General features: G+C 44.2%; 1 protein-coding gene and 1 non-coding gene across 2 annotated transcripts; one reads left to right on the top strand and one right to left on the bottom strand.

The window, feature by feature from the left end:
• The first annotated feature begins 8310 nt into the window (after positions 1-8310).
• Positions 8311-8416, top strand: LOC132585537 (U6 spliceosomal RNA). The gene has a single exon (XR_009556322.1). It is a non-coding gene; the product is annotated as a U6 spliceosomal RNA (small nuclear RNA).
• Positions 8417-38384: 29968 nt separating this feature from the next.
• LYPD6 (LY6/PLAUR domain containing 6) lies at positions 38385-127720 on the bottom strand. The gene is made up of 5 exons (XM_060257096.1): positions 127630-127720; positions 58631-58820; positions 50327-50425; positions 41478-41605; positions 38385-39139 (listed from the first exon to the last, which is right to left on the bottom strand). The coding sequence occupies exons 2-5, from the start codon at positions 58746-58748 to the stop codon at positions 38969-38971; spliced, it is 516 nt and encodes a 171-aa protein (XP_060113079.1). The 5' UTR covers positions 58749-58820; positions 127630-127720; the 3' UTR covers positions 38385-38968.
• Between the last annotated feature and the right edge of the window lie 16459 nt (positions 127721-144179).

The following is a 144179-nucleotide window of genomic DNA, read 5'->3' as shown; positions in this document are numbered from 1 at the left end:
CCCTGACCAGGCCACAGTTCTGGTTGCCCTTGCTGCTTATTATTATACTTAATAAAGTGGCCCTTAGTTATACCAATGCCTTGTGTCTGACTCTTCATTCTGACTTGGGGGGCAAATATGTAGTTCTGTATAAGAGCCAGAATGTTTTGTTGTTGTCCTCTAGAGCAGGAAGAACGTGATACACAAGTAAGGAGTAACTTGGGGTGTTGGCTTTTTTGTTTTTTCTTGTATTATTCAACCCTTTAATTAATAGTTTACTCATAGTGAACTCCTCTTCCGATACTAAGGTGGTTTTCCCCTGTCAGGCATAGCCTGTGGTGTCAACAAGATATAGGAGTGTCAAAATGAATCCTTCGCATTCACTAAGAAACAAAATTCCTAGGATTTGCTGGCCAGTAACATTATTTTAAACAGGGTTTTCTGGAAGTTAATTTTTATAGGACCAGAATTATTGGTATTTGTGTTTATTTAAAAAAATTGGACACGGTTTGTAAAAGAACACTGTCTAAACAGTGTAAAAAAGAAAGATAAATCATGGGACTGTTAGAAAAGGAATTTAGAAAGGAGGGCAAAAGAGACTCCCTAGAGAACACCAACTTCTGCAAGGAAATATGGCTCTGTCTTGTGTCCTCAGCATATGAAGTACAAGAAAAATGTAAGTATCTCTGGGCAAGAAAGGAGGGCAAAAGAGACTCCCTAGAGAACACCAACTTCTGCAAGGAAATATGGCTCCATCTTGTGTCCTCAGCATATGAAGTACAAGAAAAATGTAAGTATCTCTGGGCAAGAGAGTAGTATGCAAAGGTATATTGGTAGATGGGTGAGAAGGAGGTAGGGAAAGGGGGAAGGACATGGGAGTTGCCAAGAGGAGGGAAAGAAGGGGACACAGTGCAAAGTGAGGTGTCCCCTCATAAGTTCTTGCAGGTTCCTATCCCTGCTATGCAGCCTACCGTACAAGTTCCTTATTATGCAATCCTTGGCAGCCAGCACCCCACAGCTGAGCCATAGTATTCCAGGCACAGGCTGTAAGGGTGGGGGAGAGAAAGTTGAAAGGGTGCAGATGAAGGCAGGTTGGATGTTGGATGGGAAGGAGAGAAGTAAGAAGAAAAAGGGGACAGCTTATGGAGGCTTTCAGGAAATGGAAAGAATAATAATAGGAAAAACAGATACCCCTGCCAGGGTCGGATTAACAATTAGGCCAAGTAGGCACTGGCCTATGGTCCCCCATGCCTTTATGGGCCCTGGGCAGCTTTCCCCCCTGGTTTCCCCCCTGCTTGCAGCCCTCCCAGCCTGCACGCGCAGCCAGCAACTGAGCCTCTCTTTGCCCAACCTGCCTGGTGCAGCTGATGCTGGTGTCATCGCCAAGTTTGCCTCTCTGCCCCTCCCCCGCAGCTCTGTCAAAGGGGCTTTTGAGAAGGTGCCTGCAGGCTGCAGCGGGGACCATGGGTGTTGGAGCAGGTGCTTCGACTCTGAGGTAATTTGCGAGGGAGCCCCCAAGATTTTGACTGCCTAGGGGTTTCATCCGGCCCCGATCCCTGCAAGTCCTTCAGGGTCCCCTGCTTGTATGACACTGTTTCTAATTCACATGATCAGTGGTCGTTTGGTAGAAAAATAGGTAGCGGAGCTCATTAGCATACTTCATTAGATTTTGGCTGCCACCCACCAGCCAAAAACAACCTGATGCAAGAAAGGAGAGCCCCGGGTAAGCAAGGCCTGCTTGGACAGGCAAGAGATCCAGCCAGCCCAAGCAGACCTCACTCTTCTGGGGCTCTCCTGGACTGCCCCCCCCCCGCCAGTCAAATGGCCAACAAGCCACTTGCCACCCAGAATCACATAAGAAGTGGAGAAAGGGTGGTGCGGGCTTCTCCAGGGGTTAATGAGGGCTGCTGGGGATGTGGCAACGTCTCTGGTCCAGGGATTGTTATGCAGCTGCATAGGGGTAAAAAAGGCTTGAGCCCCCCCCCCCCCTGGATTTTCCTGGCAGGGGCTGAGCCCCCTCAGGACAACCAACACAGGACTCAGGGGCTTCCGATTTAAATTTTCAAGGAGGAGAGATCATTATCTTCAAAGACATGGATGGGGTGGTAGAGTCTATGTGTGATTTTCCCTCCGGGCCACAAAGAAGTTAGTGGTGTTAATGACTTTACAACCTCAGCTTCTTAAAATGCTAATTGAGCTGAAACAGAATAAAACTTTGTTTGTCTTAAAGGTGTTACTGGACTCAAACTTTGTTCAACTAGTTAATGATTGGAGAAGAAATTGTGGGGAGGAACAACACTATTGCTATGTTGCATACATATTGCTATAGTATTTGGGGTTTCTTTTGGCAGATAGATATTTTGTGTCTTCTTCAAGCCTGTGATTGTTTGCATGCATTTAAGTGGATGCTGAACCAGATCCTTTTGAAAATTAATGGCCCCACCAAGCCTTTTTTTTTTCTTCTCAAAATGTCTATACTCTTAAAGACTTGGTCAAGTAGGTGTGTATTGACAATTGTTCACCATCTAGGCATAGGGTTGCCAATCCCCAGTTGGGAGCAGGGGATCCCCCAGTTTGGAGCCCCCCCCCCTGCTTCAGGATCATCAGAAAACAGCGGGGGGGAGGGAAATGTCTGCTGGACACTCCATTATTCCCTATGGAGATCGATTCCCATAGGGTATAATGGTGAATTGATCTGTGGGTATCTGGAGCTCTGGAGGGGCTCGTTTTTGAGGCAGAGGCACCAAATTTTCAGCATAGCATCCAGTGCATCTCTTCAAAACACCATCCAAGTTTCAAACACATTGGACCAGGGGATATAATTCTATGAGCACATGATATGTATATTTGCAGATCTTAAAGTGACTATTCTAAAAGTGAATTTCAAAAACAAGACACAGCAAGAGACTTTTGAGTTACCCCTATAACCACTGGCCAACTCCCACCTTTTCCTGGGTTTGGCCCGCTCCATGGGCATTGTTGGAGGGGTGCTCCCTAAATTTATTGGGACGGAGCTTCTCCATAAATTAGTAGGTAGTGATAATGGAGGCCCCTCCCTGTGATGTCACTGGCTCCTCTCTATGATGTCACTGGATCAAATGCCCCCCCCACCGGGAAATTGAAAAGTCTACGTCCCTGTGCAGCTACACCTACTATTCCATGGACAAGGTAGGTGAGGAAGAAGAGACGGAACCCTCACATACTGTGCTCCTGTGAGCTCCTGCTGAATCTGAAGCCTGCGCATGGTTGTTAAGGATAGCATGAAATGTATGAGCAAGTCTTTGTCTTATTCAGAAAGCCATTGTTGTGTGATTGTTCAGAGTATCAGACTAGGATCTGGGAGACCCAGGTTCAACTCAGCATTTCTTGCTGGATGACCTTGGGCCAGTAACGCATACTCAGCCTAACCTACCTCACAGGGTTCAAATATAAAAATGTACAACATAAGCCACTTTGGGTCCCCATCGGGTACAAAGAAAGAAAGGTGGGGTATAAACAGAGTAAATCAATTCTAAAAACCACTTGGGAAAACTCACAATTATTCAGGTCCTATGAATATTTATGTCCCACTTTCTAAGTGTTACATAAAATCCTCACGGTTTATAGTGTCTTGGGGAAGTTACAGCAGTCCTGTTAGCTGCTTAGCTGATGGAAAGTCCGGCAAGACAACAAGGCAGGGTGTGCTTCATCCGATATAATCTCGTTCTTGCATTAACTATAAATGAGAGCTGAATTAACTACAATTGGTGCTAAACACAATAGTTTCCACATACATTTTTCTCTTTCTTGAGCTGGTCGCTCTCCAAGTGTTTTGCCATTTCACCAGACCTGGGTGAGTGCTCCTCTGTTCAAATCACAGGATTACAAACTACAAGCAACACCTTGAAAGATTGTCAGTGGGAGGGGGTGCTCAAAATTGCTTCAAATTGTTTTGCATAAGCACATTCTTATACTCTCAGATGTCCCATCTATCATCCGCCCAACCCACACAGAAGGAAAAAAAAAACCAAGTTAAGGAAAGATTCTTTCCATGATAATCTTGAGGCTCCTGGAGCGGAGTGAGAAATGCTGCATGGTTTGTATAGTGTTGTTGATTTGTCTTACTCACAACACTGAGCAGGTTTGTATCAACTGAGTGCTCTAAAGAAGGTTGCCAGGGAATTGGGCGAGGAGGGGCTTAGCAGGAGAAAGAGGAAGGCCCGGGTCATGTCACCATCATTGCGCAATAAGTGATGTCATCAGGCTGTGACATTGCTGTGACACTCTGGTATTTGGATAAAACATTCTGGTAAAAACAGCTTGTACCATAGAGTTCTTGCCCAAACATCAAAACGTCACCTGGACATCACTTGCATGATGATGTAACTTCCTGTGGTCTGGGCTTCCCTCTATCTCCTGGTAAGCTGATCAGTGGCTGGTAGGGTTGCCAAGTCCAATTCCAGAAATATCTGGGGACTTTGGAGGTGGAGCCAGGAGACATTGGGGGCAGAGCCAGGAGCAAGGGTGTGACAAGCTACATTGAAATCCAAGGGTGTTCTGGCCATCACATTGAAAGGGACAGCACACCTTTTTAGATGCCTTCCTTCCATAGGAAATAATGAAGGATAGGGGCACCTTCTTTGGGGGCTCATAGAATTGGACTCCCTGGTCCAATCGTTTTGAAACTTGGGGGGTATTTTGAGAAGAGGCACTAGATGCTATACTGAACATTTGGTGCCTCTACCTCAAAACACAGCTCCCCTAGAGCCCCTGATATCCGCGGATCAATTCCCCATTATTCCCTAAAACTGCTGGAGATCTAGAGCTGTGGGGGGGGGGGGGCCTTCCCCCGCCTGCTAGCTGGCTGGGGGCGGGGGGAAACTAGTAAAACCAGGTGATCCCCTGCTGGGACCTGGGGATTGGGAAGCCAAGCGGCTGGGGAACAGGGCCTGACTACAGGGGACCCCTGCCTCCACCAGAGGTCTGTGTAAATAAAAAAAAACCCTAAGAGACACCATAAGTTTTAAATAACAAAACGTTGTAATGGTGGTGATGTCCTGACAGAGCTTGCACACAGAACTTCAGCTAGTCAAGAACTTCACACAGAATGACTTTGATGGTTTGGAAAGCTGAGCTGAAATTAACATGCAATCCAACCGAGACAAAAAGAATGGGTACCTGGAGAATACATAGCTCGGCAGCCATACTTGTAAAAGCGTGGGGGTGAGCAGTGTGATGCGGTTGCAGAGTCTAATGCAATTTTAGAACACATTAATAAAAGCACTTTAGGATGCATTAATAAAAGAACTAAAACGTAATGTTTTCAAGTCTAGGTAAAAGAAAAAAGGACATGTATTTCCTTGCCCTTGTCCTTTCGTTTTACCTAGACTTGCAACAACGCCCATTGGCAGGCAACTTTTATTACCTTTTATGACTATCCAGACCAAACGGCCCTCTAATTTGTCACACTGTTTTGCCATGTGATCCCAGCTTCGAAGCAGTTTGCACTCTTAACCCACCTCGTAACATTATATTTCAGCCCACTGTACCTTATCCCCTCGTCTGAAGAACTGTGCTTTTATGTTCCGAATAATGTTCTGAATAAAACTTAGTTGGTTCTTAAAGGTGCTGCTTGACTCCTGCTTTGTTCTACTGCTTCAGACCAACATGGCTGCTCTCTTGGATTTATCTGATGGAGCCTGTCGCCGGTGGTTTTTTGATGCACCATTTCTGACAGTTTTTTCAAGAGGGATTCCGGAAGTCTATGACATCTTTAGCTTAGGGTTATTTTCTTTCTTATTGAGCTGAGCCAGCGTGCATCTTTGGTTGTTTGACCTACATTGAGTAATAGCCGTTCAGATCAGGAGCTCGCTGTGAAGAGAGGGAAGGCGATGAATCCACCCTTTCTGTTTCTTCCATTAGCATAGCTCTGCAGCCCTACAATTCTTGGAATAAACTTTCTGAGGATGGAAAAGGTTGCTGGTCTGAGGAGAATGCAGGTAAGTTCCTTTGATCTTTGCATCCATGACTCCCTGGCTCCAACTCGGAGCCTAGTGAATCCTGGGCATCCTAGCATCAAACAGAATGCTGGTGTGATCCAGGAGGTCTAAGTGCCCTGAAGAAAGTTAATTCTCATATTTTTGCATTCCTTCTTTTGAAGTGTTCCTGGGTTTCACGACTGCAAAATTCTTCTACCTGCGTTATGCTAAAGAAAAATAAATGCCATCATTTAGTGAAGCATAGCATGTTCCAACCCTGCTACTGTGTATCATGGTGCAGATGTACAAAGTTGTCAAGTATGTGTCTGTACATATTTTTTTTTGTCAGGAATCTGGCTCCTGTATCTGAATATTTAAACACCCATACGTCATACTTAGTGAGCATCTTTTCTTTTTCTTGTCATGCAAATGTCATCACCAAGTACTAACTTGGTCCGGTTTGGCTTTATTCTTTCGTGCTGTCAGGACTGCACACGGCGGTGGTATGACTGGAGGCTGCATTAAAGCAGAACAGGCAAAACAGATGGTTTCGCTGTTAAACACACCCAAGGAGGTCTGCAGCCAAATGGGAAGAAAGTGTTCATTGACTTCAATAAGCCCCAAGGGCAAGATTTCTACAAATCAGGAATTGAGAGTTGTTTATCTTGAATGCATTCCTTTGGTGCACATATGATACGGATTTTGCATGCTGTTTTCGACTGAATAAATATGCCGTGAATACATTTAAATAAGGACAACCCTATAACTACAACAGGAAGCCAGAATTTGAGATGAAGACCTTGAGAATTTATAAACTATTGTTGAAATGGTCCACGGAAGATGAAGTAGTCAAATCTCAAATGATAAAATGGGCGATAAATATAAATAAGGAAATACAAATGGAGTCAAGGAAGAACTCTATGAAGATATCAACATGTTATACCATTAAAGAAAACTGTTTCAAAGTGTTATAGAGGTGGTATATGACACCTAAGAAATTGGCAAAAATGAATAATCAGGTGTCGGAGAGATGTTGGAAATGTAAAAAACATGAAGGATCTTTCTACCATATGTGGTGGACTTGTGAAAAGGCAAAACAATTTTGGCAAATGATTCAGCAAGAGATTTCAAAAATTTTGAGTTATAATATTAAGAAGACACCAGAATTTTTTTTTTGTTGGGATTACAAATGGAAAAATTTCCGAAACAAGACAGAACGATAATTTGGTACATGCTTTCAGCTGCAAGGACACTATATATGTAGATGTGGAAGCAGGATAAAGTACCAGAAAAATGGGACTGGACTTTAAAAGTTATGCATTGGAGTGAAATGGACAAGCTTACAAGAATCTTAAAAGAAAATGATCTAGAGAAGTTTAAAAATGAATGGGAAAAATTTCAAATATATGTTGAAAAACAATGGAAGGTTAAAGGATACTTGGCGATTTTTGATGATAGTTGAACTTTGGAGGAAGTATACACGGACTATAGTCAAAAAGCAGGAATATGGGAATATACTTTCTTTTTAATTTTCTTTTGATAAGGACTAAAGGATTATAATGAAGATGGATTATAATTATAACATATGGTTTTTTCTTTCCTTTTTATCTTCTAGTAAGATTTTTTAATGAAGATTCTTTATTTGATAAAATTACCTTTTAGTCTTAGTAATTTACTTAAGTACACCGTTGGAGGTCATGAAAAGGGGAGGGGGAGGAGAAAAATGTAATGTTTTTGTATGAACTTTTAATAATAGATGATGAGTATTATTGCAATATATTACAGTATAATAAAATTGTTTTAAGCAAAGAGACAGGATATATGTGTGTGTGATAACATCAAAATACCATTCAGGTTAAAATCAGTTTCACCAAAAAACCAACTAAAATGAGATAATATTCAGGAGATTAGTAGAGCATCACGGTGAGATATGACATCATTTCCAGCTATGTGACTGGAAACGATGCTATGGTGTTGCACAATGCCTAGCCCTGCCCCTCCAACTTCCTAGTAGTACAACAGATTAGTGGATAGATCCAGCTGCAATTTACACAGACAATTTACATTGACTAAGTGGGTTCCCATCAACAAAACAGGAGTTGCACACCTCCTACCCTTTCCCAATGCACCTCAAATTACCCCTCATAATGTCACATGTGAGGAACGGCACCCCAAGAACAGCTGAGGTGAACTGCTGGGGAAGGGGGAAATCTGCCTCTTTTCCAGTGACATCACAGGGTTCTCAGCCAGCAGCTGACACCCAGCAGGAGACTGGGAGGCCAGGCACTGGGGGATGCCATCACATTGATGGGATGATATTTCTGGGCCAAATCCGGAAGTGATGTCATGCTGCTCCAGGATTCAGCAGAAACTCGTGCTCGCTTCGGCAGCACATATACTAAAATTGGAACGATACAGAGAAGATTAGCAGGATTCAGCAGAAACTCTACGGTTTTATGATAGAGTTTCTGTCAAATCTTAAAAGCAGTGTGACATCGCCCAGCTCTGGCCCAGAGACATTATTGCCACAACGGTATTTTTTCTTCATTTCCCCCCTCCTCCACTAACCTACCAAGCAGAAAGGGTCAGGGGATTGCCTGCATAAGGCAACACTAAATAGCAGAAATCTACCATGGGCTTCTATGTGGGAGTCAAGAAACCAGACGAGACGACCGTGGGGAAAGCCGACCTCCTGAGGCAGGAGCGCTGCTTTATTTAAACTCCAGGCGTTGGCTCAGGTAATGATTGATAACCTTTGACCACAGTGCAGCGCAAGTGCAAAGTACATACACACGAGGCAGTTCCTGATAGGGCAACGTGGGGTGCAGGCTGCACAGGCTTCCACGTGGTGTGCCAGCGTGGCATCTGGTACATTTCCTACACCCTACATCTCCCCCTTTTTGTTTTTAAGCTGATAATAAGCATAATACAGTGCACGCCGTTGCCATGTTTCCTTAGAGCGCGTATACATTTGCAGCAAATTAGGAAGGCACTGAATACAACAACCGGTAATAATTAAAAAAACAACAATAACAATTATAGCACAAATCAATTGTCGGAGCCAAGTAAGGTTTGGAAGGAAAGAGGTGAGCCATGCAAACGGGTCCCAGTCTGGGTGGAGCGCGTTATTTGCAATCAAGGTGTGCAGATGCTCCAGTTCTTTCTCTATTGTTCGGTTGAGATCTAGAAAGCGCACCTCACAGGCCGCGGGCCCGACGATTTTACAAAAGCCTCCTTGGCGAGCCAGTAAATAGTCCAGAGCGAGTCGATGCTGTAGCTGGACCTGGTGTAGACTAAAGATTTCGCTCTGTGAATCGCGTATGACAGCGGTTGTTGCATTGATGGATTGCTCGAGACGACAGGTGAGTCCAATGATGGAGGCTCGATTTTCTTGAGCAATTATGTTAGAATAGCTTCCTAGGGTTAGAACACCCGTGAGACCTGAAATGACTGCTCGCCCCACTCCCCATTTCTCGGGACCCCTGCTCAATTGGGGGTCCACAAACACTGTATCCGAGCAACCTGGTCCCAACGGGCTCCGTCGTTGCCGTTGGCGCGGGGGTGCAGGTGAGGAACGCAACACTGTGACAGGCAAAGTAAGAAATCCAACGGAAGCACACTCATAATCCCCTGGATGAAAACTGGTGGCAACCCCCCCACCCCAGAAAAACCACAAATTAGGGTCCTTAATTATCCAACCACTACAAATGGAACCGGGGGTAAATGTGGAAACATTAGGAACAGAAATATCAGCTCCGGTGTCCAGAAGGCCCTCAAAGGGTTTTCCGTTGACTAAATAGGTTCGTAAAGGCTTGGAAGCAAGGCTCTCTTGGTTCACCAGAGCGATCTGAAAAACAGAAGAAGAAGAGAACCCACCCTCGCGCCCCCTTATGGGAAGCGCGTGAACAACAGGAGTCCCGGGCGGAAGTGAAAAAGGGAGTTGGCTCCATGCTTGCACTAGGAGCGGCACCCCCGGGGGAGGGGCTTCCTCACAAGAAGGAATGATGAACACTCCCTGTTCCCCCATCTCATGCAGGGGTAGGAGCAAGGCTGCCGCTGCAGGGAAGTCTGGGGGCAAAGAGACAGCCAAGGTGGTTACTTCCCCTGGTAAAGGTTGGGCGGCAGCAGACACCGTCTCCAGGGTCCAAAGTAAAGGGTCTCCCTTTGGGCTCGGGCAAGGAGACTGCCCGCTTATGAGTTTTTTTGCTCTGAGGCGCTAGGGGGGGCAGAGCGGCACTGATTTGCCCAATGATAGCCCTTTCCGCACCTCGGACATTTTTTCGATGGCCTATTGTCCGAGGAGCCCCCTTGGGGGGTCCGGGCGCGGCATTGAGCCCGGAAGTGGCCTGGTTTCCCACATTTAAAACAGTTCCCCACGGGCCGTTTGCCCCTGTCCCCATTTCCCCGGATTGCCGCAGCCAGGAGCGCCATCTCATGCTGCTTGGAGCCCACCTCAGCACAGGCTGTTAACATGTCGGCTAAGGTGTAGCCAGGGCGACTAATAACAGAGCTCAAGACCTTTTTGCAGTCAGTGTTGGCATTCTCATAGCCTAACTTCACCAGCAACTCGCTTTGCGCCTCGATGTTATCCAGCTGCCGCTGGATGGCCTCTTGGAGGCGATCGATGAAGGCGCCATAAGGCTCCCCGTGTCCCTGCCGGATGGCGCTAAAGGACTTCTGTGCCTTCTCTGTAACTGGGACCCGGCGGAAGGAGCGGAGGATGCAAGCTTTAACGCCTGCCAGATGAGCGTCAGTGAGCTGGGCTTGAGCAACCAGGTCAGCAAACTGTCCTGCCCCATAAAGCTGGTCGGCGGTAATTTGAGCAGTACCCGCAGCAATGGCGGCGGCCCGATATTCGCTGTCCCACACGACATATTGGGAGGGGGACAGAATCATACGAGCAAGAGCCTTCCAATCATAGGGCAACATAGAATAACCTTGTGCGATACCTTCTAAGGTCCCCTGCACAAAGGTAGACTTCAAGCCATAATCTTTAATAGATTTGTTCAATTCTCTCAGGACGGAATAGGGCAACCCTGTCCAAGTTACTTGAACCTGGTTAGGGTGCCGCGGATCCGGGGTCCATGTTATAGGGAACAACCCCGGAGATTCCCCACCCCACTCCTCTGACGTCCAGTTCCCCTGCCTCTCGGGCTCGAGCCAAGGAGCGTTCTAAAGGACTGAGAAGGATGGCGGGAGAGGACTGGGGCGCCGGGAGGGCTGAGCCCAGCGGCTCACTGGGAGACACAACCGTCTGGGGAGCTCCCGCGGGAGCTGAGGCCGCTGGCCAAGAGGCCAGGGCCGGGTAGAGATAAGGGGGGGGGTTCACCCGACGTCTCAGGGGGCTTACAGAGGATGTTATCAGTCGGAGTGAACTGGCAAATGGCATGATGAATCCGCTGCCAGGTTATGAGCAGAGACATAGGAGCGCGGGGTTCCTGCCGCAACTCTGCTCCGATTTTCCCCCAGTCACTGGGCTTCATGGAACCACGTTGTGGATACCATGGACACTGGCAGTCTATCTCCCGCAGGAGCTCAAGGATCTCTTTCCCTGACGGGCATCTGTCTGGCTGCTGCGACTGACATAATTTCCTTAGTTCATCTGCATGCACAACTTGTTCCTTAGACGTTTCCCCCATACTCACCTGAAAGGAGGTGCACCGTGGAAGACCGAAGGGTCGGGTGAGCAGAGGCCGGGAGCTGATCACGTCGGGGTCACCAGCTGTGGGAGTCAAGAAACCAGACGAGACGACCGTGGGGAAAGCCGACCTCCTGAGGCAGGAGCGCTGCTTTATTTAAACTCCAGGCGTTGGCTCAGGTAATGATTGATAACCTTTGGCCACAGTGCAGCGCAAGTGCAAAGTACATACACACGAGGCAGTTCCTGATAGGGCAACGTGGGGTGCAGGCTGCACAGGCTTCCACATGGTGTGCCAGCGTGGCGTCTGGTACATTTCCTACACCCTACACTTCTAACCACTTGGTCTCTATTACCCTAACCTATTTATAGGATTGTGATGAAAAACTTCTCCCTTCCTGAGACCCTGGAGAATTGCTGCTTGTTGGTGTAGGCTAATGACCCCCCTCCCCAATGGTGATCTACAATTCTCACAGGTCATTCAGAACTTGCAGGGGGGGAATAGACATTTGTTTGTTTATTATTATCACATTTCTCTCCCACCCTCCCCAAACAGAAGAAAAAGAAGAAGATACTGGATTTCTATCCCGCCCTCCACTCCAAAGAGTCTCAGAGCGGCTCACAATCTCCTTTCCCTTCCTCCCCCACAACAGACACCCTGTGAGGTGGGTGGGGCTGGAGAGGGCTCTCCCAGCAGCTGCCCTTTCAAGGACAACCTCTGCCAGAGCTATGGCTGACCCAAGGCCATGCCAGCAGGTGCAAGTGGAGGAGTGGGGAATCGAACCCGGTTCTCCCAGATAAGAGTCCGCACATTTAACCACTACACCAAACTGGCTCTCAAACAGGCTCAGGGTAGGTCACATCAAAGATAAAACAGTTACATATATTTTAAAACACTAGCCAAACATAGAAACAAACAGATCGATTTACTAATTAAAAATTCAGATGGTGATCACTTCGAAAATCTGGTCCCTGGCTGAGCAGATAAATAGACAATAATAGTCATAATCAGTCGCTACTTCAGATTGTGCCAGCATACAGCAGGGAGGCCAAACATATGAACATGTGAAGCTGCCTTATACTGAATCAGACCCTCGGTCCATCAAAGTCAGTATTGGCTACTCAGACTGGCAGCGGCTCTCCAGGGTCTCAAGCTGAGGATTTTCACACCTATTTGCCTGGACCCTTTTTTAGTGGAGATTGAACCTGGGACCCTCTGCTTACCAAGCAGATGCTCTACCGCTGAGCCGCCGTCCCTCCTCCATATTGATGCACAAGATTTTAGCCTGCCCTTCTTCCTTTTTGCAAGAGCTTCTGATGGAAAACAAAGGATACTGTTTCTCCTGCACAGAAGATAAACTCTGAGGTGCTAGATTTCCCTCCCCCCTCCCCCCACCACCACCACCTCCACGACCTTAAAACCAGCCACAGAGCAAATAGGCATCAGAGCTAAAATTAAGGTATTGGTCAGTGACCTTCAGTTGCAAAGGTCTCATTGAACATATGCTTGAGATCTATGACTCATAGGCATATCTCATAAATTTAAAAAAGCTGTCTTCTCTAGAGTGATGTTTTTAGGAGCTGATTTTTAAATGGCTTATTTGTTACAAGCCACTTCTGTACCTCCCAGGGCCCCCTCTCTGGTTGAGCCCCCACCTTTGAATTCTCCATTTGACCTCAGCACAGCCCTGTTCTTTTTCATATGGGGCTCCAGGATCATGGAATGTCCCCTCCAAGAAGAGTCTTAGGCTGTTGACTACCCATTATCAAAAAAAAGTTAGACTGTTCTTATGCAGTGGGTACGTATGGTACAGTTAAATGCATGAGGGAGTTGTACAATAGTGCTTTGTTAATATTTTTAAAAAGAATTCCCTGCTTTTAAAATTTTATCTCTTACCTCTGTCAGTGGTTCATGTGCAGAGTGCAAAACAGAGAACTGCCACCAGGTCGACGCGAGGAAAGAATGTGAGCCTCACGCCAGCACCTAGTATAAAGCAGTGTATTTACAACTATATACAAACAACTTGGTGCGGTGAATAACATATACTATACTGAGTGACAAAGTGCTACGCCAGGAACTCGTTCTCACAAGAGAGAGATATTGTCTGGCACTGTAGTCCATATATACATTGGTCAGCCAATCACGGCAGTCCACACAAATGCTGACTCCAGCAGGTGCTTTCCCCAGATACAGTCCAGCTTCAACCGGCCTTCTTCCAAGGTTGCTCTGACCTGAGCTGTCAGAAGCTGTCACTGTAGATCCACCTGCTGCTCCATGCTGCATCCATGCTGTGGACGGAGGACTCATACACTAACAACCTCATGGGTCAAGTTTCTCTCCTATAAGCTGCCTTGAGCCACTGTGGGAAAGACGCAGGGTTTCCAGACTCAAGAAATATCTGGGGACTTTGAGGGTGGATCCAGGAGACTTTGGGGGTGGAGCCTGGAGCAAGGTTGTGACAAGGATAATTGAACTCCAAAGGGAGTTCTGGCAATCCCATTTAGGGGAACTGCATGCCTTTTAAATGCCTTCCCTCCACTTGGAAATAATGAAGGATAGGGGCACCTTCTTTGGGGGCTCATAGAATCAGACCCCCCCAGCCCAATCTTTTTGAAGCTTGGAAAGTATTTTGAGGAGAGGCACCAGAAGCTATGCTGAAAAGTTGCTCTACCTCAAAAAAAACCACCCCGCCCCTGAGTCCCAGATATCCACGGATCAATTCTCCATTATACCCTATGGGAATTGGTCTCCATGAGATATAATGGAGTGCCCAGCAGACATTGCCCTCCCGCACCACTTTCTGATAACCCTGAAGCATGGGGAGGGCTTCCAGACCGGGGGATCCCCTGCCCCTAACTGTGGACTGGCAACCCTAGAAAGACATCATAAAATATTCTAATAAGTATATAAACTCCTAAATGAAGAGGGGGGCATTTGATAACAATGTTTATTTTGTGGGAGCAATGGTGGAATAACCATTGGAATGGACAATACTGAGAAAATGCAATAATCACATTTCTCTTACAATACCTTTACAATTTCAGGGTGGAGCTTTACAAAGGAATAAGCATCGCTGCTAAATTTGAGACAAATCCTTTTTCACCAGGGCATGTTTTATGTATAGCTTGATTAAAACAAGCAATAAAATATACCCCCCCACACACCCTTCTATTGTATGTGTGCACACACATACCTTTCTGATGCTCCAATCAATTATATGCTTCCTTACTTGTGCTAACTGCCAGTTTGGGAAACCAGTGGATTAAGCCCCTATTATTTCCAGGGTATGCGTTTTGGTTCCCTGGAGATCTTCCCTTGGAGCCCTTTAAACCAGGCCATGCTCCATTTCTTTTCCACTGAGCTGCTTGGCATTGTGCCTGAGATAACAAGGAACTGCCCTGGCCAAGTCAGTTTTGTTTTCCCTTCACTGTACTTGCGGAGTTTCTGTCAGCCTGCCCTTTATTGGAGGAGGCCTGCTTGGACATGGTATGAGATTTCCTCCGCTAATGCCGTATCTGTCCCAAAGCAGAGTCAACATGTCATAAATGGGCTTAAATGTATTTCAAGTGATCTCATTATGGAACGGAATGAATGGGGGGGTATTCACTCAGCAAACAAGCTTCAGCTGAATTTAAATAAGTTGTTTGATTAGTCTTTAGTTATAGGATCTTGAAATAAATTAGAATTCTTCGAAAAGATTAGTACTGAAATTGGGTTTCGTGAGTTTAGAGCAATGTAGCTAAAGCAAGACCTTCCATATATGTATTTTTCCCATCTTGTTTGGAGCCTTCCTGAAACTGATTATATAGGCTGGTCTATGGGGGCAAAGGTTTTTTGTTTTACAGTTCGGCATAGCCAAGGCTTCTTACGTGACTCTTGTTGAAGTATGAGCTACACCTGTGGTGGGATGAGATTAAGACTGAAAGAAACAGATGTATACCTGGGTGACTTTTCCAGCCTCGCCGTAACATTCTTATTGCGCTTGCCATTTTGTAGCAAACAAAACCACAATTATAACAGACAGGATCCTGGTGGAAATTCAAGACCCTGATATAAAAACTAGAAAGGCAGGGAAGAAGGCTGAATGAAAAGCTCACACCGAGGCACTGCCCAGAAACGGCAAGGGAAAGAATAACGAGCTCTGTGTTCAGCTGATATAGTCATTTTGAGATTAGCCCAGCTTGGCTATTTAATCAGATTGCTTCCAAAGTTATTAGGCTCTTTTTACACTAGTTGCATATGATCCAATGCAGTGCCTAGAAGATAAAATTAACTAACTCTCCAATGTGGTAATTGCACATAGAGGTTTCAGATTTTGTCAAGAGTTCATAAACTTTCATGCTGCCACTCCTGTTTTCCTGTGAAAGATCTCAAACATGCTGTCATCCCCCACATCTTTGAATTGAGCGTGAAATTATTAATAAATTAATTTCATCCCATTCACAGCATGCACTGTCTTATACCCTTGTCTTTCCCCCTATTGGTCATCAACTATCCCCATTTCCTGTTAAGAAGACTGCGGATTTATAGCCCACCCTTCTCTCTGAATCAGAGGCTCAGAGCGGTTTACAATCTCCTATATCTTCTCCCCCCACAACAGACACCCTGTGAGGTGTGTGGGGCTGAGAGGGCTCTCACAGCAGCTGCCCTTTCAAGGACAACTCCTGCGATAGCTAAGGCCATTCCAGCAGCTGTAAGTGGAGGAGTGGGGAGTCAAACCTGGTTCTCCCAGATAAGAATCCGCACATTTAACCACTACATTTAACCTGGTTCTCCCAGATAAGAGTCCGCACATTTAACCACTACATTTAACCTGGTTCTCCCAGATAAGAGTCCGCACATTTAACCACTACAATTGCCCATACGAACCCCAGAGAGCACTGAGGTCAGCAGGGAAGAACCAGCTGACTATCCCTGGACCAAAGGAGGCCAAACTCCAAAACACCCGTACACGGGCCTTCTTCATCGCAGCTCCACAATTATGGAACCAGCTCCCGGAAGAAGTGCGAGCCCTGCGGTGCCTTGACCAGTTCCGCAGGGCCTGCAAGATCACCCTTTTCAGGATGGCCTTTGCTGGCTGAGAGACCGCTGTTGGGTGACTTTCGCTATTATCATTTATAAATGGAATTAGCACCTGGAAACTTTTATAATACTCGATTAATTGGAATGTTTTAAAGCTAATGTGATTTTAAACTCTGTATAATTTTTATGAAATGTTGTTAGCCGCCCTGAGCCCGCCTCGGCGGGGAGGGCGGGATATAAATTAAAAAAATTTATTATTATTATTATTATTATTAATGCATTCAGTACAGCTTTGCAAGTGATGGTCCTGGAAGTTGTGTGCTGTGTTTTTTCCTGCAGGACTCTGAAAATGTCTGGACCACTGGAAGGATGTACTCTGAATGTGAAGGGGACAGGGATTCACCTTTTCCCAGAACTTCATACTTTAGGTCATTTCTATTTACACCAAATCATGTAAATCATGTGGTATTTGTTTTAGATAATTTAGCAGGAGTAATTTATAGTTGCTGGACACTACAAAAGGTTCAATTCAGGAATGGTATGCAGAGATAATTATATTTGGAGTTGGTATCACATGACAGGGACCAGAGAACATGCAGGTTTTCTTCTCAGTTTTTCTACAGGTGCTCAGCCTTAGCTTTCCTCCATCATGTTTTCTAGGCTGATATAGAAATACAATCCTTTATCGCCCCCCTGTAAGAAATGGCCAATTCCTTTGAGTTCTAGGAAGATTTAAAATTCTACCTGTGGAGGGGTTCGTGCATACAAAGGCTCCTAGCAATGTGAATACTTAGAGAGATGCTAACAGGATTAAAAGAGTGAAATTTCAGGTGCCTTGTACAAAAGGTAATCTCTACACTGCAGAAGTCCGTGAACCCCCCAAAAAACAAAACCTCTATTACTTCACTGTGTGCTTTGGGTTGATTGTTTAATTCAGTTTTACAATGTTGGAAGGAAAGGCACCGAAAACGGCAAGACAGGAAACCGTCTGTGTTTCACAGAACAGACAAAATATTGCAGCAAGTGTATTACATTCAATGTGCCATCGTATCTGCAAAGTATAACACATTCATTATGACCTCATCCTACAATCTGTTGCAGCAGAAAATAATATCTGGTCATCATTGCGATGACTTCTGTGAGAGTGCCAAACCGCAACATTACAGGCCAATCCCACAGAATCACTCCTGCTGCTCAAGAATCCCTGCAGCTATTCTACTCAGCTCCTCAGGAAACAGTGATCATGGCCTTCTACAGATAGGTCAGAACATCCACAGCCCATTTCCAGGTATTCTATATAATTGCCTCCTTACTTCAGAATAGCCTTTTTAAACCTGCCAGGGGGGCAGCTTTGCAGGTGAGGCTCAGAACCCTAAGACAAAAACAAGCCCTCCCTGTAACCTTTGACCTACTTTTGCTCACTAAAAATAAACCACCCAGGAGGCTTCATTCTGTTATCGAACGCTATTTAAATAGGTGTCGTTAAAAGCTAGCCATTAGTAGAGGCATCAGTCTGATTTAAACTGTCCTTCAGTAGAAGAGGACCTCCCCTGACTTGGATAGCCTGATCTCATCAGATCTCAGAAGCTAAGCAAGGTTGGTCCTGGTTAGTAGTTGGGTGGGAGACCACCAAGGAATGCCAGAGTCACCGTGCGTAGGCAAAGAACTGCAAACTACTTACGTTTGCCTCTTGACTTCAACCCCCCCTATGTGGTTGCCATAAATCAGCTGCAACTCGAGAGGGAAGAAAAAAGAAGAGGGCCAGGTACTTCAGCTGAGAATATCCATGGCTCAGTCAGTGTCTTCACAATTGTGGAGGGAGGGGGGAACCCGACACTACATTTTTTAAGTATGACTCTGCTTCATCCTACACAATTGTTCTCTCTAATGGATGGAATTTGTTTAGTTTCCTCTTAGCATCCCAAAGCAAGGGAAGTCTTCTGAAGTGGATGAATTGCTCTTATCAGATATGTCTCATTGATTTACATATTAGGCTGGAACATTTGACCCAAAACCAGTCAACAAAGGAAATGAAAAGATTTCTCATGAAATTTGACAGTTTTGATATATGGACCTCTACTGTCATTTCAGGGTGGCTTCTACCTTAACAAAGAGGAAGGAATGAAGGCTTTGCAGAGTACTGTGCCTCCGCAATCTCTGCTGAAGCAAGTGGGAATTGAGTGGTAGCAGAATTTTGTGATGTGGTATTTTTTAGAACTCTAATTTCTGTCCCAAAGCTTATGAATAGGCTCAGAAAGACATAATGCTGTGAGTTCTCTGAACAGAATTCCAGCATTTCTCCCCCACCCCCCCACCCCGCAAAGGATGGTTCCAGGTGAAGACTACTTTGGGGGCAACCTATGCCCACTACTCCCCCCCCCCCCGCCGCAGCTGCCTGTGTGCCTATCCTCTGCCCACTCTCAAGCTCTCACACAATCTGCAGTCACAGCGGCCTACACTGCTTCCATACCCTTTCCCTGAGGGTGTTGCGGCCATCAGGAACGCTGATGCTTTGTGGACTGCCAACATGCCCTTCTCCAGCAGCACTAGACACCCCATGCAGTTGGGAGCACAGATGACAAAGCATTCACAACTTAGCAAGCAGACAGTGGAAAGGTATGAGTAGAGAGTAGGGAATCATCAGTAGTGGGCCCTGCCAGAAGCCACAGGTGCTGGTAGCTGCTCACCTCAGGATATGCTGACACCAGCCTTGGGTAAGTGGGAGATCAGTTTGGATCCGGACCATGGTGCGGTTAAGTGAGGATGGATTGTACATGATCTGAAAGCTGCCACGATTTGGAGAGAATACAGCAAAGAGCACCACACACACAAAAAAAAACAGATCGATCTAAGACATCCAGTAAAAGTTTCCAGTTTTGACACCACCAACAGAAATATTTATGAACATTTATAGACTTTGACACAAGCACTTTAACTGGTATACGTAAACTCTTGGAGGATCGGCTACATCAAGGGTGTGTGGCCTACTATGCAAAGGAGTTCCTGCTACAAAAAAAGCCCTGGAGTAAACAAACAGCCCTGGAGTGAAACAATTTGTACTAGGCATAATTGTATAAAAAGTAAGGACATACTTTGAGAGGATTAACTGGCTTCCTTAATTACAGGTGGCAGGAAATAATTTAGAGAAAAATAACGTTAAGTTATTACCAGCTAAATTAATTCTAGACAAAATACTAGCATCTTATGTATTCAGACTGCAGAAGATAAGAGCCCTCATCCAACCAAGTCATGCTTAGATCCCATTAAAATAACTGGGATTTCAAGAAAGTTGGTTGTGGCTGTCTTGTCCCTCCTTCAGTTCCTATTAATAGGATATAAGCATTTCCCCCTCTCCCTTTAACCTTCCCAGCCTATATTACTGATTTGTTAAATTTTGGGTATAGAAAGGTCTTTGCTAAGGAACGTCTTGGATACTTTACAGTTGGCAACATTAAGAAGTCGTAATGAGACCCCATATAAAGAGCAAGTCTGCTCCTGTGACCATAGGTCCATTGGGAGCTGGGTCTTGTGATTCTAAGGTGCCCCAAGGTTCATGGTAGGTTGTGAAAGACATCTTGGGAATGTTTTATTATGATGCTCAGGGAGGTCAGACCAAGACAAATCGGTGATACTACTTTTGCAAATAGAGCTAAATGGATAATATTACAACTGGCAAAAGTTTGCGGCCCTGGTTATAAAGGTACAGCCCAAACAGTTGGATGCATGTTTAGCAGTTGACTTGTTCACAAGCTTTACACTGGATCCTTCTTTATTGTTATAAGTAGGGGTCGCTTGGTAGAAAAATAGGTGGTGGAGCTCATCCAGGGAATGTTATGCAGCTGCACCTACTGTTCAATGGACAAGGTGGGGAGGAGGAGGGGGAACCCTCAGAAAGTTTCAGGAGTTGTGCTCCTGTGAGCTCCTGCTGAATCCGAGGCCTGATTATAAGAGCAGTAAGTTATTGTTAATTAGGGTTGCCAAGTCCAATTAGAGAAAAATCTGGGGACTTTGGGGGCGGAGCCAGGAGACTTTGGGGGTGGAGCTGGGAGACATTTGGGGTGGAGCCAAGAACAAGGATGTGACAAGCATAATTGAACTCCAAGGGAGTTCTGGCCATCACATTTAAAGGGACAGCACACCTTTTAAAATGCCTTTCTTCCATAGGAAATAATGAAGGATAGGGGCACCATCTTTTGGGGCTCATAGAACTGGACCCTCTGGTCCAATTGTTTTGAAACTTGGGGGGTATTTTGGGGAGAGGCACTAGATGCTATACTAAAAATTTGGTGCCTCTATCTCAAAAAATAGACCCCCCCCCAGAGCCCCCAATACCCACGGATGAATTCCCTATTATTCCCTATGGGAATCGTTCTCCATAGGGAATAATAGAGTGCCCAGTAGACATTTCTCTCCCCCCTCCACGCTTTCTAAAGGGGGGAGGGCCTCCAAACCAGGGAATCCCCTGCCCCCTCCCTCTCTCACACACACAAATACTTACCAGATCTTCTTCCGGAGAACTCTTGCTGTGAAAACGAAAGCAAAAGAAAGGGAGGGGCCGTTCTCCCAAGCCCTTCCTGCTTCCTGCCCAGCCTTAAAGGGGCATACATTTTACAAACGGCTCAGGAGCTCTATAATAACATGAAGCCTACAGGTATGTTCTCTCCCCCTCCCCCCCCCACCCCCCGCTTCCCAATTTTTGAAGAGCGGGAGATGAGGCTGCAAACCCAGGGGTCTCCCGCCAGAGCGGGAGGTTTGGGAAGCCTATTGTTAATTCTGCTTCTTTTAGCTATCAAGGTTATGTTTTAAATCAGGGGTGTCAAACTCATTTGTTATGAGAGTTGGATCTGACATAAATGAGACCCTGATGGGCTGGGCCATGTTTGTTATCAAATGTAATGCCAGGTAGCGGAGATAACAGAGGCTTTGGTCTGTAGCCCCTGCATGATAGAGCAAGCCTGGCAAAGCAAGCTGTGATGCAGAAGGACGCAAGAAAGAGAGAAGGAAGCAGATGACAGTGAGTTGCTCGTGGGCCTGATAGGAGCCCTCCAGGGGTCTGATTCAGCCCTCTGGTCACGTATTTGACACCCCTGTTAAATGCTTATCATGTATTTTAATCTTCCAATGGATATTTATATATTTTACTTGACATAGCGATTGCCTTGTTTGTTTCTTTTGTTTTTTGGGGGGATACTATTTTTTTGAGCTTACACAAAAAGTGAAATGAGGAAGAGGAGGATGTCAGCCTTTAGTTTGGAATTGTGAACAGTAGCCCTCGCCTAAGAGTCATGCATGCATCAACAAGCGAGGTGTGTGTTGCTGCGGTCAGACCATCTCCATCAGTGTTGACAGGAGGGTGATTTGTTGCCCAAGGCATCATCATACTCAATAAGTCCAAACTGCATGGAACAGAGCCAGCAAAGCTAAGATTAGATGTTCCAGAGTAACAAAACATGCTCATTATTACAAATGAGATCTGTCTCTCTCCCAAGGCAGCACAGCTGATTCTCACTGATGGTCCTTCTCTCTCCCGCTGCGGACTCCCTATCATGGTTTCGTAGCCCAACTAATTCTCTTTTGCTCATATGGTGTTTCTCAAAGATTCGGCATGTGAAATATGTAATGCATTTTTCTGAACTGAAACTGAAGCCACATCGTTGACTTCTAAAGGTTTACTTTCAAACAGTAACATACATGGCAGTGCTAAGAATTACAAACATTTAGTTGTTTAATTTTTAAAAGTGTGAATGGAAATATTTCCACATATTCAAAAGACAGTCCCAAACACTGAGGTGAAAGCTAGAATCCACAAGGTCCCCTGCAAAGTAAAGATGCCTCCCCAAAATATAGTATACAATTTACAGAAGTTTGAACTAGTGATTTACACAGACACAGCCTGATCAGCTACCTTCAATGTAATATTCATATACAAACTCACCAAACTCCAACCAATAGAAAATAGAGAAATTCAACTAAATCTAACCTTTAAAGTCATAATTCACATATCTGATGTTGTTGGATGATTGCTTTGTAGCTTGGTTATATCTGGAATGATTGTATTGATGGCACAAATTTCATTTAGTTTCAATTGTATGTTTGCATATGGATATATTAAAGATTACTGAAAAGACCGTAGCTCGGTATATTGCTAAATCAACACAGAAGCAAGGCCAACGCAAGCCACTCAAACCACATATTCCATAATATACCGCACCCAACGCAGAAACACACACACCTTAACCACAAAGATTAGTATTTTAGTAATTTATGTTGTACTAAGAAGTTTACAGTTGAAATACAGAAGTTTTACATAAATGAACTGAAAACTCCTAAGCAGGCTCTTTCCCTAGCTAAAACCTGCTAGGCTAGTGTCTTGTTTTCACAGGCTTTTACTGCAGCTACTGCTTAAAATCAAATTAACACTGAAAGAATTCAGAGCACCACCTGCTAATAATAACTGGTCCATTGCAACAGAAACATGTTTCAATTCCCCACTGCTGGACTGGAGTAACTTTATATTATTATCTCTGGTACCCCTTTTTACCTCTTCAGAAACTATCAAAAGAAAAGTTCCGTTCACACTCACCCCCCCCCCCCCAATTTTCAGCGTAATATCCCCTTAAGTTCATTTTCTAGGTTTTTTGCTTCCTTCTACTAAATATATACAATATCATCTACACAGAATTGCCCAGGGCAGTACCAAGACATGCTGAAGCAAAGGTTTCCAGCTGCTTTTGTGCACTTATCTTGTCGAGGAGTTTCTGGCACTTGGAGGCTAAACATTTGCAGTATTTGGGATAACCATAACATTGCCTAGAAACTGCTGTTAAAGGGGAAACTGGAGAGGGGGGAAAGTTGAGTGCCCGTAAGTGCCCTTGAAATAGGTGGACTGTATAGAGGTTTAATTGATTTCATTGAGGTTTGGGACCAGTGAATTCTTCGCAGCCAACAAAACCGAGGTTGCCACTGAAGGCACACAATCAGCTTTAAATGCTTTGCGTCCGAAGTATCAGGTGGACTTTCCCCATCCATCTGAATCTGCCAAGGATTTCAGATCCATCACTGGTGCCCTGTTATGATAATATGGTAGAGTTGCAGGTCTGTGTTTGAAAATACCTGGAGACATTGGGGGTGGATCCAGGAGAGGGTGGGGTTTGGGGAGGGGGGGGGGAGGAGTCTCAGCATGGTACAATGCCATAGAGTTAGGGTTGCCAATCCCCAGGTGGGGGCAGGGGATCCCCCGGTTTGGAGGCCCTCCCCCCACTTCAGGGTCATCAGAAAGCAGGGGGAGGGGAGGGAAATGCCTGCTGGGAACTCTGAAGTTCCATATGGAGACTTGTTCCCATAGAAAATAATGGGGAATTGATCCATGGGTATCTGGGGCTCTAGGAGGGCTGTTCTTTGGGGTAGAGGCACAAAATTTTCAGTATAACATCCTCCCAAAGAACCCCCCAAGTTTCAAAAAGATTGGACCAAAGGGTCCAATTCTGTGAGCCCCAAAAGAAGGTGCCCTTATCCTTCATAATTTCCTATGGAAGGAAGGCATTGAAAAGGTATGTGATCCCTTTAAATGTGATGGCCAGAACTCCCTTTGGAGTTCAATTATGCTTGTCGCACCCTTGCTCCTGGCTCCGCCCCCAAAGTCTGCCAACCCTAGCTGGAGGATACTCACAAGAGGGGATTTCCAGCTGTTATCTCCAGACTGTGAACCTGTCTTCTTCTCTTCTGCCCTTTATGCCTAAATTCAAAAACTCGTTTGTTCTGGAGGATCTTGAAACCAACTGATATTCTGTTTTAGCTAAGGCTTTTCTAATTTGCAATGGTGCTGTTTTCAGATGAGTGCTATGCCACTTTCATTATTTCAGACCATTATTATTGCCATTGTTGCGATTGTGCTTTTGCTTGGTTTTACACAGTGTGTGTGTGGAGGGGGGGGGGGTTTAGAAAAAGCCCAGCAGCTCATTTGCATCTTAGGCCAAACCATCTGGTCTGGGAGCACGTGGCTGCTGCCGCTTGGTGGGTCGGGCCAGCCGGAACCCTGGCCAGCTCAAGCGGAGCTCCGCCCCCGTGAGCTCCGGCAGAAAAAAAAGCCCTGGTTTTACACACTGCAACAGGTTTTGGTTTTTTTATTTTTATTTTTATTGCTCTTGTATTGCTCTTTTTATTGCTCTTGTTTTGCATTTGTTATTTCTTGTTATAAGCTTGAGGGCTCTGAGATACCTTGCAAGGAAGGCGACATAGCTCGCAAATAGGGCCAGATTGACAATTAGGCAAAGTAGGCGCTGGGCTATGGACCCCCATGCCTTTAGCGGCTCCGGGTCAGCTTTCCCGCCTGGTTTTCCCCCTCCTTGCAGCCCTCCCAGTCTGCATGTGCAGCCAGCATCTAAGCTGCTCTTTGCCCAACTTACCTGCTGCTGGCGTTATTGCCAAGTTTGCCTCTCTCTGCCTCCCCACCACCACCCACAGCTTGGTCAAAGGGGGTTTGAGAAGGTGCCTGCAGGCTGTAGTGAGGGCCATGGGTGGGTGCTCCAACTCTAAAATAATTTGCAAGCCCCCCCCCCCCCAAGATTTTGACTGCCTAGGGGTCTCCGCAGGGTTTAATCCAGCACTGCTTGCAAAAAACCTAACATACGTAAATGTAGCTGAGAAAGCTTTTCTCTGAAGATCCCGGAAAAGTTTCACCTGCTTTCTTCATTCTGCACAGGAGACCACCCAGAAAAAAAAAGAAAGAAACGGGAGACCTAAGCATGAAACAGGTGAAACTGAAAGAGGAGAAAGTCTGTCAAAAGACAAGCAAAGCCTTGGACAGGGTAATACTTCTCGTTTCACCATTTTCATCAACCTAGAAATAACGTAACGTGTGCTCATTTTATGTATCGCTGACATTGCAGAAATGCAAGGAACTTCAAAAGCAAAGCACACCCCTAGGTGTATAATTAGGGCAGGCATTCAAGAAACAAAAAAAGGCTGGAGTGATTGTTGCCCTTAGTGTCCACTGGCACAACAGCCTCTGCTCGGCGTTTCTACAAAAGCACCTGCCTGACGCTTCTGAGGAAATTTGGAAACACCAAAGGTAGGCATGCTCGATTGAGGTAGACTTGCACTTGCAGTGCAAAGAACCACAAGCGCCACCACCTTCTTCCTAGAATGCCTTACCATTAAAAAAAACTACAGCTTAAGAACATAAGAGAAGCCATGTTAGATCAGGCCAATGGCCCATCCAGTACAACATTCTGTATCACATAAGAGAAGCCATGTTGGATCAGGCCAATGGTCCCTCCAGTCCAACACTCTGTGTCACATAAGAACATAAGAGAAGCCATGTTAGATCAGGCCAATGGCCCATCCAGTACAACATTCTGTGTCACACAGTGGCCAAATATACACACACACACACACACACTGTGGCTAATAGCCACTGATGGACCTCTGCTCCATATTTTTATCTAACCCCCTCTTGAAGGTGGCCATGCTTGTGGCCGCCGCCACCTCCTGTGGCAGTGAATTCCACATGTTAATCACCCTTTGGGTGAAGAAGTACTTCCTTTTATCCGTTTTAACCTGTCTGCTCAGCAATTTCATCGAATGCCCACGAGTTCTTGTATTGTGAGAAAGGGAGAAAAGTACAGTATTTTTTGCACCATAAGACTCACTTTCCCCCCCCAAAAAAAGTGGAGGGAAAAGTGTGTGCGTCTTAAGGAGCGAATACTGCAAAAAATTCACACAAATGCCTCTAAATTCACACAAACGGCTCTAAAAACTAGGTGCGTCTTATGTTCAGGTGCGTCTTATGGAGCGAAAAATACGGTACTTCTTTCTCTGCTTTCTCCATCCCATGCATTATCTTGTAAATCTCTATCATGTCACCCCGCAGTCAAAGTTTCACCCCGCAGTCGACGTTTCTCCAAGCTAAAGAGCCTAAGCTTGAGTGGGTGTGGGAGGTTAGGGGAATAAGAAATCACAGCCAACAGCAATCCTTCTCCTCAAATGTATGAAAGAAACTTTGTGTCCTTACAAGGGGGTGAGCAAAGCTGAAGCCAACCTTGGAGCATTCTGGGTAGGGAAAAGCGATGAAGAAGCCTGCTTCCTTGCCTAGCACAGTCCATCTGGTCTGAGGGCCTGCACCTGGCTTGGGAATTCCAGCAGTCTCACATAAAAGCGGGTCTGCTGCTGTTGCTGCTGGACCAGAAAAGTCTTGGGGACTGGAGGGGAAGAGGACTGCTCCCTGACATTTCAAAAATTCCTGCTGTTGCACTCAAGATTCTCAGCGACTGCAACTGCTGCCCCCCCTTCCACTGAGACAGTGGCTCAGTGGTAGAGCATCTGCTTGGGAAGCAGAAGGTCCCAGGTTCAATCCCTGGCATCTCCAAAAAAGGGTCCAGGCAAATTGGTGTGAAAAACCTCAGCTTGAGACCCTGGAGAGCCATGAATGGGGCTGTGGCTCAGTGGCAGAGCATCTGCTTGGGAAGCAGAAGGTCCCAGGTTCAATCCCCGGCATCTCCAACTAAAAAGGGTCTAGGCAAGTAGGCGTGAATAACCTCAGCTTGAGACCCTGGAGAGCCATGAATGGGGCTGTGGCTCAGTGGCAGAGCATCTGCTTGGGAAGCAGAAGGTCCCAGGTTCAATCCCCGGCATCTCCAACTAAAAAGGGTCCAGGCAAGCAGGCGTGAATAACCTCAGCTGGAGACCCTGGAGAGCCATGAATAGGGCTGTGGCTCAGTGGTAGAGCATCTGCTTGGGAAGCAGAAGGTCCCAGGTTCAATCTCCAAAAAAGGGTCCAGGCAAATAGGTGTGAAAAACCTCAGCTTGAGACCCTGGAGAGCCGCTGCCAGTCTGAGTAGATAATACTGACTTTGATGGACCGAGGGTCTGATTCAGTATAAGGCAGCTTCATATGTCCATATGTCCATTTCCAGCTTTCCTCCCAGCACAGTCCATTAGGGCTGGCTGCCTGGACCTGGCCTGTAACTCCAGCAGTTCTGCCTCAGCCTTAGGACAAAAGCAGGCTGGCTATTACCACTGGACTGAAAAAGACTGGCCGGAGCTTGGGGACTGGAGAGGAAGAGGCCAGTCCAGTGACATTCTCATCTTAACCTACCTCACAGGATTGTTGTTGTGTGGAAATGGAGAAGACAATAGCGTAAGCTAATTTGGGTCCCTACTAGGGAGAAAAGTGGCATAATTGTCTTGTGGAAGTTGTCCTGTGGTGTCCAGAGAGCACATTCCCATATTAGACAAGCTCTATGTAAGTCATTTAGACAAAATAATTTGTAGCTTTGGAAATGGGTGCTGATGAGATCTAGCTCTAGCCCTCTCTATGCAAATCTGGCAATGCAGTTGAGGTCTTGAGTCGTTGCCTAACTGCTGCAGTTGGTGAAAGTGAAGAAACTGAAATTGAACTCGAGACAAGACAGAATTAATGGTGACTGGGAAACGAGATGCCTTGAACATTCGGCTTTCCACTTTTGATGGGGTTCATCAAAGAGCAGACTACTGTAATGCGCTCTATATTGCTCCGCCTCAAAATCGACTCAGAGAGACTCAATTTGTGCAGAATGCCTCAGTTTGGTTATTATTGAGAGCTCGGCGGTTTTATATTACACTCATTCGACAGTCACTCTACTGGTTGCCGAGCACTTACCAAGTTGGAATCATAGTATCGGCTATCCTGTACAAAGCCCTTCCTAGCCTTGGACCCTCATAGCCACAAGACTGCCTCTCCATCCTTGTCCCACCATGACAACTTTGCCCATACACATGCCTTTTCCTATGCGCCTGGCATTTTGCAACATAATAATAATGAAACGCTTGGGACTCTAGCTTGGAGAAACGTCGACTGCAGGGTGACATGATAGAGGTTTACAAGATAATGCATGGTATGTAGAAAGCAGAGAAAGAAGTACTTTTCTCCCTTTTTCACAACACAAGAACTCGTGGGCATTCGATGAAATTGCTGAGCAGACAGGTTAAAACGGATAAAAGGAAGTACTTCTTCACCCAAAGAGTGATTAACATGTGGAATTCACTGCCACAGGAGGTGGTGGCGGCCACAAGCATAGCCACCTTCAAGAGTGGTTTAGATAAAAATATGGAGCACATGTCCATCAGTGGCTATTAGCCACAGTGTGTGTGTATATATAATTTTTTTTTGCCACTGTGTGACACAGAGTGTTGGACTGGATGGGCCATTGGCCTGATCTAACATGGCTTCTCTTATGTTCTTAATAATAATAATAATGTTTTTATTTATACCCCGCCCTCCCCGCCGAAGCAGGCTCAGGGCGGCTTACAAGGCATGATATAAAATATCATGGTATAGCAATAAAACATGTGAAACAGAACTGTTTGAGGGCATCTTTATAAAGGAAATGGGGTTATATAATAATAGATTGGTCCAGGAAAATGCATTGTTTCTGTTTACATGCTATCATATGCTTTAGCGTTTAACGCATCACATTAAATACTTAACACTTGGACGACAGCTTTGTTTCAAACTTCTGCTGCACGAGTCCTATTCATTGTCTATTAGATGTCTCACCCTGTTGATTGCATTGATTTACATGGTGTCATCTACCTTGAGTCTCAGTGAGAAACACAAACTCTAAATAATGTAAATGAAAGAGATGAAGAGGTAAGCAAGTACAGTGGTGCCCAAGGAATAAAAGTGATCAATTTCACCGTGGCTTGCTTTCTGGCATCTGAAGTTTTCCTCATGCTATGCACTCAGTTTGTAATCAAGGGAAGGTTTCTTGGGCACTGAATATTCTAAGCTGCTTGAGGTGGAGCTCTGCTTTATCTATCGGCAATGTTTGGAAACCATCCAAACCTACCAGTAGTGTCTTGCAACATCTCACAGATGATCTCACAAGAAACTGTCAGTACATTCTGGATGACTTCCAAAAACAAGCTCCCCTGCAAGCAGAGACTCAGATTCCCCTCCCCTTTCTTTGGACAGCCCCTTTCATATCAAAGAAGGAGGTTTCAGCCCAGCCCCAAAATGTCTTTTGATCCAAATGAAAAGTCATAATCACAAACACTGCAGATACTGCAAAAACAGCAGATTTGTTTTATACTTCCTAGTTTGCACTCAGTAAATCAGTAGACGTTTTTTGGGCTAGATGGATTTTTAAAAAACTATCAACAGTTACTACCAAAAAATTGCTGATCACTCCATCGTAAGCAACTTCAGTATTTTTTACTGACAGAAAAGGGATATAGCTGCATATATTTAAAACATTCAAACAGGAGAGAACTAGAATTGAAAGAAGCTTCGTTGAATCTTCCTGTGTGCGATCTTTCATTTTGTTCTTTCAAAGTAGAAAGTACACATTTAACTAAGCAAGCTTCCTTATTTATCCAGAGGTGTAAGAACTGACTGTAAATATTACAGTGTTATATTTACAGTGAATTATCAGTTCAATGGAGCAACAGAATGCTATGAGGCCTTCAGAGTTACTGGCATAGGCTGTGTGCTTGTTGTTTTCAGTTTCCAAGGCCATAGTTCCATCTAAGCTGTGCTTTGGACAGCCAGCTCAGACATTTCTGCTTCTGCCCACAAGGAAACATTGGAAACAATGGAGGATGGGGGAACCTCTTTCTGGGACCCATAGAACTGGACCCCAGTCCAATCTTTTTGAAACTTGGGGACATTTTTGAGGAGCTATACTATACATTTTTGAGGAGCCAGCAGCTATACTACAGATTTGGTGCCTGTATCTCAAAAAAACAGCCCCTCTGAGCCCAATACCCCCAGATTGATTCTCCATTATAGCCTATGGGGCTCATTGACTATAATGGTCTCCATAGGCTACAGTGGAGCTGGCGGGGGATTTGCACACCCCTATTGTGCTTTTCAGTATGATTTGTAAGCTGCCTTGAGTCACAGGAAAAAGTATTATAATATTTGAATAAATAAGTAGTTTGGGCAGGTCAATAACATTTAAGCAACTTCCTGCTTGTTAGGTGAAGCAGAGTTCTGACAATATTTGCTCCTCCTTTGTTATACTTAACCTGCCATGCTGGTTGTCACATTTCACTTTTTAAAAACACACAAAGTAGACTGCAAGAGTGCCCCCCCCCCCAAGTGCTAATATGTTTCCAAAGGCTCAGCTCAGGGCTACAGTCCAAGGCCAGGTCTACCAAAAGAGTGGAAAGGGGTTGGTAGACCTGTTCTCCAGAGGCCAGGTCTGCGAATATAGTGGAAAGGGATGGGTCACCTTGTTCTCTGGAGGGCAGGTCTACCAATATAGTGGAAAGGAATGGTAGACCTCCAGAGGACAGGTCTACCAATGTTGTGGACTAGGGCTGGTAGACCTGTTCTCTGGGGAACTGGTCTACTAATATAGTGAAAAGGGGTGAGTGACTTGATTCTGTTTTCTCTTACAATGTTTCAATTATTCTTAAAATATAGTTTAAATAGAACTTAAAAGAATTCATTCTGAGATTTTTACAAGGCTATGGCAGTAATCTAAAAAACTAACTTATATGAAAGTCAAATGTAGACTTGCTCACAACTTTAATGCTACTAGCTTTCTTCGCTCACAAGGTAGAGTTTCTGCTCACAACAGAGGGAACATCTCATGGCAATGGAGGTGCAGGTGGCTGCCTACTTTTGAAAAATTGCAGAGAGAGAGAGAGAGAGAGAGAGCAAGAGAGAGCGTGTTCTCTCCAATCCTGAGATCTTCCTGTGCATTTAAGTAATATTTTACCCCCATTTAAATTAATCCATCACTTCTGAGAACAAAGAACACTGAGTATTGCTTACCAAAACATCCCTTTGAGCAGGAGCATTTTCAGTCTCAGAAATTATTTATCCATCACTTGCAACATGAGAAGCCAGTAAAGTTAAGCTGGTGCAAAAAAATTCAAGATGCAATCCCCCAGGACATTTTTCTCACCATTGAGATGGACAACAGCAAAACACCAGCATTGTTCAATAAGGCATGTACAGAGATATTCCACCGGATGAGAAATACTAAGAAGGTTCCACATTTTATCTTTTATCATCTTGATGCCAACCTCAAAATTCAGCTTAAAATGTAAAGTTGTTTATTCTTGCTTTAAAAGGTATTTGGGGGACCCGGGAACACCTGATTGGACAATAAAAATCCCCAGTTTTAACAAGGCTGCTTAAGAAGGGGGGGAAATACAGGGAAGGAATAAGCTTGGGAATGCATTACTCCTTGGCTTAGAGCCACTAAGCGCTAAAGTTGCAGCCTTGTGCACTGTGTTCCATTAGAACCTTACATGGCAGAAGCTGAGGAGGAGCAAACAGGAAGGCACGTTCTTAGCTAGATGACTAAGAGCCCAACGACAAGTGATATTTTTAATGAGAGCTCTGCAGCTCGCAAACTGGGCGAATTATTTGCTCCTGGGGCCATGTTGGCACAGGAAACACGGTGCAATGGCGGAGGTTAAGAGCCACGACTTCCCCTGAGTGACCCCCTGAACCAAACTGGGTTCCTGTGGTTGCTTAAGCTGTTACCCACAACTGCTGCGTGACTGCATGGAAAGCAAGTTAAGACTGGAGAACCTGGACCCAGCTTGTTAAAAAAAACCCAACCATAACGTGAAGTTTACTCCTAATGGTGCATTTCTAAACAGCTGCAGCCTTCCAAATCCACTGAAGTAAATCGGCTTAAAGGGGAGTAACTCCGCTTAGAATGGCATTGTAAGAAGTTTAATCAAACCAAAAGATTATAAAAGAAACTGCTTTGCTGGATAGCTGCAGTGTATTGTATTGTTTAGTTTAGTTTAGTTTAGTTGTAATTTGTATCCCGCCCTTCCCACCAGGTGGCTCAGGGCGGCTTACAGCATATAAAATCTAACATAAGAATATAAAAATTTAAACATTTCACACAGTTTACATAGTTAAAACATTAAAAACATACAGCAATCTTATAAAAACTACACTCAGTTTCAAGTTTCAAGTGCCGGTTAGTTGTAAGCCAGCCGGAAGAGGACTGTCTTACAGGCCCTGCGGAATTGAGCAAGATCCCGCAGGGCCCTTACCTCTTCCGGCAGCTGGTTCCACCAGGAAGGGGCCATTACGGAGAAGGCCCTATCCCTGTAGATTTCAAACGGGCTTCCTTTGGCCCGGGGACAACAAGGAGATTTTGAGTTCCCGTTGTGGGTGGAATGGTAACAGATTTTCAGGTTCAATCCCCAACACCTCCAGTTAAAAGGATCAGTCAGGAGATGTGAAAGACCTTTGCGTGAGATCCCGGAGACTTATCAGAATAGATAATTTTGATAGACTAAGGGTTTGATTCAGCAGCTCTCTAGACACAATTTCTCCACACACAGTGACTTAATGCACACAGAGAAGCAGTGGGCGCAAGCATGCTAGCCCCGCCATCCACTTCCACACAATCTTATCTGCAACAAGCAACCGTGTGGAGGAAGCTGCCTCCCCAGCATTGCCGATCACGAGGACTGAATACACATGCAGCCAGTTCCTCCACATGTGGCCACAAACCGCCTATCACACAGGGGTGGGGCCAGTGCATATGTGCTCACTGCCCTGCCTCCTTATTCAGTCGTTGTGTAGAGGATGAGTATGGCCCTTTTCACACTTACCAGTGGAAACCGGAAGGGAGTCGGTATTGTGCCGCTTGCAGTAATCCGAGACAGGGATGGGAGTTTTCAGACACATGTTTTTTTTTCCGGTAGGGTTCCGTGATTGAAGCGAGCCATTTCACACTGTTCCACTCTTATCTCGCTTCCACCAGCGCCAGCCGTTTTTGCCTGCCGGCTTGCGATCTCCAGCTTATTATTTTTTTTTTGGAACGTTGGGCTAAAATCGCTATAGCGCTATAGCGACATATCACAACAGCAACACCATAGAGATGGCTAGGCTCTATTGAGATAAGTTACCAGGTTTCAGCGGTGGTGATATCTGGCATCTTAATGGAGCCCAGGCATCCCTATGGTGATGCTGTTGTGATACGTCGCTATAGCACTATAGCGATCTTAGCCGGACGTTCAAAAAAAAAAGCCGAAGATCGCGCGCGCCGGCGGGCGAAAAAGGGCGCGAAAACTGCTCCCGGGTTAGATACTGGACATTTCACACAACACCCCATAGCGATTTCAACCCGGAAGGAGGGGTTGAAAAGTGGAAGAAGCTGCTCTTTGTTTGTAACGACTCAGGCACGCCTCACTACTGGGACAGCCGCGGGAGTGTGTGAAAAGGTGAGAGTATTCCGGTAGCAGCCAGTTACTGAATCGGGTCTGTCTGAAATGCCAGCAGAAACCCGTTACTGTTCACTGACCAGCTTCCATACCGGAATACATAGACTGTGTGAAAAAGCCCTATAAGATACCTTTGTGTTTGACAGTGATGAAGCCTTGTTACAGCAATGATGACCATTAATCTACCTAGCTTCCTATAATTTCTTCTCACAGCAACCTATCAAGGTCTCAAGCAGAAAAAAGTACTTTCCCCATTACCTATAACGTGAGTTGCCAGAGACAGAACCAAGGGCATTCTATATGCAATCCAGATTCTCTACCACTGATCCACAGCCCCTGCTCAAGTGCTGGGCAAGAAGAAAGTCTAAGGATGCAGATGGTATCAGTCCAATGGATGGTGCCCACGAAAAGGGTAGAGGGCCAACAAGTGGCACAGGAAGCAAGAAGTGGAGGAAAGGTAAACAGTGGGTAAGAGACAGGTGGAAAGGACATAGAGAAGAGAAACTGAAGCAGAAGAGAATGGGATGAAAAATGGCAAAGCTCATAGCCCAGAGAACTGAAGGGAAGAAAAGAGAGATCTGAAGTGACATGGAAACGAAGAAAAGGGAAGTGACAATAAATACAAGCTTGCAAAAGAAAGACCCTTAAAAATGGAGGAGACAGCCAGATGAAATTAAAATGGTTAAGGTGGGGAAGAGAAGGAAACTAGAAGGGAGAGTGAGCAGAAAATTAATCTCTCAGAATACTGATTCCTGCACAAATGCGTCACAGACCCTGCGGCTCACAGTTGCACTTTGCCCTGTTTCCCGGAGCCATTGTTTGCCCCATCCCCAGTCAATTGGATAAGAAGAAGTATTTAAGCATATCCTGTTTAAAACATCATTTATTTATACAATATACAAAATGTACAACATTAACAATTGAAAGCACTATTTACACAAGAATACACTGACAAGATACAAAGCATTAGAAGAATAACAAGACAGAAAATTTCATAAATTTGGTTTTGGATAACCCTTTATTGCATATCCATTTAAGGAATGAAATGGGGAGCAAAATCATTGTTCACAGCCTTTAAAAAAAAAAAAAAACAAACCCTGAAAGGACAAAATGATGCTCAAAACACTGTCATGCTTTGAGGGCAAAATTTTAACTTAAGGCTTACGAAACCTGTTACAGTTCAACTCTTACAAAACATTACATCACTTCCTTGGCTGATAAGTTGTACTCATGGCCACAAGAAAATCGATTCAAGCTCTCTTGCTCGTAAAGAAGCACATTAAATGGAGTTGGCATATGAGGGAGTTCAGGGATGTTAGATATAACCAGATCATGCAAACGACAACAAACCCAGCAGTGTTACAGAGAATTCACAACGCAACATGCACCTCCTTGTAAAGAACAGACACATTTTCTTAGGGCTGGTCTACACATTAACAATCATTGCATGGGGATCGGCATCCCCACGAGGACTTTCATGACACCACTGTAACGTTACTACAGATAATCACATTTCACCCTATTCTCAGGACAGCACCAGTTGACCAACAATTGATGACAGTGAAATATGAACTTCAGTACCCATCACAGTCATTGTGTTGAGATGCTAGGTTGGTGATTTTTGCCCATTTCCCCTCCTCCTGCCGCAGACATTCCCTTTCTCCCCCACATTGTTCCTGGAGAGCAGAATTTCAGAGGGCTCGGTAGGATGCAGCAGGAGAGGGGGGGAAGGGAAATCCTATTCCACAAGATTCATTCTGTTGGCAGTACTTTGACTCCAACCCATTGTTGTTAGCCATTTGCATGTGGAAAATGAAGTGGGTTGATGGTTAAGTTGCCAGATAACATGCCCCCTTTCTCCCAGTCTCCCAGGAGGAGGAGGAGGAAAGGAAGGGTTCTAGACAAGATACTAATTTATCCTGTGTATTGGACATACAGCATTAAACTGTGAAAACTGAACCCAAGATTCTTTATTTTTGCATGGTTGTTTCCTCACACCAAGTCCCCCGCCTCCAAAAAAAGAAGCATATGCATTGTTTGACATCACCGGGTCGCAACTATGCATCTAAATCATATTCAAGACAAACAAATCTACAAAACCAACCCTGAAAAGCAGAGAACTGGAATCTCAACCAAAACAGAAGCGCTAAATATTTGCTCACCCACAGAAGGAACGACACAAGCTGTTACTTCCAGCATTTTAGTTAGTGGGACTGCCCATGGTGCCACGTGCAGGGGTCGGATTGGTTTTAAAGTTTCAGGCTACCATCGTGTGCAGCCAGAGGACGCAAGATTCGTTTGCGGCAGAGAATTGGCATTAGCAACTGCGTCTTCGTTATTAGAATACTTTTCATTACATAGGTTCCTGTCTTCCTTTCTCTCTGACTCACACACATACATGAATCTGTGTTGTAACTTGAGAAAGCGCCAAGTTCCTCACTGACTGATGGCAGCCCAGAACACTGATACAAATCATTATGATGTTGGCCAAAAACAGCTCATAAAATCACTACGAAGTACGATTACATGCCTGCACATCATATAAAGTTCCACCAAGCTTTTTATGCCGCAGTCAGCCAATGACACATATCTGAGTTACCTTAACCTTACCAATGGATTTATTTTATTTTGTACCACTGTTAAAAAAAAAAAAAAACACTGAATGTCATTTATCACAAAATAAATTTTACATGGCACAGGACTAAAGCAACTATAGGTGACGCTAACATTATTAAGAAAGGGACATTTTACAATCCATTATCCATCTTATCATACAAAAATAAATATTGTGATCTACAAGTAAAATAGGCCATATTGTGTGACAAAGTATCAAAGAAGCAGTAAAAGAAAATTTATAATTCTGGCATCTCCTAACTGAGAACAAGAAGTTTGTTTTCTGTCATGTTAATTGGTTAAAAACAAATTGCATTTGTTTCAGAGTAGTCCTAGTGAAAATCACAGTAGCCAAATACTCTAACTGAGAATGCTCTGCAAGGCCAGTGAGGATGAGCATACAGACCAACTCTAAACATTAAATTATTGGGGAAACTTCAGCCCTACAGAAATGGGGCTGAAACAGGTAGAGGACAATCTTTAAATAGGGATGTAAAGGCCCACAAAAAGGAGGGAGGGGTTGGAGCATACGCTTACCCTGCTAACTATTGTTTCCATTGTTCCAAGAGAAAAATTAGAAATCTGGGGGCACACTGTTAAAAAAAAAAAAGGCTCTTAGGAAAAAAATTCAATTTGGAAGAACTGAAATATTTTAAACAATGTTTTTTTTTTTCACTTGAAATGAGCAGTTGAAAAGTTTTCATCTGCAGTAGCAGATCGTGCCATTTTTCAAGGATGGATGTTTATTGTTTAAATGCAATAAAATTTGGCCGTGTGCTTGTAACAAACAGTTCGGTGCTTCCCATCTTATAAATTTAACTCTATGTCCAAATATATGTTTGCAGCCCTGCAACTGCTCCCAAACAGCAATGATTTCCCATGCTCCTTCAGTTCCTGCTGCAACAACACACAACAGCAACATACTGTTCACACCATGGTTATCCTTTAGTTTTTCTTGCACCAGCACCCCACAGCAATCATTTCCCTACCACCACAACTCCTGGGGGCTATAAGGAGAAGGAGATTGGATTTATACCCTGCCCTTCACTTAGAATGGCTTGCAATCTCCTTTCCCTTCCCCTCTTCACAACAGACACTCTGCGAGGTAGGTGGGGCGGGGAGAGCTCTCTCAAGAACTGCTTTGAGAGGACAGCTGTGAGAGAACTGTGGTTGACCCCAGGTCACTCAGCAGGTGCATGAGAAGACGTGGGGAATCAAACCCAGTTCTCCCAGAGTAGACTCCGCACTCCTAACCACTACACTGAATAGGGTCTCCAAACCAGTAATTGTCACATCACCATAGTTTAAAATTGGTAACTTGTCATAATTCTATAGCTTCATGCAACTGTGATAAGTCAATTTTTTAAAAGTCTGGAAATCTGAGGTGCAGGGAGGTTTGAAATAGCAGCCACAAGGGTCTGGTAAAAAGAAGATGTCACCGATATGGGTGAGACCTACAAAAATGCACACTTTCTCATCCACATAGTGTGCAAAGGCGATCTTTGCAAAAAGACTGCACCCAAGCTGGGTTGAAGAAAAGATCACAGCAAAGCAGGCAAAAACACAGGAAGCAGATAAGATTAGACACAAAAGCAGAGCAAAACCGCCATATGGAAGCATTTATATCCAAATGATATCCCTTTCATTTACTATAAAATGTTTCCTATCATCACCTTTGTTTTTCATTTTAAAATTCATGTGATTAGGGAGAAGAGGGTACAACACTTTGCTGTTCTGTCTCAATTAATTACTGGATATATTTGCAATTTGGCTTGTAAAAAAACTAAAGCGTTTATATATTAAACTCCATAAATATGCCAAATAGTAAGATTTTAAATGTAAACTAAGTTATAAATGACACATTTTATCTCATTAAAGTAGTTAAATAAATTTGATCAGGAAGTACTGCCTATTTTTCCATTTCTCCTGCCCTTCCCTAAAAAAAAAAACAGTAATTTTTTTCACATGGCTCTCAATTTCCTTTCCTTTTCTTTTCTTTTCTTACATTTTTAATCCTAAGCATGTTTTCTCAGACGGAATGTCCATTCAACCCAACAGGACTAAGCATGAATAGAACATCAGCCTTGGCTGACTAATGGGTCAGATTCATCTCTTAATCCATTAAAAATTACGTAAAAGCACCTCTAGCAAACAGGAATTTCTTGGAAAATTATATTTAGTAAAAATGCTTATAAAAACTACGAACGATGGACTCCATCTAGCAGAGATATTATTCCTTTTCTCATACAGAAATGGAACTATATCAAAATACCTCCTTTGGGCAGAATATCAGAAGGACCAGATCATGTGATCTCTCTCTGATATTCATATATGTTTGAGGACCAAAACAAGTTTTGCCTTCAAAGAACTGACAGACAACAAACTTCCCCCCACTTTCAAAATGCACAAATCAGAAAGTATGGCTTTTGAACCATTCAAGGCTAAAACCAAGTACAGAAGTAAATTTAGAAATGCAAGTTAAAAAAGTAAGATTTGAAACATATATTAAATTAAGGTCAAATATTTATGCATAAATATTTTCATCCTTGATGCATAACCAGCAACTTAATCCTAGGACACCAGTGCAGCAAAGATGAACAGGAGAAATGACATCACCACCGATGCATTTTCCCAATGTCTTTGGGTGTGGTTTATGGGGGTTGTTGTGGCAAATATTGCATCAGTTGCATTTCTGGGCAATGGCAAGTTGCAGATGTTTCCTTCGCAGCAAGAAGTGCAGATCTGAAAGAAAACAAGACATCTTTGGAGAAGTGCTCTTAAGTTTGAAGACCCCTTCAGCAAACAATAAGAACATTGTATAAGCTAGTTTTCCAGAAAGAGGTAACTCAGGCCAGAAAAGCTGCATGGCATGGGAAGGGTGTTTAAACCTTTACCTACTTGACTTTGTTACACTCTGAATTTTTTCCCTGGGCAGTTGTTTCCTCTTTGGGATCTAAAAGCACCTTTGAAGCAATTTGGAGATGTCATGAGTATGGAAAAGGTAAACTGCCCAGGCTCCACTGTCCCTTTGATTTAAATTGCCCCTCCCAAGGAGTCTTTTCATTAAAGAGAAAGAGAGAGATCACCACTGACCTGCCTGTATTTGCATACACATAATTCCTAAATGCAATCTATACTATGGTTAGCTATGGTTCTTTGCGATAAATCGAAGGCTAAAGGGTTAACTTCCATATTTAACTTTCTCAGCACGAGAGTTACAAATATATTATGAATACATAAAAAAACATACTTATAATTATTGTTCATAGTGCTCTCTGCTTGGCTTTTTCCATCAAACAGCTTTTTCAAGTTCTCCCTCAAAGCAACAAGCAGATACCATAAAAAGGTCTGACCACATTGATAGCTATACAAGATGAAAGACAAACCATCAGGGAGGTTCCCCCTCGTACTTGTTTCCCATCGTATCTTTATGTTCCTAACCTAATTATTACAGCAATTGCTGAAGTTTTTATATAGGGAAGGGGCAATTAGGAGAAATTCACTACTGAAGTTAAAAGCACAAATGTCAGCTTCAGGCTTCCCATTTAAAATATAATAATAATTAGGAGTCCATGACCCATTTAAGACAAGGGCAAAGCCACAGACCAGCTACTGTTTCCTGGACATTCCCAGCTCTTATTACAAGAGCCGAGGACTCACCTCATCAGAGCAAAGTCTCTCTCTTTCTGTGGTATAGCCCGTGCAGTGCCTTTACTGCTTCCACAAGCCTATTCACATGGGATGCCTTCAGGCAGGTGGAAACAATTCTGTACTCTCTTTTGCTCCACCTTCCACTGCCTCCCCTTTCATTTTATCCTCTGTGGAGCATTGATTACTTGGAGTCACTTTTTCCTTCACATGATGTTCTTTGTCTTACATTCCCCCTTTCATTTAATGCTAAATATTCTGAGTATTAAGAAGCCACAAAAACAAATCCTTGTGACTCACTGGCAGCATCATAACTCTGTGCTATCACTGAAGTGTGCGTTGTGAGAGAACGGGCTATCATATTAAGCAGCCTGCACAGTGACAAATACACAGCATTGCAAGCCATGGCTGGTTGGGTGGTTGCAACAGAGCCGGCTGAAACTGAATCCATCGTAGACGGAGGTGCTGCATCTAGATTATAGGGGGCTGGGATCAGGCTCCCATCCTTTGATGGGACTCCATTGATGCCCACATCCAGGGTGAGGAACTTGGGGGTATTTCTGGATGCCTCTCTAACTATGGAGGCCCAGGTTACCACCACTGCCAGATTGGCCTTTTTCCATCTGAGGCGGGTCAGGCAGTTGGTCCCGTATCTCGACCCCCACAACCTAGCCACAGTAACCCATGCAATGGTCACTTCCAGGCTAGACTATTGTAACTCTATCAACGTGGGGCTGCCCTTGACCCTCCTCCGGAAACTCCAGCTGGTGCAGAACGCTGCTGCACGGATGTTGACTTCATCACCTATATGGGCACGGATCCATCCTGTGCTGCGTGAACTGCACTGGCTACCCATTGAGTACCGGATCCGGTTCAAGGTGTTGGTACTAACCTTTAAAGCCCTATAAGGCCAGGGGCCAGCATACCTTCGGGACTGCCTCTCCCTGTATGAGCCCCGTAGGTCCTTACGGTCAGCAAACCAACAACTTCTGGTAATACCTGGCCCTAGAGATGTTCATCTGGCCTCCACACGGGTCAGGGCCTTTTCGGCCCTGGCCCCTGCCTGGTGGAATGAGCTCCCCCTGGAGATCCGGGCCCTGTGGGATCTGCTTCAATTCCGCAGGGCCTGTAAAACAGAGCTCTTTCGCCAGGCTTTCAGCTGAGGCGGTGGGCGTCACTTGTTACTGGCCTCCCCCCCCCTCACTCCATCCCAGCGCTACAAGATTTGCTGGACTTGGACAATAGGTCACATCTGTGAAGCAGAATCTGTCATCTTAATCTTTGTAATCTTAGATTTTATATTTTAAATTGGTTTTTTACTGTTTTTACTATGGACTGTTTTTATGATGTAACCCACCCTGAGCCTATTCTACAGGAAGGGCGGGCTAAAATTGAATAAAATAAATTTGGATGAAATAGTTTGGATCCTCACCTTCAGTCCATCTGGGAAAACTAGGCATCCGGTAGACAGACAGTGCTCCAGACGCGCACAGCGCTTTGTAACAGATATGCTTTTCCCACCGGCTTCCAGCATGTGTTCTGTATAACAGTATCGTGTGTCTAAAGAGAAAGAAAATCCAGTTTGTGAGGACTAATATCCAGTTGTACTTCATCTGATGGAGACAGCCTAAAATCAGGGATCGGCATCTCATTGTGACCATCTGGAAACTTTCCGTTGTTTGTGTACTACAACTGCAGTATGCATACCAGAAGACCTCCTCTTTCTAAAAGCTATCTGTCATCAACATGCTTTATAGCAGCAGACCAAGTAAGCTACATATTTTGGAAAGGAGAAGAAGAGTTGGTTTTTATATACTGTTTTTCTCTACCTTAAGGAGTCTTAAAGCAGGTTACACTCACTTTCCCTTCCTCTCTCCACAACAGTCATGATTGGGGAAAGTAGGGGGGGGTGCATAAAAGGTGCTCCATCCCCAGCATGATGGCATCATTCTGCGTGACATCATCATGTTGAGGACAGCCTCACTCCCCCTCTGAATGCCCCCCAAATCCCCCCACTAGGGAGCACTTGAGACCTGACAACCCTAGATGGATTAGGTCAGGGAGGCCAAATGGCAACTCAGGAGCCACATGTGGCTCTTTCACACATATTGTGTGGCTCTTAAAGCCCCCACCAGCCTGCTGGCTGGCTTCGAGAAGGCATTTCTCTCTTTAAATCACTTCTCCAACCCAAGCCAGCCAGCAGCTTGGAGAATGCATTTAAAGTTAAAGTTAATTTCTTTTCACCTCCCCTCCCTCCTCTTCCTTCCTTCCTTCCTTCCTTCCTTCCTTCCTTCCTTCCTTCCTTCCTTCCTTCCTTCCTTCCTTCCTTCCTTCCTTCCTTCCATCCATCTCTCAAACATCTGACATTTATTCTTTGCGGCTCTTACATTAAGCAAGTTCGGCCGCCCCTGAACTAGATTTTCTAGCCTCCAAATTCCATATTTCATAAATACATAGTGATCATGCTGTGGCCAAATATGCGGCATCGTGCCTTTCATGGTAGATAAAGCAAAAGCAGCTTTAATATAAGCCTAACGATGGCAAATGTGCCTGAGCTCTATCATCAAAAGCAGATAGCTGGAAATTGTACTAATGAATCAAGGGGAGTAATGGAAACAGGAGTTCAAGATGTAGGCCATTTTGCAGTTAATTAGTCACACTCCTTTTTTTTAACACTTAAAATTTTATATTTTAAAACTTCATCATAAACATGAACAGTAAAAAGAAAGTGTGTGTGTGTATATATATACATACACAGAGCAAAAGAAAAGATATATAGTAACTACATAACTAAATAATACCATTTAAAAGAAAATTATAATACTCAGCCAAACAAGAGAAGTCATTGCATAAGATTCCACTTTCCCATACGCATATCAATACAAAACAAAGTTCAAGTATTTCTTTGGCATTTTACATTTCTTTGATGTTTCTTTAATCAATTCCAAAAAGTTATACCATTTTTCAATTAATTTTTTTCTCCTGCTCTAGGATTGTCACTGAGTAGGAGTTGAGAGGCTATTCTGTCCTGAATTACAATGTCCCACACCTTTTGGAACCAGAGCATTATGGATGCGATTTTTACAACTTTCCAGAGTTTTGCTAGCAGGATTTTCCCCACCAAAATCAATAAGGAAATAAGTTCGGCTTTTAGAGGAGAAAAATTATTAAATGGCCAAAAATTAAGAATAGATTCAGGAGTACGAGGAATGGTTTCATTTGTTATGGCTTCAATTTTGTCTATTACTTCATTCCAGAATGCTTGAACTTTTTGACAAGTCCACCAACAATGTAAGAAGGAATCTGTGTCGCCACAGCCTTTCCAGCAGAGAGGACTGGAATTCAGCTTTGCACGGCTTAAAGTAAGTGGAGTTAAATACCATCTGGACAATATTTTGTACTGGTGCAATTTAAAGCTAGTAGATTTTGACTCACGTAGTAGTGAGGTCCAAAGTTTAGACCATTGCTCTTCTGTGATCTGAATGGCACAGTCCTTGTGCCAGGAGTTCTGTTGAGTTGTAAAGTATGACCAATTTTTCTGGTTTAATAAGAAATATAGTTTGGAAACTGCCCCTCTCAAGTTTGTGCTTTCTTTCTGCATGAGTTTTTCAAACGCGTTAAACTGATTTGTTGTTAGTGTCACTGGAATCACTTTTATTTAAGACATTATGCAGTTGATAGTATTCATACCAAGGCACATTTATTTTAAATTTAGATTCCAGCTGATCATGAGAGCACAAACGGCCGTTTATAGTGACATCAGTAAGCCTGAGAATCTTTTGTTGCCTCCGAATTTTAAAATTTGAAGGTGCATGCCCTGAAGGAAACCAGGGTTGTCCTAGAAAAGCCATTACTGGCGTTGAGGGTTAAACAACAGAAGCCCTATATTTATCCCAAAACTCCAATGTAAAGCGTAAATAAAGATTACTCAGTTGGACCTTCTTTCTGTCTGATTTAGTAATCCACAGAAACTCGTTTAGAGAAGTGGGGAGGATACTTGATGACTCAATTTGAAGCCAGGGTATATGGCATTCCTTTCTGGCATATAACAAGATATTACGGAGTTGAGCCGCCACATAGTACTTGTCTAAGATTGGTACACCCAACCCACCCTGCACTGTTGGTTTAGAGAGTAGATGAAAGGAGATCTTTGGCTTTTTATTCTGCCACAAAAAAGAGATTATGTGCTTTTGCCAAGCCTTCATTTCTTTATCCGGAATTGGAATAGGGAGGTTTTGGAACAAAAAGAGAAACTTAGGTAAAACAAACATCTTTAAAAAATCAATTTTTTCCAAAAGACAGAGATTAAGTTTAGACCAGTTAGATAAATTGGTTCAAGTTGTCATAAAAAGTTGCTTATAGTTTGACTCAAAGAGTTTTGTCAACGTTATGGGAATGTGACCATCCAAATGAACACCCAAATGACACCATGTTTTAGGGACCCACTTAAAGGAAAACACACTTGCAATTTGTTGGTAGACATCTGGAGGAACAGATATTGGAAAAATTTCCGACTTAGACATGTTTATTGTGAACCCTGAGTATTTGCTAAAGGTATTTATTGCTTTCATTAGTTTAGTAAGAGAATGTAGGGGATTGCTTAAAGAAAAAAACGTGTCATCTGCAAAAAGACATATCTTATGAGAAACTCCATTTATCGTTATTCCTTCTATCTCAGGATCTGAGCGCACCACATGAGCAAGGGGTTCTAACGATAGGGCAAATAAAATTGGCGAAAGGGGGCATCCCTGACGAGTACCCCTGGACAAATATTTCTCTTCTGATTTAAACAGTTAATATTTATTTGTGTTTTTGGGGCCTTATAGATGGCTGCTATTGAATTTAAAAAATGCGGACCAAAACCCATGTGCTGTAAAATAGCTTTAAGGTAATTTATTTCTAACATATCAAACGCTTTCTCAGCGTCTAGAGAAAGAATTAAAGATGGTACATGTGATGTTTTGCCATGATGAATCAAATTGAGGGTTCTCCTAATATTATCCTTTATTGTACGGCCAGGTATGAAACCTGCCTGGTCGGTATGAACATAAGTACTAACAATTCTATTTAATCTAGGGGCCAAAAACTGCTGAGAAAATTTTAAAATCACGATTGAGGATAGAAATACAATTTGGGATTTTGTTTGTCTTTACCTTCTTTGTATATTAGAGTCCTTCCAGGTTTCTGGAAGAACACCTTCTTTCATTGCCAAATTACAAGTTTTCGTGAGAGGATGTAATAAACTGGCTTTGAATTTTTTATAGAATTCAACGGGGAATCCATCTTTCCCCATTGCTTTATTATTTTTGATTGAGGACAACGCCTCCGAGACTTCAGATTCAGAGAAAGGTCTATCCATGAATTCAATATCATCTTTGGATAGTTTCCGATCAAAGTTAGCATTTTTTAAATATTCAATAAAGTTTAGATCATCCCCCAATGATGTTTTATATAAAGAAGAGTAATACTCATGGAAAACTTTGGTTATATCCTTTGATGAAGTATATATGGTTCCTTGGGATGAGCGAATGGAGTGAATCAATTAATTAGCACATTTTTGCTGGAGTCTAAATTTAAGTAGCCGGAGAGAATTTGTGGTTCTTGTTACAGACTTTTGCTTCAGATATAGACATTTTTTTTATATATCTGAGGTTTCAATAAGCTCTTGTTTATTTCTTTCCATCATCAGTTTTCTCAGTGTTCCCCCCCCCCCATATTTCATATGTCTTTGTTCCAGTTCTGCTATAGTCACACTCCTTTTAATGTCCAGATCTGTGGCCTCTTTGAAGTGGGGAATCATTTGCACAAGTCAGTACTAATGTTCACCTGGATATGTTGTACAGAACTCTTGCTTTTAGCAAGCCTGAAATCTACCACTAATTATTATTTCTCAGCTGAGTAGAACTAATCTATATTATTATTCCTAGGCAAAGGCCCATGAAAGATGAGCATTGGCCCGTGGTGGGGAAAGAGAGAAAGGGTCTCCAGCACTGCTCTCTACCTCTCTCCAGCTTATATCTAATTCTACCGTTATTTCTTTTGCCCACCCCCACATTTTAACATCTGCTTTCTTTATCATTGCCAATCACCTCTTTGCTCTGCCCCACAGGGAGGTGTTAAAAGATTAGAACATCCAAACTAATTTCTGTTTGACTGTCCCTTCACCTGGCAGGGCACGTGGTCGCCCCCTGGTGCTTTCCCCCAAAACTGGAAGAAAGCAAGACAGGCTACCTTGATGCTAGGCTGGCTCCCTATTGTTCCCTTCCTCCAAATTGGTTCCCCATATTCAGAAGAGAAATTCTGGGAATGTTTACATTATGTGTGATCAAAGCTGTCTCAGAGATTGTCGCTGGTTTGTGCTATTTGGAAGATTGGAGCGCGTGTTCACAGTGAAATAATTTCAGGACCTCAATTTCCACTACAACTGTATCAGAATTCATACAACTATACTGAGGTTTGTAACTGCCCACTCTCTTAATGTAAATTTTATGTTGATCCACAGTATAGTGTGTGTTGATCTATAGCTGTCAAAGTTCAGAGCTGAAAATAGATTCTGAGGCAGAGCATGTTACAGATTGCCAAGAAACCATCTAGACTCTGCCACAGGTTCTCCCCAATATTAATTCCATAAAGACAGCAATGTTAGTTTGCTGTATTAAAGTTAAAATTACTTCCAGCATAAGCGTTCATGAATCAGAGGTCACTTCAGACACATTGATTCATGACAGCAGGCTGTCCCAGTGTTACAGAGGCAGTTTCTCTCACCAGCATCCTCTGCTCTTGCTAAACTTCTGTATAGGTTGCATCCTACATGGTGTGAATGAAGCCTCTTTGCCATGTCATGGCCACAGGACACTAAGGAGAAACTATGCAAGCTGTAATCCACACAATAGTTTTGGATGTTCCTGAACTGTTAATGATAAAATGTGTTTATGGAAACAGCATGCTACATCCCCAGGACTGAGTGCACTCTGTGCAAGCTCTACAGCACACAAATCTCAGTATAAAATCCCAACTGCCAAGCCCGCTCAATTCTCTGCACAAGCCACATGAGTGTAGATGAGTGTAGATCGTGTAGCTCACTCCAGCACTCACATCATGAGAGCTAAACAGTTTTGGCAAATGATTCAACAAGAAATTTCTAGAATCTTGGGATAGGAATTTAAGAGAACCCCAGAAACTTTCCTATTGGGATTACAAATGGAGAAATTTCCAAAAGAAGATAGAACTGTAATTTGGTACTTGCTTTCAGCTGCTAGGGCATTATATGCGCCGTTATGGAAGCAAGATAAAATACCAGAAAAAGGGGACTGGATTGTAAAAGTTATGTCATGGAGTGAAATGGATAAACTTACAAGAATCTTGAAAGACTATGATTTAGAGGGATTTAAAATGGATTGGGACAAATTCAGAAGATGTATAGAAAAGGAATGGAAAGTAAAAGGACATTGGGTGATTTTTGAGAATACCACTTAGGTTTTTAGAAGAAGAAAGATGATAAACTATAATAACTGGTTGGGACTTTATAAAGTATAAGAAATGGGTGTTCTTTTTATTTCTTTGTAAAATGATATATATATATATATTCTTTTTTCTTATTATTAAGAATTTTTTTAAAGTTAAAGATACCTTTTATTAGAATTTTAGGCAATTGGCACCAGCGGAAGTCAAGATTTGGGGGGAGGGGAGAAGGGGAAAGTGTAATGTATGGGGAAGGCAGTAAGTGTTTATGAATATTTTATTAGTATTGGATATAATTACCATATATTACCAAATAAAATTGTTTAACATAAAAATAAGTAACATCATGAGGGAGAGGCGCAGCCTGGAGTGAGCTACACGATGCTAGGGCAAGCTAAGCTGGCTATGCCATCCATCCCTCTAACTAGAGAGTACCAATCTGTCCAATTTGGAGGACTCTCTAAGGCTTATCCTCTAATCATCCTGATACAAGCCCACCCACCAGATCTCTTGGTTTTAAAGCAGACCCCCCCCCTTTTTTTTTTGCACTACATAAATATTTATAACTAGCTGAAGTTCATGGCATCACACAAAAAGTTATCCATCTAATCATCTAATCCTAAATCTAGACCACTGTTGTAGTTGGTGGTGGGGGGGGACTGACAAAGCTGGTACAAACCTGGATCAGACTCCAGTTTGGCACAAAAATTCTAAAGAAAGTAATAGAATTTTAAACCTTGAAAACTGCTTACTTACTTGGGAGGGAACTCAGATGTCACCATGTTATGTCACAAGATCTCAACCTCCCTTTTCAGGGTTGGTTAGCAGCCCTATAAGCAATCAAAACCAGCCAGAGCTGCTGCACAGTGCAGGTGATCAGAAGGGTAAGGAAAGTTGCTGCCAGGCGGGAGGCATGTGGGAGGGCAAGCAAGTGGGGCATGTGCATGTTGCAGTGACCCAAGAAGCAAGAGGGAGAGCAGAAGACATTGGGGAGAGTGAGCAAGAGCGCCACCACCAGGTAAGCCCAGGAGAAGGCAGAGGAGACGTAAAGGAAAAACAAGAGAAAAAGGAGTGAGACAAAAAAGAGGGAAAGGACTGGCAGAGGAGGGCAGGAGGAATAAGAGCAAAGAAGAGTCTCAGAGGTCCCCACTTACACATCTCTAATTTGAAGCTTCGAAAGTCATATCACAACACTTCTGCCACAGTTATTACGTAGCTATGTAAGTTATCAAACAGGCATGAAATACATTCTTTTAAACTAATTTGCTAATTTTTCTCCTCTCTGAACTTTCTTCCCAAAAGCTCCAATGTTAAATGCAAATTAGAGTTATTTACTACTGGCTACTTTCTTCTCCAGCACAGTTTGGTTGCCACAGACTGCAATGGAAACCTCTAGGTACAGGAAATGGAGGAAAGGAGGAGTTTGGGTCAGGCCTGTAGACAGGATTTTGAAGGTTGGAGGCATGCAAATGGGCTGGGGGGCATTGAATGGCTCCCCACCCCACTGCCACCACTGTGGTGACTTAAGGCCAAACCTTTCCTCTCCCGGCACTTAGCAGCTCCCCTTCCCCAGCTGCCACTGCAATGACTAAGGGCGCCAGGCTGGACCGGACCTTCCCTCCCCCCCTTACTGCCATCATGATTTCAATTGTACTGGAGGGGCACCCAGGAGTAGCTGCTGCTTCTCCTACGCCATTTAAAGGGCCCAATGATTAGCTGATTGGGGATGTGAGGGCAATCTTGGTGCGACATCTGTCACCCCATTGATCGCCAGGGTTGATTCGGCTGATCTGGCTGGCTAGGCGGGTGTCCCCTACCTCCCTCACCGCTCCATGTGCGTCCCTCCCGAAGCTGCGCGCTCGGTGGAAGAGGACGACCATCCCAGATAGGAGTGTACCGTTCTTCAGTCAAGGGTATACGATAGCTGCGCTCCCCTGCTAGAACCTCCAAACAAGCTCAAGGATTAGCTGATTGGCGGGCCATTAAATCATGCAAGAAGCCAGTGGCTGCTCTTGGGTGCCCCTCCCACACACTTTAAATCATGTGAGAGGGAGGGGACAGCCCTCACCTTCTCAGCTTTCACCCTGCAGTCCCTCAGGAGACAGCAATGAGGCTGTTTACATTGGCCAGGAGGGGTGGCAGGAGCAGCCGCCAGCCTCCCGTGCAAATTAAATTGTGTGGGAGGGGCAGTGCCTTCTCCTGCACACTCCTCTCATGCAAGTTTCACTCCTGCGGTCCCTCAAGCAGCTGTGGGTGTAGCAGGGGAGGGAGGGAAGGTTGGGGCCACTGAGCAAGGGCACCCCAGCAGGAAGTGGGGGCATGACCTCCACAGCCCGCCCCCCCCCCAATGACTACAAGCTTGGGTATGCAAAGGGATTTCTTCAGTCTTCTGCACATACTCCCTGATTGACATAGCACCAAAAATCAACATTTTAAAAATTCCCTTTCTTCGATTATTTTGGTAAACTGTTAAAAATTGCATCTTTATTGTTAGGTGGATGGAACTGAAAAAAGAGGAAAGGGCAAATGGGGGAAAAGAGGACTGGAGGTTTTTTTTCCCCATGGAGAGATTGTGAGAAATTTCCAAGCTAAGCTCTGGATAAGTCTTGACACAAATTACTATCTTGTATGGGTTGATAAAACACTTAGCTGGCGTTGTGGCCTGCACATCACCAATTAGGCCTTATCCCACAGAGGACTACTTGGGGCAGGGAGTGGTAAAGGCACAGTTCTCAAGAGGAATTTCTGGAGTGGGGTTCTGTCAGCCCTAGAGTGGAACACACATCATGAAAAAGACTTAGCAACAAGCAGTTCATTTACCTTTGGGGCAATAGATATCTGGAGCCCACTGGTTGCATTCATAGTTGTCTATGGCTTTTTCACAAGTGAAACATTTGAATCCACCAGGGTACGGAGTGGCTGGGGATAAAAAGACATAAAACCAAAGTGAAATTAATTAGCTTATCATCTCATTTTGGGCCATTTATTTTACTAATGATCAAAATATGCTTGTAGATATAAGCTTTGCCTTGGAAAGGCCTTGTCTACCGTGATAGCCCTCTGTCAGCCTAGATAGCCGTCTGCATTAATTTCACCGCAGTTTAAGCACAATTCTAGTTTCAATTTATCTAACAGCAAGTGCACTAAAATCTTTGTTAGCTGTCATTCATGGAAAATTGTGGCTGCCAATTAACCAGCTATGTCAGTTAGCAAAGCTTTTACTCTGCACCTATACAAGATGTCCAGCCAGCATGCTGGTCAACCAAGCTGTCTGGTTAACTAAGTTTTTACTACAAATAACATTAAAATGACAATGCAACGTTTCATATTTTTAGCAGGAAACAGAGATCTGAAGACTGTAATGTATTAAAGAAATTCTCACTGACATCTGAACTACAGTATGTCACAGAAGTGAGTACACCCCCTCACATTTTGTAAATATTTAAGTATATCTTTTCAGGTGACAACACTGAAGAAATGACACTTGGCTACAATGTAAAGTAGCGAGTCTACAGCTTGTATAACAGTCCAAATGTACTGTCCCCTCAAAATTACGCAACACACAGCCATTAATGTCTAAACTGCTGGCAACAAAAGTGAGTACATCCCTAAGTGATAATGTCCAAATGGGTCCCAAGTAGCCGTTTTCCCTCCTTGGTGTCATGTGACTCGTTAGTGGTACAAGGTATCAGGTGTGAAGGGGGAGCAGGTTATCACTCTCACTCCCTCATACTGGTCACTGGAAGCTCCACATAGCACCTCATGGCAATGAACTCCCTGAGGATCTGAAAAAAATGAATTGTTGCTCTACATAAAGATGGCCTAGGCTATAAGAAGATTGCCAAGACCCTGAAAATGAGCTGCAGCACGATGGCCAAGACCATACAGCGGTTTAACAGAACAGATCCACTCAGAACAGGCCTCGCCATGGTCAACCAAAGAAGTTGAGTGCCCATTCTCAGCGTCATATCCAGAGGCTGGCTTTGGGAAATAGACGTATGAGTACTGCCAGCATTTCTACAGAGGTTGAAGGGCTGGGGGGTCAGCCTGTCAGTGCTCAGACCATACACCGCACGCTGCATCAAATTGGTCTGCAGGGCTGTTGTCCCAGAAGGAAGCCTCTTCTAAAGATGATGCACAAGAAAGCCTGAAAACGGTTTGCTGCAGACAAGCAGACTAAGGACATGGATTTCTGGAATCATGTCCTGTGGTCCGATGAGACCAAAATAAACTTATTTGGTTCAGATGGTGTCAAGCGTGTGTGGTGGCAACCAGGTGAGGAGTACAAAGACAAGTGTGTCTTGCCTACAGTCAAGCATGGTGGTGGGGATGTTATGGTCTGGGGCTGCATGAGTGCTACTGGCACTGGGGAGCTACAGTTCATTGAGGGAACCATGAATGCCAACATGTACACTGACATACTGAAGCAGAGCATGATCCCCTCCCTTTGGAGACTGGGCCGCAGGGCAGTATTCCAACATGATAACGACCCCAAACACACCTCCAAAATGACCACTGCTTTGCTAAAGAAGCTGAAGGAAAAGGTGATGGGACTGGCCAAACATGTCTCCAGACCTAAACCCTACTGAGCATCTGTGGGGCATCCTGAAATGGAAGGTGAAGGTGCGCAAAGTCTCTAACATCCACCAGCTACGTGATGTCGTCATGGAGGAGTGGAAGAGGATTCCAGTGGCAACCTGTGAAGCTCTGGTGAACTCTATGCCTAAAAGGATTAAGGGAGTGCTGGAAAATAATGGTGGCCATACAAAATATTGACACTTTGGGCCCCATTTGGACATTATCACTTAGGGGTGTATTCACCTTTGTTGCCAGCAGTTTAGACATTAAAGGCTGTGTGTTGCGTAATTTTGAGGGGACAGCACATTTACACTGTTATACAAGCTGTAGACTCACTACTGTACATTGTAGTCAAGTGTCATTTCTTCAGTGTTGTCACATGAAAAGATATACTTAAATATTTACAAAATGTGAGGGGGTGTACTCACTTCTGTGACATACTGTATGTTTTGCAAATCAGCATCTTAGTCAATGTCATCCTTAATATTAATATCTGCTTTCTAGGAACACTGCAGATTATGTAGCAACTAGCCAGCATACACCTTTATATATATAAAAAGAGGCCCTTAAAGCATAACTGTGGCTACCAATATTTCCTAGAAGCTGTCACAAGAGTGCTTAGTGTTGGGAAAGATGAAAAGCTGTTATAGTGATTGTACATTGACTAGCAGTCTCCATCCACTTCTTATATCATACAAAACTCTCTCCCTCTTTCCACCCCTTGGTACATTCTTACACTGCCTTGGTACAATCTTACAGTTGCTACATTCTTACAGTTCAGATAGACGCTATGAAATTGAGAACTGCGTCTTCCAAAAGTAAAATGCAATGATGCCTTTTTGTCTTCTGTCAAGGGTGGGGGGGGGAGATAATCCCTGATGTCTAGATTCTGAATTACTTATAAATGTGAGTGCTAAAAATATGACACTAATACCAAGTTGTTTGGAGCCCACTTGTTCCAACCCTCCTCTTTTGTAATGTATCTCTATAAAATCAAGTTCTCTCAATCACCCTTGTATTGGTCCTTAGAATCCACCACCAGTAATCAATTGTCTAAGGCCATTTTCCCACAGAGCTTACCACGGAGCGACATCCCTCTTCACCGCGCAGCGTCTGCGTGGATTTCCCACCAACTGCTCCACATAACCAGGAAGAGCCGCGGCTTTTGTGTTGCTAACGTAAACTGGTTTTTAGCGGTTTACATCTGCGACGCAAAAAATCCGGCACTTCCTGGTTCTGCGGAGCAGTTGGTGGGAAATCCGCGCAGACGCTGTGCGGTGAAGAGGGACGTCGCTCTGCAGTAAGCTCTGTGGGAAAACGGCCTAAGGTAAGGGGATGTACAGCAACCCCACATACAAAGGTAGACAATAACCAGGACTAAACACTTCAAGAAAACCCAGGTGCGGTGGCTAAACCAAAGGGTAGGACAGTACAAAGGGTACTGAAAAACTCACTCCTCACATGAAAAACATATAGAAATTCGCAATGTCGAGGGTGGACCGAAATGTGAAAATAGGCATCCTTCAAATCAATAATGATGAATCAACAATTAAATTTCAATTTGTAAAACTGAAGGAATGGACTCCATACAGAATTTAGAAACATGAATAAAAACATTCAAATTTCTGAGATCTAAAATGGGTCTAACTCCCCCATCTTGCTTATCTACTAGAAACATACGGAAGAAGAAACCCTCAAATAGCACCAGGATGTTAATTTTATTAATTTTAGAATTTTAATTAAACTGTTATATTAGCTATTGCTTTTAAATATTATTGTATAACTACTGTATTTGATTTAATGTTGTTAGCCGCCCTGAGCCTGCTTCGGCTTGATTGACTGATCAAATGCCTGGGAGTCCACAACCTCCCCAATGGTACCCTTATCAATTAAGATGGCCCAAGTCTGGGCAAGATCCAAAGCTGCCTGGTTAGATCCTCTTAAAGGTAATGGGTAATAAATAAATGGGTAAAAGCAATGGGTAATAAATTCTAATCTGCTATCAAATATAACTATGGACAAAACCCACTCATAGGAGGTAACAGCCACACAGGCAGAACAAAACTGAACTAGGCTGTCCCTGAACTTGACATGAGTTGGCAACAATGCTAGTCAAAATGATGATTTTCAGCATGAGGTCACCTCTCTGGAAGAGGGTGGTTGTTGGTTCGACCTAGGTCAGCTGAAACCCTGTTGTTAGGTACGTGGTTTAGAGGTAAGATACTAAGACCCTGAGGAGCCAGATAAATGGTCGTTTCTCTGATATGGGTGCCAGGACAGTTTCACAAAAGGCCTCTGCTTAAATTGGGATGTGGATGACTGTAACACTCCCAGGGTCTTAGCTGTCTGTTTTTCTTTATCCAGGAAAGCATCTTGTCTGTCTTGGTGGCAGAGGAGAAAGTGGAACCTTTGAAAAATAAGTCCTCAACTTTAATAAGCCTTATCTCCATAGGTACCACCAGTGATCTTAACCACACATAGCGTCTGAACACAAGGGAGCTTGCCATGGTCCATGCAGCTGAATCCACTGAATGCTGTCCCAGATTAATCTGCTGCTTCAACAGTTTAATGGCCCCGGTATGCAGAACTTTAGCAAGGGGATACCTATCCTCAGACAGGCGTTCCAGGAATGGAAGAATCCTCTCCCATAAGAAGAGCTGATAACCAGACATAATAGAGATTTTGATACTTAATGCTACTGAAGAATATAAGTTCTGACCTAGGACATCCAGCTTTCTTCCCTTTCTATCTGTGGGAGCAGAGCGGTAGGCCTGTCACCACGGAATTTGGTGGAGGATGACTCATCAGGTAATTAAATGGCTCTTTTCTGATCTTATAAAAAACATTCTATTCTTCTCAAAGTAGGTTAGGGCTTTTGACACAGTTCCTGTGTGAGGTCCTCATGGCCCTCCCAACACCGGGAATGCAATAATCCCAGGAGACTCTGAGAATAGGTGACTCAGTATTTTTCTCTTTTGGTTCGTGCTCCAAGGTAATGACTTCTATCTCGAGAGACTGAGCCATACGAATCATTTGTTCTCCAAACATTTGGAGATCCTCTGCGGGATATGCTGGAGACGGCTCACCAACCCTCTCTTCTGGGCTTGGATCCAATGTTGATGTTTCCATCAGATTCAATTGCTGCTGCTCACTGCAGATAGAGGAGAATACAGCCGGCGCACAACAGTCACTGAAGGTGAGTACAATGACACCTGATGAGAGTAATGATACAAACTTGCCTTGTTGTGTGCCTTATGCAGCCCTATGCCTAGAATCGGGGCAGGTTCCACTTGAAACTAGGGCATGGCTTTTAACTGTCAAATACTGGTTGCGAATACACTATAACTCTGACCCTTCTAGTCTTATTACTCAAATGTTATCAGAATCTAGATACTCTAGTTGGCTAGACTCTATCGAGAAAAAGATTCGCACTGTTGGTTTGTCCATAGAGTCATTATCTATGCTCTCACAAACAGAGGCATTGCGCATGATTAAAGCCAGAATCCTGGATATTGAATTTCAAAATCTCCTCAGTGCCGCTAATAAAACTTGCTCTCCTGTGAGTCTAGGGCTTTCGTTCAATGTCGGCCATATGGCTTCTTATCTCTATTCTTTGCAAAGTCCTCAACAGCGTAGGGCCTTTTCACTGGCAAGATTTGATGTTATGCCATCAGCAGTTCTATATGGTAGATTTCATAATATACCCTTCTCGGCTAGATTATGCCCGTGTAAGTCCGGATCTATTGAAACCATTTCACATATTCTTTTGTACTGCCCTTTTTATGTAAGTATTCGCTGCCGATTTTTGGATCATATTCTTCTAAATAAGATGGGTCTGGCTGATCCTGATAAGGTCCTGCTTCTTCTGAAGGATGTTACTCCTGACATAACTGCGAACACTGCCTCATTTCTGTACTGGGCCGAAAAGATTCGTCAAGACAAGGACCAGTTTTGTTGTCTCATTTAACCGTAATCCTATGTAACTTGTTTTATTCCTGATATTTTGTATCTTAATCTATCCATTGCCTTTTAACCTATTGTTTCCTAACTTTTTTATATGCCATTAAAGGTTGATTTGATTTGATTTACAAACTTGTGCCCCTGGAGCTTATGAATTCTTCCGTATATCCTATATCCCATTCTTCCCTATATCCTGGAAACATCATGTATGTGTATGAAAGCCACAGTATAGGCAGTTGGGGCTAAGACCACAGAACCACGGCTATTTACTCTGGATCAGGCTCACAGGGAATCTGTCCCTGTGGTAAGCCTGCATCGACATCTACATTCAAGATGGAAACAGGTGTGGACCTTGGCAATGGAGTCCTGGTTTGTCCTGCAAGGCTAGCCTAGGATCAGGAGTTAAGAAGGGAGCAGTCTGCTGAGAGGTGGATTTGCATTTCTCCTTGTCCTTGGTCTCGTCTTTAGCCATTTTTTGCTGGCAGTTCAAAGGAGGCATGATGAAGCAAAGGGGAGCACAATCGAGATTGGATTCGTGGAGCACAGATCCAGGAGGTGGAGCTGAGTGTGCCAATTCCGAAGACGGAGGATGGGGAGCTCTGAGGCTTTAAGAGTTTTCTCCCACAAGTGCACTGCCCCCCCTCCCCTGCTTTTTCACTCACAAAGCCCTAGCCTGGAATACTGTAGTTGCCTAGCAACAGCCACGGCGGGAATCCATTTTTAAAGCTACATATGCTCTTTTATCATTTTCAGATATTTTTAAACTCCCCAATGTATTTTTTTTTTTTAGTCTTCACATTTGTCTGCACACCTTGGCCCCTTTTCTGGTTTGTAGAATCATCTGTCTTGCCTATTCACAGCTCCCCATCACTGGATTTAAGTTTCCAATGATTTGCAGACGTCCCTATTAGAATATAAGACTCTGTATCTGCATTCTATGGGATGACTGACTTGTCCTTGGAAGTGGGAATAAGGAAAAGGCCCGCTATTTCTTCCTCCCGGGTTGCTGTTTCTTTTTCTTTTGGACGGGAGGAGTACTAAGAACACAGCAAGGAACTACAGTTTGCTGTAGTGGTTAAGTGTGCGGACTCTTATCTGGGAGAACCGGGTTTGAGTCCCCACTTCTCTACTTGCACCTGCTAGCATGGCCTTGGGTCAGCCATAGCTCTGGCAGAGGTTGTCCTTGAAAGGGCAGCTGCTGTGAGAGCCCTCTCAGCCCCACCCACCTCACAGGGTGTCTGTTGTGGGGGAGGAAGGGAAAGGAGATTGTGAGCCGCTCTGAGACTCTTCTGAGTGGAGGGCGGGATATAAATCCAGTATCTTCTTCTTCTTCTACATAAATGTGCTTTTGTCCAACCCGATTGTGCCTTCTTTTAAAATATGGTTTTACTGAACTGTGTACATGAGTTTATCTGTAATCAGGTAATGCATAGTCAACGAAGAACAAGGACAATTAAGGATTCAGCAGCCTTCATCCATAGGCAAAAGGCTGGTATTAGATTTGCAAATTCCCAGTCCTATCTTTTTCCCAGAAGGATCACAGATAGAATGGGAAAACAGGCTTGGCCCTGAACCAGCGTTGTTTCGTTGTCATAATATATTAAACTGCCACTATTAGCACTCAGTGCCATTTTTCCAGAAGCGTTTTCTGGTTTTTATGGTCTCCTTTATTTGAAGAGGGCAAGAGAGTCACTTTCAGCAGTTAAAAACCCCAACGTAACTTTTATGAACCGTTTAATTGTCAGCATTTGCCTTGTTTCCAGAAGCATTTTAAAAAGAGGTTTTTATTTACCATCTGCCTAATGGAGATTATAGCGGACAAATAGCATTCACACGCTGGTGGTGAATGAAACAGTGGCATGCTGTCTCTGAAGGTTCCACTGAGCTATCTTATCATGCTTGTTGCTAAAAAGTTCTTCAGTTGTTTATGTGCAGTGTCAAGGGAGGAGCTTTGAGTGCTTGCAGACTTGGAAGGCATCGGCTGTCCCTCCCCACTGGTCTGAAATAGCACAAGTCTTCCAATTACACAACCCTCCACATTTTAGAAAGCCGTTCACTTTGCCGCAATTCTAGCCTGTTTTACCAATTCCGCATTAGCTTTTGTCCTGGTTTTGTTTTTGGCTCTCAAGTTTGTGCAGGGTAGGGAGCAAGCAGGGGACATGCAGCCCCATTCCAGAGATGCCAATGCAGAATCCAGGAAAAAGAGCTGCCGTAAAGAGCCCCACACAGAAAGGAGGCACGTGCTAAGTGCAGAATTGAGGGGAGGGACGGTGGCTCAGTGGTAGAGCATCTGCTTGGGAAGCAGAAGGTCCCAGGTTCAATCCCTGGCATCTCCAAAAAAGGGTCCAGGCAAATAGGTGTGAAAAACCTCAGCTTGAGACCCTGGAGAGCCGCTGCCAGTCTGAGAAGACAATACTGACTTTGATGGACCGAGGGTCTGATTCAGTATAAGGCAGCTTCAGATGTTCATATATGTTCAATCAGTTTCACCCATTGCTTTTGCTCTTTGAATGTTAACTTGTCTCCCCTGCTTATAGTCTTTGCACAGGAACGTGACATTATATTAAGCAGTTCCATGAGTCTTACTTGAAGGGTGAAGGTAGACAATATCTTTTACTGTAAAGTCTCGGGCTTGGATTACTTTCAAGTGGCTTGGAAGGAGACTAAGGAGGAAGACCCAGGCCAACAAAGGCCAGGATTCCATGGCAGAGGGGGAGACTCAAACATGCGGATTTCTTGGGAGTAGGTCCTCTTTGACTCCAGAAGAAAAATGTACCTGGAATGCAGAAATTGGGGGGAAAGAGAAAAAAAAAACACAAGTGAGTTAAAAGTTAATAACTAAATGTCATACCTGTATACGCCTCAAATGTCTGAGCAGTAGAGCGTGCCGAAGGTCCCAGGTTAAATCCCCAGCATCTCAAATGAAAAAGATCTGGCAATAGGTGATGTGAAAGACTCTGCCTGAGACCCTGGAGAACCACTGTCTGTCTTGATAGACAATGCTGACTTTGATGAACCACAGGTCTGATTCGGTACAAGGCAGCTTCATGTGCTCATGGGTACAGAGAAGTGCAACCGGACTATAGCGTTCTGAGGAAGAACAGTAACTATGCCACTGCCCAAAGGACTGGCATCCTTTGGGCAGTGGCATAGTTGGATCTTCCAAACATGATTGTCATGTCAAAGGATACACGAAAGTCTTCAAGGCTGAGGAGGAACATCTTGGCATGCAGCAGCATCGCTAACGCTTTTAATGAATTAGATTCCAAAATTCAATCCCTAGGTTCTCTCAAGTTAAAAGAAACTTTGGAAGCAAAGCTAGAAAAAGAGACAGCTTTAGAAAAGGACAAGACACCAAGATCCTGGACTGCTACCAGCAGGGAGAAGAAGAAAAATATTGGTCATGATTAACCACTGCTCTGATTCAGACATACTTATACTAGGTGGTTTTTCATTATGCAGTCATGCAATGATTATGCTTGATTATTTTACACATGTGCCTGCACTAGGGTTGCCAATCCCCAGGTGGGGGCAGGGGATCCCCCGGTTTGGAGGCCCTCCCCCCCCGCTTCAGGGTCATCAGAAAGCGGGGGGAGGGGAAGGAAATGTCTTCTGGGAACTCTGTTATTCCCTATGGAGATTTATTCCCATAGAAAATCATGGAGAATTGATCTGCGGGAATCTGGGGCTCTGGGGGGGCTGTTTTTTGGGGTAGAGGCACCAATTTTTCAGTACAGCATCTAGTGCCTCTCCCCAAAATACCCCCCAAGTTTCAAAAAGATTGGACCAGGGGATCCAATTCTATGAGCCCCAAAAGGAGGCGCCCCTATCCTTCATTATTTCCTATGGAAGGAAGGAATTGAAAAGGTGTGCCGTCCCTTTAAATGTGAGGGCCAGAACTCCCTTTGGAGTTCAATTGTGCTTGTCACAGCCTTGATCTTGGCTCCACCCCTAATGTCTCCTGGCTCCACCCCCAAAGTCTCCTGGCTCCACCCCCAAAGTCCACAGATATTTCTTGAATTGGACTTGGCAACCCTAGCCTGCACTGAGAGGCCACTATTAACATGTTAACAATTTGTGTGTGACCTATCCCAGGTAACATCACAAAGTGAAGGGAAAGCAAGAACAAGCATATCGCCCCTGTCATCAGCTATGTGTGACTGCTAGAACACGAGCACGGCATGTTCAAAGTACAAATGCACTGGCTAAGCTCCACGATCAGGAACACCTGAAAATGCCAGCTTCCCTGTTGGTTGGATCCGTGCTCATATCCTGGTGATCACAAACAGATGAAGAGTGGGAACAGTTCACTTGTTCCTGCTCTTTCTATGCTAGTTCTTTTTACCTACATGTGTTCTTTGAAAAGAGCGACCACGTAATACAGCAGCTGCGTTACCAGTATATCTAATTCTCAACATGGCCAGATACTTAAATCCAGAGACCAACAAGATCCTTCTGTGGTGGGAAGTGCTGTCTCATTGCAACTGACTTATGGTGACTTCATACATTCAGAGATGATTTGCTACTGCCTGCTTCTGCATAGTGACCCTAGGCTTGGTGTTCTCCCATCCAAATACTAGCCAAGGCTGACCCTGATTAGCTCCCAAAATCTAACAATAACAGGCTAGATCAGGCTAAGATCTTCCTACAAACCTGGGAGGGGGTGGGACTCCAAGTTGACAGAAAAATCTGAAATTGTTGAGGGGAGTCAAAATAATAGAAGCAATGCCTATAGTTTAAGTGATGAATGCCCTCAGTGGTCATTGCTAAACAACCAGAACAGTACTGTCAGCCTTCAAGCTTTGATTTCTGTCAGTGATTTCCAGGACTTCGAAGCCAAGAGCAGCAGGGCGGGGCATGCTCTCTAAGGGAAGGCGGGCTTTGAGGAGAGCACATGCCGCCCAGCCGCTCTCGCTTTCCTGGATCTGCACAAACCCAGAAAGCCGAGAGCAGCAGGGCGGGGGGAGGGGGTACCTGACAGTGCCCCTGTAGGCCAGGTGGTGCCCTAGGCATTCATCTATCTGGCCTAGTCCCATGCGCCAACCCTGTCACTGACACATCTGCAGGCTAGCTTAAACTTCCAACCGTCTGGCTCATGGACAGCTCAGCTTTCCCATGAAACTGAATCTGCCCAAAGAGCAGCAATAGTAACTTTAAGATTCTTCTTTCCAAAAGGGGGTTCTCATATACCATATGTATTGAAAGTCTTTCAGGGCAAGGTGGTTCCCCAGCTTATGTATGGTTCACAAATATGTCTGTATGATGACTACAGTAAACTACAAGCAATCCATTCCAGGTTTCTTAGATCCTTATTTGGAGTACCTCATTGTGTACCCAATGCTCTACTTACACTAGACTCAGGGTTGGTTCCACTAGAAAGAAGTGCATGCTTGGTTCCAAGGTACAGGCTTCTGGCTCAAGTTAAACCTCTTCCCCCCCCCCCTTGGATTAATTTTATTAATCCTTTCAGATAGTTTTCACTCAAGGTAAGGAGGGAAGGATAATTGAAGGAGGCGGAGACAGAACAGTGCTCGGCCTCCTTCCAGCCTGCGTCCCATCCCGACAGTGGCAGGTAGTGGGGCCAAGAAGAGCCCGTCTCTGTCATTGGTGTTATGTAAAGCCAGGTCCATAAACAATAAGAACTCAATCCTTAGGGAATTCCTGCTTAAGCAGGACATGGACCTGGGACTCTCCCAATTTGTCACCACCCCCACACAGAAATGATGTCATCCCACTGGGAATATCACGCAGTGACACTCTGGTATTTTGGGCAAAACTCCATGGTTAACAAAGTCGACAGATCACAGGCTCACTCTGGCAGCTGGGAACTGTAACAAAATTTTTGTTCCATCGATTTACATTAGAATTCCCCAAACACCGCAGAGCCTTTACTCTGGCCTGGTTTAATGCCCTCCCATCTACCAATTTTACCAGGATATTCAGAATATGTACAATACCCCAATTCTGTCCAAATATCCAGGTAGATCAAATTACTTTTATAATTTTTCTTGCCAAATGTTTCAACAAAACTACCCTTAAGGTAGCAAGATTCTGCACTCCAGCATATTTAACAAGACAGAAGAACATAGTCTAATGTTTTAATAATTTTTATTATTACTATTAATTGTATATTTTCTGAACAGAATATCTATTTCATGCATCCAATGTGTACTACATATTGCTGATATTCTTGACGGCTGATCTCAGATCATAATAATGATAAACTAAATTAAGCCTAACTTCCCTCACATTGTTGTGAGGATAAAATCAAGGAGAGGAGAATGATTCCAGCTGCTCTGTGGCCCTGTTGTGAAGAAAAGCAGGAAATAAATGAAATAAATAAATGATACAATATAGCTGAAAATAGGTGGCAAATAAATGGTATGCTGGTGAATGGGTGGGGAGCACTGATGGAAGGAATAAAAGCGAGGATATGGGAGTCGCCAGAAGGAGGAAAAGAGATACAGGGGGAAACAGCTCTGCTCTGATTTCCATGCCCCACCCCATCTCCAATGAAATCACTGCTTACTTTTCTTGTTTAATCACTTTGGTGATCACAGCCAGTTAAGGATAATATGATGAAAGGTTACTGTCATATAGATAACTGGATTTGGTTATGTAGTGCTATGAGAAAACCAACTGAATTTACAGGCAATATTTTCTGTGTCAGTCACATAGGTGATCCAGATTGATCACCAACTTATTGCTCTGAGTTGATGCACATTTTTTTCTTATTTTGTTCAGTGGCCAGGGAAAATGAAATCAGCAGCAGAGCAAAAGGCAACTGCTCCTTCTAAAGCTGCTAAACCCATTCACAAAAGGGACATATCCTCTTTTGGATTAATCCTAGAGGGTTAGAGTTGAAAAAGCCTAACTGGTCGAAAACTTGACAGACAGAAATAGTTGGACTGGTGAATCTTCTCATGTGTCCACATGGGTTCTCATACAGTTTCTCCCATAAAATTCTGTAAATGTATTTATTTAGCTGCTGACTCAACACATGTATAGCCCTGTCCATACGAAACTTTCTGTTGCGATGATATATTCACACACTCACATGAGGAATTTAACAGGCCAAAGAAGCCCTTCAAATTCAGACAACAAAGTGCTCCTCTCTTCCCATGAACTTAATCAAGAGGAACCCACCATTTGAAGGCGAATGACAAGTGGTAACCGACGGCTAGTCCACTTCTTCAAAAAAGCTAGATTAAAAAAAAACCTTGCCCAACAAGGATGGTCTGCAGACAAAATACTGTGCTGTGAAATGATCAGCATTTAAAACTGCTTGCTCCCAAGTGTCTAACGAACTCTGCAGTGTCTTGCTATCGTCATTCATTGTCCTGAAAAGATGCAAGGGTGACCCTTTGGTCACCCTTAGCAAGTGACACATTGAAAACAAGAGGGCACAAAGAAGAAGAAACGTTCAAAAATAATCTAGAGTTGCATTTAAAATCCTAAACCATATCCAAACCTGGTGCAGGCATTATTCATCACCACATAGCAGAATTCTAACAGAAAACGTGGTCAAAATATATAAACACAAACAGGCAACACATTTGGGCTGTTAAATAGTACATTGCAAGAATTCTTTCTTGTTAATAAGAAATGCATAAATGTATCATATGCTCTTCAAAAGAAACAAAACAGAAAAGAAGAAGAAGAAGAAGAAGAAGAAGAAGAAGAAGAAGAAGAAGAAGAAGAAGAAGAAGAAGAAGAAGAAGAAGAAGAAGAAGAAGAAGAAGAAGAAGAAGAAGAAGAAGAAGAAGAAGAAGAAGAAGAAGAAGAAGAAGAAGAAGATGATGATGATGATGATGATGATGATGATGATGATGATGATGATGATGATGATGATGATGATGATGATGATGATATTGGATTTATATCCCGCCCTCCACTCCGAAGAGTCTCAGAGTGGCTCACAATCTCCTTTCCCTTCCTCCCCCACAACAAACACCCTGCGAGGTGGGTGGGGCTGGAGAGGACTCTCACAGCAGCTGCCCTTTCAAGGACAACCTCTGCCAGAGCTATGGCTGACCCAAGGCCATGCTAGCAGGTGCAAGTGGAGGAGTGGGGAATCAAACCCGGTTCTCCCATATAAGAGTCCTCCCCCACAACAGACACCCTGTGAGGTGGGTGGGGCTGGAGAGGACTCTCACAGCAGCTGCCCTTTCAAGGACAACCTCTGCCAGATCTATGGCTGACCCAAGGCCATTCCAGCAGGTGCAAGTGGAGGAGTGGGGAATCAAACCCGGTTCTCCCAGATAAGAGTCCGCACACTTAACCACTACACCAAACTGGCTCTCACCAAACTGGCCCTTCGCATGCCATGGCCCTGGAGAAATTTTGCATTGGCCTCCTTCCCTATCTCAGGTTGATGAAGTGACTCTGCTGACTACAATAGATGCTGTCTCCCTATAAACAAATATTTAACAAAGGGGGAGGCATCTACAATAGAAAATACACTTTATGAAAGACACTAGTGTCCCTCCCCCACCTCTTTTTGGTAGCACTCTCTGCAATTGCTGTTAAGAAAGAAAATGTTATGCTTATTGAAAAATTCTATTGGCAAATATGTAGGGTTGCAAGGTCTTATGGTCATGCTGGCAGAAGGATTGCAGAGACATTCCGGAAGCGAGCAGGGACATCGTGCAGCATGCGTACATTGCCCAGAAGTGATGTGGGCCCACCAGTGACATCAGGAGTGACGCTCTGGTTTTGGGGCAAATCTCTGGTAAAACTGCCCTCAAACCATGGAGTTTCCCCCCAAAACCAGAGCATCACCCACCCAACATCACTGGCGTGCCCACGTCACTTCTGGCTGATGTCAGTGTGTCACGCACAATGTCGTTGTGTTGGGGGAGGGGATTTCTGCAAAAGCGAGGGATCCCCTGGCCCCTCATGGGAAATGGTAACCCTAGTTTATATGACATAACCTGTGGACAACCCCCCCCCCCCATCTAATCTGTAGGACAAATTAGTTCACACCATACATTTCGTCCTGTTACCTCACAGAAAATCTTACCAGGATCTAGTTTCTCAAGCGGTCATTTCCCCTGTAAAAACTGTACCTCTTGTAGATTCACAAGCTCCATTAAAAATTTTATCAACCCACCTAATGAAAAACAGTACACCCTAAAGCATTTCACAAGCTGGAACTCTGATTGGGTGGTTGTATGTGATCAGATGTCCTTGTGACAAATTATATGTGGGTAAAATGAAAGGAAACTTAAGGTGCACATTAGGGAACATAAACACAATCTTGTATAAAAAAATAGGTGCAGCATTGGTACAACATTTTGTAGAATATAACCATGCCTGAACTGATTTCTCCTTTTGGGCTATACACAGATTTCTCCTTTTGGGCCATAACAATAAGATTCTTCTTAGAAGGGGAGCAGAGTAGATTCTGCATCTGACCAACTTGGTACCAGATGGGTTAAATGAAAATATTTCCTGGCTGGCTTTGACTTACATAAATGTAGAATGAGAACAGTACTTTTCCCCCGCCCAAAAAGCTAGTTTAGTGGAAGCACTGTTGCATTTACATTCTACAGGTCAGTATAGATTTTTAATTTAAAAACACAAAACCTGTTTTAACGTTATCACATTTAATCTCTATGACAATTTGATTTTACAACCCAGCAAAGACTCAACAAGATAGGCTATCTTGTCCTACCACTTACTGCCACCGCTCACCAGAGAAAAGGATCAGATTAAGAAGTTTCCCTCACTTCAGTGAAACCAAGGGCTTCCTCTAATATAATTGCATCCTCTATGTCTGGGGTGGCCAATGGTAGCTCTCCAGATATTTTTTGCCTACAGCTCCCATCAGCCCCAGCCATTGGCCATGCTGGCTGGGGTTGATGAGAGTTGTAGGCAAAAAAACATCTGGAGAGCTACCGTTGGCCACCCCTGCTCTATGTGAATGCTATAGGAATGATCTGCAGTGCCAAAAGCTTAGAATAGATTCTCTTTTCCAGGATAATCTCATGAGTAAACCCCACCAAGAAACTAAAATATTTTCTTACAAGATGTAGTGTAGATGACTGAGGAAGGCAATGGCAAACCACCCCGTAAAAAGTCTTGCAAGAAAACGTCATGATGTGACGTCACTCCATGGGTCAGTATCGACTTGGTGCTTGCACGGGGGACTACCGTTACCTTGAGCTCACCTGTGAGTCACACCACTGCACCGGTGGCAGCACAGCTTACAAAAGCCATTTAAAGGGATTCCTTTAAATAAAACTGTCATTTTATCTGCTTTTATCCTCGGCTGGTCTTTTGACCATAATAAACATACATATATGCGTATGATTCCTTCAAATGGTTTTTGCAAGCCACGCATGGAGAAGGCATTTAAAGCAATCACATTCTCTTTAAATGCCTTCTCCAAGCCCCACTGCCAGTGCCAGCAAGTCTGCCAACACAAAGCCACTTGAAAGTTTCATGGGAGATTCATCGGGGTGGGATAGCATAAAGCAAGATTTGTGAATGATGAACTAAGATCAGGCAGTGATGAATTTCAGTTATCATTCAGTCCATGCCCATCCTGAAACCTTACCTATCCACTGGTTTATTTTTAAGCTTTTTATAAACCAAAGCCACCTTTGAAAAATGCTGAAGGTGGCATACAAGAATACAGGACACCAATCCAATTAATTAAACACCATACAGAACACCAAACGCCATACATTAAAACAACAAGAACAAACAGTAAAAAAAAAAAAAAGGTAAGAGACTAAAATTTCTCAACAGAACTTCCTAACTATTTTTAATTAAGAGAATATAAGGACAAAAACAATAAGCATACATGAAAAAAAATGTATTTAGCTGATTACTGCATCTTCCCCGAACTCTGAAAAGCATGTGGGAATAATTTCAAATATATTCATGTTAAATCAAATGTTATGTAGGACAAAAGATATTAACCAAAGCTTAATACACAGAAACACTTAGAATGGTGCGTGCGTACTTTGCCAATGGCTCTGGGATGCCTCGGTTCAATCCCCTTCTCAACTATAAGCTAGTAGATGGCCCTCCCATAAACCACGGGAAAGTACCTGGAAAAGGGTGTAATAAAATGCTCCACTCTATTAGGTAATTTTGAAATGATTACAAAAACACATCATAATTGACACAAAGTGTTCAGGCAGTGTGCCAAGTGGCTTAAGTTTCTATTCTTCAATCTACCCTGTGTTGACAGTAAGTATTATTTGTATTAGCTGCTTCATCAGCGGTATTAAGTATTGCAAATTAGTACAGCTGAATAGGTAAAACTTGTACTCAGACACGAATGAGCAAAGTAAACAATCAGTGAAAAGTTTTCTCTCTCCTTGGCTTGCTAGATGAAATATACGTTAAGTGAAGATCATGAGCCAAGATTCTAATTAAGCCTGCCCTGAATTAGAGGCAGTTTCGTTGTCTGCTGTACAGATAAGGCTGGCTGGTTTCTGAAGGCTTCAATCCTAAGAATACCATCCTGTGAATAAGGCCCATTGAATAAAATGGGGTTTACTTCTGAGTTGACTTGCTTAGGATTGTTCTCTAAGATTCTCAGCTGTTTCTCTCACTAAGTATACTAGAGGAACTTTGTTCTTCCAGTGAGCCACCTTCCAGCGGCTTCCTTTCTCCTGAGGGCAATTACTTTCTTCCCCTCCCTTCTTAGCAACAGTCAGTTGCTTTCTTTTATCCTTAGCAGCCCACCCTTCGATACCACTTTCCTTTTTCCTCTAAGGCTAAACCCACCTCCATAAGGTTGCCAACTTCAGGTTGGGAAATACCTGGAGATTTCAGGGGTAGAGCCTGAGGAGAGCAGGGTTTAGGAATTTATTTATTTATTTATTTATTACATTTGACTTATATCCCGCCCTCTCCGCAAGCGGACTCAGGGCGGCTCACAGTATCATCTACACAATTAAACCAATAAAATATATAAAACCATAATTTACATTTTCCAATTTAAAACATATTACAATTACAAATTTTAAAACCATTATATAGTGCTGAATCTATACATTATAAGCGGCGTTAAAATTCCAAACAGTGATCACCGGCATTCTGTGTGATGTCTGGTGGCAGCCATCTTTCCATCAAGCATCAAAGGCCTGCTTGAACAACTCGGTCTTACAGGCCCTGCGGAACGCAGACAGATCCCGCAGGGCCCGTATGGCTTCTGGAAGAGCATTCCAAAGCTCTGGTGCTGCCACCGAAAAAGCCCTAGATCTTGTCACGCATAGCCTGGCTTCTTTTGGTCCGGGGACCGAGAGTAGGAAGAGGGAGGGACTTCAATGGGATATGATGCCATAGAGCAGGGGTGGCCAATGGTAGCTCTCCAGATGTTTTTTTGCCTACAACTCCCATCAGCCCCAGCCAGCATGGCTGGGACTGATGGGAGTTGTAGGCAAAACATCTGGAGAGCTACCGTTGGCCACCCCTGCCATAGAGTCCACCTTCCAAAACAGTCATTTTTTCCCCCAGGTGAAATCAGTTATATCCCAGGAGATTTCCAAACACCACCTTGAGGTTGGCAGCCCTATTCATGGTGCCTCCCAGCCCCACTTTGTTGGCTGTTTCCTCAAATAGTGGTAGCATGATGTTAGAACAGACAATGTCAAGTCGACGGATTCAAGAATGAGCCAAAGTTGATACTAAGACTACATTTATTGATAACCGGTACTCTGGCGCAAGCCTCTAGCTTGCTAAGAATGAAACCAATACATTGATACATGGGTTTTAAGATACACTTCAAAAACATTCCTACGGGGGGGGGGGCGGTGTTCAGGAGGAAACATTCACACATAACTACCAGATACTTTCTCAGGCGATAGCTAGCCGGTTGTCCTTGTATTATCATGCAAGGCTTCCTCCCACCTCAGGCCCTGAGAAGGCGCCGACTATTTCTTTCACACCAGTTGCAAATCAAAATAAGAAAAGGGGGAAGGGAAGTAAGTAGCTAAGAGGAGAACATTAGCAGCAGTGGATCCATTATGATTTTAACCAGGCCTAACACTTAGGCCAAGATCCCCCCAGTCTTTAGTCAGAATCAGTCGATCTTGACAGACACCAAGGCAATCTTTCTCAATATTTGGCGTGGGACCGCCAATACTGCTGGTTCTCTCTGCAGGCAAGTTGGCAATGGGGAAGTGGGGCAGAGGCACTGGAAGGAGTTATAAGGGCAGCATGATTTATACAACTGTCACGCTGATGAGTTTAGCCTTGAAATGCTGAGGAGGCAGTAGTGTCAAATTTAGATGAGGATCTTATCTATCTATCTATCATCTATCTATCTATCATCTATCAATCTATCATCTATCTATCTATCATCTATCTATCATCTATCTATCATCTATCTATCTATCTATCTATCTATCTATCTATCTATCTATCTATCTATCTATCTATCATCTATCTATCATCTATCTATCATCTATCTATCTATCTATCTATCTATCTATCTATCTATCTATCTATCTATCTATCTATCTATCTATCTATCTATCAGATTTATATCCCACCCTCCCCCGACAGGCTCAGGGCGGCTAACAACAGTTTAAAAACGTTAGCAATTTACAAAAATATTAAAATTAAATACATAAAAAACATTTCCATACATATTAAAAATCCAAGATGGCACGCGTCTGGTTTCCATTATATTAGTTCAGTGAGATTGTCGGTGCTGAAGGTAAATCATAGTTTTATGATAACCGGTGAAAAATAATGATTATAAGAACATTCTCTTCCAGCCCATAGTCTACATATGTTTCAGTGGCATAGGCTAAAATGTGAAGCCCCGAGTATTCAAGACTAGAAAAACCACCTGCGTGGGCACTGATTAACATCACAGATAAAGGCAACTTAAAACTGGATTTGGCTGGTTTGACAGAACCACACTACAGAATACAGGATTGGTTAGCACCAGAAAATTATGGTTTTGTCTGATCACACTACAAGTGATTCTTGATGGTCTGCTCTTTCCAAACTGAGCACCTGTGAAATTCTTGTTTTAAGCACCCTTAATTAGATGTAGCAGTAGCTTCAGGCATGCCAGGGACAGAGCACTAAAAAAAGACAGCACCAATTGTTCCAGACTGACAATTCGCTACCAAAATGAAAGAGACAGAGAACAGAGAGCAAACATGTTGTAGTGCCTACAGTGTCAGACTAAGAGCTGGGAGACCCCAATTTGAATCCTCACTTGGCCACGGAAGCTTGCTGGATGATCTCAGGCCAGTCACACACTCTCAGCCTAGTCTAACATTTTGTGAGGCTAAAACAGAGTGGAGGAGAATGATGTAAGCTGCTTTGTGGTCCCTCAGGATATCAATGAAATAAATAATACATTCTTTGCAGGAAGAGAAATGGATGCACACTGAGATCAAACCACTTTAGCAAGCAGATGAGAAAAACAAGAGGCATGTTTAGCCTGGAGAAGAGGCGGCTGAGAGATGATATGATCACCATCTTCAAGTACTTGAAGGGCTGTCGTATAGAGGATGGGGTGGAATTGTTTTCTGTGGCCCCAGAAGGTAGGACCAGAACCAATGGGTTGAAAATAAATCAAAAGAGTTTCCGGCTCAACATTAGGAAGAACCTCCTGACCGTTAGAGCGGTTTCTCAGTGGAACAGGCTTCCTCAGGAAGTGGTGGGCTCTCCTTCCTTGGAGGTTTTTAAACAGAGGCTAGAGGGCCATCTGACAGAAATGAAGATCCTGTGAATTGAGGGGGAGGTATTTCTGAGTTCCTTGCATTGTGCAGGGGGTTGGACGAGATGACCCTGGAGGTCCCTTCCAACTCTATGATTCTATGGAAGTCACTGCAAAAATTCTAATGTAATTATTCCGGGTTATAAAGGATGTAGCTCAAATTAATGAAACCCTATTCTGGCCTTAATCTGGAGTAGGGGATGGCAACAATTCTCCTAACCCAGCAGTGTTCAACCTGCGAGTTGGCATGCTCAAGTACATCATGAGTTGTAAAGCCCCTATTGAGCCAGCCAGCAAATCTTTCTGCTGTGTTCTTTGGAAAGAACAGCTGCTATAGTATGCATGCACAGAGAGCAAGGGCATCACACCTCCTGCCTGTCTTTGCATGCAAAGCTGAGAGGAGCAAGAAGATGGAAAGGCAAAAGATAGTTCTAGCCCTTCCTTCAGCTTTTTCGTTGCCACTGTATAAGCCTTGGTGTTCGGATTCTGGTCCTTGTCCCCAGCTTTCTTGGCCAGCTGTCCACTGTTCTGGCCATAATGCCAGTTAGATCCTAATTCTGGTTCCCTCCTCTTCCTGTCATGGGACTATGAAATCACATACTACAGTTTAGTGGGTCCCATACTCTTCTTTAGGACTTAATGGGGAGGTGTCTGAAACTGAAGGCATGGCTGTAACTCACAGTAAAACCAGAGCAGTGATATTCCTAGCAATATGGTCACCAAGTCCTTCTTAGAGCCAGTTTGGTGTAGTGGTGAAGTGTGCGGACTCTTATCTGGGAGAACCGGGTTTGATTCCCCACTCCTCCACTTGCACCTGCTGGAATGGCCTTGGGTCAGCCATAGCTCTGGCAGAGGTTGTCCTTGAAAGGGCAGCTGCTGTGAGAGCCCTCTCCAGCCCCACCCACCTCACAGGGTGTCTGTTGTGGGGGAGGACTCTTATATGGGAGAACCGGGTTTGATTCCCCACTCCTCCACTTGCACCTGCTAGCATGGCCTTGGGTCAGCCATAGCTCTGGCAGAGGTTGTCCTTGAAAGGGCAGCTGCTGGGAGAGCCCTCTCCAGCCCCACCCACCTCACAGGGTGTCTGTTGTGGGGGAGGAAGGTAAAGGAGATTGTGAGCCACTCTGAGACTCTTCGGAGTGGAGGGCGGGATATAAATCCAATATCTTCATCTACCTCACAGGGTGTCTGTTGTGGGGGAGGAAGGGAAAGGAGATTGTGAGCTGCTCTGAGACTCTTTGGAGTGGAGGGTGGGATATAAATCCAGTATCTTCATCTACCTCACAGGGTGTCTGTTTTGGGGGAGGAAGGGAAAGGAGATTGTGAGCCGCTCTGAGACTCTTCGGAGTGGAGGGCGGGATATAAATCCAATATCTTCATCTACCTCACAGGGTGTCTGTTGCGGGGGAGGAAGGGGAAGGAGATTGTGAGCCGCTCTGAGACTCTTCGGAGTGGAGGGCGGGATATAAATCCAATATCTTCATCTACCTCACAGGGTGTCTGTTGTGGGGGAGGAAGGGAAAGGAGATTGTGAGCCGCTCTGAGACTCTTCGGAGTGGCGGGCGGGATATAAATCCAATATCTTCATCTACCTCACAGGGTGTCTGTTGTGGGGGAGGAAGGGAAAGGAGACTGTGAGCCGCTCTGAGACTCTTCGGAGTGGAAGACGGGATATAAATCCAATATCTTCATCTACCTCACAGGGTGTCTGTTGTGGGGGAGGAAGATAAAGGAGACTGTGAGCCACTCTGAGACTCTTCGGAGTGGAGGGCGGGATATAAATCCAATATCTTCTTCTTCTTAACAGCTGCAGGACACTCCCAAATACATAAATACAGAAAAGGCTGCTCAAAAAAAAAAAAGAACAGGCTGTTGAATCTCAAGAGAGAACAGAGACTATATGACCAGTGCCCTCAGGCAGAGCTATTATAAAATACTGTGTGCATATTTACCAGTAACTCCCACAGCCTAAGCAGACAAGTCATCTGGGTCTTAGTCACAGCTGCTCTCATAGCGAAAATTCATTTACCTGCCTAACTATGGTATTTGCAATTCGTATTTGTATGAATTTCATAAGTTTACCAACACAAAGCAAGACTGGGCACAGTTTTTTTTAAAAAAGAAATAAGCATGAGTTACATGTCTTCATTCCATAGGATTCACATATTTTAATACTCTAAAGAGCTTTCCGGAAAATGCATGTTCTTTGGTGTGGTGCCAGAACAACAAAGAATACATAACCAGTTTTTGGATAATGGTGTTCTATGAAGAAATGCTGTAACAAAAGAAGACAAGAGGAGACAAGGAGGTGTGGTTTCTATACTGTCTCAATAAGCTGCCACCTATATTCCACAGTCCATTACGATGTCATGTCACCCATTAAAAATGGATTTTAATCCCAGATATTTTTTTTGGGGGGGGGGGTTCTGCCCAGCTCAGACGAGAGAGTTCTCATCACAACAATGGAGGTGTGGATCTTTCAGAATTCTGTTCCAGTTTCTATTTCTGTTTGTTAACCAATGAACCTAGTCTATTCTGTATGAAGAAAGATTAGGTGGGTGCTGTGCACAGATTGTATATGTGTTCACTGGAAATGTGTTCACATATATTTTCACTTTACAAAGAAACCAGGGACCAGTATCTGGGTAAATATGTGGTTGAAATCATATTTTGAGCTGTAGATGCATTGAACACATCAGTATTCAATGCATGTATGAAGAAAGATTATGTGGGCATTGTACACATATTGTGTATGTGTTCACCAGAACTTGTGAATAGGGCTTATATGTTTAAAACATCCCAGCCCTGTCCGTTCAGACTGCTGACAACCCAGGGAGGAGACACAGGACCTCATCTTCTGCTGTAATGTATGCAGCAGTTACACTTTGAAATTACCGGGCAATCCCACCAGCAACGGATGGGGGAAGCGACAATACCACATTGCTGCCAGTAGAGGGGGGAGTAGAGGGGATCTATGCGGGCAAAGTGTTGAGGAGTACGGTACCACCTTGCCATTAACTTGTAATTTTGTTGGAAAGTATTAATAGAATTAGTGCGAAAGGCCTCGGTTTCCCAAATAGCCTCCCATTGCGAAGATGCTAGATGAATATCGCCCTCTTTGTGCCAGCAATTGCAGTAAAAGGGAAGAGTGTTGCAGACTTTAGCTATCAATATATTGTAAATTCTAGAAATAAGACCTTTAGACTCAGGACAAGACTTGGAAAAAAAGATGCTCAAAATCTGTTAAGAGATAAGGACTTATGATTTTGGGGACAGTTAAAAAAAATGGCTTATCTGTAGATATTCAAACCAAGGTATTTTGAGACTGTTTTTTCTTCTAATTGAGCCTTAGTTTATTTTTAGAAAAGAGTTGAAAAAGATAGACCAACGAGGTCTTCTTCCAATTCAAGAATGATGGGGACTGTTGAGCAGGAGGGAACCATGGCTGTCCTTTAAAAGAAGAAAGGGGAGACAGATCCGGAGCCGGTACTAAACGAACTTGATCTCACACCGTAAGTACGACTTGCATAAATGGGGTTACAATTTGCCGACATGGCCTGTCTTTCTTCATTAGCCAAAAATTCATAATACTTTAGTTGAGTAATATGTGCCTCTTCTATGTATACCCAGGTTGGGCTTGGATGAAGATAAAGCAGTTTGACCATAGATGCAAGTACAGAAGCTTTATAATAAAGGTGGAGGGCAGGAAGTGCTAGTCCTCCTTTGGTCTTTGGCCTTTTAACAGAATCAAAGAGAATTCTATGGGGTTTGTTACTCCAAAGAAAATTGTTCAAGAGCGTTTGCCATTTTTGTACTGGTAAAGCAGGGATATAAATCGGAAGGGCTCGGAATAAATATAAAAATTGGGGGGAAATGAATGATTTGATTATGTTTAACCGTTCTAGCCGTGATAAAGCTAGAGAGCTGCATGGCTGGAGAGTTGCCTTGATTTGAAGGTATGTAGTTGTGTAGTTAACCTTGAGCAGACCCTTTAAGTCTAGGGGGAGAGATATCCCAAGGCATGACCGACAATGGGTTACCCAACGATAGGGATACAAGGTCTGCAGTGACAGTTTTGTGGTCGAGGATAAGTTAATGGGGTAAAGCCAGGATTTGGAAAGGTTAAAGGACAGGCCTGAAACCCTGTGAAATTCAACAAAAAAGAGGGACAAAGCTTGTATTGTTGTAAGGGGGTCCAATTCTGCAGTTGATGGTATCAGTTGCCTCCACTCCTTATATTGGGACTAAACATAAATATCTTATATTGAGACTAAATTCTTATAAATTTCAAAATATTTGTCCATATCACAATGATTATCCTATACTTTTAATGAAAACAGGACCATGCAAAGTAAAACAAACTAGAAAAACCTTAAACTTTTTTTTAAAAACCAAATTATTTACTTGAGAGTAAATGTAAATGGCTTCCACTCACGAGCTACAGCACATATGGGTAGAAAGTGACCATTATAGCTTGGTTATTTTATTAAAAAGGTAAAGGTAGTCCCCTGTGCAAGCACCAGTCATTTTTGACTCTGGGGTGACGTTGCTTTCACAACATTTTCATGGCAGACTTTTTACGGGACAACAACAAAAAGATTGTATAGAATTTAGACTGCACACCCTATATACACAATCTATTCCTGACACTCTGGCATGAATTCCAGGCTAGCTGGAAATACTCTCAGCGTTACCCACTTCTTGGCAAGCAGTGACACATCTTCACTAATGTTCACGAGGGTTGCTCCTCCCTGCCCTTTTGCTCCAAAAACAGAGCTACTGAAGTCGTCTAGCAAATTCACCAAGAAAAGATACAATTGTTCATTTGTCAGATCTGATTAAGAGGGTGACATGTTGTCTTTGCCATCACCAGCCCAGCAGACAATAGAAGGCTGAGGGGTAATCAAACAGTAGCAGAGATATTTCCATGTGCAGGAGCCATAATGAGACACTTAATCCTCTTGAGTGTTGGGTGGGTTTGACAGGAGCAAGCGTCTCACAGCATCCTGTTGGTTCTATCCCAGTTACTTAGCTTTGTATACTATCCAAACTATACTAGCACACATTTTATTTAATGGGTTTACCACTTGCAGCCAGTCGGTTTTCGGTGGCAGGTGTCATTGAACACATCTGCATCTGTTGCCCTTTGTTCAACTTGCTTTCATTTCACTACACAGAAACATTATCAAGGAATTCCCTGTATCTGTATTTTCTTCTTTTTCTTGCTTCAGTAAGAACATAAGAACATAAGAGAAGCCATGTTAGATCAGGCCAATGGCCCATCCAGTCCAACATTCTGTGTCACACAGTGGCCAAATATATATATATATATATATATATATATATATATATATATATATATATATATATATATATATACACACACACACACACACACACACACACACTGTGGCTAATAGCCACTGATGGACCTCTGCTCCATATTTTTATCACCCTTTGGGTGAAGAAGTACTTCCTTTTATCCGTTTTAACCTGTCTGCTCAGCAATTTCATCGAATGCCCATGAGTTCTTGTATTGTGAGAAAGGGAGAAAAGTACTTCTTTCTCTACTTTCTCCATCTCATGCATTATCTTGTAAACCTCTATCATGTCACCCCTCAGTCGACGTTTCTCCAAGCTAAAGAGCCCTAAGCGTTTCAACCTTTCTTCATAGGGAAGGTGTTCCAGCCCTTTAATAATTCTAGTTGCCCTTTAATCATTCTAGTTCTAGTATTTTCTTGATCGTAAAAGTAAAGGTAATCCCCTGTGCCAGCACCAGTCGTTTCCGACTCTGTGGTGACGTTGCATCACGACGTTTTCACGGAAGACTTCTCATGGGGTGGTTTGCCATTGCCTTCCCCAGTCATCTACACTTTCCCCCCCAGCAAGCTGGGTGCTCATTTTACCGATCTCGGAAGGATGGAAGGCTGAGTCAACCTTGAGCTGGCTACCTGAACCCAGCTTCATCCGGGATCGAACTCAGGTCGTGAGCAGAGCTTGGACTGCAGTACTGTAGCTTACCACTCTGCACCACGGGGCTCTTGATCATACAGTCTTATAATATTACCTAAGGTAAGAAGGTGCAAGTTGATCACATCCCAAAGGCCTGGAAGGAATAGGGTGCCAGGTCCTACCTTCTCACCAATGGAGAGCCAGTTTGGTGTAGTGGTTAAGTGTGCAGACTCTTATCTGGGAGAACCGGGTTTGAGTCCCCACTTCTCTACTTGCACCTGCTGGAATGGCCTTGGGTCAGCCATAGCTCTGGCAGAGGTTGTCCTTGAAAGGGCAGCTGCTGTGAGAGGCCTCTCCAGCCCCACTCACCTCACAGGGTGTCTGTTGTGGGGGAGGAAGGTAAAGGAGATTGTGAGCCGCTCTGAGACTCTTCGGAGTGGAGGGCGGGATATAAATCCAATGTCTTCTTCTTCTTCAATGGGGGGTGGGACAACATCACCACACACAATGTAAAATAGAAATGATGCAAGCACACCGAAAGCATTGCCGAAATGGCATCCCCGGCATTATGACATCACTTCTGCATGATGGGGGCATCGCACGGGGTGGTGGCTGTTGGGGGTGAGGCTTCCCCCTGCTGGCCAGCTGGCAGGCAGCAGGCACAAGCCTGCAAAATCAGGGGATTCCCTGCTCCCACCTGGGGACTGGCAACACTAGGAAGGGGCAAACTCTTTGAATGACTTGCCCAAGCTCACGTAAGAAATTTTGCCTAGATGCATTTACCTAAGGGAGCCACCCTGCTTTGCCTTCCTGCCACTCTCCCCAACACACACCCTCCTTCCCCACTTCCTTCCCCGTGATTCAAATTTAAAGGCCTGTCAGTTGGCCTTTAAATTTAAAGGCCTGTCAGTTGGCCTTTAAATTTAAAGGCCTGTCAGTTTGCCTTTAAATTTAAAGGCCTGTCAGTTGGCCTTTAAATTTAAAGGCCGTGATTCAAATTTAAAGGCCTGTCAGTTGTCATTTAAAGGCCTGTCAGTTGGCTGATCAGCAGGCCTTTTAAATTGCGCAGAAGGCTGGTAACTGTTCCTGCCACCCCTCCTGTGCAATATGAATCACGGGGAAGGGAGGAGGAGGGGAGAGTGGCAGGAAGGGAAGGCTGTGGGGAGGTGGCAAGGCTGAGAAGGAAGCCCCAGGAAGGGAGGGACAGCAATGGAAGCTCAAGGGCCCTGAGCTGGGACTCCCACAGCCACACACACACACCCGTAGCTACAGGTCTGCCTAGAGATGCTATAAAGATCTGTTATCTGGGACTGGAAAGAAAAAAGGCTGCTGCCCCCTTGGGCTGCTGATTATCAGCTCATCTCAGCAGCTGGCTTTTTAGTGTGCGGAACAGTATTTTATCTGAAGATTAATTGCTCCAGTAGAGGGGGTTTTTTGCAAATACTGACATCTGAGTGACAGCAAGGAAGGACTAGTCTGAAGGGTGACGTCTTGGGTTTTAAGTGAGGCTCCTTTTCTTTTAGAGTGCCTGTGACTTTGTAATTTGTGCTTTGAGTCCTGAGCGTCCGGAGAAAAATGGAACATTCCAAACACACAAACAAAAAAATAAATGCATTTTTATGGACTCTATCAAGCAACCAGGGAAACAACTAAGGCTTTTAAACTGGCCTGATGTGCTAGTGTGGTTAGTGGATGGGCATGGCTTGGCCTAAGCTCCCATGGTTTATGCTGTGGCATTTATTCATTTATGAAAACTTTTGTGCCACCCCTCTAGGAACTTGCCCAAGGCAGTTTAGAATACCTGGAGGGGAAATTTAAAATGTTATTTAAAATCCAGCATCACTTCTCACATGAAGAGGGGCTCCTTTCTACTTAGTCGAGAGTTCTTCTGCTGCAGAGATTGTCAGAGGGCAGCCAGGTGGAGTGGCTAAGTGCGTGGACTCTAATCTGGGAGAACCGGGTTTGATCCCCCACTCCTCCATGTGCATCTGCTGAGTGACCTTGGGTCAGTCACAGTTCTTGAAAGAGCTCTCTCAGCCCCACCTACCTGACAGGGTGTCTGTTATGGGAAGAGGAAGGGGAAGGGAAAGGAAGCTGTAAGCTTCTCTGAGACACCAAGTGAGGGGCAGGGTACGGTATATATCCAATCTCTTCCTCTTCCTCTTCTCTGGCAGAGGAGGAAAGTAGTAGTCTGGGATGTGTATGATGGAACAGGTGCTTCTTCTGGCTGCTGATTCTGTTCCACCAGCATATGTAGCAATTCATGTTGGTTTGTTAAGGTAAGATCAGTTGGAGAGCCAGTTTGGTGTAGTGGTTAAGTGTGCGGACTCTTATCTGGGAGAACCAGGTTTGATTCCCCACTCCTCCACTTGCACCTGCTAGCAGGGCCTTGGGTCAGCCATAGCTCTGGCAGAGGTTGTCCTTGAAAGGGCAGCTGCTGGGAGAGCCCTCTCCAGCCCCACCAACCTCTCGGGGTGTCTGTTGTGGGGGAAGAAGGTAAAGGAGATTGTGAGCCGCTCTGAGACTCTTCGGAGTGGAGGGCGGGATATAAATCCAATATCTTCTTCTTCTTCTTCATTAACTGCATTTTTATAGAATATGGACAGTGTGCAGAAACACAATCCGAGAATCTATAGTTTGTTTTGCTTAATAGCTGTTTTACAGATCAGCAGTACAGGATCTTGCCACCCGACGAGCCATAACAGGCACCAAGCACCATTGCCTTTAACCATAAGTCAACTGTAACTATGCATTCATTTTATTGACTTACTGGTATATTATCTTTCAGCCCAGGAGTATACGGCAAAATGTTATCGGGTTTTGTTGATGGTTTCCTTCTGAGTTTCATCTCCCCTCGGAATTTACAAGGGATTCCTCTGAAGCCCGATTCATCTGCAGCACCAACAATAGCGAACACTTAAAATGAACTGTGTCCGGCGATAGTCATCATCCACCATGAATCTTCTTTTCAATAATTTTGTGGCAGGACCATTCAATAGACCGTTGTCACACAGCTTGCAGCATGTGTTGAATCTACTCCTGTTCAAACTTCAGGAGTCGGCCACAACTGGGGGCAGATGAAGAAGGCTCAAACCACACACTGTTCAGTTTAGGAATCAAGACAGTGAACACTGCCCCATGAAAAATTTAGGGACAGAGTCTCCATGCATTATTGAAATACAAATGCATTCATGAAGGATGCACGCTAACTTTTTCATTTTGTGGAAGGCAATCAATCTCTGAAGAACTCATAATCCACGAAGGCCATAGTCATTTTCTTTACCCTGTCATTCTTCATTGCCTCGTCTCTCATTTAACTATGTTACATAAGCAAGACCTAAGAGGAAAACACCAGGAGATAATGCTCCAAAGCAATGGTCACACAGTGCTGTTTCACAGTACTGAAACTTTTCCAAATGTAACAGTAACAGGAAGAGCTTTCATTGTGTTTCCGCTACAGTTAAGGACAAGAACAGAAAAATGGGTGGAGGGGGAGAAAACCTGGGCAGAAATAAACAGGGCGATAAGGTAAATGGCAAAAGCAGAGGCATAACAGCTAAGATCCATCTGCCTGGTAAGAGATGAGGAAAAGGATGCAGAAGGTAGAGTCGATACCAAATTGAACAAGCAGCCTTTCTAGATGTTTAAACAAGAGTCCAACGTTATTCTTAGAATAATACTAATGGGCTAGCCTCAAGCTGGAAACAGCACTCAGATAATCCAATCCTATCCATTTGATAGTCCACTAGTAAAACCTCGGCTTTATTTTAGATCTCTCCAGCCCCACCCCCGGTTCTCTGTTGGTTTTTATCCTTTTCTCTATCCAGGGCTGGCAATTTGACATTTTTACTAACAGCTTGCATTTATTTTACAATTAAAGCCTGCTGCCCCTCTCCTCAATGCCTCCATGTATTTTTTCAAAATCTTTCTAAACCCCTCCTCCCCCCCTTCCCAGGCTTGGGAAAGGTCAAATTTATTATAGCAGTTTTGACGTCTCTGCAGACTTCATTATATCACATTGTCATCAGTTAAGACCCAGAGTAGACCCGGTGAAAGAGTTCACCATCCCACCTCAATTACAGTAAGCAAGCATGGTCAAACAGTCAAACGCAATTAGTGTACTAATTACACTCTGAAAAGTGTACCATCTAGTTCCCTCGCTGCTAATTACAAGTAGAGTGCATTGATCTAAAACCCTAGAACATTTCTAAGCACCATGTGAATATGCTCTCTCTTAACTGTTTTCTAATCAAAGCAAATCCTGAAAAAGAATAAGAAGTGCAATTCTGTGCATATCAAGGACTAGCAAGCTACTAATACCCTTCACAATATACATTTTATTTACATTTTTCAGTGCTAACAATACATGGATTCTTGATGGGTTTAAAAACATTTTTGCAATCCAGGTATATAAAAATAAAACTTTATTTTATCCATAAATTACAACTCATGTTTCAAATATATATAACACAGGTCCTGAAGCTGCCATCTCTAGTATTTGCTTCTAGGCAGCCGCTCCCTTTCAAGGTCCAATTCCCCAATTTAAAAACTGCTAAAAGAACTTACAAAATGTTCCCCCCCACCCCCAGATTTGCACTTAGAAATGAACTGGGCATTTGTGAGCTATTTAAACTGGCACATGCAAATAAGTCTATAGGGTCCATCTAATGGATGTACTTGATTCTAGCAACAGTGATTTGTGCACATAAACTATTCTAGTGGCAGGATGAAACATGCCCCCCAAAAAACCCTACTGAATCTCCCTTGCACAACTTGTTTATGTATTTGTTGGCACAACCAGGGTTGACCCACATCTCAGAGCCTCGCTCATAGGCTGGGTACAGACAGGCAGCTTCGGGTGCGCCTACAGCATCCCAAACTGTGCTGCCCCAAACTGGAGTGGCCAAATCTCGATCAAATGCTCCTGCACAATGCACCCATATATCACACAGGGGGCAATTTGGAACATTAACATGGTTGTTGTGCACCACCCCCTTAGTGCAATTTGGGTTTCTTTTTTCCCCTTATGTTTTAGTGGCCATGTGCTCATGTGCACATGCATTTAAAAAAAAAAGAATACCAGTGAGCACCTAAAGCGGATTGGTGGGTTTACACCACCAATCCGCCTCACTTGCGCGCTCCCGTGGTCAGATGCCCAGAAAGATGGATGGAGTGTGGCAGAAGAATTTGATCCATCTCAGAGAAGTCAAAGGATGGGTTGAGTGTGGGAGCAGGACGGGCAGCAGCTGTGTCTGCCTGACCTTGTTTTCTAATCTGCCTGGGGGCTGCCTCTCTGTCAGCTCAAATTGGCTGTCTGAATTCAGCAAGAGATATATAAGGATATCAGATGAGGATTCTGGAGTTCCAGGTCTGAATCCTCACTTTGCCATGGAAGCTTGCTATATAGCTTTGGACCAATCACACTCTTTAAGCCTAACGAATCTTATACGGTGGTGGTTATGAAGGTAAAATAGAGAAGAGAATGATGTTGTAAGCCACTCTGGATTTCCACTGAGGAGAAATTTACCTAAATAGATTTACCTAAATAGATAAATATATCAAAGGAAACCTTTTACAATACTGACACAGTATAATAAAGACCAAGTTGTAGGGACGTGGAGTTTCCCCACAGTGCTCCTTCCCTCTCTTCCCTCTTAAAATGTGCTTTGCATTATGAATGGACCCATTCACAATTCTCTCAGTGCTTGCTAGACATTTGGGAAAGCACAGAAAGAGAAAAGCTTATTCCCAAACTGACTCTAAGGACTGATCCAAAGCAGTCTGAGGCTACAAGAGAGCTTGAGTGATAGCTGGTAACTAGAAGAGCCATTGAGAGAAGTACTCCAGACTGCAAACGGTTCCATTGGGAGGAAGGACTCAGTCAAAAATGCCAGGTAAAGTATCAAATGGAGGGAAATATGTACATGAAGGGAACAAGAGAGCCCATCCATATTTAGGAAGATCAGCCTGGGTTATGTTTTCACTCTGCTCGAGGTCACAAAGTTATACTAGACAAGGTTTTCCTTTGAAAAGTGTCCCTACATCAAAATCCAATTCTATATTTAAAAAATTTAACCCAGTCAGACATTTCATTCCTAATAAAAATTGCACCGCTTAAGACCATTTTTCCTGTTAGTGGCTTTAAGAGCTGTCTTGCAGTCAGAAATTCAAGAAGTAAAATTCTCCCCGCAGACAGAGAGAAATCAAAACTACTGAATTTTGGCAGAAGAGGCCGCAGTGGCTAAGGGCACTGAAAAGTGAGATCTTTGTCAGCAGCTTTAAGATGCACACCTGGCCTCCTAGACCATACAAATATCAGTTCTTACATTTTCGTTTGTTACATTTTTGGTTACAACAGCAAACTGCCTCGAAGAGATTAGGTTTTGCCTGCATTTTCTCTACCCTCTAATCAAGCTCTCCAACCAAGCTCAGTTTCTAGACCACCAGTTAATTTGCAAGCTTCATTCCCCCAAAGCATATGAATATTTTATATTTGTTAACATAGCCCTGGGAGAAAAGTGGTAGGGGGGAAGACATCCCCGCTGTTAAAGGAAGCTTTGAAACAAACATCCCTGCGCAGCTACCTAAGCCATGGCAGCTTGGACTGAACCAATCTTCTAGCATTGTGTCTGGAAGGATGGGAGAATGAGTGTAAGCCAACATTCCTTCAAGCTAGATCAAGGCACTGAAATATTAAACATGATAGCACCTCTTTGAGAATAGCCACAAGTAACTTGAAAGCAGCCTAGTTCCCGAACAACGTCTCATCCCTTTTCTGCCGCACTAGATAAACAGCCCTGTTGGCACAGAAGAGTGTACTGGGAATATACAGAACGGGTGGGAGGAACCACATCTGATCTGCATATTTAGTATGGCAATCAGTATTATACACTTGGCATATCGTTTTCCTGACCGTGTCAAATCTACAGCAGGCAAGCATACTTTTTTGCTCAGCGATTTCTTTCTGAAATGTGAAAAAAAAAATTGGACTCTTAGAAAATAGATAAACTCTGAAATTGTCAGAAGCTAAAACTCCCTCCGATTCCACTGCCTTTCTTTGCGATGGATTGAGAACATGGGCTGACAGTAGCAGCAGAAGAGCAAAAGAAGCAGTCAGGCAAAGAGCTAACCATCCTTGCCCTCAATTACTTGAAGATTTTGGCTCCCCCCCAACCACCATCTTCTTGCAGCTGTTTGACAGAGTATGGTCTGAACAATCCGTTTCTCCACCAATTGTGTCTTTCCACCTAAACTGAGAGCCAGTTTGGTGTAGTGGTTAAGTGTGCGGACTCTTATCTGGGAGAACTGGGTTTGATTCCCCACTCCTCCACTTGCAGCTGCTGGAATGGCCTTGGGTCAGCCATAGCTCCGGCAGAAGTTGTCCTTGAAAGGGCAGCTGCTGGGAGAGCCCTCTCCAGCCCCACCCACCTCACAGGGTGTCTGTTGTGGGGGAGGAAGGGAAAGGAGATTGTGAGCCGCTCTGAGACTCTTCGAAGTGGAGGGCGGGATATAAATCCAATATCTTCTTCTTCTTCTTCTAGTCCTCAACATTAATGTTGATTAACATAAGAACATAAGAGAAGCCATGTTAGATCAGGCCAATGGCCCATCCAGTCCAACATTCTGTGTCACACAGCGGCCAAATATATATATATATATATATATATATATATATATATATATATATATATATATATATATATATATATATACACACACACACACACACACACACACTGTGGCTAATAGCCACTGATGGACCTCTGCTCCAGATTTTTATCTAACCCCTTCTTGAAGGTGGCTATGCTTGTGGACGCCACCACCTCCTGTGGCAGTGAATTCCACATGTTAATCACCCTTTGGGTGAAGAAGTACTTCCTTTTATCCGTTTTAACCTGTCTGCTCAGCAATTTCATCGAATGCCCACGAGTTCTTGTATTGTGAGAAAGGGAGAAAAGTACTTCTTTCTCTACTTTCTCCATCCCATGCATTATCTTGTAAACTTCCATCATGTCACCCCTCAGTCGACGTTTCTCCAAGCTAAAGAGCCCTAAGCGTTTCAACCTTTCTTCATAGGGAAGGTGTTCCAGCCCTTTAATCATTTTAGTTGCCCTTTTCTGAACTTTCTCCAATGCTATAATATCCTTTTTGAGGTGCGGCGACCAGAACTGCACACAGTACTCCAAATGAGACCGCACCATCGATTTATACAGAGGCATTATGATACTGGCTGATTTGTTTTCAATTCCCTTCCTAATAATTCCCAGCATGGCGTTGGCCTTTTTTATTGCAAACGCACACTGTCTTGACATTTTCAGTGAATTATCTACCATGACCCCAAGATCTCTCTCTTGGTCTGTCTCTGCCAGTTCACACCCCATCAACTTGTATTTGTAGCTGGGATTCTTGGCCCCAATGTGCATTACTTTGCACTTGGCCACATTGAACTGCATCTGCCACGTTGACGCCCACTCACCCAGCCTCAACAGATCCCTTTGGAGTTCCTCACAATCCTCTCTGGTTCTCACCACCCTGAACAATTTAGTGTCATCCGCAAATTTGGCCACTTCACTGCTCACTCCCAACTCTAAATCATTTATGAACAAGTTAAAGAGGATGGGACCCAGTACCGAGCCCTGCGGCACCCCACTGCTTACCGTCCTCCACTGCGAAGACTGCCCATTTATACTCACTCTCTGCTTCCTATTACTCAGCCAGTTTTTGATCCACAAGAGGACCTGTCCTTTTACTCCATGACTCTCAAGCTTTCTAAGGAGCCTTTGATGAGGAACTTTATCAAAAGCTTTCTGGAAGTCAAGGTAAACAACATCTATCGGGTCTCCTTTGTCCACATGTTTGTTCACCCCCTCAAAGAAATGTAACAGGTTAGTGAGGCAAGATCTTCCCTTGCAGAACCCATGCTGAGTCTTCCTCAATAACCCGTGTTCATCAATGTGCCTACTCATTCTGTCCTTGATAATGGTTTCTACCAACTTTCCCGGTATTGAAGTCAGACTGACTGGCCTGTAATTTCCCGGATCTCCTCTGGAACCCTTTTTAAAGATGGGGGTGACATTTGCTACCTTCCAGTCCTCAGGAACGGAGGCAGATTTCAATGAAAGATTACAGATTTTTGTTAGAAGATCCACAAGTTCAACTTTGAGTTCTTTCAGATTCTGCATTCCAGAAGACCATCATTCTTAAAAACTGCACAATCCATATTGTGTTGGCAGATTAGTGTTATAGTCCACCATGGAAAGATTTACATTTATTTACTTATTGAATTTATATCCCACGCTTCACACAAGCAGGTTCCGGGTGGGTTCCACAATATACGTACAACAATAAAAACACATTAAAATCCCACATTTAAACATAAAGAAATTCAGCAACCATAGCTTACGCCTCGACAGATACAATTACGATTGATCAATTAGGGCCCCTGGGGGCTTAGGGGAGGCTTAATAACAAGGGTATGCCTACTGCCTCAACTGGATACCGGGCAGAAGAGCTCTGTTTTGGAGGTCCTGTGAAACTGTAGCAGGTCCCGCAGGGCCCTGATCTCTGCTGGAAGCTCAAACCACCAGACGGGGGCCAGGGCTGAAAAGGCCTTGGCCCTTTTCAAAGCAAGTGAAATGTCCCTGGGGCTACTGAGCCCTGATCACAGGGGCCTACGGGTAGGGTGGCTGGACCGTCCCGGGAGCCCGGGAATGTCCCGGTTCTGGCCACCCAATCCCGCCACCCGGGCTGCCTATACCGGGACCATTAAAGGGGGGGCGGGGCCCGGCGGCGGTGGTGGAGGCCTCTCCGTGGCCTCCGCTGGTCGCTGGAAGCCCTCCAGAGACTCTGGAGGGCCTCCAGGGACCAGCGGAGGCCGCGGGGACGCCGCGGAGCACCCGGCGCTGGTCCCGGAAGGCCTTCCAGAGCCTCTGGAAGGCCTTCCGGGACCAGCGCCGACCAGCGAAGGCCTCCCCGCGGCCTCCGCTGGTCCCTGGAGGCCCTCCAGAGTCTCTGGAGGGCCTCCAGGGACCAGCGGAGGCCGCGGAGAGGCCGCAGAGCAGCCGGCGCTGGTCCCTGGAGGCCTCCAGAGGCCAGCGCCGGTAGCGGAGAGGCCCGGCGCTGGTCCCTGGAGGCCTCCAGAGGCCAGCGCCAGCAGCTCCCTCCCTCCCTCGCCGTGAGGCCGCCGCCGCCGGACTCGCCGCCGCCGCCGCTGGACTCTACGCCGCCCTGGAAACAGGTAAGGGGGCCGAAAGCGGGGGGCGGGGGGCGGCCTTCCTTTCTTCCTTCCCTCCTCCCTCCCTTCCTCCCTTCCTTCCTTCCTTCCTTCCTTCCTTCCTTCCTTCCTTCCTTCCTTCCTTCCTTCCTTCCCTCCCTGCCCTTCCCTTCCTTCCCTCCCTCCTCCCTTCCTTTCTTCCTTCCTTCCTTCCCTCCCTTCCTTCCCTCACTCCCTTCCCTTCCTTCCTTCCCTCCCTCCTCCCTTCCTTTCTTTCTTCCTTCCTTCCCTCCCTCCCCCTTCCTTCCTTCCTTCCCTCCCTCCCCCCTTCCTTCCCTTCCTTCCTTCCTTCCTTCCTTCCTTCCTTCCTTCCTTCCTTCCTTCCTTCCTTCCTTCCTTCCTCCCTTCCCTTCCCTTCCCTTCCCTTCCTCCTCCCTTCCCTCCCTCCTCCCTTCCTTCCCTCCTTATGTTCTTATGTGACACAGAGTGTTGGACTGGAGGGGCCACTGGCCTGATCTAACAGGGCTTCTCTTATGTTCTTATGTGACACAGAGTGTTGGACTGGAGGGGCCACTGGCCTGATCTAACAGGGCTTCTCTTATGTTCTTATGTGACACAGAGTGTTGGACTGGAGGGGCCACTGGCCTGATCTAACAGGGCTTCTCTTATGTTCTTATGTGACCAGAGTGGTGGAGTGGATGAGCTATTGGTCTGATGCAACAGGGCTTCTCTTATATTTTTATGTGGCACAGAGTGTTGGACTGGAGGGGCCATTGGTCTGATGCAACAGGGCTTCTCTTATATTTTTATGTGGCACAGAGTGTTGGACTGGAGGGGCCACTGGCCTGATGCAACAGGGCTTCTCTTATATTCTTATGTTACACAGAGTGTTGGACTGGAGGGGCCACTGGCCTGATGCAACAGGGCTTCTCTTATGTTCTTATGTGACGCAGAGTGTTGGACTGGATGGGCCACTGGCCTGAGCCGCTTTGCGGGGAGGGCGGGGTAGAAATAAAATTTATTATTATTATTATTATTATTATTATTATTATTATTATTATTATTATCCAACAGGGCTTCTCTTATGTTCTTATGTGACAATACTGATTTTGGTGGACCCAAGCACTGATTCAGTGTAAGGGAGCTTTGTATTTGTGACTGGAGTAGATAATACTGACTTTGGTGGACCCAAGCACTGATTCAGTGTAAGGGAGCTTTGTGTTTGTGTCTTCTGGTGCAATTTTGTTCTCAGATCCTGTATTTACTTCATCAGTATATGGGATAAGGCACTTTCTCAACTGTGCTGCATAATGCAGCCTATTTATTTTGTCCTGTTGGCTCTGTTGGCTCTGTCTGCGCCACCTTCATCACTTTCGGGGTGTGGATCCCCCAGTGGGGTGGTCTCGTGACTCCCTCCGCCGGCTGTTTCTGATAGCCCTGCGCCCCCTCTTTCATTTGATATGTGTCCCGTGCGGGTGCCACCCTCCCGCCGGGAGATGCCGCAAAATGAGCCCCCTTGAGGCTTATGGCGGCAGGGCTCGGGGGAAGCGAGCTAGACTGCTGTTCTTTTGAGGGGTTATAGAGTGTTTCGAGCCCGTCCCTGTGGCATCGGTCCCATCGTTGTGGGGCCCAGGGGGCCGGCGCAGCAGCACGCTGAAGCAGCCTGTCGGTCACTTCCGGGTTCCTGTCCTGCATCTGTGTTATTAGTGACAGGCTGCTTCGGCGTGCCGCTGCGCCGGCCCCCTGAGCCCCACAACGATGGGACCGATGCCACAGGGACGGGCTCGAAACACTCTATAACCCCTCAAAAGAACAGCAGTCTAGCTCGCTTCCCCCGAGCCCTGCCGCCATAAGCCTCAAGGGGGCTCATTTTGCGGCATCTCCCGGCGGGAGGGTGGCACCCGCACGGGACACATATCAAATGAAAGAGGGGGCGCAGGGCTATCAGAAACAGCCGGCGGAGGGAGTCGGGAGACCACCCCACTGGGGGATCCACACCCCGAAAGTGATGAAGGTGGCGCAGATAGAGCCAACAGAGCAAACAGGACAAAATAAATAGGCTGCATTATGCAGCACAGTTGAGAAAGTGCCTTATCCCATATACTGATGAAGTATATACAGGATTTCAGAACAAAATTGTTTCCGGCGGTGATATTTGGGGGATTTTGGGGGATGTCACAGGAAGTGCTGTGAAGTCACTTCCTGTTTCCGGCAGTGGCATTTGGGGGAAATGATGTCATTTGGGGGAAATGATGTCACAGGAAGTGATGTCACTTCCCATTTCCGGCAGGTGACGCGGGGAAATGATGTCACAGGAAGTGATGTCACTTCCTGTTTCCTGTGGTGGCATGACGTCACCGGAAGTGACGTCACTTCCTGTTTCCGGCGGCGCGCGCGCACCCCTACCTCCCCCCCCTCCAACGTGTCCCTGGCTGGCCTTCAGACATTATGGTCACCCTACCTACGGGGCTCATATGGGAAGAGGCAGTCCGGGGCAAAGGGCAAATATAGATGTTGAATAACATTGGGGATAGAATCGCTCCCTATGGTATGCCACATTCTAGTGGGTGTCACTGAGATAACTCTCCCCCAAGCACCACCCTCTGTCCCTGACCTTGGAGAAAGGAGGCCAGCCACTGTAAGGCAAGCCACTGTATCCCCACATTGACAAGGCAGTGGGTCAACATGTCATGGGCGACCGTATCAAATGCTGCTGACAGATCAAGCAGAATCAGCACCACCAATCCACCTCAATCCAGATGTCTTCAGAGATCATCCACCAAGGTGACCAATACCATCTCCATCCCATGGGCAGGGCAAAAGCTGGACTGGAAGGGATCCAGGATGTTAACACCCTTCAAGAACGCCTGGAGCTGTGTCGCCACCATCTTCTCTATTACCTTGCCCCGGAATGGTAGACTGGACACTGGGTGCTAGTTACAGAGGATCAAAGGGTCCAATGATGGCTTTCTGACCACTGCCTCTTTCAGTTCCCCCAGGAAAAGTCCCCATTGATAGTATATCTGCACAGAAAATGAAAACCAAATGGTCACCTGTCCCAGTAGGCTACGGCTCACAGACTTCCATTTTGCTAGCTAACTCAACTCAAAGTTCAAATTTCAAGCACCTTAGAGTAAAGTCATTATTGGTTGTTTCTTTCATATTTCTAAACCTTTTTCAAATGCTGTTTTTGGCTGATGAAATGTTAGTTAAAAATCCAGATGGAGAACCTCATGTTCTCAGAAAGGAATAGGAGCTCATGGGACTTTTTGTCTGCCAACAGAACCCACAATCTGAGTGTCAAGAAGCATTTTTGCAATACTTAATGCAACCCAGCTCATTTAAGACCATTTGCTGGTAAATGCGGGGACAGGGGGATTTACTGAATTTAAGTCTGCCCTGAAGTGCAATTAAATTCAACACAGAAAGCTGGAAGCAATTAGAGGAGGTTAGATAATAATGGCACCTTGTCATAAAGGAACATTAAAGTACTACAAATTATCATATAGGGAAACTATGTCAGGGTCCTTGATATATTACCATCAAACCGGAAACATCATTTTACTACTTCTGTATTTGTTTCCAGAATATTTACTTGGGCAAACGGAACACAGACTTATCACTAGGCAAAGCACGTTAATACAGACAATTTTATATTACCTAGACCACATATTTCCCCCAACACCACGCAATACATTTACTCCCTTATGATTTTACACTGGTTTCTGTGCTTTTGAAAGGGCATTAGGTACCACACAGAAAAAATATACATCAGGCATATGCCACTGCAGAAGCTATTTATAGATTTCGTTCTCAGATCTCAGTATTCATATGAGGACACTATAAGATGAAATATAAATGTTCTGCAGGGTACATATAAAGGTCTGCACCCCGCTGTAAAGAATACTTCCCCACTGAAGAACGCTAACAATTCCCTTATCTTCCTCCAAAGAGAGTTATACCTTCACACTTTTCTGATTCCTCAGCTCCCAAAGTGGGAGCACATACAGCCAGGGCTGCGCGGGCTGCACTGGCTGCCAGTCACATACTGGGTTCGCTACAAAGTGCTGGTTATTACCTTTAAAGCCCTATATGGTCGAGGACCTGCCTACCTGAGGGACCGTCTTTCCCCATACGAGCCCCAGAGAGCACTGAGGTCAGCGGGGAAGAACAAGCTGACTATCCCCAGGCCAAAGAAGGTGAAACTGCAGAACACTCGCACACGGGCCTTCTCTATTGCAGCTCCACACCTATGGAACCAGCTCCCGGAAGAGGTGCGGGCCCTGCGGAACCTTGACCAATTCCGCAGGGCCTGCAAGACCACCCTTTTCAGGATGGCCTTTGCGGACTGCTGAGTGAAGGATTGATGGGTTCATCCAAGTGACTCTCGCCTAAGTGACTCTCGCCATCATGCCAACCGACAGAATAGCACCAGAAATGCCTATTGTTATTGCCAATTTATGTTAACTGTAAATTAGAATGGTTTTAAGACTAATGTTGATTTTAAAGTTTTGTATAAATTATTGTATGGACATGTTGTTAGCCGCCCTGAGCCTCCCTCAGCGGGGAGGGCAGGATATAAATAAAATTTTATTATTATTATCAGCAGCAAAAGGCACTAGAACAGGAGTGAATGGGTTCGGTGGAAGGGAACAGAGAACTTCCCTTTCACCAACACGAAAGAGAAATTGGATTGAATGACACTGGGTGAAGGGCAACCCGGCATGCACCCTCTGCCAACTAGACAAAGAAATATTTCCCAGAAAGTAAAGCTCTAGGAGCGGGTGCTTATACTGAACCGTAAGCTTTGAACCCATGAAGCTTCGTTACTTACATTGACTCAACCACTGGTCCATCTAAGTCAGTGTCTAACTCCAGAGACTCAGGTGAGAGTCTTTCACATCATCAACTACTCGAGCCTGTTAACTGGGATCCCAGGAATTGCACCTGGGACCTTCTTTATGCACAGCAAACGTTCTACCACTGAGTCACAGCCCCTCCCCAAAGCTTGTACTAAGGCAGGGATGACCAACTTCTATATCATAAAAGACCACATCATTCTGTACACAGTGGTCCCATAATCTGCCACACGAACCAACATCTCCATAATGCTTAGACTTCATATTTCATTACACTTCATTGATGCCTACAAGTAAGTTGACAATTATGGAACAGGTGCATTCAAATAAAGCTGGGTGGTTACATGCACAGCAATAAAGAGAGACATAATATTAAAGCACTTTGTTATCTGTTGCTTGCACATTAATCATATTTCTTCTCTGTATGGGAGATACTACCATATTTCAATTAAAACTTGAAAGAACCACTAGAGGCCAAAATGCTACGGAAGCCAGGTTTAGCTCATGTGCCAACTGCTGGCCACACCTATGTTTACATAACCACATACAATAAACTCTATTCCTTGCCTTTCTAGTGGAGCTCCACATATATGTGTCTTGATTATAGAAAATGGTCATCACATTAATCAGATGCAGAACTATTTGTAAACAGCATTTTGGGATCTCTTGCATTCTGCATCTCCCTTCCCTGTCACAATGCTCTCCCACTCCAAATAAAGGTAGATAATATCAAACAACTGTACAACTTCACCAGACCAATGCTTCTGAACGTAGATAGTTTTTCACAACATATAGGATGTAAACCAATGTCAAGATCTATGACCAATCCTCAAAAGCAAACAACTATTTAGGACAGCATTTACTGAGCCATCAATAACACCAAAGTTGTACATGGCATATTACATGTGTGCTGTAGGCAAATATACCAAGGCAGGTATTCAGAACTAATGTGCCAAGCTAAGTTTTTCTCCACAAGGTAACAAGATTAAATTTCATCTGTGTACCATATAACTTGTCTTCTCAAGTAAGAGAAAGTACTCACGCCTTTTTCTTACATATTCCTGTCGCCAAAGGATGCCATTCTTCAAAAAATTAATGGCTATTAAGAAAGCACATGTTCAGTACATGTATTTATGGATTGCTCAGACAGCAGAAAAGCAGAACAGACCGCTACCTACAATCAGTGCTGCTTTTGAAATTCGGCAATGTATCAGATGCCAAGCAAAGAGCCAATCAGAACCAAAGAGCCTGCATAATATAGAGCATGGCGACAATGGTTCAGAACCCCTTATTTCAATCCACTCATCTTGAGTCAGAGATTTCAGGGAATCACCTAACTGAAATGTAACTATGCAGCTTTGGGTCAATAACCAAACAGCATCCCTGTGTGGTCATTTTTAAATACTTTCATTACAGAACAGCGCAAGGTGATATCTGAACAAAAGCTGTCAAAACACTGGAACCTACTGTACTGAAAAGCTTGTTTGTTTTGCTGTTTGGAGAGAGCGACACAACACCAAACTGAAGACCTTTCGTCTAGAGCAGGGGTGTCAAACTCATTTGTTACGAAGAAATATTATATGATGTGTTGTAGCTTTGATATTGGTCTATGACCGTAATAAAGTTCATTCATTCATTCATTCATTTGTTATGAGGATCTGACATAAATGGGACTTTGTCAGGCCAGGCCACATGTTTCATAAAATGTAATGCCAGGTAGCAGAGACATAAACTTTATAAAGGACACAGACATACACAATTAATATTATTTTTAACTTAAAATGCAAACATGCTTAAACAATAACACTCTTGCTAGCCTCCCAAACCTTTCCCCCCATCGTTAAAAGATGCCTGCCTAAAATGGAAAAGTGGGGGAATAACTTCCTGCAGCTCTGTCTTGAAAGGATGAGGACAAACCGGAGGTGGAGAGGGGGAAATAGAGCCATGGGCCTGATTAAAGCCGTTGGAGAGTCAATTCTATCCTGCGGCCCAGGAGTTTGACACCCCTGATCTAGAGAATGACTATGCAACTCTGGCTCTGGTAACAAAGTTAATGGAGAGGCCATTTCCACACATTGTGGGGTCACTATTAATAGAAACAAAAATTTATTTCACTACATCTATGCTCTAAAGTCTAGAAGCAATGCTTTAGCAATAATATTTGTCTGCAGTACATAAACATCTATGCTTTAAAGTCTAGAAGCAATGCTTTAGCAATAATATTTGTCTGCAGTACATAAAATACCGTGACATCTGACATTCAAAAAAAAAATCTGTAATGATATTAAGATTTACAGAGGGGTGTCTTGCTTTTTTAAGAGTTTGAGTAACTAAACAGATTTGCATGGTCAAATTGAAAAAGATGTTTCAGATCATTAACAATACTACTCTAGACTAGTTAGAACTTGAAGCTACAACATTTTGAGAATACCACAGCAAGGAACATACTCTTTACACTGTAAGAGGTACAAACTTTATCAATTTAAAATTTTGAGAGAAAGCTGAAATACAAATAGTTATTTTTCTATCAAACTAGAACTTATTTCACAGATTTAACAACATAAAAGACAACACTTGTAACTTAGCATATACAATAGTACTGTTTGAATATTTATGGAATGTAAAAGTATAAATGTCATAATAACAAATTCTGTAGTAAAAAAAAGAAAACGTATTGTCTGGGCAGAAACATTCAAACATTTACAATAAGACTATCAGCATATTTGGATATTGAGTTAGCCTTTGTAACACTGAAAACAGTAAATGCTTTAATAATGTATCATCAAACACATTACAATATATTAATAGTTGCCAGAATTATTCATATGTAAATAATAAACCGTTATACAAAATGCATACTGTATACATAAGAATTATAATCGAATGCTGTAGATTGTTTAACATGTAGATTTTCATGCTATACATTTTAAATGAGTAAAACCTTGTCTCAAATATAATTTTATTAATTTCAAAAAAAGGATTTCAAAGGAGTTCTCTTGAATGCTCCCCAGAATTTCGATTTCTATTGTAAGAATTAAAGGGAAAGGCTTTGAAAGAAATGGGGGTGATTTTCTCAGGTCTTTACATTTCTAGTGAGAACAGAGCACATGGTGTAGGGGACAGCAATAAAAAGGGGGAAATCTTTGTTCTATTTCACATGATCATGTGGGAAATTTTCAGCTAATTCTTGCATCTTGCCACATGCCCTATCATTCTTGCATCTTGCCACATGCCCTATCATTCTGGAGAGTTGTCAGATTCTCAGCAGTAGCTTTAAGAGATGTGCAAGAAGTCCCTCATTTCATAGAAGGTATATATCCAACGCAACCACCAAACTTCATGCCAGTACACATTTCCATTCCCCACTACTGGGTAGCAACAGCCGCTGATGTCACTGCCACAACAGTGCTTCAGGCTTCAGCACTTTCCTTTTTAAATGATTAACCACAAATGATGGACAGCTTAGTATCATATCCCACCCTTCTGAATACTGCTTTCTTACAATGGACAAGATTCTGTTAATTGCCAGCTCCCTTCTGTTGGAGAACTGGGTTTGATTCACCATTCCTCCACTTGAACCTGCTGGTATGACCTTGGGTCAGTCACAGTTCACTCAGAGCTGTTCTCTCAAGAGCAGCTCTCTGAGAGCTCTTTTAGCCCCACCCACCTCACAGGGTATCTGCTGTGGGGAGAGGAAGGGAAGGTGCTCTGAGACTCCAAGTGAAGGGAAGGGTATAAATCCAATCTCCTTTTCTGTTATGCAACACATAACAGTTAGAATACCTATATGCACATACACACAAGCCCCCAGACTTGAATAAACTCCCAGGGACCTTTTGATCCTTGAAGAGAGAGTGCAAACCCCCAGACAATACAACATAAATTCAATGTTTTGATGTTCTTAAGTATTTCCTACTTTCAGATACATCAAATAATGTTCAGATAATGAATCAAGTATATATGAAAAATTGTGGCATCAAAACTAATCTGGTAATGTGCTACTAAACACCTCTGCCATTATCCTAGGCCTGGTGCAGCCTAGAGGACCTGGGAAAGCCTGTGTATCAGTTGCCAGCGGGCCTACATCTCCCAGGATCCCTTCCATCCCTCTGATTGGGTGGCAGAGTTTTTGGAGTGAAAACTTGCCCAGAGGGAGTGGGTCCCCTCAGTTCTACACGTTAATCCTGAAAAATAATATATTGCTAACCTGTATTTACACACACAAAATGCATATTATGGATATAATGGAAAACAACTTTACAGCATTAGATAAATCCAGCGTGTCCTGCAGTCCAGAACACAGCATTATTTTTTCCAACCTCCAAGGTGTCAAAAATGAAGATGTGTACCTAAGGTAACATAGGGTACCGGCAGTTTTCAGCTGTTTCTCTCAGTAGTATAGGGTATAGTCATAATTTTTAAATTTCAAAAATATATCAAATAGTACAATTTCATATGCCAAGTTACATATGATGCATTTATGTTGTTAAAAACAATATATGTTTATGTTTGGTAAATATTGCATACATATTAAAATTTCATCCCAAACTTCCATGTTTCTTAGACAATGGAAAACATGAAAATATAAAATTATTCTTAAAGTATGTTCTCTCTGTACATCCTTGTCTGGAAACCCTCTTGCTGTCCAATTAAAACAAAACAAAACAATCCTAATCTTTTTATTTGAGAGATGTTTCTGACCAGCTATCGACTAGGGATGAGGACGAACCAAAGTTCATGAACAGAAGTTCATAACGCGTCCACCATCACGAACCTCCACAGACTTTTAAAGCTGTTTGTAACAGTTTGTGGACGGAGAAAAAAAAAACAGTAGTTTTAAGGGAGGCCCAGTCCCTTTGAACTGCTTCTTTCTATTTTCTGCAGAAGCTACAAAACAGCTGAGGGGCTGCCCAAAGCAGCTGTCTTGTGCAGTCCTTTTAACGATGCAGCTGTTTTTCAGGCTATCTTATGCAGTCCCTTGAAGAAACTGCACAAGGCAGCCTGAAACAACTGAGCATTGAGGAGAAAGCTGCTCCCCATCACTCAGCTGTTTTTTCAGGCTTTCTGCAAACCCTGTTTAAAGAGACTGCAGTCTCTTTCAAAGGGGTTTGCAGGGCCACAAACCATGAATGGTTCAGTTCATGAAATAAACCTGGTTCGGTTCATGGTTCTGTTTGTGGTTCAGACACACCAACTGAACTTTCCTGGTTTGTGCCCATCCCTACTACTGACCAATTCCCTTTTGTTATTTAACTTACCGTCTGGTTTTTGCTCTGTTGGCGGCCTTCTGAATGGCTATATGCTGGACTTCTTTCCTACTCAAACCACACAGCTCATTCCAGAATCAAAGAAAACCTACCACTCGGGTCAACAGAGATAGAAAGAGCAATCTGAAGGGAAGAAGCAAACAAGCAGCAAAGACCAGTGGAACAGGCCCCAGAAATGACAATAACTGACTCTGTTTTAATTTCACTTTGTTCTGTAACCAAGCCATTAATTTGTAAACCAGACTAAAGAGATAATTTATAGGTTCAGCTACTACTTCACCCAGACAGACATAACCTCTTTAGGCAGAAGGAGCCTAGTACACAGCAAAAGTAGTTCCTTTCTAGGGGAAAAGACAAGACAAGCTGAAAGACAAGACATCGGTTTCTCAGATCTAATCCTGATGATCATGAGTGGCCTAGTGAAGGGGGGAAACATACAAGTCACCGTCTTTTCCTCAGAATCCCAGGTGTTACGTGGCCATCATAAATACTCTGCTGTTCCTCGGGGAATCTGTGATTATTCATTAGCATTCATATAAACCTTTGAGGATGAAGCAAGGGCAACATAATAATTAACCAATGAGAAAGATCACAAGCGTGTTTTTTTTTTAGGGGGGGGCAAGTCATGAGATCTAAACAGACATTGTGAAGATCTCTGGAGACAACTATGCTCCATGAGTGTTAGGAAAATCATCATAGTTGGTTAGTTTCGAAAAAGCAAAGAATCAAGAAGTCTGCTTTGAAAATACATCCCCAGACTTGGAATAAAACATTACCCCTAATTTAAGAACTTATAATACGCATTCCCAGTATTCAAAATGTTCTACATGAATCACTGTAGTAAACTATGTAAAACAAGCTTCTAATACCTCATCTTATCCAAATACATCTAGCAAGTTTGTAGCAGAGGTTTTGAACCTGGTGATTTCCTAGTTTTATAGCTCATATTCTAGGCGTATATCCACACTAAAAAATTAAGTTTCATTAACATATCTTCAACTAATGGGGGGTTAGTTTGGCAAAAATGCTGAAAATTTCCCTTATTACAGATTCCTATCACCTCCCTATCTCCACAAAACAGTTTTCCTGGAAGAGAGAATGGTACATTAAGTCTGTAGTATAGATGTACTTGGGGTCACTCCAAGAGATCAGAAGGTGAATCACTGCCCAAATTCCCTGTTTGTCTGCTATCAATAAAAGGGCTGCCCATCTTAGTTTGGCAAGAGCATCCAAGAATCATACAGGCTTTCATTCATGTTAGCTTCTGAAGGTAAACTGAGTTTTTAAAGGTTTTGCACAACTTAAGGATAAAATGCTGTCCTCCCATAGTCAATGAAGCCTTATTCTTGAGCTTCAAAAATCTGTTTTGATCCTTTTTGTTACTTTTGCACCGTATCCTATAGGTGTGTAAACCCATTTTTAAAAATCAGTTTGCTTTCAGATGCCAAAAAATATCATCAGGAGGCTTTATGAAAGGGATCTTGGTGAGACACCTTTCAGTTTTGTACATCTCTGCCTCTATGAAGTCAGTCAGGCATACTAAGGGAGCTTTTCCTTGAGGGCTTTAAACTTTGGAGATCTATAGTGGATCATCAGCCTCTATGCAATGTGAGCCTACCTCCAGATGTATGCAGGATTGACTTCCGTTATACAGTTGTGGAAAATGTGCGCTCATCACAAGCTTATTTACCTCATCATGTTTCAAGCTGAAGAAAAAGACGACCATATAATACCCAATGGAATTGTGGGAATTGCTACTGATTGTATCCCAGTACTGTCCAATTCAGAAGTATGCATTGCCATCATTGCAGAGCTTTAACGTACATGCATGGAAATCTGACTCAGTGAACCACCACTACCATTACTATATCCAGGTACTGCAGCTTTGATGGAAAAAAAATTGAATTGAATATTTTCCAGTGTCCTAAAGTGATCGGGATCTAATTTAGCATCTTTGACTTCTATTTAGCAAACCAAACTTATGTGCCAGGCTAACTTTATGTGATGTGAACTGGAGAGCCAGTTTGGTGTAGTGGTTAAGTGTGGTTAAGTGTGCGGACTCTTATCTGGGAGAACCGGGTTTGATTCCCCACTCCTCCACTTGCACCTGCTAGCATGGCCTTGGGTCAGCCATAGCTCTGGCAGAGGTTGTCCTTGAAAGGGCAGCTGCTGTGAGAGCCCTCTCCAGCCCCACCCACCTCACAGGGTGTCTGTTGTGGGGGAGGAAGGTAAAGGAGATTGTGAGCCGCTCTGAGACTCTTCGGAGTGGAGGGCGGGATATAAATCCAATATCATCTTCTTCTTCTTGAATTCAAAACTTTATTACGCTTTCCTGAGAGTTAGCCCCACGGCGTAGACCTGAAGAGCATTCCAAGTCGGCCTGCTTTGGATTGCCCCTTTAATGTGATATAAACATTCAAAATAAGTTCCACATTAAAGGTACTTATACGGAATGCTTTTAAACATTTCAAAATATGGCCACCCAGTAATGCATGTTCTTTTTTTTTTAACTTTAATGCTTTAATTATCTTTTTAGGGAATGGATTAATTTTAGTGTGCCTAAAGCGTCAGTCTCTTAACATGCAGAAAACATAATATACTGTTAACTGCACAATGCAAGCATTTTATTTATTTATTTACTTGATTTGCGTTTTATTTATATCCCACCCATTCTATGCAGACTCAAGGTGGCTAACATAAAATACACAATAAACAATAAGGAATATTAAAACAATAAAACAATCAGCTAATATTGCAATGGTGCTACTTTTCCGGTGGGTCATGTAATATTTTCCTTTCTCAACGCGTACAGATCCTAGGCAGTTAGTACTGAAGCGCTATAGATCCAGATGCGGTGACAGTCCTCTCCTGTTAGATGTTATATGCCATCCGAAACAGTTCAGTCTTGCAGGCCCTGCCCTGCATAATACATTATGAGGATTGTGTAAGTACTGTTAGCATTCTGACACTGTTTTCTTACAGTGTCAGAAACTGTTCCTTGCTCTGTGCTCTTTAGGGGGCAGTCCTAGGCTGCGGTAAGATGAGCTGTTTAATCTGATGTTGTTGCCGTACACTGAAAATTTAAAAAAGCATATTTAAATGGCTTCGTCGGTATCCCATTCCCCAGTTGTCACCTCTCCCTCCCCCGCCCGCCCCAGTCTCACCCCTTCTTTACTGTGATTTTTCTGACGCTGCAAAAAGTCTGGAGTTTACAGATCTCAGTGATTTCACCCTGCATTTCTCGATGGCTGAACTCCCCTATTGCGAAGTCAAGCCATTTGAGAAGTTTGAACCTTTCCTTCCATCCCCCCCTTTTTTAAATCAGTCAGCAATGTGTACATCATCGGATCTTTGGGCCAGGGCTGTCTGTTGCTGCTTGTGCGCTTCTCTGCTGCAATATTTTGCTGGGATTGGGAGCCCATAGGAGGGTGTTTTAGAGTGACAAATTCAAGAAAAATGACCCTTTTGACATTTATTGAGATAGAACGGTACTGGAAATAGTCCCTATTTAGGCTCCCATATCAGCAACCAGGATTCCATCCCTGGAACTTTACTCCAAGCCACTTCATAATATTGCTCTGGCAGGAAAGCTCTAAGGGGAGAGAACATAAGAACATAAGAGAAGCCATGTTGGATCAGGCCAATGGCCCATCCAGTCTAACACTCTGTGTCACACAGTGGCCAAAAAATGTATATATATATAAATTTTTGGCCACTGTGTGACATATATATATATATACACACACACACATAAACTGTTGCTAATAGCCACTGATGGACCTCTGCTCCATATTTTTATCTAAACCCCTCTTGAAGGTGGCCATGCTTGTGGCCACCACCACCTCCTGTGGCAGTGAATTCCACATGTTAATCACCCTTTGGGTGAAGAAGTACTTCCTTTTATCCGTTTTAACCTGTCTGCTCAGCAATTTCATCGAATGCCCACGAGTTCTTGTATTGTGAGAAAGGGAGAAAAGTACCTCTTTCTCTACTTTCTCCATCCCATGCATTATCTCGTAAACCTCTATCATGTCACCCCGCAGTCGACGTTTCTCCAAGCTAAAGAGTCCCAAGCGTTTCAACCTTTCTTCATAGGGCAAGTGTTCCAGCCCTTTAATCATTCTAGTTGCCCTTTTCTGGACTTTCTCCAATGCTATAATATCCTTTTTGAGGTGCGGCGACCAGAACTGCACACAGTACTCCAAATGAGACCGCACCATCGATTTATACAGGGGCATTATGATAATGGCTGACTTGTTTTCAATTCCCTTCCTAATAATTCCCAGCATGGCATTGGCCTTTTTTATTGCAAACGCACACTGTCTTGACATTTTCAGTGAGTTATTTACCACGACCCCAAGATCTTTCTCTTGGTCATTCTCTGCCAGTTCACATCCCATCAACTTGTATTTGTAGCTGGGATTCTTGGCCCCAATGTGCATTACTTTGCACTTGGCCACACTGAACTGCATCTGCCACGTTGACGCCCACTCACCCAGCCTCAACAGGTCCCTTTGGAGTTCCTCACAATCCTCTCCGGTTCTCACTACCCTGAACAATTTAGTGTCATCCGCAAACCTGGCCACTTCACTGCTCACTCCCAACTCTAAATCATTTATGAACAAGTTAAAGAGCATGGGACCCAGTACCGAGCCCTGCGGCACCCCACTGCTTACCGTCCTCCATTGTGAAGACTGCCCATTTATACTCACTCTCTGCTTCCTATTACTCAGCCAGTTTTTGATCCACAAAAGGACCTGTCCTTTTACTCCATGACTCTCAAGCTTTCTAAGGAGCCTTTGAAGAGGAACTTTATCAAAAGCTTTCTGGAAGTCAAGGTAAACAACATCTATCGGGTCTCCTTTGTCCACATGTTTGTTCACCCCCTCAAAGAAATGTAACAGGTTAGTGAGGCAAGATCTTCCCTTACAGAACCCATGCTGAGTCTTCCTCAAAAAAAAGGCAAACTTCCCTATGAAATAAGTGGGATAGGGAGTAAGATCAGGCAGGAAAGGGAGTGATTCCTGGCAGAGAAATGCAGTTGTATAGGAACCAACGATCACATTATTTGGATGAAGGATTGCGGAGTTGTCAAAAAGGAGCCAGTGATTTGGTTGCATGCTTATGCACATGCATGAAAAACAAGCAAAAAGATGCTTACCACTCACCCACTCCGTGGTTACCATGCAGCAATGATCTGAACTGTCAACCATGGGGAGAGCATGTGAAGCAGCAGGTTAAAGATGGATGGTTATACAAAATTCTCCAGCACAAAAAAAAAAAGATCAAATTAGAGGCGTAGCCAAAACGTGCTAAGCCTGTTATCTGACTACAGCCCTAATGTAGGCCACAAAAAGATGCAGTACAAGTCCAGACAGGCATTGTTTCATGGCTGGGGCCCCTCCATCCTACTTCCCCCAATCACTGCTTGACCATTCTCTGATTCTATCAAACCAGCTCTGTCCAATTATTTTCAGCCTGTAGAAGAAGGGAAAAAATTGGTCACAGAAAGCCTCTTCTTTTAGGCTACATATTGTTGCTGACATTTATATTTACAGACAATTTTCTGTCCTTTTTCTATTTACCATCACTGCTGTATTTGGGAAAAGGTTACAGCTTGTCAATAGAGCATCTGTTTTATATGAAAACGTCTCAGGTTCAATGTTTGGCGTCACCTGTCTAATATACTGGATTTCTGTGATGCATGCAAACAGGATCCTGAAATCTGTGAAAAACACTGACTGCGCCTTGGATCCTTGTCCTTCCTGACTGCTAAAATCATGCAAGGATCACACTGGCCTATCATAAATTGATCACTAACTCAGAGCACCTTCCCTTGGCAATTCAAACATGTGGTTATCTAACCATTAAGAAAACATCCCAACAGAAAAATTATGTGATCAAGTCCTGTTCAACTTCTCTTCTGCCCTTTCTGGGTAGAATTAGAGCAGTGGTCCCCAACCTTTTTGGCACCAGGGACTGGTTTTGTGGAAGACAATTTCTCCACAGACCTGGGGGTGGAGGGGAGGGCAATGGTTTGAGGATGATACAATTGTGCACTTTATTTTGGTGTGGTGGTTAAGTGCGCGGACTCTTATCTGGGAGAACCGGGTTTGATTCCCCACTCCTCCACTTGCAGCTGCTGGAATGGGCTTGAGTCAGCCATAGCTCTTACAGAGCTGTCCTTTAAAAAGCAGCTTCTGTGAGAGTTCTCTCAGTCCCACTCAGGATATCTGTTGTGGGGGAGGAGGATAAAGGAGACTGTGAGCCATTCTGAGATTTGGAGTGGAAGGCAGGATATAAATCCAACATATTATTATTATTATTATTATTATTATTATTATTATTATTATTATTATTATTATTATTATTATTATTATTACTACTACTACTACTACTACATTGTGATATATAATGAAATTATACAACTCATGGCCTGGTTGCTAACAGGCCACGGACCGGGGTTGGGGACCCCTGAATTAGAGGATCCAAGTCTTCTTGGATAACCTATCTGCTCTGGATTGTTTGCAGTCTGGCTTCAGGCTGGGCTATAGGATAGAGATAGTCCTGGGTTGCTTAGTCAAAAGACTTTCTTGAAACCAAGCAAGCTTGGTTGTAGCTTGAGGCAGGGTTCCAGCAGTAGCAGCTGAAGGAAGGGCCTACTAAATGTGTCAGCGTATTTTGAGGTAGAGCAGCTGCCAGGGTCCAGTGTGGGTGGTATACAATGCTGGCATTCCTGATGGCAATGGCAACGGCACTCCCAACTGCATACACTGGCCAGTGCTGTTGAGGAAGGGGTGTGTAGGTGGTGCAGGCAATTGAACCTGGGCATTAGGAGTGCTTGCAAGCTGGAGAAGAACACACAAACAGATAGGTGCATGCAGGTGAAGGGGGGGGGGAGAGAAGACCCTGGGAATGTATGAAAAAGTTGCAGACTGCCCATTTTCCACCCCCATTTTAGCTCAGCATGAGTTTCAGAAGAGGCAGGTTTGGGGGAGTGCCCTGGAAGTGACATCACAGGAAAAAGTGGAGTTTTGGTTCAGTGTGTCCCGGAAGTGGCATCACTTGGCCCTTGACATGGAAGTGACACCACAGGAAATGACATAATTCCTGTCTCCCAGCTCCACCCCCAAAGTCTCCTGGCTCCAACCCCGAATTTTAGTGGGCCACGAAGGAGAAGTGTAAAAATAACAGAGCCCAGGATTGCCAATTCCCATTTGGGGGCAGGGAATCCCCTGGTTTGGAGATCCTCCCCCACTTCAGGGTTATCAGAAAACCGGGGGGGGGGGGGAGGTGTTGAATGTTAGTTTGGCACTCCATTAACTCCATTATACCTTATGGAGACCAGTTCCTATAGGGTATAATGGAGAATCAATCTGTGTTTTTGAGTTAGAAGCACCAAATTTGAGGAGAGGCATAGCATCTGATACCTCTCCTCAAACCCTCCCCCCAAGTTTCAAAAAGATTGGACCAGGGGGGTCCAATTCTACGAGCTCTCCAAAACGGTACCTCCCTCTTCTATCATTTCCCAAAGTGTGTGGTCCCTTTAAATGTGATGGTCAGAACTCCCCATTGGAGTTCAATCATGCTCATAACAACCTTGCTGCTCCTGGCTCCACCCCCAAAGTCCCCAGATATTTCCTGAGTTGGACCTGGCAACCTTACCTGAGGTCAGGAAGGCTCCCAACTCTCCTTGCATTCTGAAAACTGTGTAAAAGTGATATATTCAGGAGGACATTTTTACACAGGTTACAGGATTACATGGCATCCATGAACCCCATGGTGTCCACTGACACATTTCCTGGTGCCCACCAAATGTTTTTAGGAAGTGGTCATGCCTGTTTTTAAAAAGTTGCTTTGGCAGCAGCTACCACCACAAGTATCTTCACTGCATGACTGAAGGTGTGCGTGTGGTAGCCATTTTGTAGTTGCATCCCCTGCTCCATATCAGAATTCCAAATGTGCCAGAGGCTCAAAATGGTTGGGGCAGCCTGCTATAACAGAGTGGTTCAGAAAGATGCTTTAATGAAGGAGACAGAACTGTGGACTATATTACTGTGTACACTACATACTATCTGCAGCTCTATATATTATCCTACTATATACTTTCTGGATCATTATTTAACATGTCATGCCAATACTTAGACTTGTTTCAGATTTCTGCAATCATAATCCCCATTACATTGCTTTTTTATGTCCCATCCTGTTGACTGCATTGACGTTCTCTATGTAATCCACCTTGAATCTCAGTGAGAAAGGTGGATTATAAATTTTAAAAATCAATAAATAAAACTGAAAAGCCTCAACCTGAAAGATCTGGACATCGACTGCAAGCCAGAATATACAATACAGACCAGTGGTTTCACTCTAAATTAAAGGTAGTTTCATGGGACCATTGGTGTGTAAACCTATTCTGACCCAACACAATGACTTCCAAACAAAAAGCATGGCTTGTATCCAACAGTGCATTTCCACAGATGGAAGGATTTCTGCCTGTGGACTGAGACGCCTTAAAAGCCGATTCCCAGGATCCAAGTGGATTGATTCATTTTGTTTTTGCTACCAATCCTACACAACATTGCACAGGCACCACTGTCTTCAGTATTAATGTAACGTACTCAGTGACGAGACGTGTAGAAGGCAACATACTTTATTGGACGGTACATCACAGAACAGGGCAACGCGGGCCGGGACCCGCTTTATATACATTCAACCCGGAACAGCCCTCCAGCTGGCCAGTCCAATCCTGGCCAGTCAAACTTCCCACCACTGATCTTGATTGGCGGAGTCTTTTCCTGCGCTGCGCAGGGTGACCAAGGGACTTCCCCTGGTCGCCATTGCTGCATGGCCGCGCGGTGCTTTAGTTAAGCACAAGACACTACAATTAACAAGTGCAATAAGAGCAACATTCTAAGGAAGAAAGGAACATGTACTTGCAGTAAACAGATAAATCGAATGTCTTCCAAATACAACAGAAATACTAAAAGAAAAGAAGATCAAAAAGAAAGACAAGAAATCCAATGTTATGCAAAACAACGTTTATTGAAAAATCCAACAAAAATTCTTCGGGGTGGGGGAATAGCTTTCTAAGTAACAAGCTTTATTCTGCGAGACTATAGGCTCTTGTAAGCTACCTTTTACATAATTCTTTAAAGTTCAGAAGAAAGGAAAGGTCCCCTGTGCAAGCACCAGTCGTTTCTGACTCTGGGATGACGCTGCTTTCACAACGTTTTCACGGCAGACTTTTTACGGGGTGGTTTGCCATTGCCTTCCCCAGTCTTTTACACTTTCCGCCCAGCAAGCTGGGTACTCATTTTACCGACCTCGGAAGGATGGAAGGCTGAGTCAACCTTGGGCCAGCTACCTGAATCCATCTTCCGCCGGAATTGAACTCAGGTCGTTAGCAGAGAGTTCAGACCCACAGTACTGCTGCTTTACCAATCTGCACCACGGGGCTGTTAAAATTCAAAACCAAAATATTAAAGATGTATGACTCTTCATGCATTAAGAAAATTTCATACTCAATTCATACTCAGGAGAGCCCTTCGGTTTATACAAAATCAATATATAAGCATCAAAAGGTGTTGTCTGGAGTCTACACTGTGAACCTTATCCCTTTGAACTTATTACCAAGTTAGACTGCAGTGTCAGAAGTCTCAAGAATTAATTAGAAGACAGATTTCAATGCAATTGTTCCAACAGTGAATTATGCCCAGTTTCCGCTACAATGTTGTTTGCTATGAGCCAAAGGCTGGAAAAACCTAACTGAGCTGCAGATCTTTCCCAGTACTTTGAATTAACTTTTTCTGGAACAAGAAAGGGACTGCAAATGAAAATGAAATATCAAGCACACCAAAAAGTTGAGAATTCAAAAAAAAATGACAATTTGAATCAAAATGTATATGTGACAAGATATTTTTAAGCCATTTAAGCCTAACAGTATTAGGAAAGGGCATAAACCACAAAAATGCAGTTCGGTTCCTGGTTTGTAAGCAAACCACAAACCCCAAGAACCTAGTCAGTTCACATAACAACTGAGCTGCAGGGGCAGCCTGCTTCCATGACTCAGCCGTTTCTTAGGCAGCCTGGCCTCAAGTTTGCTCTGCGTGGAACAGTCTGCCCCCCCCCCGCCACTTAGCTGTTTCTCATCTAAACAGCTGAGCCACAGGAACAGCCTGCTTGGCTCAGCTGTTTAAAGGGGCTTTCTTGGGCAGCCCCTTGAAACAGTTGAGTCACAGCCCAGGGTGAGTAGGCTTCCCCTGCAGCTCAGCTGTTTTCCATCTAAGCAGCTGAGTGATGGGAGCAGCCTTCTTGGCACAGCTCAGATTGTTAAAGGAGCTGGCTGCCCAAGAATGTCCCTTTAAACAGCTGAGCTATGCTGAGCAGGCTGCCCCCATGGCTCAGTTGTTTAGATGAGAAACAGCTTTCTGTTCCCGTTTTCTGCTCCCTGTGGCTTTATGCAGGGAGAAGAAAGCAATGGTTTGAATGGCTTCCAGCCATTTAAACCAAACAGGTTTAAGTCCCTGCTCTCTTGTTCTTCACCAACCACCGCAAACTGCATTAGAATTCCTAAAGTTCATGGCAGTTCTTCGGTCCGCAAACCTTGCTTCTTGAATCACAAACCAGCCAAAATTCATGACAAAAGTTTCGTTTGTGTCACCTGCTTCATGCTAATCCTTAAACAGTATTATCCTAACGAGGATATTTACTCAATTCTATTGAATTTCCTAGTATTTGTAATTAATATTGCAGATTCAGAAAGAAAGAATGGATGCAGTAAAAAACTGCAGTATTCTTTTCATATGTTTAAGCAGTACTGAAGAACAGGACCCTTTACCAGGCTCAAGTTATGCATTAAAATTATAACATTCAGTGTTTGAATTTAGCTACCTTTTATTTATTTATTTTTAAAGCTACTATTATTTAAGCATTTTCTCAAAAAAGGAGGGGAAAAAGCCTTATCCTCTGTCTACATCTATAATTTTTTTTCCCTTAGGACAAAGGAGGACAAATTTTATGTGTACGAGGAAGTGGTCGTAACTCATGCTGCAGATCTGATTCAAGTACCATTGAGGCTTATCACAGATTTAAATCCATGGCAAAGCTCTGGTGGGTTGCAATGCCTCTGAATTACATACCGGAGTTGCCATTAGAACCCCCCACCCCTTGGCTTGGAATAAAAAAGACTCATATATCTCAGTGAAGCCTGCTTCTGCATAAATAGAAAGAAGTACCATGTCCAACAATTCTTTGTAGGCCTGCAAGGGCACAACCAGATATATAGCACTCATTGCTAGGCTTCCCAACCCCCCCCCCCCCGCCCTGGCGGGGGACCCCCGAATTTGCAGCCTCCTCCTTCGCTCTCAAAAAATCTGGAAGCGGGGGGTGGGGCGGGGGGGAGAGAGAACATACCTGTAGGCATCATGTTGTTGTAGAGCTTCTGATCAGTTTTTAAAATGTGTGCCCCTTTAAGGCTGCACAGGAAACAGGAAAGAGTCAGTAACAGTTTCCATGAAGAACGGCCCCTCCCTTTCTTTTCCTGTGCAGCCTTGCTTTCGTTTTCACAGTAAGCAGAGTTCTGCTGGAAGAAGACCAAGTAAGTATTTGTGTGTGAGAGAGAGGGAGGGGGCAGGGATTCCCTGGTATGGAGGCCCTCCCCCCCTTTAGAAAGCATGGGGGGGAGGGAAATGTCTACTAGGCACTCTATTATTCCCTATGGAGAACAGTTCCCATAGGGAATTGATCCGTGGGTATTGGGGGCTCCGGGGGGCTATTTTTTGAGGTAGAGGCACCAGATTTATAGTATAGTATAGCATCTAGTGCCTCTCCCCAAAATACACCCCAAGTTTCAAAACAATTGGACCAGAGGGTCCAATTCTATGAGCCCCAAAAGATGGTGCCCCTATCCTTAATTATTTCCTATGGAAGAAAGGCATTTAAAAAGGCGTGCTGTCCCTTTAAATGTGATGGCCAGAATTCCCTTGGAGTTCAATTATGCTTGTCACACCCTTGTTCCTGGCTCCACCCCCAATGTCTCCTCTGCAAAACTCTCCACCAGTGGTTTGAAAGTAAAGCTCATTATGTACAGGCCTACCACAGTCCCGTATCTTGAATCTGACAAAAACAGATTTGCTTATATCTCTGGCCTGGGCAACCTCTCTCTACAGCCTGACAGGGAGAAAACCCTCTGCTTTCTGTTAACCTGAAGTCACTGCATGGCTATGACTGGCTATGACTGACCCCACAACCTACAATTGCCATTTTATGCAAGCGCCCTCCTCTTTTCCTCTGTAATCCCAAGCACAACGAAGTCAGGAATCCCTGTTTCAACTCATTATGCTAAAAGACAACCTTCTAAATTGCAGGACCAGCTGATCCAAAAATGTTCAGGACCTTCAAAATGACTTAGAAATGTGGCAGTTTCATTCCACTTTTGAAAAGAGTCCAAAACTCTTCAGTGCACCCAATGCCAACTCTCTGACATCTGTCTGGTCAATATGCATTTTACTTTCATACCGGCACGCAGTCTGACCCAGAACTCTGAATGCAGTTCACCAGTCATGAAGTCCAAACTGCTCAGTGCTGGACAGCCCTTTTGTTTTTACAGCCGCAGGCAAACAGCAAACACAAGAAGTTTGCTGAGCCTCTGGTGTGCAACTACACATGACTGGAAGGCTTTGGCTGGCTTAATGGGTCACTAGATGTACAGGTCAGGCTTAGGCTGTAATAAACCTGAATGTTACCATGTTGAAAGAGTGGAAAATGCAATATAGAAAAGAAATTGAGAATATGGCTGAGAGGGGAGGAGGAATGCGCACTCTCAAAGGAAACAGACATTTCTGTAATACAGAACAGAGGCCAGCTCTATTTTTATCTGCCCTCATGTTCTTCTATGTGCAATTAGCCAGCCTAGATTGTAGTTTAAATTGAATCCCATTTAGAAATATGTGCCTTTCATTTTCCCATCTGAAACACTGAGATAACAGTATTTCCTAGCTACACTAATAAGGGGCTTTGATGGTACAACCTAGGACTATAAAGAAAGGACACCAGTAAAAATGGTTATGGCTCTTATAAGAACCTAAGAGCAGCTGGGCTGAACCACATCAAGAACATAGCTATACCATCATCCTGTTTTGCACAGAGAAGAAGAAGAGAAGAGTTTGGATTTATACCCTGCCCTTCATACAAACTCCATCCCTTCCTCTCCCCACAACAGACATCTTATGAGGTAGATGGGGCTGAGAGAGCCTCTTGAGAGAACAGCTCTATGAGAACTGTGGCTGACCCAAGATCATCCAACCGGTGAATGTGAAGGAGTGGGGAATCAAACCCAGTTCTCCCAGGTTAGAGTCCAAACACTTAACCACTACATCAGACTTAACCAACTACACTAAACAGCTTGCAAGCCAAATGAACAAGGCCTCCCACCAGCATGGGAACAGACACTAAAGTCTCCTCCTGTTGTTGTGCCTTTCGTCCCCTGGTATTCAGAGGCATATTGTCCCTGACCATGGAGTTCATTTAGCCATCATGCTAACAAGCAGACATTATTCTATCTTGCCGGAGGCTGAGAACATTTCAGAGAGCTCTGAGAGAGAGCAGATAAGAAGTGCTATAAGGGTGAGGTTTGGCTTTCTAAACAGCTGGGGGGAGTTGCTGAGAATTTCTGAGTTTGTGTGACTGTGTGATTGCTGAAAATTCTGAGTTTGTGGTTGTTGAGGAACTGCTGTTTGTTTGGTTTGAGTGGGTTGAAGATGATTGTTGCTGCCTGATTAGGAGTGGCTGTGTTCCGGGGACAAACTGAGGCCCCACCCTCTTTGCAATATTAAGCTGCGCCTTGCCAGAGGCGCGAGCCGAATGGAGGGCTAAAGGGCTCTTGGCCTGTGGCTCTTAGCCTGGGGGCTGTGTAAGGACCAGGAACCCAGATCCCTATTTTCCTTGTGTTCCCAATAAAGTAAGTAGACCCTCCAAAAGGAGAGCCACATAAACAAACAGGATTTAAAAGGGGACTGTATATTTTTTAAAAAGCTATCATGAAGGTAGAATGCCAGCAGCGGGGTGGGCGCTTTCCAGTGTTTTGCACTGAGTGTCACATGTATGACTGTCCGCCCACAGGACAGAAGTGTTGGGTGTGTGCTCGATGCAAGGAGCTCCTGGTACTCAGGGAACGAATTCGTACCCTTGAGGCCTGTGAAAGGTGACTGACCTGGAGAAGCAGAAAAAGTCAGTTAGGCACTCGGAAAAGACTCTCGGGGACGTATTAGATGAGCCCCACTCTGAACGTGGCAGCCCTGTTGCTGCCAGGGAGCATGAGGGTTGAGAGGGAACAGGGCACTGTGCTGAGAATAAGGGGAATGCATCCTCAGAAGGGACCTCTTCTTCAGTTGATGAGCAGGTATCCTTTCGTGCCAAGGAACCATCCCTGGGCAGGGAGAGGGGGGGTGGTGGTCTTGGTAGCTGGTGATTCCATCCTTAGGCAAGTAGATAGCTGGGTGGCAAAACCACGTACTGACTGTATGGTGACTTGCCTGCCTGGTGCGAAGGTATCGGACATTACTTGTGTTGTAGATAGGCTGATAGACAGTGCTGGGGAGGAGCCAGTGGTCGTGCTGAATGTTGGCACCAACGATGTAGGGAAATACAGTCATGAGGTCCTGGAGGAAAAATTTAGGCTGCTAGGCAGGAGACTTAAGGCCAGGACCGCCAAGGTAGCTTTCTCAGAAGTGCTACCTGTTCCACGTGCAGGGCTAGAGAGACAGGCACAAATTAGAAGTCTCAATGTGTGGATGAGATGATGGTGTAAGGAGGAAAGGTTTAAGTTCGTTAGGCACTGGGATGCTTTCTGGAACAAGCGGGAGCTGTACAAAAGAGATGGTCTCCACTTGTCCCCAGATGGAATCAAGCTGCTGGCGCTTAAAATCAAAAAGGTGGCAGAGCAGTTTTTAAACTAACTCTTGGGGGAAAGCTGACAGGAGATGAAATGTCTCTGGTTCGGGAGAACTCATCTCAAAGAGATGAAGCGTTAGCTGTTACTTTTCTACCAGGCAATGGATCAGAGTTGTCCACTGAGATGGTGACAAACTGTATGGAGTGTCTGCCAAAGTCTCGAGGCAGCAGGAGGAAGGCTGCGGGCCTAACTTGCCTGGGAAATTATAGATGTTTGTATACAAATGCTAGAAGTGTTCGAAGTAAAATTGGTGAGTTGGAATGTTTAGTGTTGGGGGAAAACATAGGCATTGTGGGAATTTCAGAAACTTGGTGGAATGAGGAGAATGAGTGGGACACAGTGATTCCTGGATATAAGTTATATCGGAAGGATAGGGAGGGAAGGGTTGGAAGTGGGGTGGCTCTGTATGTCAGAGAGGGCATACAGTCCAGTAAGACTGAGTCAAAGAATTAGATTCCCTTCTAGAAATGCTTTGGGTTGAAATAGAGGGCCCAAAACTGGAGAGCCAGTTTGGTGTAGTGGTTAAGTGAGCGGACTCTTATCTGGGAGAACCGGGTTTGATTCCCCACTCCTCCACTTGCACCTGCTAGCATGGCCTTGGGTCAGCCATAGCTCTGGCAGAGGTTGTCCTTGAAAGGGCAGCTGCTGTGAGAGCCCTCTCCAGCCCCACCCACCTCACAGGGTGTCTGTTGTGGGGGAGGAAGGGAAAGGAGATTGTGAGCCGCTCTGAGACTCTTTGGAGTGGAGGGTGGGATAGAAATCCAATATATTCTTCTTGTTTGGGGAGGGTGGGATAGAAATGTGATAATAATAAACAAACAAATGTCTATTCCCACCCCCCCCCACCCCCCGCAAGTTCTGAATGACCTGTGAGATTTGTAGATCACCACTGGGGAGGGGGGTCATTAGCCTACACCAATAAGCAGCAATTCTCCAGGGTATCAGGAAGGGAGAAGTTTTTCATCACAATCCTATAAATAGGTTAGGGTAATAAAGACCAACATGGTACAGTTCTGCAGTGTCGGTAAGACAGACTCAACTGTGTGACTGAACAACACCACTACCACCAGGATTGACCTGGAAAGATAATGACAACATAATGAGAAACTGGAAATCTTTCAAGACAACCACTTAAGGAAATCTGGCCCAAGAATGCATCACGTACAGTTATAAGCTGTCTTTTAAACCGTCAGAAACCATGCAGCTCAAAATAGCCACACCTTTAAAGAGAGCCCCTGGTAGAAATCTAGACCATATTTTTGCATAACGTTTAGGTCAGATGCCCTCTGACTTCACCCCTAACCTGAATTCAGCCTTAAATCATTACCAGCTCAAATATCCATTCCCTGCAGTTTGACAACCTTTCACAGCTTGCGAGGGCCTGATCTGCCATGTAAGCATTACCGGTGAAGGTAAGTTCTCCAGACTATCAACCTAATTGTTTTAAGCATTCTCTGCTCTAGCTCCAGCCTGATGAAACTCTCTGCTTGATAACATCCAGGCCCTGAGAGACATGAAACAGTTCCACAGGGCTTATGAAGCAGAGTTGATCCACCAGGCCTTCGGTTAAGGACAGCAACGGTTGTATCCTCTGGCACTACCATCTTCCACTTAAGCAAATAAAACGGTCTAGAGAGCCACAGAGTAATAAGCACCTGACACTGATACTAAATAAGGCACATGAACAGCAATGCCACGTTCAGCCAGAAGGGTCTGCTGATGTTTCTGCATAACTGAAGCATCCTGATTAGTTTAGACTTTCTGCCACTCCTTGCCCCGGCTCGGTGGCTTTCTGATCCCATACAACCAAAGGTGCTATTTGTGTGAAGGGTTTCATTATTTGGGGCTATATTTGTTGGGCAATGGCAAAGAATAACTTGTACTCCCTGACAGCTAGACAGGGGCTCAGGAGGGGGGGGAGGTAGACACAGACTTCCCCACCCACTGACCACAGACAACTGGCAGCACCAGCAAGGGACAACTGCAAGCAATTATTTGCTTGTATTACTGGGAGGCAGTAGGCTAGCAGGAGACAGAGATTAAGTTTCCTGTGCCAGCAAAAATAAAATCACTTACCAATAGTGTTGTTATGGGGAGGGGATTTTTTCCCCCAAAATTCACTTTTTTAGACATAGCCTCTGATTCCTCTAATTCTCTTTTTTCTTATCTTTTAAAAGAAGCACTGATCTTCAATTTGATCAAAATGGAATCTGTTTTTTTTAGAAACTGACTGTAAACATCTAAAAAGAAGAAAAGGAATAGATTGCTGAAATTCAGAAAGAAACTGGATCAAGAAGAATTACGAAAACTTCTCTTAATCCTACTCACCTGTGACAAGGTTTGGTTACAGTATCTCTTACAGTGAGAATCACACAACACAAGATTTCTCAACATGTAAAAGTATGAAACGGTCATGTCTTTCTCCACAATTTGTTATTAGATCTTGTAAGGGGGGGAAATGCGTTCAGGTATGTCAAGAAACTGAGTCTCTTCAGTTTCTTGTTCTTTCTTAAACATCGGTTCAGGGTGCATTTTAATTTTTAAGCCTGCATTTGAGTGGGGAGGTCCAAACAGAAAATAATTGCGCTTGGTTGCTTGAAGATTCAGCAAGGTGACCTTGTGACACCCAGATAACAGTCCCAGGTGAGGAGAGAACCAATGATTATCACTGACTCCCTTCTCATTCCCAAGGTCGGAACTGTGGCACCTTGATAGCCATAATTAACTGTATTCCATTTAATTAGTGCTCGTGATTTACACCTGCTAGAAACAGGACAGTTATACTGCAGATAACTCTGCCATTTCACCTTATTCTGAACCCCACCTAGCTTTTCCACCTAGTAACAGGCTCACACCATTAAATGACGTCACTAGCCAGAAGATCCTATCGGTCTATCGGGCCCCAGACCACACTGAATCCTTGGCCGTAAAAGTTTAGTCTTTTCAACCTGCTGTTGGATACCATGCTCACTGGTTTCTAGATGTGATGCTAATGGCTCCCTAAAACCATCCTGAATGCTTGTTTGCTATGGGCCAGGCACCCCGACTGCCCAGTGCTGATTCTGGAGAGAGTGGACTTTGCTGAACATCTTCGGCTTGGAATGGTAACATCTGGTACATTTTCAACCAATGTCTTATAGTATAGTTAGCCTTTTGAATCTAGTTTTGTTATTTTTTGAACACATGAACATATGAAGCTGCCTTATACTGAATCAGACCCTTGGTCCATCAAAGTCAGTATTGTTTTCTCAGACTGGCAGCGGCTCTCCAGGGTCTCAAGCTGAGGATTTTCACACCTACTTGCCTGGACCCTTTTTAGTTGGAGATGCCAGGGATTGAACCTGGGACCTTCTGCTTCCCAAGCAGATGCTCTACCACTGAGCCACAGCCCCATTCATGGCTCCCCAGGGTCTCAAGCTGAGGTTATTCACGCCAACTTGCCTGGACCCTTTTGAGTTGGAGATGCCAGGGATTGAACCTGGGACCTTCTGCTTACCAAGCAGATGCTCTACCACTGAGCCACCGTCCCTCCCCTTCACTGCTAATGTTCTCTTGAACTATTCTTGCGCCATTTAATAAATTCCTTTTAATCATATTTTGTGGAGTTTTGTCTTTCAGGTGGCTTTAATCTAATTCCAGTACCTACACCTAAGTGCACACCTACCAGGTTAACTGTTTGGGGGGAACTCACTGTGTGAGTAGCCTACCTTGCAGAGCTGACTTTCTTGTTTAATCCCACGATGGTTAGAAGCTCGCCTCTTGGCTTCTGGCTGTTTGGATAGTCAAAAGGGGCTGGTGGCAGCTACCAGATTGATGTGTGTGGATTCACACCCTAGGGTTTTGAAATATTGTGTTCTGCTTGCCTTTACCAGAAATCCTTTGGACTAGGGGTTTTTTTTAGCAAGATATAACCAAAGTTGGAAGTGGGAAGCCTATTTTAAACAAAACATGACCATATGGGTGAGGAAAGCCAAACCTTGCTCCCTGGTGTGCTTCAGGGCCTAATTATGTGACATACGGCTCTCAGCTCTATCTCGGGGACTGCCAAGCAGATGAATGCTGGGAGGTCTTGGGTGAAAACTTGATTCTCAGGCACTTGCAGTCTCAGTCTAAACAGGATCTTGTGCACCTGGGAATCAAGTTTCACCTGTGAATTCCCAAGGCACATCTACTTGACTGTCCCCAAGATAGAACTAGGAAAAATATATATATTCTGTAATTAGGCCCCTACTCCATCACCTGAAAATTTTTTCTCCAGGTCAAAGTCCAAAACCAGTAATCAGCCAGGATGGGAGAAGAATGCTGAAGTCATAGCATCGCAGAATAAGCGGTGTGGGGGAAGGTTTAGCTCCCCTTGCCTACACATTCAACTACTGATTTAAAAGGGACTGCTGTACACCATCTATTTTAGGAGCTCAGGAAAGAAGGGGGGAAATCCCACACAACACTTGAACATATGAACATATGAAGCTGCCTTCTACTGAATCAGACCCTTGGTCCATCAAAGTCAGTATTGTCTTCTCAGACTGGCAGCGGCTCTCCAGGGTCTCAAGCTGAGGATTTTCACACCTATTTGCCTGGACCCTTTTTTTGGAGATGCCAGGGACTGAACCTGGGACCTTCTGCTTCCCAAGCAGATGCTCTACCACTGAGCCACCGTTCCTCCCACTTCATGTTTTTATGTGCCCGCTTTACAACCACCAAATTTTAACTAATTTTAATTTAATAGGAAGCTTTCCAGAAGTTTGGAACAGAATCTCCTGATAACTTCATTCAAAAATGGAGGGAGGAACAGGGAGAGGAGGGAGTTTAGAAGTGCACTTTTCAACAGAAACCAACAGAAAGAACAAAACACAGAATCTCAAGAGGGTTAATTATTATACAGAATCGAAAAAAGCAAAACAAAACCTTAAACTAAATGGCCCAAACTACATTTCTGTGAACATCCCTACAAAATTTCTTTAAATAAAAGTCATTATTAGCCATTTACTCAGTTGCACAACGTTAAAGAAAGCCGCCTGGAAAGAACAGTACCGTAATGCCATCAGGCACAAATATATATGGTAGATATAATATACGTATCTCACAAAATAGATAAAAGCTTTAGAAGTCACGATAAAAGGTTCCAAAATCTTGTTTAAATAATCTGAGCAGCCCTTATCTGTGCAATCCTTGTCAAGGTATCTAGGCAATAAAATGTATCATAATTAGAGAGATTTTCCAGTGATGCAAAATCTCCCATCTTTCTTCTAGGATGAGCTTCCGCACTGTTTTAACATTTTAGCAATACAGGTATTTATATATTCGACTAATTAACTGTGTCGAAATCAATTAATGTTATGTACTTGATAACACTTGTTTTTAGATAACTGGAGTGTTTCGGAAAAGTCACAGTGATGCACATGAAGCTACATGGAGATCTTCGAAACCTCACCCAAAAAAACAAATAGTTGTTTTTTTACAGCTATGACATGAAGGAGAGAGATAGAAAGAACAGGATACCGTTATTAGGCTGGGAAATATTTGTGACAGGAACTCACGAGAAAACTAGTTTTTAAGACATTGAGATGTTGCGCAATTAATCAGTCATGCAATCTTAATAGGGTTGCCAAGTCCAATTCAAGAAATATCTGGGGACTTTGGGGGTGGAGCCAGGAGACTTTGGGGATGGAGCCAGGAGACATTGGGGGTGGAGCCAGGAACAAGGGTGTGACAAGCATAATTGAACTCCAAGGGAGTTCTGGCCATCACATTTAAAGGGACAGCACACCTTTTAGAATGCCTTCCTTCCATAGAAAATAATGAAGGATAGGGGCACCTTCTTTTGGGGCTCATAGAATTGGACCCCCCGGTCCAATCCTTTTGAAACTTGGGAGGTATTTTGGGGAGAGGCACTAGATGCTATAAGGAAAATTTGGCACCTCTACCTCAAAAAACAGCCTTCCCAGAGCCCCTGACACCCACGGATCAATTCCCCATCATTCCCTATGGGAATCATTCCTGGAGGTGCATAATGGCTGTGGGGGTGGAGCTTCCCCCGCCGGCCAGCTGGCTGGGGGAGGGGGGAAGCCTGTAAAACCAGGGGATCCCCCGCTGGGACCTGGGGATTGGGAAGCCTAAATCTTAATATGTTTTAGCCAATTCATATGCGAATATACACATATTTTAAATTATACTATTGAATGTTTGCTTTTAGGTGATGCCTGGTACAGCACAACTACATTTTAGAAGCATCCTCCTTCACACACACCCAAACTCATCTCCAAAGATGGTGCCTGTTGCCATCCACAGCTTGTACAGTTTGTATAATTTTTTTAAAAAAAATCACCAAAAGGCCTGCTGAAACCAGAAGACCACCTAATCAGTCAGAAGGTTTTAATAAATCATCATTACAGCCACATTAAGTAGTAGTAATGAATTTTTCAAACTGAGAGAAACTGAATACCTTTTTTTAAAAATTCTGGGTAGGGTGTCACTGATTTCCTTTGCTGACTTTATAGCTAATGCTGGAATGAACTGGATTTTGAAGATGAAAGCTGCCCACACTATTGAGCATCAGATTTTAAAGCTTAGCAGAGGGCCCAATGCAGAGGTGGTCCAGGCCTTCTCACTGGCATTTGTAAACAGCTTCTTCAGGAGAAAACTAGATTGGCTGTACAATCAATTGCCGACAGATGGTAATTGATTGTACAACTACAATCACTTGCTTCTTATTTTTATCCCTCCTAGCAATACAGGCCAGGCCACCCACCTCTATCTTCATACATAGCTGCTAGTTGCTGAGGTTTCCCGTAGTGCCTAAAGGTTACAAAATTACAGCCACATTAAGTAGTAGTAACAAATTTTTCAAACTGAGAAAAACTTAACTAGCTACCATTGTCCGGAAACAGCCTTGAATGGGCATGTGTAGTCTCCTAGAAGAAACTTCAGAATATTTGGGCTAAGCAAAACGTTCTGGCTACGCATGCAAACCATTTCAGCATTTGGTGAGGAGAATAATAAGTTAGTGAAAATTAACGACCAACATTCTGGTAGCTCTGAAACATCAGCAACATGATTATTCAACCGATTTTAAGTGCCTTACCACATGAAAGGGAATGACATACAGAAGCCTGTTAAATATAACCAAAGCTTTATTCCATACACGTGCCAAGGGTTTTAACAACAGCACTAGGAATGCTTTCTGCACATAACATTTGTGGCTCACATCTATGTAATCCTGATCCAATGATAAAGATCCGCAGCCATACCTGAAGATCCCTAACAATACACCCTTGAAAGTCCAAATACATTTTTGAAAGGACAAGTTTTTCTAACCAGCACCAAAAAAAAAAAAAAAAAAACCCAGATAGTTAAACATGGACATTGTTCTTGCAATAAAAAAAAACTATTTCACAAAGTACAAAGCACTTAAACATTGTGTTGATCTTTACCAAGCTTTGGGGCAATTTCCATTAATCAAAGCTTTGGCTGGGCTACACATTATGATGGAACAGCGCGGAGGTTAGCAGCATATTAAGACTGTAATATAAAAGCATATCAGAAACATTAAGCTCTACTTCCATGGCAGCAAGCCATATCAGACTCCTGGATCATTCCACAACACACTCACCAAAATTCCAGGTTCATGATTTCCACCGACTTTTGATGAGGTTGAAATCATATCCAGTCTATTGACAAGTCTGCTCTAGTGCTATTTATCCTGATCCTTGACCAAGCTTGTTGTAACCACTTATCACCAAGCATATCGTTCATTGATGCATACTGTTCTGCTTGTCTGGAAAGTACCAGCAGCCTTAATAATGCAAAACATAAATAAAGTTGTTTTCTGCAAAGACATATACATGCCTGAGCTAGAAAACAATTCAGAATAATTTCTGAATTAATTCTTTTGTTGTCATTTAAAATATATCCAGTTATTTTAATGGGGTTTTAAAGATGCTTCAAAATTGCAGTTTTTAATGTTTAGATAGAATACCTTTCACTAATACATCTTAAAGCTATAGTAAAACTTTACTGTTAAGAACGCATCTAAATGACACTCAAAGCCTATCAAGATTTTATTCAGTATTATATTATATACAAACCTATTACAATTCCTAGGTTTAAAAAGCGTTACTGCTACTTTTATAAAGCAAATGTCAATAAAGAAGGACATCTTCCAATCAATTATTGCACAGATTCATGATTTAGAAATCTCAATCTCAAAAATGGTTAATCTTTGGTAAAAGACAAGCAAAGGTTCATTTTTACCCAGATGCTCCTCTGTATAAAAAAGATAATCAGGACTCCATTTTGGCAGTGCCTAAATGGGGCCTGGTTTGGGAGCTCCACTTAAGCCCAGAAAGTAAAATGAATAGTATTTACAGAAGTACCCCAAAGAGAAACAGCTGTGGGTGAAAAATGACCACTATCCTCAAAAAATCACTGGCTAATGAGGCAGACAAAAAAACCACAAGCTGACCAGAAGGCTATCCTTTCCACCCTTGCCCATCGGTGGGCCACTCAAAGATTCCAACACATTTTATTACCCAGTCTCACTTACAGTTGCTTAACAGGCGTTAAAATACTGCAAGAGCTACCGCTCCCTTCTTTTCCATTGTAACTGAAAAAAATGTTTGTTTGGGGTTGTTTTTAACCTTTAGAAGCTACAGAAACCTCCCTTGGGCTGTGCAGCGGGAGCCATGCCTAAACTGAACAACAACGATACAGAAGAACGCAAAGTGTGTCTCCTGTAGAAAACCAAGAAAGAAAATTAAGTTTCAGCTCTTTTGCTAGACTTAATCTCTAAACTATTAGCAACACATGGACCCCATCTGTGGAGAGTCAAATCTGCAGACTGGGGCCATGTGGACGCTAAACAGATCTTTCGTCAAATTTGGGAGACTCCCCAAGTTTGCAGAAAAATCTGATTAAAAAAAATTTAAGGGGAAGAGAATACATTTAGGCAGCCGATGCAGTTCAGCAGTGGCTGCCACCAGCCACACAGATCCAGGCCGCAGATGCTTTGGGTCAGGCAGCAAGGAAAGCCAGCAATAAATGCGGCTCTGGGTGAGGCAGAGAAGAACGCCACCAACTGTTGTAGGCCCAGCTGCAGCAGAGAAAGATACCAGCAATGGAAGACAGCAGCCCCTGTATGTATCTGAAAATTTAGTTTTCAAGCCATATTGGCACAATTACTAAAATTCAGTTTAATGATCCCCTCCTCATGGTGGGGATCACATTTATTCTGGTATGTAAACTCCCCATTCTATCCCAAGGAGACCCAAAGCAACGATGTTCATCCCTCCTCCATTTTATCCTTACAACCACCACCCTATGGGATCAGTTAGGTTAAGAAAGAATGACCAGTCCAAAATCACCCATGGCAGAGTGGGGATTCAAATCTGGGGCTCTCAAATCCTCCTAGTCGAAACCTGGAGAAAGTAGAGAAAGAAGTCCTTTTCTCCCTTTCTCACAATACAAGAACTCGTGGGCATTCAATGAAATTGCTGAGCAGTCAGGTTAAAACGGATAAAAGGAAGTACTTCTTCACTCAAAGGGTGATTAACATGTGGAATTCACTGCCACAGGAGGTGGTGGCGGCTACAAGCATAGCCAGCTTCAAGAGGGGATTGGATAAAAATATGGAGCAGAGGTCCATCAGTGGCTATTAGCTGCAGTGTGTGTGTATTGGGCACTGTGTGATTCAGAGTGTTGGACTGGATGGGCCATTGGCCTGATCCAACATGGCTTCCCTTATGTTCTTAAAACTCTAACCACTACAGCCCACTACCTTTCATCTGTGGCTGTAGTAGAAAGGCCGCCTTCAAGAACAATTGGCTATCTAGTATGCCTAGCTGGAAGTTACTGATTAAGAGCTAAAAACAGTTCTCTCATTTCTTGAAATCCCCCATCCCAATCCAAAGAACCACAAAAGCGACTGAACACTGCAGGCATACAGCCATGCCCGCAAAAATGTTTGTTTCACAGCCATGCAAAGATCTGAACCAGAGTCTCCTTCACGCTAATGTAACACTGTACACCACACTAGTTCTCCTGCCTCTTTTTGATAGTCAATTCAACAGTTGGACAATCGTTTTCACATGAAGGATTGCATTTGCCGGTGTGGGGAGAATGCCTGAAGCATTGTTACAAAAGGGGGGGGGGGGGGAATCACACAAAATACAAATTTTATTTTTAGCTTCATGGTTGTGAATCTTCTATTAACAGACCAAGATCTCACAAGACTTGTAGAAAATGCATAATTGCTACGTAAGAAATATACATTATTGGCATCTGACTTTAAAAACCCTCAAAACTTTAAAAGCCTAAAGCCTTCATGAGTGCACCATTTCTGAGAGTAAAATGTATTTCAGAGGCCATTAAGCATATCATTCTGAATCTATTAATGAAAAAAGTGTACTGGGTTCAATAACTGTACATTAATTATATTTGCACTCATCAGTCACATGTACTTAGTAGCTATTTCCCCCTTTCAGTTACCCAGCTTGAACACTTAATTACTGAAAAAACACTTAGCTAAACTAATTGTGCAGCTGCACACATTTGTGTGTGCCCTCTCCACTGGCCCTGGAAGAATCCTTCACCACTGACATCAGCGTTCAGCATGCATTTTGAAGTGGGAACCCACTTCTAAACTCGCTGCTCTGCTCAGCTGCAAAGGAACTCTGCACCATTCTCTCCCTCCCTGACATAAAACGTAGGAATCTTCCATCCAATGACACCAAAGAAGTTTCTATGTTATTTTTCAAGTTTATAAACCTAAAGAAGAAGAAGATGATGATGATGATGATATTGGATTTCTATCCCGCCCTCCACTCCTAAGAGTCTCAGAGTGGCTCACAATCTCCTTTACCTTCCTCCCCCACAACAGACACCCTGTGAGGTAGATGAAGATATTGGATTTATATCCCGCCCTCCACTCCGAAGAGTCTCAGAGCGGCTCACAATCTCCTTTCCCTTCCTCCCCCACAACAGACACCCTGTGAGGTAGATGAAGATATTGGATTTATATCCCGCCCTCCACTCCGAAGAGTCTCAGAGCGGCTCACAATCTCCTTTACCTTCCTCCCCCACAACAGACACCCTGTGAGGTAGATGAAGATATTGGATTTATATCCCGCCCTCCACTCCGAAGAGTCTCAGAGCGGCTCACAATCTCCTTTCCCTTCCTCCCCCACAACAGACACCCTGTGAGGTGGGTGGGGCTGAGAGAGCTCTCACAGCAGCTGCCCTTTCAAGGACAACCTCTGCCAGAGCTATGGCGGACCCAAGGCCATGCTAGCAGGTGCAAGTGGAGGAGTGGGGAATCAAACCCGGTTCTCCCAGATAAGAGTCCGCAGACTTAACCACTACACCAAACTGGCTATAGTATTTCTGAGTAACAGGCTGCATATATCAAAGCCATTTCAGACATTAATAACTGCCTGCCATCAAGTCATTAACTGACTCAAGGTTATCCCAGGTTTCGAGGCAAAGGACAAGCAGAGATAGCTTGCCATTGCCTTCCTCTGCATAGCAACCCTAGACTTAACCTGGTGGTCTCCAATCCAAGTACTAACCATGGATGGCCCTACTTAGCTTCTAAGCTCTACAGAGACTGGGCTAGCAGACTGCTTATTTCAAACACTATCCAAAGAAAATCCAGAGCTGCTTCTCCCTGTTCCTCCTCCCCCTCCCTCCTAGCATTGTGACCCACTGGCAGTAAGAGTCATGACCTGAGCTATAGCTCGAGAACCACTGATTTACATCAGTGAAAATTCTGTGAATTGGTAGATGACACGCAGACTACAATACAGTCCCACCTTTTTGAAGTTATTAAAGCAATTCTAATTGATTCGAATTGTGTGCTGCAGAAACAGAACCCAAAGTACAAACTGGAAAGCCAGTTTGGTGTAGTGGTTAAGTGTGCGGACTCTAATCTGGGAGAACCGGGTTTGATTCCTCACTCCTCCACTTGCACCTGCTAGCATGGTCTTGGGTCAGCCATAGCTCTGGCAGAGGTTGTCCTTGAAAGGGCAGCTGCTGTGAGAGCCCTCTCCAGCCCCACCCACCTCACAGGGTGTCTGTTGTGGGGGAGGAAGGTAAAGGAGATTGTGAGCCGCTCTGAGATTCTTCGGAGTGGAGGGCGGGATATAAATCCAATATCTTCTTCTTCTACATCCAGATTTACAGGCACTTTTGCATCTTGTAAATATGGACTTGATTCATAAACACATCAAATAAACACATCAATGAATGAGCTGAATCTCTTGGATGGTCTTGTCCACACAGGAAATTTTAGTGGTGAATGATTGCTAAAGTAGAACAATAGTGCACTATCCAATTTATGCATATATAGAGACTTGTGGGAGAAGGAGGGTGGCCAAGGTCACAAAGTGGGTTTATGACACAGGCTGGATTCAAACCAAGGACTTCCGAGTTGGTAGCTCATTCAGTTTATCACTGCAGTTTATCATCATATTGTCCAACAACATAAATGCTAAATGCTGCCAAGAAGACTACAAAGTCTACCATCCTCCGCCTCATACCCAATTCTGCAACAGAATCTGCTTCTAGACACCTCTAGTTAATAGAAACTCATGCACGAACATTAATCCAACTTTTCAAGGTAGTTCTTCTCTGCCTATCATTGAATCTACCATACACTAGCACAAGAAGGTCTTCTCAACATCAGGACCTGAGAAATCTGCTTCCAGTCCCCTTTTTTCTTTTTTTGTAACATCTTGGCTGGTAAAGACTTCTGAGGAACCCAAAAACTCGTACTGTTATGTGTCATTCACTTGGCTTACTAAAGGTATTACATGGAATGTCCTCTCGACTATTAAAAAAAACCAAAATCTAAACCTGGAAATGAAGCTATGAATTCCCCCTTCCCAACATGGTAGCCAAGTTGGTCTGAAGAACAGAGCAAAGTTAGAGTCCGATGGCACCTTCCAGACCAACAAAGTTTGAGGGTGTGAGCTTTCACGTGCAAGCACACTTCCTCAGATTATAGATCCCAACCAGCCGAAGTGTTTAAAGCTGAATTTTTAAACTCCACTGATTTCAGAGAAGCCGACTAAAGTACACAGTTAATTCCCTCGCTGAAATCAATGGGACTTAAAACCTCTTACCTGTGGCAGGATAATTCCCCCCGCTGTGCATTGATGGGATAGCATAAATGGTTATTATTTTAAAGAAGCCATTAACGCTTCACAAATATTTATATTTCTATAAATTTTCATTACTAATAAAAACCACACACAGATGTACTGCCTTGCCAAGTTATTAATCATAAACAAACCTAGCAATGATACTACGCACCGTGATTTTTAGACCAGAAGTTACAATTTAAATAGATGCAGGAAATACATAGTACTCTTTGAAGTTTTATAGATACAAAAATCCTAGTCGATGAACAAGCACCACAGACGCCTTTTGAGACAAGACAGAATGTGCAGCACATAAAAAATAATTTGTGAATCAGACTCTACTTGTCACACTGGTACAGGCAACTACTGGGTTCATTTACAATTCTCACTGGACGTGTTCTTCAGAACAATCAGCCTTCCATCACTTGTACCCTTACAAATATCTATCAATTTTGCATGTAGGCTTGTTCTTCAAGGGATAAGAGCATCACAGCCCACCTTCAAAGAGGATTTATATCAAACTGTGGGAAACGGCACGCAAAATTCACAAGGAAAAGCTCTATTAGAAATTCGAAGCAAGTGAATGAACTTCACGCTGCGGGCAGATTACTGAAAACCTGGCCCCAAAGGCAAACTGGCAAGACAACAATGGAGGAAAAATTCATGTGGTTGTTTAACCTCAGTGCTACAGCTATCTCCATGAAGCGCAGAGCAATGCAAAGCACACAGTCCTTCCAAAAGTTTGTGAGACTAAACCGACTTCAATCCAAGTGCTTCCGCAGACTCACTAACATGAGGGGCTGCTTCTCTTTCGGGTTTCCTAGCGAGAGGTGACTGAAAGCCAAGATGGGATTGTACTTGACCAAAGCATTGTGATAGAATAGAAAAAGACCCTCTGCCATATTTCCAAGGAAGATTTTTTTTTTTAAAGAAAAATTGACTAGATTGTCCAACAGGCTGAGAAACGTGCGGCGTCCACTCGAGACAGGGATTGTTTTTTAAAGCCCACTTTCTATAGACAGTACGGCGGCGTGGGTGGGGGATCTGTCATAAGAACATAAGAGAAGCCATGTTGGATCAGGCCAACAGCTCATCCAGTCCAACACTCTGTATCACACAGTGGCCAATACGACAGTACGGCGGCGTGGGCGGGGGATCTGTCATAAGAACATAAGAGAAGCCATGTTGGATCAGGCCAACGGCTCATCCAGTCCAACACTCTGTATCACACAGTGGCCAATAATTTATATATATATATATATATATATATATATATATATATATATATATATATATATATATATATACACACACACACACACACACACACACTGTGGCTAATAGCCACTGATGGACCTCTGCTCCATATTTTTATCTAACCACCTCTACAGGAGGTGCCTGTAGCCGCCGCCACCTCCTGTGGCAGTGAATTCCACAGGTTAATCACCCTTTGGGTGAAGAAGTCCCTCCTTTTATCCCTTCTAACCCGACTGCTCAGCAATTTCATCGAATGCCCACGAGTCCTTGTACTGTGAGAACGGGAGAAAAGGACTTCTTTCTCTACTTTCTCCACCCCATGCATGATCTTGTCAACCTCTCTGTCACCCCGCAGCCGACGTTTCTCCAAGCTAAAGAGCCCCAAGCGTTTCAACCTTTCTTCATAGGGAAACATAAGAACATAAGAGAAGCCAGGTTGGATCAGGCCAACGGCCCATCCAGTCCAACACTCTGTGTCACACAGTGGCAAAAAATTTTATATATACACACACACACTGTGGCTAATAGCCACTGATGGACCTGTGCTCCATATTTTTATCGAAACCCCTCTTGAAGGTGGCCATGCTTGTGGCCGCCGCCACCTCCTGTGGCAGTGAATTCCACACGTTAATCACCCTTTGGGTGAAGAAGGACTTCCTTTTATCCGTTTTCACCTGTCTGCTCAGCAATTTCACCGAATGCCCACGAGAAAGCGTTCCAGCCCTTGAATCATTCTAGTTGCCCTTTTCTGCACTTTTCCCAATGCTATAATATCCTTTTTTGAGGTGCGGCGGCCAGAACTGCGCACAGTAGACCGCACCATCGATTTATACGGGGGCATTCTGCCACTGGCTGATTCGTTCGCAATTCCCTTCGGCGGAACGCCGCGGCTCTCGGCAGCCGCCCCTGTCGGCCCGTCTGCAAACTTCCCCCGAGGAGCGACTCTCGCTGCCTGCCCTTTAGCGCTCGCCCGTTTTGGGGTCAGCAGCACCTTCGCCCATCCGCCGGCAGGGACAGCATTGCGGCGAGCTCCAGACGGAGGCGAGGGAGCGCTCGGGAAGCGCCGCTCAACTCGCCAAACATTTCATCTGTTGCTGCAGCCCCGCGACGCCTGCAACAAAGCCGCGTCGGAGGCTCCGTCAGCCCGTCCGTCGGGCGGCGCCGCGCCTCGCCCCGGCCGCCCTGGCCCCTCCGCTTCTCTGATCGGCGCTCGCCTCCAAACCGCGAGGGGGAAGCCAGTGCCGACTCACCCGTCCGACGGCCGCTGCCCCGTCTCCGGCCAGCCGCCCCATCCCACGAGCGCAACAATGCGGCCAGGCTGGCGGCGTGCACTGCAGTCCTGCTCCGGAACGCTCAGCCTCCCCGACGCTCCAGCCAGCCAATCGGGACGCCGAAGGCCACGCTAAATTCTCAGCCCGTTTCGCCATTGGCTAGCCGCTTAGCCCGGCTGGGCTGATCGCAGCGGCGAGAGCAGCGAGCAGGGCTCGTCGCCCGACTTTCGAGGGGGGGAGAGAGAGGCAGGAGAGCGCGCTGGCGAGCGAGGACAAGCCCTTGCATGGAAGCGCTCGCTGGCGGGCAGACGGGCGTGAGGCTGAGGTTCGCCTCCGGCGCTGACTCCTCTGTAGGCGACGTCTGGGGTTTGCAACCCACGTAGAATCCCAGCGCCTCTGGCCGGTGAACGAGCACAGCAGAACTCTCCTGGGGTTCTGATGCCACCATAACCGTGACTGCCGTCACCAAACCTGTTACAGGTGTTCACCGGCAGGAGCGTCTGTGGGGGTTCCCCCCCCCCCCGATTGGATCTGGATTCTAAATAGATGCTTTTTTGCCCTGTGCTTCTTGCGTTTCGTGGCTCACGTGAGGCTCTCTGATACTGGCCCATCAATAATAATACATTTTATTTGTATCCCGCCCTCCCCGCCTAGGCAGGCTCAGGGCGGCTGACAACATTTTATGCATATACAATAATAAATAAAAACTTTCAATGGCAGTGTGGTCTACTCAGACTGGCAGCGGCTCTCCGGGGTCTCACGCTGAGGTCTTTCTAGCGTTGCCAATCCCCAGGTGGGGGCAGGGGATGCCCCGGTTTGGAGACACCCCCCCCCCCCCCGCTTCAGGGGCGTCAGAAAGCGGGGGAGGGGAGGGAAATGTCTGCTGGGAACTCTTATTATTCCCTATGGATTCCCATAGAAAATCATGGAGAATTGATCTGTGGGTAGCTGGGGCTCTGGTGGGGGCTGTTTTTTGGGGTAGAGGCACCAGATTTTCAGTATAGCATCTAGTGCCTCTCCCCAAAATACCCGCCAAGTTTCAAAATGATTGGACCAGGGGGTCCAATTCTATGAGCCCCAAAAGAAGGTGCCCCTATCCTTCATGATTTCCTGTGGAAGGAAGGCATTGAAAAGGTGTGCGGTCCCTTTAAATGTGATGGCCAGAACTCCCTTTGGAGTTCAATGATGCTTGTCACAGCCTTGATCTTGGCTCCACCCCTAATGTCTCCTGGCTCCACCCCCAAAGTCCCCAGATATTTCTTGAATTGGACTTGGCAACCGTGGGTCTTTCACATGACCTTTTTTACCTGATCTTCTTAACTGAAGATGCTGGGGAATGAACTTGACTGTGCTGTTTTTCAAACTGCGTGAAATGATTGCATAGTGAGTATCCGCTAGTAACATCTGAAGTGGTCTCTAGAACATGAAAGGCGCTGGAATCAACTGCTGTTACTAGTCTGTAAGACATTACAAGACTTTTGTTTGCTTTTGCTGCGTAAGACTATCACCTACCCCACTGGCCTTCCGACAGTTCTCCCTGTCTCTTCCTCCCACTCCACACATTTTTCCAACTTCCAAAGCGTTATTTTATTTAATCCCACACTGTGCGTTTTCTAATGGCTCAAATCACCATTAGGATGAGATGTACCTTGATAGTGGGAAATCGCAGGCTCATCCCCTTCTCCAGGCTCTCAAAATTCTTCTTTAAACTTAAAATATGCTGGAAGAAATTGCAAACAAATAAATAAACGATCAGATCCCACAGACTCATTTCTCAGGAAGCAAATAATACCCCCAGACCCCTCTGTGATACACAGTTTCATGCGTTGCCTAGTCTTCTAAGTCCCTGTTTGTTCTTTGCGTATGAAGTGGGCTTTGCTCCATGAAAGCAGATGCTAGAATAAATTTGTATTAGTCTTTAAGGGGCCATAAAACTCCTGTTTATCCTTTTCCTCATCAATCATAAATCACATTCTGGCTCTTACAATGTCCTCATGGGCTTTGTCTTTTTCCAGTTGCAGGTTATTACATGTTTATAGCTCCATGATGAATCAATAAATATAGAACTATAACCTAACTTCACTTAGGTAGGTCTAACCAATTTCTACATGGGATAAACCACTGCTCTAGATGGGACTCAGAAGCCCCACCCTGTCTGTGACTCTGCAGTGGCAGTAACCACAGATACTGCCTAAACTATTCGAAAGGAATAATCTGATTGGTTAAGCAATTTCACATCCTAGCATATGGCCTTTTTTATTCAAGATTCCTTGTTATCAGGAGATAATGTTGGACTTTTTAAAGTTTGGCAGCTTAAAGAGGAATGTGTTGCTGAGGCATCACTGAGACTGCGTATCAAGTATTTCCATCTCCAGACTTCTAATCTGGGTGTTGGGTTACTGGTTACATCCACTCCGCACAGTATGCAAACTAAACAGTTGCATTGCTGCACCCAAAAGCATATATTCCCAAAACTCTACACTACATTTCACATGTACCCTTTTCATAGGATTGCCAACCTCCAGAAGCCACCAGGAGATCTCCCACTATTACAGCCAAGATCAGTCTCCCTGAAGAAAATAGCTGCTTTGGAGGTGAGGGAGCTCTATGTCATCACACCCCGATGAGATCCATCCCCTCCCCAAGCCCTATCTCTCCCAAACTCCAAATCTCCAGGTATTTTCCAACCTAGAGCTGGCAATCCTAACTTTTCCTTAAAACCAGCTACCCGGGGGGGGGGGGGGGGGGCAGGGTGTGTGGATTTCATCAGGCCACTAGTGTTAAGGCAGTAGATTATTAACCTTCCGCATACAAACTATCCTTTTAGCCAAAATTGATCAGGGAAAGTACAACTCCTAGTTTTTCTGCCATGTAGTTAACAACTGGAGAAATAACCAGGGAGGTGAATATTGACCCACCCAACCCCAGCACCACTGTTCTGATCAAATTCAGAGTTCAATGAACCTATAACAGGGGTGGCAAACGGTAGCTCTCCAGATGTTTTTGCCTACAACTCCCATCAGCCCCAGCCGGCATGGCCAATGGCTGGGGCTAATGGGAGTTGTAGGCAAAAAAATTTGGAGAGCTACCATTTGCCACCCCGACCTATAACAATACAATTAGATCTGATCAGAGATCTTGCATTATATGATGACTGACTCTGTCAGTTTCCGGGGTACAGTCAGGATTAGACCTAGACAGAATCCTGCTCTTTATCTGACGGAAGAGTGAGGTTGCATTAAAAGCCATCAAAATGGCAATGATTTCAATTATAACATTTTTTTTTTTACCATCGATCATATTTGAATTTTTTATCTCAGGTCATAAAATATCTTGGAACAGTTCTAGGTAGTGTTCTGAACCTTGGCTTTTTATGTGCTAATGGCTGATACATGGTAGTCTTCAGAGTATAAAGACTAGATTCACAGAACTCAAGATTCACAGTATTTCGCTGGGTATGCTTCGCAGTATATAATTCAGCCCATGCAGAGAGAAAGAGTGTGAAGGACTCTCTGGCTATTGAACTAGTCAGAAGAGGTGGTCAGCCAGTTTCCACAACCAGGCCACAAGGATCCATTTGAAGAACGGGGCAGCCAAACTACAGGTGAAAAACATGTTCATTGTTTACTTTACCTCGTACTTTCATAAAGGTTAATTAAACTGGACACAAAACGAGAGGAGAATTTGACACAATGATTGCCAGACTGGGTTAATCTAAAGGAAAGGTCTAGTTTGTTTAGAGTATTCTCATGCTAAACTATAATTTAAAGTCAACATGGCATTGATCTAGTGTTGCCAACCTCCAGGAGGGGCCTAGAGATCTCCCAGCATTACAGACTACAGAGATCAGTTCACCTGGAGAAAATGAGTGGACTCTATGGCATTATACCCTCATGAGATCCCTTGCCTCTACAGACTCTATCCTCTCCACGCTCCACTCTCAAATCTCCAGGAATTTCCCAAACCAGAATTAGAACTAAGGATGGGTACAAACAGGAAAAATATTTTGGTTCATGGGATGCCTAGTTCATGAGCTGCAAACCATCATGAACTTTTAGCCCCCAAACCGTTTTGGTTTTTGAGATCCAAGACATGGGGGAGGACTCCCAGCATGCTAGAGACCTCAAACTCACAGAAGATCTCTGGCTGACTCTCCTCTACCTGCCCTCCAAGTTTGGTGAAGATTGTATTTACGGGGCCTGACACGCTTTCCAGCGAAGGTGACCTCATCCTCCATTGTTACTAGTGGAGAGGAAAAACACAGCAAAAAAGCAGGGGCAATGGAAGCCTAGCGGAACAGAATCAAAGTCCCAGAGAATCTTTGCAGTTGTAACTGAAGGGGGGCATTTTTGCAAGCCCAGCAGAACCAGTGCAATGTTCCCAGCTGAACCAGTGCCTCTGTGGCACTGCAAACCCAACAGGGCTATGGTCAAGCCAGAGAAAATCTGCAGTAGAAATTGAAGAGGGGCGTTTTTGCAAGCCCTGAAGAACTAGTGAAATGTTCAGAGTACCCAGAAGTACCACTGCAATCAAAGAGTACCTGACAGAACCCAGTGCCAATGTGGCAATCAGAACCCAATGCCAGCTCAATCAGAATCCAAGCGGAGGGGAGGGGTGTTTCAGCAAGCCCAGCAGAACCAGTACAATGTACAGAGCACCCAGAAGTACCAGTGCTACCAAAGAGTGCATTGCAGAACTCAGTGCCACTAGTGTTGCATGCTTAAAAGGATTGATCTCAATACACACTCACAAATCAAGGATGGGGGGATTTTGCAAGCTCTGTGCAAGATGGGAAAGGGACACAAAGGAACACTGGCAAAGGGGGGAACCTCTTGAAACTGATAAGAAGTTTGGTAAACATTTCGATTGAGTGGAGACAGTCTGTCTGGAAATATATCCATTCACGAACTGCACAAACTGCCCACAAACTGCTTGAAAGTTCGTGGAAATTTCCTGCTGGGTAAACTGCCATGGATGTCAGTTCATGAACTATAATCCACAAACCAGCAAAAATTTGTTAGGAACTTTTGTTCATGAGCCAGTTCATGCCCATCCCTATTAGGAATCCTATATTAGTGAGGTATTCTGTAGCTGAGTGGCTATAGAACACTGGCTATGCTATCTGTATGAAAATTCAAGTTGCTTTTTAAAAATCTGACAAGCAGACACCATGTCCCAAAATCATATTCTTATCTTATAGAGAGCCAGTTTGGTGTAGTGGTTAAGTGTGCGGACTCTTATCTGGGAGAACCGGGTTTGATTCCCCACTCTTCCACTTGCACCTGCTAGAATGGCCTTGGGTCAGCCATAGCTCTGGCAGAGGTTGTCCTTGAAAGGGCAGCTGCTGGGAGAACCCTCTCCAGCCCCACCCACCTCACAGGGTGTCTGTTGTGGGGGAGGAAGGTAAAGGAGCCGCTCTGAGACTCTTCGGAGTGGAGGGCGGGATATAAATCCAATATCTTTTTCTTCTTCTTCTTCTTCTTCTTCTTCTTCTGTTGCCACAGTGCAAACTCTTTGAAAACAAATTTAATCAATGGTCAGTCAGGATTATCTCTAAACTCATGGTGTAGTCTTCATAATCAAAGATGCACTGCCCTGAAAGCTTTGGGTGTACACAGACAAGTGTATGCCACATAGTAATTTACTACAATATAGTAAATTTACTACAATATAGTAAATTCTCCTAAGGAGAATTTTACCAGACACCTTTTAGTCATTCATTACTTGGAAAATAAAAATAGAGTGGTATGTGGTAAAATTCTCCTCACAACATGGGTGGATCCTACAGAAGAACAGCTGCCCATGTAATTACATACATGCTATCAACTTTCAACCAGCTTATGGTGACCCCAACAAGGAGCTTTCAAAGCACATGAGAAGCTGAGGTGGTTTGCCGTTGCCTTCCTCTGCACAGTCTTACTCAATGGTTTCCCATTCAAGTACCAACCCTGCTTCGCTTCTGAGATCTGATGAGAACAAGTTATACCGTGCCACTTTCCCTCCCACCCATACAACCAGGTCTGGCGCACGGAAGTAGCCCAAGGAGGCAGCCACCTCAGGTGCCACCTGGCTTAAGGGGCACCACCAGGCACCCCCTCTGTCCACATGAGGCATGCGTGCTCCTTGGAACCTGCTTTCCCCAACGGAAAGCAGGCCCCATGGAGTGCACATGCTGCCAGGTCTGTACAGACCCAGGGAATGCAAAAGTGGGCAGTGCCTGCACAGCAGGCTCCTTAGACCACAGTGTGCAGGTGCTCCCCCACACACACATTCGCATCCCCCAGGTCTATAGCACAGACCCGGGAATGTGAGGACGGCCACCCCCCCTGCCCCTGCTTAATCCTCCTGGCCCCAGGAAGGCTGAGCCATAGGCTTCCCAATCCCCAGGTCCCAGAGGGGGATCCCCCAGTTTTACAGGCTTCCCCCCTCCCCCAGCCAGCTGGCCGGCAGGGGCAGCCATCCATGAACGATTCCCATAGGGAATGATGAGGAATTGATCCGCGAATATTGTGGGCTCTGGGGGGTTGTTTTTTGAGATAGAGGCACAAAATTTTCAGTATAGCATCTAGTGCCTCTCCCCAAAATACCTCCCAAGTTTCAAAACGATTGGACCAGGGGGTCCAATTCGATGAGCCCCAAAAGAAGGTGCCCCTATCCTTCATTATTTCCTACGGAAGGAAGACTTTTTAAAAGGTGTGCCGTCCCTTGAAATGTGATGGCCAGAACTCCCTCGGAGTTCGATTATGCTTGTCACAACCCTGATCTTGGCTCCACCCCTAATGTCTCCTGGCTCCACCCCCAAAGTCTCCTGGCTCCACCCCCAAAGTCCCCAGATATTTCTTGAATTGGACTTGGCAACCCTACTGAGCGGTGTTGGTGGAGCAGGCGCGCTCAGAGCACCGTTGCTGCTGCCCTGACCCTGCTCAGCTTTCCTGAGACCCCGAAAGGCTGAGCAGGATCAGGCTGGCAGTAAAAACCCTTAGAGCCTGGCTCTGAACACGTCTGCTGCTGCTCCAACCCTGCCAAGGCTTCCCAGGGTCCCAGGAAGGCTCAGCGGGGATGGGGGTGGTGCAGCGTTAGGGGCACTCGGAGCCAGGCTCTGAGCTTGTCCACTGCAGCCATGACCACATTCAGCCCTCCTGGGATCCGGGAAGGCTGAACGAGGCCGGGCAGGCGGCAATGGTAGGGTTGCCAATCCCCAGGTGGGAGCAGGGGATCCCCCGGTTTGGAGGCCCTCCCCCCGCTTCAGGGTCGTCAGAAAGCGGGGGGAGGGGAGGGAAATGTCTGCTGGGAACTCTGTTATTCCCTGTGGAGATTTATTCTCATAGAAAATCATGAAGAATTGATCCGTGGGTATCTGGGGCTTTGTGGGAGCTGTGTTTTGGGGTAGAGGCACCAAATTTTCAGTATAGCATCTAGTGCCTCTCCCCAAAATGCCCCCAAGTCTCAAAAATATTGGACCGGGGGTCCAATTCTATGAGCCCCAAAAGAAGGTGCCCCTATCTTTCATTATTTCCTATGGTAGGAAGGCATTGAAAAAGTGTGCCGTCCCTTTCAATGTGATGGCCAGAACTCCCTTTGGAGTTCAATTATGCTTGTCACAGCCTTGATCTTGGCTCCACCCCCAAAATCTCCTGGCTCCACCCCCAAAGTCCCCAGATATTTCTTAAATTGGACTTGGCAACCCTAGGCAATGGCAGTAAGCGCGCTTGGAGCCAAGCTCTGAGCAGCCCTCTGCCATGCCTCCCCCCCCACAGACCCCACTGGAAGGCGGGTGGTTGGGCTCTGCCTGGGGCGACAGAACCGTCAGTGCCGGTGCTGCATACAACAGCATGTGCAAAATGTCTTTCATAACTGTTTTGGTTGTTTATTAACCGTGGTCTGTAAATCGCTTCTGAAAAACAGACTTGACCAAGCAAACCACTTTCCTTTTCTGCAAAACTCTGGCCTCTGAGATATTCAAGATTGCCCACTACAGTTTAGGCAAGGTTAGTCCACTGGGGTCTGTCAGCGGAGCCTTTTCTGTACGCTGACTCAACTTTAATGCCGTGGATTCCAGGTTTCTGCTTCCTTGCTCACTTCAACAGAAAGGAAAGTTTTGCTCATATGATATCACTTTGCATTCATATAGTAGTCCTCTCAGTTTCAATTTCTGAGAAAACTCTTACAAGCAAGCAGAAATATACATATTTTAGCTTCAGTTCCTGAAAAGAAATCAACAGAGTGGGTAAAAATAATAGAATCCTAGAGTCGGAAGGGATCTCCAGGGTCATCTAGTCCAACCCCCTGCACATGCTTAGAGAAGATAAATAGTAATTTTTCTTATTGTAACTGTTTTGGTGGCTGCTGTTGTTTTAATCTCTCATTTTCCAGGAATGTTACAGAACAGATTTCTGTATAGCAAACAGATATGTTGTCTGGCCGGTTAATGCCATACATCCCCAGCATCTTGCAGAACCTGGCCTTGGCTGGTCTGGTTCTTCTTGGGAAGCAGAAGGTCCCAGGTTCAATCCCTGGCATCTCCAAAAAAGGGTCCAGGCAAATAGGTGTGAAAAACCTCCGCTTGAGACCCTGGAGAGCCGCTGCCAGTCTGAGAAGACAATACTGACTTTGATGGACCAAGGGTCTGATTCAGTAGAAGGCAGCTTCATATGTTCATATGTATCCATAACCTGTTTATGGGATGGAGCCTCATGTGAGAATATGAGCACCCATTAGAAGTATTTTAGAAATATTTTCATGTGGCTTTTGATTCTCCCCCTAATCCCAAAATGAATATGCACAATCGCTTTTTCTTTTTGTATAGACAAGATGCTATTGAGCGTATGTCCTACATATTTAAACACTATTCTTAATTGTATTTATTGGCAATATTCTGTGCCACTTGATCCTATGCATTTTATTCATCTGTAAGCCCAATATTTAGCTGACACCAATGTTTGCGTGAATCCTAGGGGGACCCTCTCCTATTGCCTTTATGATCACTAATTTCCATATAGGAAAGGTATTCCAGTTCCCGAATCATTTGTCAGAGTCAGTAGGGACCAAGTCCAATTAGACCAGCTTGGCCAGAGGCAAGCAGCAAGATCGTGGGCAAATGGTATAGCTAGTAGTCAAAATGATAAAGAACCAACAAACACCCCATACAGAGTTAAGCCTTTTCCTGCTGGACAAGTTGCTAGGACTCAGAGGCGGAGCTTCTATAGCCTTATGTCCAGTGCTTTCTTTAAACTGTGAAGTCTTGTGAGCAAAAATTCTACTTTGTGAGCTACCGGCATTAAAGTTGGTGAGCTACTACATAAATTAGCTTGCTCTGGGGCCATTTTTCCTGAGTTAAGACAAAAATGTGTGAGCCAGAGGCTAAAAAACTGTGAGCTAGCTTACACTGCTTATGTCTAACTCTGACTGGCTCCCTCAGTCACTTGTCTCTGTCCCATCCCCACCCCACCAAGTGCTTCCCTGTTCCTTTCCCGTTCTTTTGTTCTAAACTTACACTAGGTTGAGAGGATAGTGGTGGGAGAGTTCTATAACATTAGTAGTTGTACGGCTAGATTAGAGTCCAGTAGCACATCTGAGACCAATAAGGTATTTGTGGTATGAGCTTTTGAGAGTTAAAGCTCCATTCATCATATATCTGATGAAAGGGAGCTTTGGCTCTTGAAAGCTCATACCCTGAAAATTTTACTACTCTCAAAGGTGATTACTGGACTTTAATCTAGCTGTTCTTCTGCCAACCAATACAGCTGCTCTCTGAAATAAAATAGTAAGAGTCTGGCCAGACAATATTGAAAAGCTGCTCAGTAGATATCTTACCTGGTATATTTCTTGTGTTCTTATGTTATATCCCCAGGCCGGTTTCAAACAGTACAAACACACCCTAAATGGAAATCGCTTCTATTCAGACAACTGAATAATTCTACATGTATAAACTGCCTTATGCATGGGGGTGTTGGCTTTCCAGTACATGCATGTACAAAAATGCAACCATGTTCAAAATCATTGTTCATTATTTGAATAATTGCCTGCATGATAATGCCTTCCATGTCAGAATTTTGCAATATCAGAAACAATGCAAAGCATGCAATTTCACAAGGAAAGTGAGGCTTTTCTGACCTTCATCTTCTATGAAACAATAAAAAAGGCCCTTGTAAAAAACATTTAACTCATCACTGGATTTCAAAGGCACTCATGCTAGAACAGGTCCACAGTACATGCCACTATTATCCTCTCTTCTGTGTGTGCCAAGTTTAAGCTGCTTTATTCATTCACTATTTTTACAACATTTTCAAATTTTCTCAAATACAGAGTTGGATTAATTTCATCCGAAAGTGGGACGCAGTCTCACTGCATGCCAACAGAGGAAAGAAAAATCCTATAGACCCTTTTCTATTAGATAAGAACTGTGACACACACACACACACCCATTCATTCTGTTTGAAATTTTAATGAACTACCCTTTGTAAAATCCTCAAGACTGTTATGGCTAGAAGAAGAATAGTTTAAAACATCTCACACAGCAACTGAAAAGAAGGATGCCCTAGTAATGAAAACAAAGAATTGAGAGGGGGTGAGGCGGACCCCCCAAAATTAGTTCCCCTTTGTGCTTTATGGGGGAAATACCAGTTTCCGTTAAATTCTCAGTGGCTCATTTTCTACTTAGCTATACGCAATACGGTTCACCTTTCAAAAGTTCTCATGCGGTCTCTTACTATTTCATCCACCTTTCAGGCTTTGTCCATTTCATCGATAGCTAACTCATCTTCTCTTTCCTTCCTCCTCCTTCATAAATATTCACTTTTGCAATTAGAAAATATGCAGAGTACCCACGAAAGCAATTTGGCAGGGCACAGTTCATGCCAACTATTTTTTGTGTGTGTATCCTTTGGCTCATGACTCAAGGCATTTGATCTCTCACAATCCTATTGAATGCCATCTGTCAATGGGAATCTTTCAAGTCATTGTGAGCTTTTATGTGAATGCCACACTCAGGGAGAAAGCGCTGAACAATCTGTGGTCAAGGCGTCATTCATCAGTTCAAAGATAGGTCTTTTCGGTGTCTTCTCCCAAACAGTGTTGTTGTGAAGCCTGTCTGTTCCCAAATTATGTTTCAACATGCACAATTCAACCTTCATTTTCTTAACGTTTCCTAGCAGCTTCTATTATACTATCTCAAATTCCCATCAGTAGACAGATGTGGGCAGCTGGCTACTGTGCCTTCACCTTCACCTGCCCAAGCAGACAGTGATGGCTGCTAGGAGTAGGGTGCGCAGATTCCACCATCTAGAATGACAGGTAGAGAAGAGAGCAGGTAGGTGAATGAGAAGCAGTCACAACTAAGTGCTAGAACTGCCTTCACTTATCTGTTATCAAGGGAGGAAGAGGCATTGATGGAATCATACTTGCACTTTCCGAACTTATCATTTCCTTTTAAGAGAAGAAGCTCCTACCACTCTATCATTCTAGTTTGATTTTTTTGTGCCCCATGATAACTTTTGTTTCAATAGCATGCTATTTAATGCACTGGCTTTTATTACATCTGTCATACCAGCTATGGCTTGAGAAATGGATAACCCAGACATACATTCATTCATTCATTCATTCATTCATTCATTCATTCATTCATTTTGACTCTTCTGTGTAAAAGTGTTGGAGGCACAGACAAGCCTAGAACCATTCCTAGCCAAATAGCCTCTCTGAAGTAGATTTCTTGCAGAAAAAGTACACTTCTGTGTGAGAAAAATACCCCTATTTCCAGAACATCGTAGTCACCCGCTGGGTTGCCAGGATGCCTGGAGACTCAGCTCACACACATGTGCCAGGAGGATGTAGGTTTTGTCTACCAAACTGGAAGGGACTTATGAGTACTAACAGCCATATTGTTGCAGCAGCACTCCGTGCCTTCAGAAGAGTGCTAGCCAGGAGAACAGATGGGTTTCAAATCGCTCCGTGTGAACTCCATCTCAGCCGTCGGAGCGGAAGAAGTTGTGCAGCCAGGAACTGTCCGGGCAAGTGGTTTTCAGCCTTGACCACAGAATCCACTTTGGGAGGCTAACACCACAAGCAACTATCTTCCTGCCGAGCCAGACTCCATTACATCAAAGCGAGAAGCCCACGTACTCAACAGATGTCACCTATGCATAAGAGCCATCAAGCTTATCTTAGGCGTGGATCCTGTTAGGCCGCCTAAGCCTTTGTCCAACGGAACCCAAGACAAAGACTGGTGCCAATAGAAGATTGAAGAGGAGGAAGAACATCTTCAACCAGAGCCAAGTTCCATTGTATAGGCCAGGTGTTACCTAGGTAGCAATTTGGCCATCTATTGTCACCTTTTTAGATAAGTTTGATAAACTTAAGTACCCCCCACCTTAACAATTTTTCCCATTCTTTCCCTTAATGGTCATCCTGGAGCCTCCCAACCTGGCCCATTGTTACCTGGAAGTCCAATCAGGTAACCAGGGCCCAAGCTTGTTCATTGGTCAGTATGGGCACCCAATTAGGTGCCACCAATTAACTTGCTATTGGCTACTGCAGAAGTCCAGCCCTTATGGTCACTGCAGAGCCTCCCCTTTTTCTGAGGTCATGTACCAGCTGACCACTGTCATCCGCCCCTGTACCTCCCATCCCCTAAGGGCTCAAGGTAGTCCTTATAACCTGTGACCCAGCTCCTCACAGGTGTGCATCTAGCAGTACCCCAGTTCCGCTGTCTAGATACATCCCCGATTCCTGATCAGTTGAGGGTCCCCTCCCCCTAATCCTCGCTTATCGCCATTGGAGCCTTCCTTGAAGACTACAATCGGTAATTATCACCCTGTTTGTCCATCCTTGCGTTGTCTCTGAATCTCTCTCTATTTTTTCTTAGGACTGTATGTGTGCTTTATGAGTTATTTGTCTTGTATGTAAGCCTATATTTTTCTGGAATACATTTTAATTGTTTTTACTTAATTAGTGTCCCTGGTAATTTTAAGCAATACTTTCTGGACGTGTATCCTGTATACATAGGTTAAAAGGTCCTGTTTAAGCCAGGTGCCCACCTGTCAATTCCCCAACCTCGTTTTGAGGGCATCTGGATCAGCTCCAAGAGCATTTTTATCACGGAAGAAAGGATTTAAAAGATGCTATCCTGTACAGAGTTACTCCATTCTAAACCCACTGAAATTGATGGGCTTAGACTCCACAAAGTAACCCTACATATGATTGTGCTATTGGGGATTTTCATGGTTGGCTTGAACATTGGGTTTACATTTTATCTATATGCAGCAAAGAGTAAAGTCAAACAATGACTGGCTAAAAACCACCCCCTAGTGGCCTGCTTTTAATGGGGAATCTCTTTATTTTCCAGCGTGAAAACTAATAAGACTACTAATTACAAGTTTGGTTTGCGGGCACTATGGATTTTTATTACAGTCTGCTAGAAAAACTAGACATTGATCTGAAAGTTCTGTGTCTCCAAACGCAAACACATTCCTTTTCAAAAAGAATGCTTTCTTTGATGGGTTGGATCCTGGTGTCAACGTCCTCGAGTTGTTTGTACCGAGTACTGTGCCATCCACAGTCCTGGTGTTACTCCTCATTGCTAAGCACGTTTAGTCAGGAGGAATTTCAGTTGTCTCCAGTGATTGTACTTAGAATGTCCAAAGAGAGAACTCTGCGGTTCAGCGGTACAATAAAGAGGCTGCACAGAAACTTGCATTTTCCCGCACTTGCAAGGAGATGCTAAACCTTTTCCCCACCTCACTGCTTTCCCCTCTTGACCCTTCTTCTGAGTGCTTTCACTAGATAGGATCCCAGAGTCAAAAAGTGTCTGTCTGGGGCAAAAACACCTAGGGAAAGAAGTCACAGGGAAGGAAGCGGTACATGATTCACACACACACTACTTCTTCCCTGAAAATTACCCATTCATCATGTACTTCACTGCTGTTTGGTGATGCCCTGTGTTTTAAGATGGATCCTTATTACCATTTTGTGTTACAAGTAGATTTGTGCCAGCACAGTGGGAAGCATTCAACACACTGTCACAATAGGGTTGCCAAGTCCAATTTAAGAAATATCTCGGGACTTTGGAGATGGAGCCAGGAGACTTTGGGGATGGAGCCAAGATCAAGGCTGTGACAAGTATGATTGAACTTCAAAGGGAGTTCTGGCCATCACATTTAAAGGGACGACACACCTTTTCAATGCCTTCCTTCCTTAGGAAATAATGAAGGATAGGGGCACCTTCTTTTGGGGCTCATAGAATTGGACCCCCTGGTCTAACCTTTTTGAAACTTGGAGGGTTCTTTGAGGAGAGGCACTAGATGCTATACTGAAAATTTGGTGCCTCTACCTCAAAAAACAGCGCCCCCCTGCCCCAGATACCCGCAGATCAATTCTCCATGATTTTCTATGGGAATAAATCTCCATAGGGAATAACAAGAGTTCCCAGCAGACATTTCCCTCCCCTCCCCCCGCTTTCTGACGACCCTGAAGCGGGGGGAGGGCCTCCAAACCGGGGGATCCCCTGCCCCCACCTGGGGATTGGCAACCCTATGTCACAATGTTCTCATTTGTTTAGGTTATTCCTACTCCAGGATCATCATGGACAGGGAGAGCATTCTTTTATAATCTGCCAGATTTTTCAGTACTGTTCAAAGTCGAGTTACCCACCCATCTTGGAGGCTCTGGCAAGTACTTGGATGGGAGACTTCCTTGGAATACCAGAAGACAGGAGGGCAGGGACGGGCTTTATTCAGTCACCGCCCTGAATATCCTCCAGGCCCCCAGTAGGGGTCAGTCACCAGAGGGTGCCATGACTTCCAGGCGCACACACACTCTCTTGTGCGCACACACACGCACAGACACTGACACATGCACGCACACACACATGCACTTATAAATATGAACAAACAAAACCCAGCCCTACTGACTTCAGTGTGTTTAGAAGACTGTACCTCTGCCTACGATAGCATAGTCAGAGTTGGATGTGTTCCTTTTGTGCCTGTGCAGTTAGCAGCATTTGTTACGATGGCACCAAGCGCTGAGCTCACTGGATTAAACTACAGTTCCCAAGCAGCTGTGTAAGGTTTGCAATCCAGTTTAGAAGCCTATGCTTGGTTTTGTGACTTAGGCAGACAACTGAAGCAATTGTCAAGACAGTGTCAATGTCAAGACAGTGTGCGTTTGCAATAAAAAAGGCCAACGCCATGCTGGGAATTATTAGGAAGGGAATTGAAAACAAATCAGCCAGTATCATAATGCCCCTGTATAAATCGATGGTGCGGTCTCATTTGGAGTACTGTGTGCAGTTCTGGTCGCCGCACCTCAAAAAGGATATTATAGCATTGAAGAAAGTTCAGAAAAGGGCAACTAGAATGATTAAAGGGCTGGAACACCTTCCCTATGAAGAAAGGTTGAAACGCTTAGGGATCTTTAGCTTGGAGAAACGTCGACTGCGGGGTGACATGATAGAGGTTTACAAGATAATGCATGGGATGGAGAAAGTAGAGAAAGAAGTCCTTTTCTCCCTTTCTCACAATACAAGAACTCGTGGGCATTCGATGAAATTGCTGAGCAGACAGGTTAAAACGGATAAAAGGAAGTACTTCTTCACCCAAAGGGTGATTAACGTGTGGAATTCACTGCCACAGGAGGTGGTGGCGGCCACAAGCATGGCCGCCTTCAAGAGGGGGTTAGATAAAAATATGGAGCAGATGTCTATCAGTGGCTATTAGCCACAGTGTGTGTGTGTGTGTGTGTGTGTGTGTGTGTGTGTATATATATATATATATATATATATATATATATATATATATATATATATTTGGCCGCTGTGTGACACAGAATGTTGGACTGGATGGGCCATTGGCCTGATCTAACATGGCTTCTCTTATGTTCTTATGTTCTAATTCTGAACTGCCGGAAGGACAAATTGCACTGCTTTTGTGACTATCCCCACTTTCCTCAATAGGATTCACATATTGGAATTGGAATAAACACTGCCGTCATTTGCTTTACAAACAGATTTTTCAAGACTTCATTTGAATTCTAAAATACACAAAAAGCAAGTACAAAACGATGTTTAATGAATATGGGAAACTGGGTGAATAGAACAGAATGCTGCAGGTTAGGATTCGGATGCTTTTAATCATAGATAATACACACTGGACTAATGCACAGCCATTCAGCCAGAACAGTTTCAGCAGCATGCGGGAGACTCTACCTTTTCCATGTTGCTGTTGGCCGTGCCCCCTCCAGCTGAGCCGTTCAGCCACAGCTATTGCTTCCCACATTCCTGGATTGGTGGCTAGTCATGGATTGATTACAATATTAATCAGTAAAGGGTTTCAGGCCCTAGCTAAGAGCAAGAGAAACTGTTCTCTTCCAGTAACAGCAATGTCACCAGAAGAACGGGACGGACCAGATAGCATGCCACCCCACTTATGGCTGGTATTGACATAGCCGGTGCAGATGGATAGTACTGTGAAATGAAAATATTATCAGCTCAGGGCATTCCAGTATCCCAATTCACAGTTACCCAGATAATTTGCAGTCAC

This window comes from Heteronotia binoei, chromosome 16 (genome assembly GCF_032191835.1).
Source record: "Heteronotia binoei isolate CCM8104 ecotype False Entrance Well chromosome 16, APGP_CSIRO_Hbin_v1, whole genome shotgun sequence".
Classification (NCBI taxonomy): domain Eukaryota; kingdom Metazoa; phylum Chordata; class Lepidosauria; order Squamata; family Gekkonidae; genus Heteronotia; species Heteronotia binoei.
This window is presented reverse-complemented; position numbering and strand designations above follow the sequence as displayed.

Coding starts and splice junctions, on each gene's coding strand:
- LYPD6 (XM_060257096.1), bottom strand. CDS start 58,748: ATGGAATCCTGGCCTTTGTTGGCCTGGGTCTTCCTCCTTAGTCTCCTT. Junction 41,606..50,326: donor AGATATCTATTGCCCCAAAG/GTAAATGAACTG, acceptor CTTTCTCTTTAG/ACACACGATACTGTTATACA. Junction 39,140..41,477: donor TTTTCCCAGATGGACTGAAG/GTGAGGATCCAA, acceptor GTTTTCTTTCAG/ATCTGCACTTCTTGCTGCGA.